This window comes from Phaeoacremonium minimum (genome assembly GCF_000392275.1).
Source record: "Phaeoacremonium minimum UCRPA7 unplaced genomic scaffold PA7_03_scaffold_290, whole genome shotgun sequence".
In the NCBI taxonomy this organism is placed as follows: Eukaryota; Fungi; Ascomycota; class Sordariomycetes; order Togniniales; family Togniniaceae; genus Phaeoacremonium; species Phaeoacremonium minimum.
Window position 1 is genome coordinate 518797 of NW_006921195.1, and position 136341 is coordinate 655137.

Consider the following 136341-nt stretch of genomic DNA (forward strand, 5'->3'; position numbering starts at 1 on the left):
GCGCGCAGTAATCAGTGATAAAGCCATCTATTCATGTCTCGCCTTTCCAACACAGGTCTAATTCACGAACATTTGGTGTTGGCAAAAAATGCCCCGGAGAGTAACTTAGCTCCGTAGTGAGTAGGAGATCCTCATGGTTCCTCCTCCCTGATCTATGCTCAGTCAATCGCATTTTCTTTTCTGATCATCTCAGCTTGGTTGCTTGTACCCGACGCCTGTCCGATTTGCCTGCCGGAAGTCATAAAATAAACCATCCTCTTTGCCTGAAGCCTTTAGTGTTATATTGATTTGAGTGGGGGTCAATCTGATGTCAAAGACTTTTGATCGGAAGAATTATCGGTTGATCGATAGACCAGGCTGGACTTGCACTTCATCCTCCAGCCGCGCCCTCTGCGTACCCACGTTGTGAAAAGCCTCGCGGAAGCGGAACATACACAGGTTCTTGACTGTTTTGCCCGTACTAGACAGATTCTCCCGCACGAGCTGTCTAGTGGGCTTAGAGAACACTATATCAATCTCCTCGAGCGTCATATTCTTCGTCTCAGGCATGAAGGCAATTTGATAGATGAATCCCAATACAGCAATGCCGCCGAAGAAGCCAAGCGTAAGGCCCTGCTTGGTCATTGCTGTCTGCATGTCGGTGAAGGTGTAAGTGATGATGAAGTTGCCCAGATTGACAGCCGCGTCTGAGGACATCATGCCGTAGCTGCGGAGGTAGGTAGGATACACTTCCGCAGGTATTACCCACGTAAGACAGGCATATGGTCCGTAGAAACCCATGTACAGAATCAGGCCTGTGATGTACAGGCCCTCGACAGTCTGCGGATACTTGTCGAGAGAGACCATATAGCTGACGGAAATAATAACAAGTCCAACAAAGAAGCCGGGCAGCATAGTGTTGGCCCAGAAACGTCTGCCAAACTTCTCCATAAACATAATAGCGGGAATTGTTCCGAGGAAGAGAGAGCCGCCGCCAACCATAGACATGTAGGTTGCGTCAGTTGTACCGAAACCTATTTGCTTCATGAGAACGCCCATATAATACATAATGCCGTTAATCCCTACGAATTGGCCTAAGAGCATCATAGTATTAGAGTAGACGAAGGCACGCCGGGCGCGTGGGTTACTGTGTGTTGTTGTGAGCAGAAATATTCTCTTTCTGCCTATTGATGTTGGCTTTCACTTACTAGTAGAAGTCCATCCACGCGGGGCGGCCAGATGCCTTCCGTGCTTCTGCATGCTTGAGCTCTCCCTTGACCGTTTCCGCCATGATGAAGAACTCAGATCGCGCTTCGGGAGTATCGATACCGCGTATACGCTTCCAAATTTCAAAAGCCTCCAATGACTTCCCTTTGTGCATCTTAAATCGAGGACTTTCGGGGAGAAACAGTACACTATATCGTACGATCGATTAGTGGACAAGTCTAAAGGGTTAAGATGGGCAATGGTGGCTACCTACCCAATGAACATAATCGTTGAGAAAAGCAGAGAAGATCCGAGGATATACCTCCAGCTACTGTCAAGCTTGATGAAAATGGCGGCGACGACGAATCCAAGGACTTCTCCAAGGGCGATGTTAAATTGGTAAAGCGAAACAAGATTTCCTCGAACACGTCTGTTGACACTCTCTGCAACATAAACAGGACAGGTTCCGACCTCGATACCAATGCCCAGTCCCAGAACTAGGCGGCCTGCAATCATCATATCAAAGTTGATCGAGCCGGCCTCCAATGCAGCCCCCACAGTATAGAATACGATGGATAGGATAAGAGCCCCCCTACGGCCAAAATATTCATTGGCGGGACCAAGTATGATTGAGCCGAACACAGCGCCAAGTGGCATGAAAGAGTTGACAAGGCTTTGCTGGTTAGAAGACAAGTTCAGGTCCTCGGGCATGGTCAGATTAGCACCGCTAATGAGGGACTGGTCAAGACCAAAAAGCATGCCTCCCATCGATGCGAATATGACCATGACCCATGTGAAGTATCGAGGGTCGATAGACGGTCGAAAGAAGCTTGCGCGTCTTGGATTGGACGCGAGATCGTGTTCCATCTGATCAATGAAGGTGTCGACCTCCTCTGAGATCTGGTTCTCGACAATACGGCTCATGCCGTGATGGGCCGGAGGACTTTCATTGTGGGAGATGTCCTCAGGCGCGAATATTTCCTCAGCCTTCTCAGACATGGTGACAGAGGTTTTTGTGTGAATCAATTCGAAGATTTGCTATCTTTCGCGATGAGGGCGGGTAGAGTCGATATGATATACATATAACAACCGAGTCCGGTTCAAGGACTGATTCCAAAGTTACGTCATTAGAATGGGTTTCCCCATGGGGTCTTATCCTTGACGCCAGATTCTAAATATCGACTTAGTTGGGAAGACGGGGTTGAGTTTAGTATGATATTCGTCACGAGGGCATGGAAGATGTAACGGCAATAAGGGCTCCCCATTCTCTCCAAGTCACCGAGCCGGTTTCCCGGGCGGGGGGCTTGGCAACTCCGCCTCTTACAGCTAGGAATTTACGACCGTTTTAAGACCGCGCTGGTTCAATAATATCATTACAGTACTATGATCACCGATACAAGGGCGCAGACCTTTACGCTATCGTTTCGTACCATCTAAGTGCGAGCGACCGACACCTTGAGACTGCTAGATACAGACCTAAAGGTTGAAGAGTGGAAGAGATGTAGCATGCTAGGGGTATCACGTGGGTCTGCCCCCGAGACGAGGTGTGCTAACTCGCCGATCACTGCGGAGACAAGTTTAGTCGAGAAGTCACGCGCAGAGCTACTTGTCTCCTCGATTTGTTGAATGCAAGTTTTCATTATTAGTCTAATCTAGCCGCATAGATGGCTTCACAAGCTTCGGGCAGGAGAAAAGCAGGACAAGGATTCATCTAAGTCTGATAGTGTAACGCTAGGCATTAATTAACTGGCGATGGCTTGAACACGGAGACGACCCGTTATGACTCTTAATAATTGGAGAGAAGTTCGTGTCTCAAGGTATCGGTGACGGATCTAGAATGGGAAGAATACATCCAATGCATTTTTAGGTACTTTGATTTCTTTTATCTAAGTTGAACATCAAATTCAGAATCAAAAGAAGTTGGCGTGAGTCAAGCAGGTCCTTCCATTTGGGCAAATTTGACTTGTTAAACATTGCCACATCATGGTCTCTGCAAGACCTTTGGAAGGCAAATTGGCTGTAATTACTGGTGCTTCACGAGGTGCGTTGTTCTTCCCAGACACTCACAATACAGACATACATACGCTGCCTATCGTCGATTCTATATGAATTATACTGACCTCGAAATTTAGGTATTGGAGGGGCTACAGCGGAAAACCTGGCATCAAAAGGGTGCAATGTGATAATACACTATAATTCGACCAAGTCGGAGAACGATGCTACAGAGCTGGCCGCTAGACTGAGCCAAAGCTATTCTGTTCGCTGTGAAATAGTCAAAGCAGATCTGAGTGTCGATGGCGCGCCCGAGTCGTTTGTTGAGGACATCAAGGCAAGGTTACAGGATGTTAATGGGAGTTTCATGGTCGATATTCTCATCAACAATGCAGGCATGGTCCATAATGCCGACTTGGGCGAGGTCACAGTCGCCGACTTCTTGAAGGTGTACAGAATCAACGCGCTAGCACCACTGATGCTTACACAGGCAGTCATGCCTTATTTACCAACAGATCGCAGTGGGCGTATCGTTAATGTCTCATCCGTATCTTCGCAGACAGGCTTTACCGACCAGAGCATCTATGGCGGCTCTAAGGCAGCGCTTGAGTCTTGCACTCGATCCTGGGCGCGGCAGTTGGTCGAGCGCTGCACCGTCAATGCTATCAATCCGGGACCGGTCAAGACGGAGATGTGGGGAGGGCTTGAGGATTCGTTCTACAAGATGATGAATCCCTACATCAAGCTTGCTCCAACCATGGCGGTGCGTGATGACGACGACGACGAGACAAAGGAGGTTGGCAAGACGCTTGGGGGTCGGCCGGCCGAGGCCCGCGAGATTGCCGGAATCATTGGCATGCTCTGCTCGGCAGAGAGCGCATGGTGTACGGGCCAAGTTATCTGCGCTAATGGTGGCATGAGAATGAGTGATTAGAGACATGGGGTGAATAAAGGCACGGTGGTCCAATAAACCCTTGTACTTGAAGAATTCTGTCTCTAAGTTTGAGAAACTCGGGATTGTCTATCACCGATTCATTCCGATAAGCGACTGCGCTGGCACAGTGACTGAGTCGATATGACATTATGTTTTAGGGGATCTAAGAATGATCAAAAGCTAAGACGAGAGCCGAGCGGAAATTGCTAAGCACTGTTCTGGGATTGGCACCTAACACAGAGCATTGACTTACACTACTGCCTTCAATCGAAGCGATCCTCTTGACGATATCTACGCATTCTACTTCCTACGATGATACTAAGAGAATAGGAATGTGAACCGTATGTGTAATAGCAGTGCTGGGTTTGTAGAGTGCTCGAGAAGCTTGACATTAAACTTGAATGGAAGTGTACAGGTCACACCCTCTTGCTCCGGGTTGTGGACCCGCTTCCCACCGGCACGAGGGAATCATCAGAGCTCGTCACTAGGGCAAGTCTAGCGGATCGTACATGCATCTCCATTATTCTATGTGCCCGTCTCCGCAGATAATCCTGGAGGGTCAATACCCCTCTCTGTTGAATCCTTGCTACACATGTCGGATTGGTCATACTAGGGTTCATGGCTCATAGTATCAAGGGACCCTCTGCAACCGCTCGACAAGGTGTTGAAGAGATCGCATTGAGTTCACAGAATAATTATATAGACGAAGAGCACGAAAATCACTCTAGTCTTACGACGCTTTACCCTCCCTCAATTAGTCGTCAAGATGAATGCTCTTAGACATAAATTCCGGATGCCTCCAAAGAGCAGAGGCGTGGATTCACAGCTTCTTGGTGTTGGCGCGATTCGGCTTCACGAGCAGATTCGAGGTATCGCAACTCGTCAAAGCCGCTTCCAACTCAACACCGGCGCCAGCATTCCCGCTATTGGATTTGGCACCTTTCAAGACCCAGACGCTCAGGAAGATGCTGTTTCCCGCGCTCTGAAAGCGGGACTGCGTCTGATCGACACGGCAAGAGTATACGACGTCGAGAAACAAGTGGGAAAGGGCATTAAGAGGAGTGGCATTCACCGAGAGGAGATTTTTCTTGGAACAAAATTATGGTGCAATTCCTTTCACCCAGAGGATGTTGAGAAGGCTCTGGATGAATCCCTTACGGATCTCGATACATCATATGTGGATCTCCTCATGATGCATTACCCATGTACCTTTGCCAGGGGCGACGACCGCTTCCCAAGAGATTCTAACGGCAAGATGATTCTGGGGGAAACGACTTTCGTGGATACCTGGAAGGCCATGGAAAAACTACTAGAGACCGGGAAGACGAAGGCGATTGGGGTCTCGAACTTCAGCAAAGGCGAACTGGAAAGACTCATAGAGGAGTGTAGTGTGGTCAGTATAGATGAAGACTAATGGATGTAATAGAGCATCTTAGCTGACGTATTCAGATTCCCGCCATTCATCAAATGGAGGTGCACCCCTATCTGCAGCAGAAGTCATTCAATCAATGGCTGCGGTCTCAAGGAATTCACGTAATCCAGTTCAGTCCTCTTGGGAATATGAACGACTTCTATCGGTCGACAGGGTGGAGCAAGGAAGTGTCGCACATGATGCGGGTGATTGATCAGCCGCTACTTCAAGAAATTGGCCGCAAGTATGGGAAGAGCGCTGTGCAAATTGTTCTTGCATGGGGTATCAATAATGGACGCTCTGTCATACCTAAAAGCACTATCGATTGGCAGATCAAAGAGAATGTCGAAGCCGACTTCGAGTTGGAGGCAGAAGACATCAAGGCCATTGAAACCCTGGATATGAAAGCAAGATTCAACGACCCTAGCCTCGACTATCAGTGGAGGCTTTATAGCGACCTTGAAGGAACCGAAGGAACCGTGGAGGGGAAAACGCATTGAGGACATATTTGCTCCAGTAGCCAAGTGGACTTGACGGTCTTGCTTCCGGAGCAAATGGAAGTATTAATGATGATATGAGGAGCACGCTCTCACAATCTGAAAATATTTAATGTGATAGACTCCTGAGTTAACCCTGAGACCATGTTATCAATGGCTTTATTGCTGTAGTTTCAAGAACCAGACTTGCCACATAGAAAGTTATGAGTATTTTCCAAGAGATGACCTCTACTTTCTTGGCTAGTGTCAATAATAGTAAAGAGTCAATGTTAATATAGTCGGATCCAAAAAACAAGAAAATAAGAACTAAAAAAAAAAACAACGATGAAATGGATTCGTAGTTGTAGCTGCATGTGTGATGTTTCAGAGTCAATAGTCCCTGTTGATAAATCAGACTCCCTACCCCAGGACGACGACTGGCTAGCTCGGCATCTAGTAGTCGTCTTCTCCACATCTTCAAGGTAACCAGGCGTCAGTGTAAATGGCCCCTCGAGACGAGGACTGAACCTTCACAATCCTTAGACCGGAAGCAGCGTTCACAGCTTTCAGAGACTCAAGGGTTTGATGAAGACTACACTTCCAAAACAACCTATGATATTAAAATTGGCGCTTCCGTGAAAGAATGGCCTCTACACAGTGAAGGTCGAATGATTCTAGTCTACATACCTGCCAAAAACGTTCGCTCACGAGAGCCTCGCCATCCAGCAGAAGATGAAATGAACTCCACTTGTCCGAATGCCGTCCTTCTTAAGGTCTCGCTCACGCAATAGGTATATAAAACAATACCCGGACCCAACTATGAGACGAAAAATTAAATACTTCGCTATCGAGTACAGTCCTTCCCATGTTAATATAGCATGCCTCTTTATGTTCCAGAAAACTTAGACGCCCCCGTGCTGTCTCTCTTTTCCCTTGTTGGAAAGATTGCTATCACAGGAGGATCTCGAGGCATCGGTTTGCAAGTTGTCACAGCCCTCGCAGAAGCTGGGGCAGACGTGGCTTTCATTTACCTCAAAAGCGCCACTGTCGATGCTGTGGCGGCAGACATAGCGAAAAAGACTGGTCGAAAATCAAAGCTTTCCAGTCCGATGTAACTGATCGGGTGGCTATCGCGAAAACCATCGACGAAATTGTGACTAGTTTCGGGAATGGCCATTTTGGCATCATGGTAGCCAATGCTGGGGTGTGCCAGAACGTGAAGTCTCTTGAGTATACCGAGGATACGTGGAATTTCATCAACAAAGGTCAACTATGATGGTGTCATGTGGACTGCGATACCGGTTGGAAAAATCTTCAAAAAGCAAGGAAAGGGATCTCTCATCATTACTGCATCTGTTAGCGCAGGTTTGGTGAATGTCCCACAGACGCAAGCAGCTTACAATGCATCCAAGGCTGGAGTTTTGCTGCTTGCGAAATCTTTGGCTGTTGAATGGGCGGACTTCGCTCGAGTGAATTGCGTTTCTCCGGGATATGTTCACACTGAGAGTATGTCTATACGCAATCTTTTATTGGTATGTCACGAATAAATGAGTTGACATGGGCGCAGTGATAACCACGCAACCCAAAGAGTTAATGGCGAAGTGGCTCGCTTCGATACCAGGTGGCCGGACTTGCCAGCCTCAAGAGCTGAAGGGCGTACGTAATCTGTATTGGCATTCATTGTAATACTTCTCTAACCTCTTGATGATAGATCTATATATTCCTAGCCAGTGACGCGTCTACTTATATGACGGGATCGAACGTAATTGTTGATGGGGGGGTTCACGTTGCCATAGAATTGGAATTTCACCCAGTGGATTCAACTCAACTACATGTGCGGTGGCCTGTACTGCTGCTTCTGGCGGACGCGAGATTTCAACATTCAATTACAACAGATCGGGGTACCTTAGCAGCTAGCTAGATACGTGCCTCTGATTACTAATGCTACCTAACCCTGATAATCAGGTCTTTGTCTAAAAACCTGCTATCTCTTCCTGATGAGTTAGTGATATGAGAGGCTAAGACATACGCTTAGGATAGATTTGATGATATTCTATCCAATAATTCAAACCCTCGCATCATAGGATTATAAGAAAAGATCCCGATACTCTTGAAACCCACTGCACGAGCACAATATAGGCAAGATGACTGAAATTCCTTCATGGGCAGTAGTGTCAGCGCACCATGAGTGTTGATAGCTTGATAGGATTTAGTTACTTCGGAGCGGATGTTACTAGGCGCTCACGCCTTGGAGACGTTTATCTAGGCCCTGTATGTGTCGAAGTTTCTGCTGTTCCATTTCTGCCGCTCTGGCAGCTTCGACGTCGATGATGTCCATATTCTGTTTACCCACGAAGACGCTGTCGGGTAAGGCATTGAGCTCTTCCTCCTCCCTGTCGAGATTGCGGAACGTGAACCAAAATCCAATGCCGCCTATTGTCGTAATGATGGCAATAGTGGTGTACAGCCAGACCAGCAGAGGATCTTCGGCGAATGGAACAAAGGCCTGGGCAACAGCAGCACTGAAGGCCTGAGCAAACCAAAACATCCCCGTGACAAGACCTCTCATGTTCTTTGGGGCCTTGGTGAAGGCGTACTCGAGACCAGTGATGGAGGCACCGATCTCGGAGAAGGCGATAAGCACGTACGCCGGGGTCTGGACCCAGACGGAAATATCGGGAGGGGTGTCGCAGCTACTGGCATTTTTGCCACATGGGGATTGGACATATATGTAATGCTGAATCAGGGCGGCGACAATCATGGCTAGAACGGCCATGATGAAACCAACGGCGATCTTGCGGATAGGAGTAACACGTATGCGGGCACGGTCCATCCAGGGGTAGAAAAACTTATCAAACAGGGGAATGAAAACAATCAAGGCAATGGGATCGAGGTTATTGACGAGGTCGTTCGGAAAGCCATCAAGCCTCAACGTGGCAGCTTGAGAAGTCAGGTTATTGTACAGCTGGTTGTATGGCTGCAACATGAGGTTAGACGCTTGGAGTAGCATCCAAAGGGGATGTGGGGGACCTACCAGCCAGAAGATGGGATAGAAAATGAAAACTGTGCATGCCTTGAACCCACGTCGAACCTCATCAACCCAGTTATCGTCGAATGTCATCCATTTCGGCTTGCTGTCACCAAGGCGGCTGGGCTTAACAGCTTCCCAAAAATCACCTGATCGCATGTTCCGGACGGTCCTAACAGGGCTCCAAGACCAGTGCTTCTTCATCGCCAGGGCCCAGAGACCAGTAGCCTTGCTGGCAACTGACCCGGTCGGCGGGTTTCTGATGTACTTATTTCTACATATAACCATAACAATAGGGCACAGGAAGAAGAGAATCGTGGGGAGCAGGAAGGCAAGCCAAAACCCGACGTACTTTTCGGCATAGACCATAGTGACCTGGCCGAACAAGACGCCAACGTTGATGAAGAAGTAATAACGCATATAGATAATGGCATAGGTCTTGTGAGGATCGACAATAACGCGTTCGCCGCTAGGAAGCGTCTCGACGGTGGCGCGAGGAGCTTTTGCCTCATACTGCTCGGCGATTAGGGGGGATATGTTGCTTTTGAAAAATCCGACGCCGACGCCGAAGAACAAGAGGCCAATTATGAAAGTGCCGAGCGAACCTCTCTGGTTGTCTAAGACGGCTGGAATGGCCGAAATGACGATGAGAACGTGGCCAAAGGTGGCGGAGAGGATGCCAACATTGATCGTCTTGTATTTGCCCCAGTAAGTATCGGAAAGGTAACCTCCCAGTAACGGCATGAGATAGGCCCAGAAGGAGTGGAAGAGGGTCAGACCCGTTGAGGCTTGCTGTCCCATTCCCATGGCGCCGGACTGCCCTTCATAGCCTGCTCCGCTAGGAGAGCCCTCAGGTCGAGGAAACTGGATGAAGTTGGTGACTGCCGAGATTGGCTGTTCTTAGTAGGCCTGAGGTACAGAGAAATGTTATCGACGATGATGGGGCAGGGCTCGACCTACAGATAGTCGTAGTTCCGTAGTAGGAAAATCGCTCCACCATTTCCACGATTGCAATAGTATAAATCACCCAACCGATCTTTCCTCTGACGGGACGAAGGGTGAGCAGCTCCTCAGCTGTTGGGTAGATCTCGCCATTTGGGCCGCGAAGAATGTCCGACTGGACGATCCGGCCAACTACCTCAGCGCCATCGACCTGCTCGGGCGTGATCTTCTCTCCGGCCGACCCGGTCTCGTTCACGGCGTCAGCCGCAGTCACGGTCTCGGAATGAGGAGCCGCGGAGACTGGGAGAGACTCGGCCGGAGCGGAAACGCGCAGTTTCTCGGCCGAAGTGCCTGAGACCATTGTCTGGTGTTCGTTGATCACGTCACAAAGTCAATTGCGATGCGCCTGGTGATCTTTCGCTGCGAATTGCCGACAACGATTATGCAGAAAGCCGTAGCAAAATGCGGCGTGCGCGCGGAGACAACCGAGTTCAATCCGTTATTTGTAGCTAGGTCACTCCCGCTGTCACCTCGTAAAATTCGGGGTCCGACGTTTCATCGCTCCTTCGAACCATGTTCTCGCACTGATGCCTAATAAGCTGCCAAGAGCCAGGAGGGTGAGAATGTCATCCGACCTGCTAGATGCGGCGATGTTGGCTGCCGATCCACCATAAGTGTTTATGAATACCTACTGGATGGAGATACCGATCACATCTCGGCAGTCTCGGCCACATTGCGCGCATGATACTTGAATGATCGAGGGCTTTTCAGTAGCAAGAAGGTCAATAGTATTGGCCAATAGTGGAAACTCCAACTTGGAGTTCGGATCTTTTTCGATATCCTGGTGGCATGGTTTATTGTGGATGCATATACATGGTTGGTACTCAGCGAAGGCTGACAAGAGCTTCCAGTGGGCTTGATGTTCTAATGTCCCTTTGAGTCAGGGTCAGTCATGGGCCACAGACATCTGTCTGATTAAGTGGTAAGTCAACTTATATATGCTTGCGACTGCTTTGATTCTAATTTATACTACCACGTTGTCACACGGATGATACTATCCTCCATGGTTAATATATATCAAAGCCCACTTGACATTCAGCACTACTGCGTGCATTCGTTGACAACGCTCAACAAACTAGATGTGATATTAGCTATCATATGGCGGCGAGTAGAATGATGCACAACAACATACTTCCAATAACACCATTGACCGGAATGTCGATCGAGGTGGTGTAGCTGGCGGCGTCACTTAGAAGATAGACATAAGCGCCTCCAAGTTCCTGGATTTGTGCAAGCCGCGGCATGCCGCCATAGTATTTGAGCTGCTGCTCCCAATCGGGCTGCTGTGGCACCCAGTATGTCATAGCAGTCTCAACAAGGCCAGGAGAGACAGAGTTCACTCGAATGCCATACTTGGCCCATTCCATCGCAAGCGTATGAGTCATATTGCGAACACCAGCTTTGCTAGCACCGTATGGAGCCGAGGGTACACGCTATATGCCTGGTCAACATCTCCCTATCTACTCAGCCAAGTGAAATGAAGTACAGACCTTATTTGGGCGGTATGAAGCCATTGACGCGGTAAAGACAACAGCTCCCTTGATGCCGAGTTTGATGAAGGCGCGTGCAGCTGCGCGAGCGCAGTAAAAGGATCCAAAAAGCTATTTTTCCAGCATGAGCATTATTAAGACGCTTGAAATCGTTGCTGAGTATTCACGTACATTGATGTTGAACAGGGCATGGATTTCCTCCTCTGTAAAATCCAGCGCAGCTTTATGGTTTGTTCTGCCGGCGTTGACTACCATGCCATGTATGGCGCCGTTCTCGCCCACAATCTGGTCAACCGCAGCCGTGATGGTAGGCTCCTTGGTCACATCGGCTCGAATAGCCTTGAGCTTACCAGGCCATCTCTTCTGCGCAGCAGCGAAATCTTCAGCTGGCTCGGCGTAATCGATCGAATAAACAATTCGAGCACCATTATCTAGGCAGGCCTCAGCTACCCCGAGACCAATCCCACGGTTGGCTCCGGTAACTGCCATTCGGAGTATTGTTAAGAGACAGCATGATAGTGACAAGAACTCCCATATGTTTACCTGCAATGACCTTTCCGTTCAGTGTGACTTTTGTCTCGTGTTGCTGGGTGGGTGTAGTTGCCGGCACCCCAGCGTTTACGGCTTCTGTGGCTGATGGACTCATTCTCAACGGAGTGTGTACGTGCTAAACCCTACTTGACAAGAGGTGAAAGTTGTAGAAGAGACCTCTTGAGTGCTCGCCTAACATTGTTATAAAGCTTAGGCAATTTCTCGATCATCTTAAAATAGGTGACAACTCTCCTGTCATCCGAACTGCACCGACCAGAATAAGTCTATCATGTTGAGACAAATGATAATATCAGTCTGGTCTAGGGGTATTGCCCTCGCCTCGAGGGCTGATCGACATGCCCTAGGCAATTGGGAGCCCCTTTTAGACCACCTTTAAACCCCTCTTCCCCACAGACTCTCCACTCACATTCCCTCTAGGCGAGGACTCTCCACAGAAGTCCAAGCCATGGTTTGGTTTGGAATCAAGCGTCGAGAGGCAATGATTCAGGCGCTCCCGGTCCCTAGTACGTTCAGAGTTGGGGCAAGCGGTAACTTAAGTTATGTCAATAGATAATCGTAGCAATGTGCTGATCTCCAAGGTACCCAGGCCGTACACGCTATTGCAACAACGAACATGAGTGCAGCAGTCAGGTTGCTTGCAGGCAAGACGGCTGCTATCACCGGTGGCGTGACGGGCATCGGTCGAGCCATCACGCTCGAGTATCTTCGTCAGGGTGCAAATGTGGTCGTCAATCATTTGGGGCTGTCGAAAGATGAACCTTTGCGGCAAAGTTTGCTCGAGGAGGCTAAGCGATTGAAAAAAGAGGCGTCTCGGACAGCACCCACTGGAGAGCTCCTGGAGATTGCAGGAGATGTGACGGATCCGAAGACGGGCACGGCACTCGTTGCTGAGACTGTTAAGAGATGGGGGGCTTTGGACATATTTGTTGCGAATGCAGGTATCTTCAAAGCGTCCAAATTCCTTGAGTAGGTCTTGCTTTCCTTGTTGTTCTGGTAACACAAAACTAACCGTGCTCTCAGCATTGACAAGGACATGTTCGACACATCAATGCATGTCAACGTAAATGGAGCGTTCTATGCTTGCCAGGCTGCCGCCAGGGAAATGGTGAGGCAGGGTAAGGGAGGCTCAATTATTGGCATCTCGTCCATAAGCGCGCTGGTCGGAGGTGGTCTACAAGTTCATTACACTCCCACCAAGGCGGCTCTGCTTTCTATGACACAGTCCATGGCGATTGCACTGGCCAAGGATAAGATTAGGGTGAACGCTCTCTTACCCGGGACAGTCCATACCCAACTGGCAGACGAAGATATGGCCAATGAGGAGAAGCGTAAATATTTAGAACATCGCATTCCCTGGGGTCGAGTAGGCAAGCCTGAGGACCTAGCGGGGCCGGCTGTCTTCCTTGCGGCAGACCAGATGAGTGGCTTTGTCACTGGAGCTCAACTTCTCGTTGATGGAGGAATGTATGTGCATCTTCAATAGACATTTGATAGGCTATTGGCGAAAGAGAAGCAAGCTATGATGCCGTCTATCTCCTTGTATTCCTGGACTATCCCCGCAGATTAGTGCACCTAAGATACTATTTGCGTGTGGATTAGCGGGAAGATCGAGAGTGCTTACCTCACTATCCACGCACGATTACAAGCTATGCCTCCATAACAATCTTGCATGCGCCAACTCAAGCAGGGCCCATTTACTGTCAATTTGAACTGTCTCTGTTGCCATTGGTAGACCTCATCATTGTAGCACAATGTAAAATCCCTAGAGCGTCAACCGTGTCTAGTTTCAAAGTTGCCGACTGGGAAATGACGTCGAAAATGTTCCTGCGTGCTACAGAGGAACCCCGTCGGTTCACTCGAGGGCGACTCTCACGTGGCAAAGGCTTGCGCAAGACAACTGGATGGTAAGCATAGCTCACGGTTGTGATCAGAGCACCTGGCAGCACAGGGGATAGGGATAGAATTGACAGAGTTCTCTCAATAGTCTAACATGTCGCCGACGGCATGTCAAATGCGACGAGGTCAAGCCCCGCTGCGGTGGTTGTATCCGTAACAAAACCCGGTGCGAGTACGCGAAGTCTCAAGACTGCAATAAGAGTTCTCACCAACAATCCGATGCCGGTAATTTCATTCCGGGATCATGCCATGGGGATGTGAATGAACAGGCTGAAGAAGGCATTTTCCAGAGCACCGAGACAGGTTCTCCTCCATATCTCGGGCAGCAAATCCAGACGTCTGAAGCAGAACAGCACGGCACAACAATGGCTTCCCAAGAGGGAGATATGACCTTGCGTGACCAACTGAATGATGGTTTACCTCAATGTCATACTACCAGTTCGAACGAGGAAGATGAGACGGATCAAAATATAAGCCCTGCTATTACAAAATCGCCAAGAACAAACCTGGAATCAGCAGTCAACTATGGGACCAGCGACTTCCATCAATTTCAATCCATGGTGTATGGCCTACCATCACCTAATCAGGTTCCATTTCAATCCATATCTATTCCGTTCGAGACCACATCCGACTCTGGAAACAGTTACAGCATCTCCCTGACTTCAAAATGGTTGGACCTGCTTATTGGAGACGCGACCCTGAATTACGGACCTTTGCCGGAGGCTCAATTTGAACTGGAGGGTACAAATATATTCGGCAATTCTGTGGCCCAGACACCAATAACGTCGCATATTGGTGATAATCCACCTAGACGGCTTCGCGCTCACATGGAAGGGGGAAGAGTACAGACACACAATGCATACTTACTAGAACGCGTTCCTTGTGTGAAAGACCAATCCCAGGAGAAGAATCATGTTTGGCAAGCGTTAGAGCCAATCAACTTACAAATGCAAGAACGAGTACTTTTCCGGCATTTCATTGACCATATTAGTCGATGGGTGAGTGACCCTCTCGACATAGCAGATGACACCTTTTTCAAGTCAATTGTGTGTTGACTGACGTTCTCCCTCAAAGCTGGATCTCTTTGAGCCGCAAACCCCGTTTGGAACCTTGGTTCCGCATCTCGCTGTAAATTTGATGCCCTGAGTGTCGATTCCGAGCTGAATTGAAAGCAGTTACATAACGTTGGGCTTATGAATGCCATTCTAGCCCTGTCGGCTCGCCATCTCGACATCATTAACAAAGACACGGCAACTTATGCAACAGGGTTTCGACCTGGTCCAAAAGAATCAATCGGATACTACTACAAGACACTCCATTACTGTCAAGAAGCCATGCAGTATGATAACTATAAGACGAGTCTCGAACTATTGTCAAGCGCAGTCATTATATCATCATATGAAATGCTCAATGGCCCGAATACAGATTGGGAGAAACATCTCAAGGGCGTCTTTTGGATTCAACGCTCGCAACTTATTCATGGTCATTCGGGTGGCTTAAGACAAGCTGTCTGGTGGGCATGGCTATGCCAAGACGTTTGGGCATCGTTTCGTGAGAAACGAAAACCATTCACCTTCTGGAGACCAGGCCGTCCACTCGCCGACTTAAATCCTAGCGAACTTGCTGCCCGGGCGGTCTACAATTTTGCTCACGTAGTTGGCTTCTGCGCTAAAGACGAAGCGCCGAAGGGCTCTGATTACATTGCTATCAAATCCCACGAGGCTGATCTACTTTCCCAGCAACTGGAACAATGGGTCTCATACCTAACCTTGGAGTTCTACCCTCTTCCTATTGTCGCGACTGATGCTGAAGATAACCCGTTTCCTCATGTCTGGATTCAGCCACAGGCCTTTGGTTAGTGAGCAAGATGCTTCCTCTGATGACAAGTCACAAGGACAGCCGGCTAATTTGAATAGCGGTATCCATGCAGATATACTATTGCTCACTGATACTACTTCAATTGCATCGACCCTGTTCTGGAGGTTACGAGGAATATCTGGAGAAGCAGCGATCACTCAAGCTATGGGCAGGTACCGTATGCGGCATCGCAAAGACCTCATGTGATTATGCATCAAGTATCTTATCTTCACAGTGTGTCTTTATTGGTGTGTCTCTTGTTTTTCCTTCTCTTTCGTCATTCTGCTGCTTTCAATAAATGGCTGACCAAATGACCGAGTAGCTGGTATGGTGATAGAGGACCGGAAACAGCGCTCCGCAATCCTGGAGCTTCTCGACAAATGCTGCCAACGGACAGGGTGGCCAAGATGCTCACTGGCCCATGAGCTGCAAGACGTTTGGGGTGACTAAGGACCTGGGTCATCATGTTCGGTATAGATGACGTACAAAACTACTGCAGCGGTGCCTTCCCAGCAGACCCGATGATGTCCATCCATTCCGCAGTCTGGCGCACCACTAGTTCCACCCCTTCCTCGATTATAGTTGTATGTGACTTCTTCTTGGTTGATTCGGATCGGAAATGGTTATAATAATCGTCAAGGACGATTCTGTTGACGTTGATCTTAGTAGCTCCCGCCTTTATGCATTCGCGCATGAGGTCTGGCGGAAATCCGTTGGTGCCATGCAGGGCAATCCGCGCTCGACTATTCAAATGCTTTCTGATCATATCAAATCTAATTGTTCGTGTAAGATGGTTCTCCAGACAACAATCATCAAAGCCACTAACCTCTCGAAGTCAAGCTGCGGTCCTTGTGGTCCATACTCGCCATGGACATTACCAAAAGCAGGAGCTAACACGTCCACTCCTGTCGCGATGAACTGGTCGACCTCTTCTGTCGTTGTCTTGCTTGCTTCAAGCCCTCCGGTATCCATCACGCCATCCTCGCCGCCTTCAATACGTCCCGGTTCTGCCTCGGTCGCAATCTGTCGATCGTTGCAATACTTCACCCACTTTGCTGTCTTGGCGAGGTTTTCTTCCTTCTCATGATGTGACATATCAACCATGATACTATCAAATGGCAATGTGTCGGCTGCCCGTTTGATAATCTCCTCTTCCTGAGCGTGGTCAAGATGAATAGAAACGGGCACGGTCGCCCGCTGGGCGGCATCAGCAGCGGTGCGAATGATAAGCCCATCGGAGAATTCTATCGCCCAAGGGAAGAACTGAAGGATAAGAGGAGATCGAGCTTTCTCAGCGGCGCGGATCAAGCCCAGGATGTGCTCTATGTTATAAGCAATAGCAGCTAGGACACCATATTTACCTTCCTCGGCGGCTTTGAGGATCTGGAGATGGCGATTTGTCGCCTTCCAATTACCAGAACCCATACTGCGGAAGGCAGAGATTGCTTAAGTGGCAGGTCAAGAATTAATTTCGTGTAGAACGTAATTCTTGTTGATGTTTTTGTCCACCAACTGAAGCAAATGTGAAATCGAAATTTTACGATATCGACTGATGCTCATCTACGTAATAACTTTTTCCGTTAGGTTGCGGGATGTTGAGTGAAGGTCAGTCCATTGCTCGTCTCGAGGGCATATTTCATCGACGCTTCTGAGCGACTGCTTTTCCCCACCCACCACCGCCAGGCGTCTTCAGAACAATTCTGTCGCCTTCGTCAAACCGAGCTGTAGCCTTACCTCCCAGACTGACAACAAGACCATCGCTTTTCCTGACCCAAAGGTTCTGGCCCATCGCTCCATTCTCTCCACCAGCACAACCCTGTGGTGCACGTGTGCGGCGCTCTGATAAGATCGAAACCTGCACGCCGGGAACTCGGAACTCGATGTCGCGCACGATACCGTCGCCTCCACGGCGTTCTCCACGGCCCCCTGAGTCCTTGCGAACGGAGAACTCGTGTAGCAGGACAGGGTAACGCTTCTCAAATACCTCAGGGTCCGTGATGCGCGTGTTGGTCATGTGTGTGTGAACGCCGCTGGTTCCATCCCAGGTTGGTCCAGCCCCTGCTCCTCCACCGATGGTCTCATAATAGCCGAAACCCTCCTCTACAGTTGTGGAGCCATCGGCGTTGACTTTTGTCCCACCCATGCCGAAAGTCAGGTTGTTCATACAGCCTTGACTGTCAGCACAGGCCCGGAAAGCCTTCAAGATTACATCGGTGATCCGTTGGGAGGTCAGCACATTGCCACCCACGACTGAGGCGCCAGCAGCTGGCGAGAGAATGGATGAAGGGGGAATGCGGATGTCGATGGGGTTGAGACAGCCTTGATTGAGAGGTACCTCAGACGCAATAAGGGAACGTAGGCAGTAGATGATCGCGGAGTGTGTGATAGCGATCGGCGCATTGGTGTTGGCATAGACCTGGGGTCCGGTACCCGAGAAGTCGAAGACAGCGGAACCCGTATTGCGATCAATAGTCACCGACAGCTTGATCGGAGTGCCATCGTCCATATAATCAATAGCATTCAGCTGAGTACCACCAACTGTCGTGTGCATCTTTTTGAGTAGGGCTCGTACGGCTTGTTCGGCGTTATCTTGGATGGCAAACATGTATTTGTGAACCTTCGGGAGAGTATGCTCTTTGATGAGGCTTTGTATTAGGGTTATTCCTTGCTTATTTGCAGCCACCTGTGCCTTGAGGTCAGACAGATTGTCACCCAGGGTTCGAGTGCCTGATGAACCAGGGTGCTTAGCAGGCTCATGTAGAAGCAGCTCAATGATACGCTCTTCATTAAAGCGACCGTTGCTGACCAGCTTCTCCCCGAGAATCGCTGCACCTTCTTCATACAACCAGCGAGAATCTGGCGGCATGGAGCCAGGGCGCGTCCCGCCGATATCTGCATGATGGCCACGCGATGCGACGTAGAAAACAATCGCACCCTCATCAAAAACGGGTGTGACTACTGTGATGTCTGGCAGATGTGTGCCACCGCTAGAGGGGTGGTTTGATATTAACACGTCTCCCTCTTCTAACCTTCCTTTCCAGGCATTATGCACTATTTCAGGGAAGAGTCAGCCTGATATGAATGATGGGATAAGTAAGAGGCTGAAAGGCTCGCCTTGACAGAAAATAAAAAGAGGAAGAAAACTGAGAAAGGAAAATAGACACGCCAAAATACAAAACAAAGGTTTCACTTACAGTGCTTTACGCAGAATTGCATACTACCCAAGTGGACAGGAACGTGAGGGGCATTGGCGACCAGACCACCGTCAGGCGAGAAGATAGCACACGAGAAATCCAGTCTCTCCTTAATATTTGTTGATACAGATGTCTTTTGCAAAGTATGCCCCATCTGTTCCGCTATGGACATAAATCGATGACCCATAATAGAAAGTTGGATGGGATTGACTTGCTCTTCGATTGCTTTTATGACTGAAGAGGTAGACGAGTGACTCTTGAGCTCAATCATGACCGTATTATCGAGGATTATGGCTTCTGCTCCTGGAACAACTAGGATACTTTGTGTGTTGTCTAGAATCAGAGCTGGACCTGGGATCCTAACGCCCGAAGGTAGTTTGCCGAGGAGATAGAGTTTGGTTTGAACGTGGCCGGCTACCGAGTCAAAATAGACCTCGATTTTTGATTCTGGAACAGGAGTTGATACTACAGGCTTTTTCATGATCTCCTGTAACTGTTCGTAGGGGCTCTTTTCGGCGTGTTTGGCTGTGGTACCAATAGCGCGGACCCTGAAGTCGTCGATCAGAATTTTCTTGTCCGGGAACACGAAGCCAAATTCTCGTGTGTGCTTCTCGTCGAACAAGCGCTGAAAGTCGGAAATATTCTGATCAGCTTGGTCTTGCATGATCATGGAGGCCGAGTTGGATCCCTCATAGCGCATGTTGAGATATCGCTCCACCCGTATCTGCGACTTGTTGATGCCTTGGTGTAGCAAATGCTCAGTGGCAGATGTAGACAACTGCGCCAAAGCTTGTTCAATATCGGTAAAGTTGGGTTTCTCAAAAGCCATGGCTGCAGGCTTTTGAGCTTCATGCACTAGGTCTGCCAGAGACAAGCCATAGGCGGAAAGGATGGAAGAATACTTGTGAATAGCCACCTGAGAGATAGATAGGGCGTTGGCTACGTCACAGGCATGCTGGCCACCTGCACCGCCGAAACATGACAGTATGTGGTCAGACGTATCGTGACCACGAGTCTCTGTAAGGGATCTAATCGGTCTCGCCATGACCTCTGAAGCAACTCGCAGAAATCCAAGTGCAACCTCCTCGGCTGTAAGCTCATCGCGGCCGGCCGCAATATTGTCGGCATTGATCTGCGCCGTGAGCTTCTCGAACTGCTCTCTAACGACCTCGGTGCCTAGCGGCTGATTCTCGTTAGGCCCAAAGATATTGGGAAAGTATTCAGGGACAATGCGACCTAGAAGTAGGTTTGCATCGGTGATTGTCAATGGGCCTCCTTTACGGTAGCAAGCTGGGCCAGGGTGGGCACCAGCGGACTCTGGACCAACAGCAAATAGTCCGTTTCGCCAGAAAAGCATTGAGCCTCCGCCTGCTGCGACACTAGTAAATAGTGAAATGTTAGCGAAGATTCTTCATCAATTGTTTCCTTGTGCTTGGAACTTACGTGATGATGTCCAACTGAGGCGATTGAATCGAGATACCAGCAGTCTTCGACTCAAAAGTATGTTCATAACTGCCAGCGAAGCGGGAGCAGTCCGTTGATGTGCCACCCATGTCGAAGCCAATGACAGGCTTTCCCTGCTTTGCATCCCATGCAGTCTGAGCATAGCCCACAACACCTCCAGCAGGGCCAGACAAGACACTGGCAAGGCCACCGAAGCTCCTGAAGTCGACGAGACCTCCGTCAGACTGCATAAACTCACAGCGAAGACCTGGTGCTGCTAGCCCGCCCTGGAAGTTGGCCGAGATAGACTCGATATAATTCTTAATGATTGGAGTCAAATAAGCATCCGCTGTAGCAGACATGCCACGTGGAACTGCTTTGATCATTGGCTGTAGTGTTGCAGATTCTACAACCGAGAAGCCTATTTCTCGTGCTAAGGATCCGACGAGCCTTTCATGATCTGGGTAGATGTAGGAATGTAGTAAGACTATAGCAAGAGACCGGTAACCCTCCCGCCACAACCTCTCTAACGAGACACGAACCTCGCTCAGATCAGGTGTTTTTAGGATGCGAACTACCTCTCCAGTCGACCCGAATATCAGATTCGGGTCACGGGAGATGTCGCGGGCAGCTTCAGTGGCTGCATAGTGCGGATTTTCTACAAAGCCCTCTAATGTGATTCGTTCATCAACCTCCACGACACTCTGGTAAAGGAGCTCAGGGGTTGAGACTGTGAGGTCGAAAATATTTGGGCGAGACTGGTTGCCAATCCGCAACAAGTCACGGAAACCCTTGGTAATGAGCAATGCTGAACGTGCGCCTTTACGTTCTAGTAATGCATTTGTGCCCACGGTAGTCCCCATCCGTATCCTATCGATAAGAGAGGTGTCGAGTGGCCGGCCTCGGGGGTGTGGTTTCCCTGTGACCATTTCCAGAATACGCCGGACGCCTTCTGTAGGTGCATCATTGTAGTTAGCAGGATCTACAGACAGCACCTTGAGAATTATATCATCTTGACCAGGGATGGAGGCATGAATGTCTGTGAAGGTGCCACCCCTGTCGATAGAGATCTGGATGCCTGAGTTGTGAGAACTTGGAGCAGCCATTCCGAAGGAAGTATGGAGGAATTAGTCAAATGTGCTAGTATACATTGAGCGCGACGGCCTTTGTAAGACAGGAACAGATGTATGTATTATATGACCTCCCAGTCATCTTCCCGCTGGAGGGTCTAACATTATTATTCAGTGCTTCAATGAAGATTGTCGCGGAACTCTTAGTGCTACGCCTGCACTCGTAGCCCATCCAGATGATATCTAGTTTGGGTAAGTTAGGGCATGGACATGGAAGTCCGAGGTCCGCCATGTTGTCGGCGACTATCTCGAAACCAAGGCGGGTGGGTCTACGGCTACGGATGTCCGTTGCCGCTCGCACCGCACATCACGGGCACCAAGTCCCGTTATCATAGGCGGCCCACTTTCTTGCCAGAAGCCGAAGCTGGGTCACTGGGATTACCAGTCCTGAAAAGTCGCCAGCTTCCGAATGCCGCAAGGTAATGAAAACTACGTAGTGATATAGGCAAATACTGTCCTAGGAAGTGTTGGCATTGCCGGGAGCTTTGTTTTGGTACTTTGTTCTGCATCAGTAATTCCAAAATAGTTATCATGTCCAGCACTCAGACCATAAACCTTGCGCAGGTGACTCTAGAAACTCCTTTGTATATAACGGGAGCCGAAACACGGATTGCATGCCGCAACAATGAATACACGAAGTCGACATCAGGCCTTGCACCGACCTATCTACAAGCCAACCTCGTCGTCCTGCCCTCGAAATATGCCGCCGACTTTCGTAACCTCTGCGCACGCAACCCTGTGCCCTGTCCCTTGATTGCAGAGTCCGCTGAGACGGGCAGTTTCACCCAGCTCAAGTCATACCTTCCACGCGTTTCGGGTACCGAGATTGCCACAGAGCTAGACCTTCGAACAGACTGCCCACGGTTCAATGTGTACAATGGGCCGCGGTTGGTAGGCGAAAGCGTGTCCGATATCAAATCTCAGTGGACGAAGGACCACGTTGCCTTCGTTATCGGTTGCAGCCAGAGCTTCGAGTCGGCCCTCGTGCGCTCAGGGCTCGAGATCCGCCACATCATTCAGGACCGCACGGTCCCGATGTACCGTACCAATGTGCCTCTCAATGCCGCGGGTGTCTTCTCAGGTTCGACTTATGTCGTTTCGATGCGACCATTCCGAAAGGCAGACATTGCGACAGTTCGAGAGATTACCAAACACTACCTGCCTACCCACGGCGAGCCGATAGCTTGGGGATGGGATAGCGTGGCTCGGCTAGGTATTAGTGACATCAACAAAGTGCAGTGGGGACACGCACCTTTGACTCGAGACGGCCGTCCGCTAGGAGATGTATTTGGGGATGAGGATAATGTACCTGTGTTCTGGGGTTGTGGAGTCACGCCCCAAGAAGCAGTGATGAAGGCTCCTCTGGAAGGAACTATCATGGCACATGCTCCAGGGATGATGTTGATGCTAGACTGCCGAGAGGATGATGTCCTATGACTTGAGGCTCTCGATATGTAATTCAACTTTTAGTTTCATCACTAGCATTCAAATACGGTGCCCAAAACGGGTGTAATTGTACTATTTCCTCTAGAAACACCTATAAGGACTATTACCAAATCTCCAACAACTAGGAAACAAAAACATAGCCCGAAGAAGTGGCTAGTTGAGGAGAATTTATTTGAGGTCAAGCTAAACATTCAAATGAATCATATCAATTGCTTGAGCATCTGTCTCACAGTTATGGCAATGGTTAATCCATCTACAACCCGGCTTCCTCCTGACACCCTACTATCAGTACAGCTTAATCAATTAGAGGCCGACAAAAATCCACTCTCCTGCTGCCGGACTCATGGAGAGATGCTTGAGGAGATAGTCCAGAGGAGATAACGTGTCAAGAATCGGGTTCTAGTAGACGTATCTAAACTCGAGGTTGTCTTCTCCAGTTTTATTCTTCCTATCATCCGGGATCTCGCCTCGAATTATTTGATCCTTCTTGTGATTTTTCGAGCGGAAGTAGAAGAATTGCACCGCAATTAAGGTCATGGAGCACAAAGTAGCGCCAAGAGAGCACCAATGACCCAGCATGTAGGGCGACGTGCGGTAAATTTGGCCTGATACCACGCCAGCAATATTACCCACTGCCTGGGAGATTCCTAGGGCTGTAGCACGGCGGTAGTGTGGCGCAGTGTTGTTGACAATCCACATTTCGTTGAGACCGGCGCCGCAGTATAGAGGGATGGCAATAAGGTAGCAAGCAAAGTACTTGACAGCGTTGCTTTCAACCTTAATAATGAGGACATAACCGATAACGGCGCAGATATCCTGGAAAAATAAGATAGAACCACGGAGACCAAAGCGATCGCCCGCCAGGGCCGCCGTAAAGAAGCTAATACCACCCAATAGATAGACTGGCACGCTCAGATACTGAGCTTGTAGGGAATCAAAGTGCAGGCCGTTCTTGAGAATGGACGGAAGGAAAGTGCTGAACCCATACAGAACGATATCCTGAAAGAATTGAATCAGGGCACCAGTGTACACACGCCAATCTGACAAGGCGGAGCGGACTTGTGCCCAGTCGAATGCCTCCCGACCCATGTACTCCTGACGCTTCAGTTCTCGCTTCTCAATGGTCTCAAGTTCATCCGCACTCCACCACTTTGCCTTGACGGGATTTTCCGGAAGGCCAAACCAAACCCATGGTACCACCAGCAGTGAGATGAGACCTTCGATGATGTAGAGCCAGGACCAAGCCTGCAGGTCGCCAACGTGTCCGATGTAGGTAATACCGGTAGCAATGAGACCACCAAACATCCCCGAAAGAGCCATAGCACTGAAGAGGTAGGCAAATCGAAGACCTTGCTCCCGGCGATTGTAGACCATAGTCATGTATAGACTAATGCAAGGGAAAAACCCGGCTTCGCAGACACCCAGCATCAGTCGACATGCCACAAGGCCACCATAAGATCGAGCGAAGGCAGTCCCGATAGTGACAATGGCCCATGCAAAAGACATGACGGTCATGGCACGATGTGTCTTTAGCTTTCGCAGCGCCAGAACCAGCGGAAAGATGAGCCCCACGTAGGTTGCATAGAAAACACTGACTGATGTACTGTACTCGCCAGCCGAGAGATTTAACTGGGTTTTCATACCCGCAATAGCGGCATTGCCGATGTTGCTTCGGTTGAGGTATGAGAGGAAGTAGAGGGACATGAAGATCGGTGCGAGACGTAAATCAAGCCTACGGAGAATCTTCTTCTCCTTGACAGGGTCGACGTATATCTCGGACATCTCTTGTGCTGCCTCTTCGGTCACCGAAGTCTTGTCTGTCTGAGCTGGCTTAGGCTCCATGACGATGGGGCTTTCTTTGCCTTCAATCCTGTCTTCGATAGTCATTGTAAAGCAAGGACAGATCTTAATGGTGTGAAAGAGAAAAAAACAGGTAATCGACTTAGTTGTAGATCCCAAGTCGAGGTTCTAACGAAGTTAAGAGCAGCCCCTGAATCTTATAGACAAGATCGCAAGTAACAAAGCAAGCAGACTAGGCCCGGAGGATCAAGCCAGACAAGTGAATTGAACACCCATCCGCTACATCTAGGTCAATGATTAGATTGATTTAGCTAGTGGACGTTACCTGAGACGAACAGTCTAATCCAGGGTGAAGTTCCCAGACAATCAGTCCAGGTCGCTTTCCCCGTACCTCAGTGGGGTCGATAAACGGACTCTGACCACCGCTCTGTCCATTTCGTATCTTTTGTGTCAATGATAAGGATAAGGGAGGGCAACGGGTGTGGAGAGAATTTTCAGGTACTAGTGCAGCTAGGTGGAACGATTTGATGCCGACTTGCTCTTTTACGCGAGTCATTAGGCATGCGTTGTTCACAAGGTATTGAGTTAATTATTGACGAGCCTATCTCTTAACGATTTTACAAGACTACACTAGTAAATTCTGTTAAGACAATTTCACTTCGTACAAATCAAGCCTTTCGATTTTAAACAGTTCACAAAGAATCCAGAACATTTTCTAGAGTCTAAGTTAATAACATGGTGGAGATATAAGGCCATGCAACTGGCTCGGGAAATAATATAGGACTACGCCGCGTGCCTCACCAGGCTTATCTCCATTACTCGCCCCATTTCTCCGCATTACGCTGTGTATATCTCGGTCCCCTAACTCTCCTGCCAAAAAGCTCTAACCTTCAACACGGCTGACGGACCTGCTTGCCCGTTGTGCGGGCATCGAAGCGCGAAACATGCCTCCGCCCTCTGTCGACAACAACAACAACAACAACAACAACAACCATTCTGGTTCACTGATACCAACTGGGGAAATCAATAGCGTCTCGTAAGATAACGACGACCCAGCTTCTTTCTTATCAACAGCAGCTAGATTGACCGGTACCGGGTTTTGTAGTTGCGAAAGATGCCGTAAGCGTAAGATCAAGTGTGACAAACAGAGCCCATGCTTTAGATGCGTCAAGGCCGGTGAAGAGTGTGTCTTTCCGGGTGGTGGTGAACGACAGAGGTGAACACCATCTTTTTGTCTGTTATAGACACTGAGCCAAGGCTGACGAAGCATGATTTTCAAGGCCGGCTTCTAGGCAGTATGTACAAGCGTTGGAGGGTCAGATCGGCTCGCTTGAGACCTTCATCCACAAGCTGGCAGCGACCGATGATACATCTAGACGCGAACTTCTTGCCCGATTTCTTCCTTTACCCCCGGCCCCCGCACCAGAACGACCTCGCACCTCGGGCGTGGAAGTTAATACTCACGCTGCAGAAGATAACAGTCCAGCTCCTAGTCTACCATTGCCTACAGCAGCTTCGCCTACAATTGTATCCCCTACGTCTGATACGCCTACCTCATGTTCCACCACGGGTGGGTTGGTTGTGGCACGGGCTCGAGAGGGCAGGATGAGGAAATTGGTCTCCCGAAAAGCAACCCAATTCTATGGAGGCACGAGTCTCTTTCAGATCCAGCTATCGGAGAAAGTTCCTTCACCTCATGCTGATGAAGAAGCCGCAACAGCCAGGTCCATCCATGTGCCAAATGTGAGCAGCAACCTGCCGGTTGACCCATATAACGAGACCTGCCGGCAACTGATGGCTATCTTTTTTCAACATCTGTATCAATACAACTTTTGTGTCTATCGCGAATACTTCCTACGAGACTATGCTGCGAAGGGCGGTCCATATTATTCGGACATGCTCATGTACTCTATCTGCGCCGTCGGGGCTTTGGTCTCACCACAAGAATCACATCAAGCCATTGCAATGGACTTCATGAAATACGCCGAGGACTTGCTACTAAGTTCTTTGGATCTCCCTGATCTTACTACATTGCAGTCCATGCTCATTCTGTCACTCCTAGAGATCGGTCAGGGAAGGGGGACCAAGGGTTGGCTTTTCTGTGGGATGGCTTGTCGCCTCACGCACGAGATGGGTCTGCATCTGGACCCCGGCAATTGGAGCAGTAGAAACGAGTCATCAATAGATCGCGAGATCCTACGGCGCGTATACTGGGCGGTATTTATCATCGATAAACAGTTAAGCCTATTCTTTGGAAGACCGCCCGCTTTATACCCACACGAGGCCGACGTGCGCAATACCATTCGTATACCCTACCCTCCTGAATGGGAGAATCTCTTGGATACATATATCTCCAGGGGTACCTCAGCTACCGCTTTTGAAGACGGTATCTCTACCATTGGGTCCTTTATACACCAGGCCGAACTTGCGAAGATCTTCCACGCCATGGTTGTTGACATCTTTGAGAATCGACGAAATCAAACAGATGATCTGTCTGCGGCAGCGACAGCACAAAAGATACATATATCTTTGGTCAAATGGCTGAGCATGTTGCCGCAAAAGCTACAGTGGAGTCAATGGACGGTAGGGCAAGTGCCGCCGTACGTACTGAACCTTCATATGCTATTCCACACTGGGATGATCATCTTGCACAGGCCTCCAAAGAAATACCTAGATAATGAGGTTGTCGCTAATGGTGAAGATATCGAAGTGTGCTATGAGTCTCTTGCGGCGATCTTGCGATTGATACGCAGCTACACTCGATATTATCGACTGGAGTGGCTACCCCTGAGCTTTGTCCACACATTGTCGGCAGCTTCGGGCGTCGTCATGATGAAGCACTACCTAGAAAAGTCGTGCTGGGAAGACAAAGACATTTCCAAGCCCTTGGAAGTTTTGCTGGATGCTATGAAAGCCATACAACGGGTATGGCCCTGCGTCATAGAGATCCGAAAAGGCATCTTGGATGCAATTTCGTCAGAAAGCTCCAGTACTCCTCAAAGAGAGAACCAGGCTTTCAACCTCGGCTTGGTGGATATGTTTGAGAATAGAGTTGGCGGGCTATCAAGTAATTGGAACCTGGAGGAGTATGACGAGGCTGGTGATCTCGGCTTTCTCGTAACGGACGAATTCTTGAACGGCGAAATTGCCTGGGATAAATACTTATGATTTACCTTCACCACAGAGCTTAACGATTGCCTCAACAGTTGTGTTTCCTCCGCTGATGACAATTGCTATATCCCATGGCTCTGGGTCTTTTCCAGCCTGTCGCTCTGCAACCATCTTTCGAAATTCAGGGTCGAACAGAACGACAGCAAGTGGCACACAACCACTAGGCTCAACGACTATCTTCAATTCTTCCAGAAATAGCTTCATTGCTGTTTTGATTTCTTCCTCGCCGACTGAGTAGATGTTGTTGACTCTTGTCTTGTCACTCACAATATCCCAGTTCAGTATGCCGACAGGTGTTCTCAGCCCATCCGCAATGGTGGCAGAAGCTACATGGCTGATTCTCGCACCTTGTTCCAGGCCCCTCCTTGCATCATCAGCTCCTTGAAATGAGGGTTCGGCTCCGAAGATCAGCGTCTCAGGCTTGTTACTAAACCATGTAGCAACGCCTCCTAGCAGGCCCCCTCCACCGATAGGCGCAATGACGGCATCAAGGGGCTTTTTCTCTCCCGTGGCCTGCAATTCAGCGAACTGTTCCTCTAGTTCTTTAGCGCAAGTACCTTGGCCCAGAATCACGTCGGCCTGATCATAAGGTGGAATGAATATGGCACCCGTGTTTGCTACCACCTCTTGGACTGCATTCCTTTTCTCCTCATTGGAGCTGCCGCAAAAGATAATTCGGCCATGGATTCCTTTGTTAATATCGCCATTCGTTGACGCGATGCCCAAGATGCGTGCAACGCCTAAAATCTTGCTCTTGGTGCTTGTCTTGGGCATAACGATAGTCGCGGGTATATCCATGGAAGCTGCGGCCAGTGCCAACCCCTGAGCATGATTGCCTGACGATACAGTGGTCACGCCGGTCTCTCGCAAACTATCCGAGCCATGCTCTTCCACCAAGCGAGTGAGAGCATGGAAGGCTCCACGAGCTTTGAAGGCGCCAGTCCGTTGGAGATTCTCGCATTTGAAGACAAGGCGAAACTTTGGGGCCCTTTCATCTGAGGAGGCTTCATTACACGGGCCAAGGTGTTTTGGGAGCAATCTGTATGGATCACTACTGGATGCTATTTGATCCACTAGATTTGATGAGACTACCGGTGTTCGTTTGATATAACCGACGATTCTCTCGTGTGCATCCGCGATAGATGCCGGCTCTAAAGTTGTGGCGCATATGGCAGTCATTTTAAGTTTTGCCTATTCGAAGAATACTAGTCGTCTCGCTCAGTTGATTGCAGAACCTATAACGGACTTGGAGATATAGAGGCATGAATCAGTCGAAGTGCGTAGTTGTAAGCGGTTTGCAACTATTCGGGTTTCGGCCTCCGTAGTGAGCGGCCATGGACATCCGCTGCCGCCATACCCTAGGTTACTTCGTATCAAGTCTATTATCACAACCTGACCAATGACAAGCCATCTGTTCATTATCGCACCAATAGCTTCGATTGCTCTATGACATCGTGAGTCCTTCAGGACAATCTACACTCAATAGTCATCTCGTCTCTATACTTTGAAGCCGTCCTGGTAAAGAGTAATTAGACAAGGAGTAATGTCGAAGCAAGCCGTTTTCACAGACAAGGCGCCTGCGCCACGGCCTGTCTATAGCCAAGCCATTATCGCCAACGGCTTTGTCTTCTGTTCTGGCCAAACTCCAAAGGATGTTAATGGAAAGATTAATACGGAAGGCACTGTTCAGGACCGCGCAGTAAGTTTATAAAAACATGGATCTAACGTGTATGAGATCTCAGATGAGCATGATCCCTGACAAGATAATTCTTGTAGCGTCAATGCATTGAAAACCTCGGTGCAGTTCTTGAAGCTGCGGGCTCCAGCTTCGACAAGGTCGTTGAGGTCAACGGTGAGTAATCAAAATTTATGAGTTACATAAACACTCTAGAAAACGTGCTTATGACTTCAAAAGTGTTTCTTGCAGATATGGATGACTTTGCGAAAGTCAATGAAGTTTATGGGGAGTACTGGGGCGAACCAATGCCAGCACGAACGTAAGTAGCTTAAGCCAACATGTGCTTTATCTCGTCTATGCTGACCATGATACACAGATGTGTAGCAGTAAAGACTTTACCGGGTAATACAGATGTTGAGATTAAATGTACAGCTGTCCTATAGGTCTGAACAGTCAATGTTCTTGTCGAGCCTCGTCAGTGCATTTAAATTGGAAGGTGGGACTATCATTTGGTCAGGCACCTGGCCCGGCTTCGGTCTTCAATATTGAGCCTGTTTGCCCAGTAATAACACCACCGGTCTCGCCATTTGCCTTCTCCTGGATGTTCCCCCCTTTGGTGGGATCTTCAAGCCGTACTCTGTTTGGAGGTCCGTGCGAAGAACAACTTCCTTCTCGACGAAAACAAGCAATAATGCTGCACCTGAAAATGCTATGCTGACAAGCCATATTGTCTTGAGAGTCTGAGTAAAGACGCCAACAACTTGATTGCGTGACTGGCTATCAAGGCTGCCTAATATGCTTGCAGTGACGAACCTATATGCGCGGCCACTATTCAGCTGCTGTCGAGTCCTTTCATCTGTGATCCGATACGCTTCGGCAGCGAATCGACTGTTGAAACTGGCAGAAGGAATTGCAACACCCCAGATAGAACCGTATGCGCGCATGAAGGCGAATGCAGCTGTCGCAGCAGCGACATCCTGTTCAGGCAGATCAACTTGGACGGCAAGGAGAGCTGTTGACATCAGCGTTGACATCAGCAAACTTACTCCCACAGCGGGGATCGTCTGTACGATGACCCATTCCACTGTCAAGGTATCCCGGTCGAAGTGCGCAAACATGCCAAACCCGAAGAGCAAGAGGGCGAATGCCAGAAAGTTCCAAGGCTTGTAGCGTCCAGTCTTGATGACGATAACGCCCCCTATGACGCTGACGGGCACTTCCACAAGGACAGTAGGGAGCAACCAAATGCCCGACTGGGTGCTGTTGGCCTGGAGAACTGCTTGAAAGTAGACAAGCAGAAAGTAAATTGCCCAAAATAGCAGCAATTTTCTCCACTTACGTTTGATTTATTGAAATTTATGATATGATAGCTCGGCAAATACTGGACAGCCTTCAAGGAGGTCAATCACATTATTTCGTAGCATCTTCATGGAGAGTGCCGGAGCTCATTGATAGGGCACCCGTGCTTTCAAACTCGAGCACTTCGCGGCTACTTCTCATCGCCTTGCTTGAAACAATGTTCACCCAAGCACGCGATTTTATCAAGGAGTAGTCATCTCCTAAAAATAATTCCGGTTATAGGGGCCAATTTGACAGCTTGGTAGTGTGTCGCTTGTTATCGTCCCCGACCTTGCTCTTCAAAGCATTCATGTTCGTGAGAACGTAATCATACAACTACTCGACCAACTGAAAAATGTACGTCTCGAGAACACTTGATATGGTATATAGCTCTTGAGATCATTTATTCCAATATGTTTCCAGGCAGTTTGGAAACGAGGTTTGGCAAATCTTTTGATGGGTCTCAAACAAGGCCATTGTCTTTGTGAGAAACAATCCCCACACTTGTCTGGAGCGTTACACATATCTCAGGTGATTTATTTTTGGTGTATGCTTATTGGAACATGCTCGTTTCTGAGTATCTCATGCTAATGGGAATCTATGCTGGACCGACAGCCTTGCTCACCTTTGCCACTACCTCATCCCTTGACCTGACTGGTTGTGTTCTCTGCAGCTTCTTCTTGCCATGTCGGATAATCTACATAACCTCTTTCTCTAACTCCGTCCCAACTTCCATAGAACCGACTCCGATCATATGCCTGTAAAAGCTTGCCTAGCCGTAGTCTTTCCGGGAGGTCAGGGTTGCTCACAAACCACTTAGCGAAAACTACAGCATCCCATTTGCTGTTAATTGCACTAGTCATGTTATCGGATTCCCATCCGCCGCAGCTCAAACATGGTGTTGCGCTTGCCTGGATAATCGCTCGGAATGATTCGTTAGACACACTTGGCAAATTCCACGTCTTATTGAAGCTTTCGAGTTCCGCATTGATTCTATCGAACCTCGGCTCAATAAAGTGAACGTATGACAGCTTCCTGTAGCCTTGATATTTCGAAGCCAGTTGTTGACAGAGATATGTCCATGTCTCCACACGCTCACCACCTCGAGTGCCATTATATAAACATGCAGGTTCTAGTCGAATGGCAACATTTGAAGGTCCAATAGCGGCTGTAATTGCGGCTACCAGATCTAGTGGGAATTTACACCGAGCTTCCGGCGAGCCGCCATAAGAGTCGTTGCGAGTGTTTATGTTTGAATGTAAAAACTGATCCAAAACTATATCTGGTTAGCTGGATGATGAGGCTTTGGATTTGGAGGACCATGAGCTCACGATTACCGTTGCCTCCATTGATCTCAATACCATCAAACCCTATCCTCATTGCCGCTTCAGCAGCTTTGACAAAATCATTAGTTGTTTTCGAAATATGCGATTCCGTCATAGCAACAGGTGGGAAGTCGCGGTACGCAATCTTCTCTTTTGTGTCCGCTGTTCTGAATGGAAATTTCTCATCCGTCTCCCAGGGAGTAGCGCTTGCACTCACGACTTCGCATCCTGTCATCTGAGGAATTGTTGCCCGGCCTGCATGCCACAATTGTGCATAGATGAACCCCCCTTTTGCGTGCACGCGGTCCACAACTAGCTTCCAAGCCTCGATTTGCGAGCCGTGGAAGAGACCAGGAACACCAGGCATTCCGCTAGCTTCTAGGGAAGGTGGAATGCCCTCCGTGATTATAAGACCTCCAGCAGATGCACGCTGTTCGTAGTACTGAGCAACTACATCATCAGGCAGCCAGATGCGGTTTGGATGTTCTGAATTTGACTCGAGAGGAATGCCACGGTTACGGGTCATAGGAGCCATAACAACGCGGTGGGCGAGAATAATACGACCATTGGCGATTGCCAATGGTGTGAAGAGCTTTGACAGATCCATCTTGAGATATTCTCAAATTCTTTTCCCACTGCCCTTTACTAGAGATGCAATCAATTATCTTTTAAGAATGAGTTTACAGTTTTGTTCGGCAGGTCCTCCGTGAACGTCAAAGCCAAATCGGCGGACAGCATCTTTTAACATCGGCCCGGAAATCCATCGGAATGGACATTGCAGCATCCGAAGACGGATTCTGCGGAGAGAATGTCGCAACCAAGTTTACCGATCATTGGAGAATCCTTTTTCTACCACTAACACCACTAAGCCCATAGCACTCGCCAATCAGTTAGTGCTGCCGTCAGTTCTCGGCTCTAATCTATGGTGCGCTTTGGAGACCGACTAAGCCCGCAATTTCGTTCGTACAGTTTCTAATCTAATGACTGGCTATTCAACCTCAAAGTGGGAATGAACCACGCCTTCTGAGTGATTTAGCATAGGGGCATGAACACATCAAATCTCTTGTGATCGTGTTGAGTATTGATATCCGCGAATGGGTCAGTAATTACATTGCTTACAATGTAGGTAATCACTGTGCAATGCAAAGACTAATAGGTAGTAAACAATTTATAATAGATATTATACTATATTGTTTTGACCTTAACATCCATAGTCATCGAGGGACCTGACGGTGAAATCTTAGTAATTGTGACATTGGTGTCCCGCCCGGCATACGATTTGCTACTCGGATTTGTATGCGAGTTGAACGTGGTCACGTTCTTGGAACCAGGAAATGGATCTCCGGAGTCTCCTTGGTTTGCTCGAGAGCTTCCAGGGCTCCCCTCCAGATTCTTCTTGCCATCTGCCTGCATGAGGCCAACTAAATAGTGGAGCTCATTGGTCTGGTCTTGTACATTGTCAACAATATGCCAAACTGGATAATAAATTAGTTCTCAAGCAACGAAGGGAACAATGGGATGCTTTTCATACCAAATAAGCCATCTCCAGGAAGTGCCGTGTCGTAACCAGTCTTCTGACGGTTCTCAAGAAGGAAGTACTCCTTGTTTCTAAGGTCTCCGTTTTCCCAAAGCCTGTGCACCTGCCAACTCGCTTTGACATCCTCGAGCGTAAGGGACTGATTCTCTGCTACATTGACTGCTTCGACCCAACCCTGCTTGAGTTTGCACCAGCCAGATGGGTGCGCTGGTTTGGTGCCAGCTGGCTTTCCAGGCAGGGCATTCCAAGACCCAGCAGCCATTAGACACCAGTCACCAATACCATTGGATGAGTTGTCAGGATCGTACAGATCAGGCCAGTGGAACAGGAGGTGTCCCAGCTCGTGAACAGTCACGCCGAGCAGTGCATCTTCGGGAATGGTGAGAAACGCAAAGGCGCTAACGCCGTCTTGCACAACAGGCGTTCCAATGTTCCACTGAAGGGACCAGATCAGATTTTTTGCCTTTCGGTCGTCCGGTTCGGCTTCCGCGCCAGATCCAGCGTGCACGATGACAAGGCCATCAACAAACCTGTCCTCGTCTCCGCTGTCATACTGTGAGATATTGATTGGATTGACCGGATCGGTCATGATCGCCTCGAGAGCGTCTCGTGCCATGGTCTGCGCGTTAGGCTCCTCTTCGACTGCTCCAGAGTCACCGTTGCAATACTCTACAAGCGATCGGGGAAGTTTATATGGCCCAACAACATCGCCTGACATTTGGACCTTGCCATTGCTGACGTCTTTGTAGTACTCAGCAGCACTACCGGACTCGATCTTGTTCTCCGAGAAGAATAGATCCTTGAAGTATTCATGCTTGCCAGTCCCGATTTTCTGGTCTTCAAACTCTACAAGAATAATGAGAAGGCTATGAGGAGTATCAGTACAATCCTCGCCGTCACAATAAAACCACAAGATATATGGCGTTATAACTGGGCTCACCGGACATGCTGTATACCGTCACTATCAACAGGGGCAGGACGTTCCAGCGAGACCTTCCTCATCGCAGACAGGGCACGTTGACCTGGTTCAAACTTTGACTCCGGGCGAGTGATACCATCATTAAGGCCAGGAATCTTGCTCGTGACCACCCCAAGCGGTCGGGCTGAGGGCCGAGCTGCGGCCAGACTTGGTGCAGAGCTGTTTGAAGCGGCAGCCGCTGCTCGAGCAGCCATAACTGCTGGGCTAGGTGGGCAAAGGCATGGGCCGGATGAACAATCGTGATGAGACATGATGACAGCTTGAGTTGAGATCTGTATCCGTCAAAGCAAAATGAATTTAGAGGTTCTATCTCAAGTTTAGCTCTTAGAGCAATGTAAGGCTTTATCCTTCAGAAATGGCCACACTTCACACGTTTCGAGCTCCAATGCCTCTTCGGGGGCATTCCCCTTTCTTATACCTCGTGTATGCCTCTTGAGAACCCTATCATTTTCCTTCTCCCAGATACGAATCCCATTCTCGGTGAGGGAGGTAGCACAACAGGACTTCGCCGAGCTGCCAAGATGCCAAGACGACAAGACATCTCGCCCGCACTTTCAGCTCGTCGCGATGCTGCCTGTATTCACCAATGGCAATTAGTGAACGGCACGCTTTCACACCTGATACGTCAAGTTTTGCATTCTCAGCCCTATAAGAGCCAAAGAAACCCACCGGTGAAGCACCCCTCGATACACAGCTAAGGCTAGACCGAAGAGTGGCTGGTGCCAAGGAAAGACTCTTTTGTTCGTTATCAAATAGGTAGGTCAGCTTTCAGTGCTGTGGGAGAGATTGAGCTCGTGATCGCAGCCACTTTCCCGACGCCACGCAGTATAAGTCGCAGTTCAAGAGGTTTCACTCAGTTCACATACCTGCAACATTTCGTTTTCCCTGCCAATCATCATGGGGATGTCTCGTCTCCATGCCGCCTTCGAGCATATGTAGGGCTGATATTTCATTGCTTTTTGTAACCATTCTCAATAGAGAACCCCCCAAGCGTTCAGCGGCATGTCATAACATATTTTCCTTCATGGAACCATATATGTAAGCAAACAATAGATCGACAACGTCATATCATTACTGGCATTTGCTATAAAGCAGCGAATCCTGTGGTTCATGCCCCATCCATCCGATGAGCTCTGTCTTGCCTATTTGGCCCTCACAGAAATGATACGATAGTATCAAGCTGTTATTTCTGACATATACGATCCAGACGCCTGGTTTCATTGGTTAATAACTCTGAGTTTCAGGAAAGCGAGCAATGAGCCGAGCGTCTCTGGACGTGAATAATGAGTCTATAACACTGAGTGTTTTGTCCACTATATGAGGATAGTCTTGCTGTGTTATATTAGCAATAACGGGGGAATGCTCGACACTTATGATCATATCATAGGCTCGTTGTCATGTCCTACAAGGACTAGGGTCATCGATGCCACCATTTCAGGACACATGGTTCTTATGAGTAAATACCCTCTAGAATGATTCACAGCGACATGTTTTTCACGCAAATACCGTTTGAGCAATACCACTTGAGGGCAAGATACCGTGAGATCATGCTGCCGGCGCATCCCTGTCCAATCACAACAAGCCGAAAACTCATTTCGAGTACTATTTAGGTGTCCCAATGTCTCTTGAGACAGCCCTATACGAACCCAGGAGGTCGCTGGTGTACTGCTTCTGCGATGCTGCGACGAGCTTGTAGAAGCCCATAGAGTATGCTTGTAGAGGATGGTGTACTACAATAGAGCCTAGATTGCAGCTCTTGTCTTCGGTCAATTACGGAAGATGCATGCTTCCGCGTGAGCAACATGTCCAGCTACGTAGGGCATGCATTATAGGTCAGTCTATGTATAAGAGCTCATTGTATGAGATGAAAAAGCGGTTGTTCAGCATCATAATATGTGGTTATCTACTGATCAAATACGCTCGTGGTCCACATGCATGCTGCAATTCGCAGATCCGTGTGATGTCTCGTCACACTGCATGCGTATGACACTCAATGAGTCGTCCTGCTCAAGCATCACCTGTGTCATGATAAATCTTATCGTCAACGTGCCATATTATGATCTCCTGCTTCTCTCAGGAAGTATTTAAAGGTGTCAGATCTGTCACTAAGATCAAATCGAGGCTCTGTTTCTTAGTAAGGCCATTCTTTCCCAGCGCCTAAAGGAAGAACTATCGAACTTGGCCTACAGTGACAACATAACCGCAAACTTCAACAAACTTATTACAACAGCTTACCTTGAATCTCAATGGAGCGTGGTCAGTCCGCCGACGAGTACTGCGCTCGTTGCCACAAGCTCAAGACATGCTGCGAATGCTACGCTGGGCCTCTTTAACGCCCACGCCGGTTAAAAGATTCCGGGAAATGGAACCTTGCAATGCGCTGCTGCATTGGCAGGGAACATGGGGTTATCAGGGTGTTAAATTCGATGGGATGCAACTTTTAGTAATTTTGCCTGCAATCGTCAAATTGACATAGTTATCGTCGACGTGATAGCCCAAAAATCTGTACGCGATGGTTTGTTTTCACCTTACCCGATATGGCTGTGATTCCAGCCTCATGCTGGCGCAGGTAGCTGTGCCGGCTCATCGACTTGGCATCGCGATACCCGAACCAAATTGTCTTGGCACTGCAAGGATTCGTTCTTGGATAGGAGCCACTCGTCCTTGGCTGGTCCTCTCCCCCGCTGGAGATCTAGATGCGGATTTGGTGAATCATGCTTAGGGCAATCAAGAAAGTCAAGGGGTTGGATGCACAATACGTCTCGTCTATTTTCGTCCCCCTATGGGGAGAACTTTGACCTTTTCCCAGGTATCATACATGTCGTGCCTCGAGGTCATTCCATATTCTGGATCCATCACCTCGTGTACATGTCCCATATGTCTCTCCTAGTCGCATGCTCATGCAAATCGCCAAAACGCCATGGCATGGATCCATTATCCAATGCCTTTGCTCCCAAAGATCATGTTTAGATCAACTCCAAAAATCCATGACACCGATGACCCAAAACAGATATGAAGTAAACAAATGAGAATGTGGTGGTGGCCATATGTCGGTATTTAGATACACACCGCAATTCCGAGTTGGAGGTAGCGGAAAATGGTGATGAAGAGGATATATAGTGCGAAGGTTGTAAAACGCCGTGTCTATGCAGTGCAAAGAGACAGTCGGTGAGAAATAGGAGTATGAATTAGACACCAAGGGAATTATAAGCCGTCGTTTGGCTGAAATAGTCGGTAGCGAATGTTTCGCGCGAGATGTATATGTGGGTATCGTAGGCTGATCGGCGGGTCTCTATATCCAAGCTTGTAGCGTGAATACCCTAGTATTGGGTGTATGTAGATCATGCGATCTGTATCGATATGCTGGCTTATGGGAAGCCTCGTCGTTGTGAAGGATCCTGGGGCGGGGGATATTGCTGCTGTTGTCTCCGGCCGTTCTCGCCGCGTGCAGCAACCCAATCCGCATTACCACTCTGGCGTCCAGGTTGCTCAGCAGGCAACTTGGTATCTTCGGACGACGATGTCGGTCCGCGGACAGGGCTGCGCGCACCGCGATAAGTGCTCGGTCCGCTTTCGCTGGCGCCAGGGACAAGCTCAGTGACAGCTTGTGCAATGGATGCCACTACGTAGCTTCGGAGTTCACGGTCCTCCCGAGAATCTTCCTTCTCTAGTCGGAAGCGCTCCTCCTTGCCCATATTGGAACGGCGGATGTTCTTGATCTCTTGCATGATGTAAAGCATGACCTCCTCTGGGCATTTGCTTCTCTCCAGAGAGTGCTCACTCTTTCGCACATAGCGTCGAGTAACATCAGTGGCGCCATCGATTGAAAACGCGACACAGTACGACATCTTCTTGCCCCAGCCTTCTGTGTAGAGCCTAGGGTTATCCCAGGCTTCTTCACATACGTCGACGTGGATCCATCGCTTCTGGTGTTCGGAGTAGACTTCGGTCCATACATGATCCTCGGCGTTCCAAACCCAGCGTACACGACCGCCGACAGCCCTGCAAAGCATGCTGAAGCAATTTGCCCATTCACCGCATCGTCCTCTTCGTGTTTGCAACAACCGCCAAACATCGCTGTACCGCGGAAAGCGCTCGAAGGCGCCGCAGCCAGCATTCGAGCATCGGTAAAGCTCGACCAGGAGGGCACCGCATGCGTTCTCTTCTGGGGTAGGCGATGTCTTGCCTTGGGCGATTGTAGGTGACATGCATACGGGACACGGAGGATTGTTGACCCACGTGAAGAAGGAGCGCTTGAACCATCTACGAATCAATCCATCAGCGTATGCTTCTCAATACTATACAGTAAGATTAAATGGATTTGGACATACCTCAATAGAGCTCTGACGACACAATCCTGATAGCCCCACTCAGGTTTGCGGCCGTCGCCCATGCTCTCAGCCTGTGCTTGCAACACCTGACTCTCTTCCTCGGCCTCGCCGTAAATTCTATCCAAGGGAATGACTTGTAGAGCCTCGTCAAGCAAGCCTGGGTTTTCGTACTTTGTCGGGGTCGTTGATAAAGTGATGAGTAGGTTTCGGAATTTTTGTGACTCGCGATCATTCGCTGCGGGTGGTGTAGGGATCTTAGGCAGGTTGCGCAGTGATGAGTATGATGGGGGTGTCGCACCGGAGGGTCCACCGTGTGATGTCGATGGTCGCCCTAGACCTGGCGATGATGGGGCGCGGAGGTCGTTAGAAGAGGCTCGTTCGCGGGGTGATGGCGAGCCCTGCCTCGATCGCGAGATCTCGGTCAATTCATTCAGTCTCTTGGTCCTTAGCAGCTGTTCGAAGCGTATCCGCAGATCCTGAGCCCACTCCTCTCCATATTCAGAGTCGCCAGGCGGCACGCTGCCTCGATCCGAGTCCATTGTGTCGTCGTAACCGAGGAAAAGCTGAATGCGGAGAGCGTCGAAGTTGGTGATGTCTCCGACAGGACTCTCTCTGACACCTTCGCAGTTATGAATGGTGACTACTGGTTACTAATAAATCGTAGAATGGTTTCGGGTGGTGCGTCGTCAGCGTTGAGATGACGAGAGTCGTAATCGCCACCAGCTGGGTTGCGTAAGTTTATCCAGGCGTCTCAATTGTCTGGTGTGTCGTTCTCGTTTTAGTCGAGTCGCTGCCCGTGTCTAATCAAATATGATGACTCCAGATCTGCTGGCAGTCACTGTCGGCGTCGGTGTCGATCGAAGTCTGCTTTCGCGATCGCCGTCTCCTGTTGCTGGCCTTGGTCGAAAGACTCTAGGCGCCTCGCTCACTCAACTCCCAATGGTGAAGCCACGATGGCTACCGTCTTAAAGAGCGGATGCAGTTGAAGAGGTTGCGATGTAGTGGGAAAGAGTTGTCGGGTGGACGACGCAGGCAAGAATGCGGAATGGGAGGAGGGATGGAATAAGCGGCAGTAGATGTGGAGGGCGAGCAGGGGATAAAGACGGGAAAGTGCGATGTAGGGTCGTCGAGTTTCAGTCACCTCAGGCAGGGGCCAGGCGGGTCCCGACGGCGACGAAAGTAGCAGCAATAGCAGCAAGCACGTAGATTCGGATGATGGAAGGAGCAAGCCGCTCTGGGAAAGAAGAGCGAAAGAGCGTATTCGTAAGATAGGTAGGAGAGTAGAGGATGGTAGTGGTGTTGGTGTTTGGTGGTAGATGGTCGTAGACTAGAGTAGGCGTAGGCACCGGATGGCGAGGGCGACGTGGTCGGGGGTGTGTGTAAGTGCAGGTGCCAGGTGCGGGTGTACGTACAACGGGCAGGAGCGATGCGTGGGTTGGGTTGCGTTGCGTCGACAGTCGACCTGGGAAAGAGCGACGCCTGGGATTTGCCTGGAATTGCGTGGACGTCCACCTAATGGGCACCAAATGGGGGAAGGAACAGAGCGAGTCGAGGACAATCAAACCACGAGCGACGGAGCGAGCGAGTAGGCGGAAGTCACTCGCGAGGCCCCAGGAAGGCGAATTTGCGCGGGAGGTGGGCTGGCTCGGTACTCGAGCCGTCGTAAGTGATGGATACTGGGCGCTCCTAGGTAACTGGGGCAGCCTGGAGACACGCCCTCCCGGTCTCCCCTCTTTTCGCAAGCAGCACAGAGAAGAGCGCACGTAATCTGCGGGCACTGCACCGCACTTACGCTGGGCGGGTGAGGAGAGGGAGGCTCGGCCTGGCCTGGGGGTGCACCTAGGGCAGCAGGGGAGTGAGCGCCGAAGCGAAGCACTGTCTGTGGCCGCGCGTCGCTCGAAATAATCGACCAATCAGGGCTCATGCTGGATTGTGAGCGCCTGACATGTCAGGACACAAGTTCTCGGGTGGGGCGCTCCTCCCAAAAATGGACCAACAAGGAGGGACACACTGGGCAGACTGGGGCGGCAGAAAGTACCTCATGTACCTGCCTCGCACCTTCCACTTCTCCATGCTGACAATTGAGAAGGCGATGGTTAGATGGAGAGATTTTATTCTCACTCAACATCAATCCAATGTCTATACAGCACTGCTTGATGGACTATCAATCATCCTCCTCACTGTTCCTTCTCACCTCCTTCTGCCACTGGCCACTTCCATAGAACTTTGATTCAGATTCGAATGACTTATGTGATGAGGGTCAGATCTAGAATGTACATGCTCTACCAAGAGGTGTACGTACGAAGCTCCGCCAAGAATACCGGGACTAACCAGTACAGTATGTGGAGGCAGAGCGAAGGACCCCTGGTCCCGTCCAGGGTGCCGATGGGCTACGGAGGTTAAAAATCTCCATCGAATTCGGCGATGACGAGGCGTGGCTGTTAGCCCGGCGCGCGCAGTGAGACTCACTGCGTGGACTGTGCCTTTTGCTCGCTGTGGCTGATCCCCTCCAAGCAGATCTCGTTGACGTGCAGTTTGGCGATGCAGCCTCATTGCTGCGCCCATATCAAAGAGGCCTTCTACACTAAGACCCGATCTAACTTGCCAGTCAATCCTTCTGCCTCAACCGCCGGTTAGCCGTCGTCGCCTTCTCCCATCCGTGGATACAGGCTTCAATTACTTCACGTCACGAGCGACGGCATGCGGAGGCTACCGTAAGGACCCTTAATCCAGTGCCGCGACTCAAGTCTCTTCCGCTCTCCATCGAGGCTCCTCCAATTGGCTTGTGCTCCGAAACGACTATCAGGCACATCAGGCAAAAAGACAGGGGTCGCAACCATCACCGCGTGCCCTCGACTCAGCCTCGTTCCCCTCTCTCCCTTCTCCAGGGCCAACGTTACAGCTGATCGGTTTCCGGAAATCTCAAACACTGTACGATGACGACCGACTCCATTCGGCTCACCACCGAACCGGAGGCTCATTTGCTTCAGGTCCACGATGCTTAAATACCTTGTGTTTTTCAACCCACTCTCCGAGACAACTACGGCACTTATCAACCGACAGAGCTATTGCTCAGGAAATTGCTTTGATTTAGCATCCCCCACACCCCGAAGTTGTCGTTCAACAATAGGCGACAAGGCCAAATTTGTGGTTTGTCTGCTCTCACTAAGACAGCTAATGCGGGCGTCTTCTCCAGCAGCTAGCTTCACTGTAAGACTATCGTAGACATGAAATGCACCAAGTAGTGGTTATCACTAATAAAGCCTCTCGGCCATCAGCAAACGCAGCAGATGACGAGTGAAATACACGTAAAAAGTCAGCAAATCAAATGAGTCCTAGAGTAGCTCCCCAAGTTTCGCGATACTGACATCCAGTCTTCGTAGCTCGGAATCTTTCACCATCACGCACTGCCATCAACCTGACATGTATAAAACAGAACGACCCACAGCACAAAGCTTGAATCTCAATTCCAAATATCAGTGCACATTGAATTGAAGCTGCTTTGATGGACGAGTCTTGGGTTGAAAAGACAAGAGCGCACTGGGTCTAGATCCGCACAAGGGGGGTGTGGCTCTAGTGTTTGATGTCACAAGAGGATTGCGCGGCCTGCTTGGCCCTTCAATATGGCTTGCGCGTTTCCAGCCAATTGGCCACCCCACAACCAAGCTGCACTTCGCATCTCCTTCCCTACTACGAGGCTTGGCATCTGCACCATACTATCAAAAAAGGACGTGAACCTCCTCCTTATTACTAACACCCGCCGGCTCGGTACTGGGACTTGGCACAAGCAGCAGGGTATTGAGAATGTTAACTACAAGATGTCTTACTTGGACGCATCATCTCGTAGTTATTAGATTTAACCTAGCTCTTGATCTTCTATGAGGTGTATTACCCCTGGATCCCTGAGAGAACAATCAACAACTCGACATGTTCCCGGGAAATAGGGGCAGGTTGAGTACATGTTTCGGTGTAAAGAAACAACCCTGATGTTGTAAACATATGGGACGAACAGGCGCATGATATTGCATGTTCAAGCATCGTGCACTTTAAGGTTGCGCAAATCTCATTCTTCCGACCGGCATAGGCCGAACCACCTACCCATTTACACGTAGACTTCCTCCTATTCTCGGGTACATTTACCACCTTCTTCGAGTGCATGAATTGCCAAACGCAATGGCCAGGCTGCCGACTACCGATCAAGACTGCTGTATGGCTCGCTTTAACTTAGTATATAAGTATGTCAACATGTGGTTCGGATGCTTGAAGCTGATTCCTGGTTCATCGTCTACTGGTATCTGGTGGTTCGTCATAGTCGACAGCCGGCTCGATCGACAAACTTAAGCATACCCAAGGCCGTTCGCACTAACTAAACCTAACCAGAGAATGTTCTTCTCGAACAGCGTGCCGTCACTACTCACTGACACGCCAGCAAGCCGTCCGAGAGCGAGAATGTCTCTAGGGCATGTGACACTCAAGTCGAGACAAACACCACAGCTCCACCTCCAACACCAACCGGCTTGAAGACAGGCGGAGATCCAACGAGCAAAAGACACACACCGCATCGTGACCCAAACAGAGCCAGACGAACCACAGCACAGGCACACGCCCCCCACTGCAGCTTGACCGCCGCCTGGTGCTTGCCGCAATTACCAACCCTCGCGTACAATTGGGACAGCTTCGCTCCTGACGCGCGTCTCCTCCCCATGTCAGCGGGCCAAGCATCTGCCCGGTCGGCCCACTCCTTCGGGCGCATATGTGCAGATCCTAACTATGGAGAGAGACGAAGGGGGGGAAATAGTTCAGTCTCTCCAGTCGCAGGTAGGTGGTCTGTAGTGGTCCAAGTCACGTTGTCTGTCCCCCGGGGATGGTCTAGCTTCGTGCGTAACAGCGTAGGGGTCCATACTCATCTTCCATATTAGACTGGCCTGCTTGCGTAGTCTGCACGCCGGCGTCATTTCGCTGCGGACCTTGCCGCCCCAGCCTCTCCGCCGCTGGTGGACGATCCGGAAGTCGCAAAGCAAGTGCTTACACAAGCGTGGATGAGTGCAAAAGAGTTGCCTTCGCTCATGTGACATGGCCATACGTATGTCAGCCGCGTCTTAAAAGACACGGAACCTCCGATGGCTCTCGGCGCAACACAATAGAACATTGATATTGCCAAGACTCCCTTTCATTGCCGTCGAGTATGTTAGATGTACCTGCCTTGAGCTCATGAAGAACCATCGAAGAGACCAAGGCAAATCGTGGAACGGCCGGCCAGGCTCCTGTCAATAAGGTTCTGCAGCACATGGGGCTCGAGAGACAATCTCAGTGGAGCAGTCCACGATGCACCACAGAATGCTCACGTACCTCATGCAGAGCGCGTTGGGCCGTAGGAAGAGATTTTCACCTGCACATGGGTCTCCGCAAACGTTCATCTGGAAATCTCATACAGTCAGCTGCCAATATAGGAACAGATAACTGAGTAATCGTAAGCATCAGGGGGGTAGGTAGTCAGTCAGTCACTTTCTCGCACAAAGGTAAGAGAGACACGGCCCGTATTGCCACTGGCATCGTCGTAAGCTTCTTCGCCTAGTCTATTACCAAGCCGAATTGCACACACCGCTCGTGGTGCAGCAGAAGATGTGAGAATTCAGTCCTGCCTGTCTATCTCTCGTACTCGTCCACCCCAAAGTATCGTGGCGGCAGGTCCACGTCCCAGATCGGCCGCTCCACAAGGGCAACTTCTAATGCAGGCGGCACATCGCCGTTGGCTGCTTTCTCGTGGGCCCCATCGCTGGTGGTCTCCTCGACATGGCTGCTCTCGAGCGGAACTATGCCAAGTATCGGCCGGAACTTATACGTATGCCACCACTTTCTGCTCTGGCCTGCCTTTGACTTGTCGCCTGTGTCGACCCCCTGCTGCCCGTTACGCAGCAGCTGTAGCTCGCCGCCCTCGGTCTCGTCTTCGTCTTCTTCCTCTTCCTCTTCGTCCTGGTCACCGCTCAGGGCTCCATCTTCCTCCGCGTCTGTCATTTCGATATCCACCCATTGGTCCTTCTTGTCCCCATCCATCACTGCCTTGCGCAGCTGATGGGGATATAATGCCTCAGATTGACGGATTCTACCGCCGGCGCCCGAGTCAGTTCCTCGCTTGCGCTTGGTGCCATTTTTCTGATCACTAGGGACGAGAGCAGTGGACTCCTCCGGCGAGAGGTTTTGCGAAAGGTCAAGCATGAAGACATACGAGACTCCGTAGAGCCACAGTCTCGAGCCTTGCCATAGCACGCCCTTGGGCAGGTCTAGCATCTTTCGGACCTCTTCCGGCAAAGAGGAATGGGGGTTCTTGCGCGCCCAATCTGTCAATGAGCCGCTTAAAGGATGGAAGAGGAGAAGGCGGGTGCCAACTGTAATCGCAAGTAGAGTGTAATCATCCCGAGATGTCAGACCATCGCCTGACTTCCCCGGCACGTCGTCAGAAAACGATAGAACGACTGGGCTGGCAGGTAGTTTCGGTATGAGCCGTGCTTTCGGGTTGCGCACCCATCGCGGACCAGCCTCGACCATGCCCGTCTCGTCGTCTGACCCTTCATCCGAAGACGATGAAGACGACGACGCGTCATCTTCCACCTCCGCAATGCTGCCGTTCTGCAAGTGAGGATCGCGAAGGACCCAGGTATCAATATAGCCGGCCAGATCTGCAGTAGCTAGCATCTTACTGTCCGCCGAAAAGGCAACATGCGTAATCCTCCTGTCGTAACTTCGTAGCCCGCCAAGAAGAATATTTTTGGGTATCTTGCGCTTCAGCCGGTCCAACTTTGAAGACCGAGGGTGTAGGGTGATGTGTGATTCCTCCGAATCCTCATGTCGGATGATCTTTGCAATGAGAACTCTTGTCCCATCTTGAATAATTGCGAGCCAGTGGGAATCAGGAGACAGCAGGACGGAACTCCCTCCCCCTTGGCTGAGCGATGATGGCACATCGATCTTGCGTATTCTTATTTCCTCCTTTAATTTTGAGTTGTCCAAAGTCAAGTGAAATGCTTTCACATCTAAGTTGGTTGAGACAAAAAGCAATGTCCCATCTCTGCTAATCGTAGCTGAGTTGATGTTTGAGTCTCCCTTGATCAAAATCCGTCCTAACAGCTTGCGATTCTTGGCCATATCGTCCTCGACATCAGCAGCATCCAGTAAATCCCCAACCGGTTTTTGTAGGCTCCAGATGTGGACCTCTCGCTCCCACCAGCTGGCGATGAGTCGAGCTCTGGAAGCACTCTGTAATGGAAGGGATTGTGGCAGATGAGATAGTGTTCGGTGGTTTTCCTGACCTGATTTCCGTAAAGGAGTCACAACAGGTGTAGCATCAGGGCCTGTGAAAGAAGATTAGTCATGAGCTTCAACAGAAAAGAAATGGGTATACCGACCTCCGGAGACAACAACACTCATATCTTTACTCTCAAAAGAAGCCATGGCCTTGACATCGTGATTATGATATCGTCTATGCCAGACCTTGCCCCATCTCGAGGAGTTGGAAGCTATGGGTCTGTACAACACCGTCCTACGATCCATACCGCCGCTGACGATAGATGAGCCATCCGTACTCACGGCCAGACTGAGGACGTCTTGCTTGTGACCTTGTATTCTCTGCGCTTGAGTGTATGTCTTGCCATCCCAGATAATAATCTGCCCGATCGAGTCTCCTGAGACAATATCGCCATTTTTCAAGCACTTGACAGACCAGACGATGATCTCCTTCGAGCCGCCCGTGAGGTCTGATCCCAGAGTCATCTTACGAATCAAAGATCCATTCCGTAGGTCGTAGACTCGAATGGAGCTATCGGAGCAGCCAACAATGGCGACTTGGCGCGATTGGAACGCAATGCTGACCATCTTGACTTTCTTTGACGGCGTCTTCACCAAGACTCTTTGTAGTCGAAGGTCGTCCTCCTCGATGGAATACAGAGCAAGGCTGCCATCAACAGTGCCTGCGACCAGCCTTCTAACAGGACGGCCTGAGACAGCACCGTTGGTCTGGTCCTTGGGCGGGAGCGGCTGCACACCCAAGCACCAGATATCTCCATGCTGACCGCTTGCATGTCTCTTGGCCTTGCCCTTCTCCAAGTCCCACTCGGTGACCGTATTAGAGTAGCCGATGCTGAAGAGTCTCGAGGTGCCGCGGATCTTCTTGCCATCTTCCATCAGCTCATCCTCCTCAGTGACCCACACCAGACTGTCAACGCTCCGGTCTCTGGCGCCACGGATGATGGTCTCTTGGAACCAGTCCCCCTTCTGAGGATTCCAGATCTCAATATCGCCATTCGCTCGACCGACCGCCAAGCGCACCGGCTGGCTCCAAGAATTCTTCTTTAGCGACGGGTGGGAGAATGCGAGGGCATTGATGGGCGACGCCGGGTAGGGAACGAATCGACACCGATGGATATCCATTGCGAGCGAGAGACGGGCGCCTTCTCCTTGCGCAGACCGTGATCTCTTGGTAAAAAATGATTGCGTGTCGGTGAATTGACAGACGCGTGGTTCTGAGAGAAAGGAGAAGCACTTCCGGAAGGTTTCCGGGCGTGGTGTCTCTCGAACCTGAGCGCTTTGAAGATGCGCTTGGCTGCTAATAAAAAGAGGCCTATCTGAATGCACACGGCAGAATCCAAAAACTTTTTTTACTGCCAAAGCGGTAACGTTATGCTGCTAGCAGTCTTTGCCTATGCAGGCAGGCTCGGAAAAATAAGGTGGGGTCCGTGCTTCCAGGCCTCTACCGCATCTGAAGAACCCCACGCTGGTCCCCTGTAAATGCTGGAACCGAGCCAATTAGAGCCCCTTCTGGGTGGTTTTACTGCCCCTCCTATTACCTGATACTGCCCCTCATCCTGTGCTCACCCGCTGAGTCTTTGCTTCAGTTGACTCGCCGTGGCTTTGCGCCTCTGGCCGTCTTCGGAAGTCGAGTGAAACATCTTCTCACCTGTCTGATTCATAGGGTAGCTCGGCTCAACCTTCGGCTTTAAGATTTATATCTTTGTTTTTGTAATTCCTCGTGTCTTCCAACCTACTTCAAGTTGTGCTCTGTTCTGTTCTGTTCTTGTTCTCAATTGAGCAATTGTGAGAACAGTTGCATGTGAACAGAGAGCAAGGTGAAGAACGGCCTAAACTGGTAGCTGGTGGTGGTTATCCTACCTACCTAGTACCTACAGTGCCTCTACTACTACGTGACTATCTCATCCCCAGCTCCTGTCCACGTCATCCAATCCTTTGATCGCTTTCTGCGACAGCTCGGGTGCGACATTCACTCTTTCTTTCTTTTATAACCGCTTTGCTTATAGCAATCCGCTTCTTCCTCTTCAGTCCGATCGCTTTCCCCTCACTCCTCCCGTTTGCGAGAAGAAGCGCTGTTTCCCGAGCCGCTGCAATGGACTTCAACAGCTCGTCGCCCTACCCGGAGGGCGTCATCTCCTTCCTCGACACCGACTTGTACAAGCTGACGATGCAATGCGCCGTCTTCAAGTACTTCCGAAACGTCCATGTCACATACGCCTACACAAACCGCACGCCCGAGAAGAAGCTGTCTCGAGCAGCCCACAGGTGGTTGGCGGAGCAGATCACCAGTAAGCAACCCAATCCCCCCACGCGCGCGCGCAAATCCTACTGCGTGCACATGTTCAAAGCACTCACAGCTGACTTGCTCTCTAGAGCTTGGAAATATCTCCCTCCTTACTGAGGAGCTTCAATTCCTCAAAGAGCACTGCCCGTACCTAAACCCCGCCTACCTTGAGTTCCTGTCCGAGTTCCGCCTGAGCCCACGCGACCAAGTCATAGTCAACTTCCTGCCCATCGGAGAGGACACCGGCGCAGACAACGACATTGGCGATGTTGACATCCAGATCAAGGGAACATGGGTGGACACGATCCTCTACGAGATCCCCATCCTGGCCCTGACGTCGGAGGCATACTTCAAGTTCATGGACAAGGACTGGACGTACGAGGGGCAGGAGGAGAAGGCATACGAGAAGGGCATGACGCTACTCGAGGGCGGCTGCATTGTCTCCGAGTTTGGCAGCCGGCGCCGGAGGGACTACCACACGCAGGCGCTTGTGTTCAGGGGTCTGATCAAGGCGAGCAAGGACGCCCAGAAGAAGGGCTTCAAGGGCAAGGTTTCCGGCACGAGCAACGTCCACCTGGCCATGCGGTTCAACATCCCGCCCATCGGCACGGTCGCGCACGAGTGGTTCATGGGCATCGCCGCAATCAAGAACGATTACCCGAACGCGACGGAGGAGGCGCTGCGTCACTGGATCGGTGCGTTCGGCGAGGGCGTCCTCGGAATCGCGCTCACGGACACTTTCGGCACGCCCGAGTTCCTGAAGGCCTTCAGCAAGCCGATACAGCACCTTCCTGACGCAGCTGCGACCCCCATCAGGGACCGCAAGCCGTCCATCGCGGACACATTCACATCTGCGTCGGAAGACGCCCTCGACTCAGGGGCAAAGCAGAACGCCAAGACGTACGCGCAGGTCTTCACGGGTGTTCGCCAGGACTCGGGCGACCCAAAGGAATTCGTCAAGACAATGCGCAAGTTCTACGACAGCCAAGGGATCAAGGAGAAGAAGGTCATTGTCTTCTCCGACTCGCTCAACATCGAGCGCTGTTTGGAGTACAAGCAGGTCTCAGAGGAGGCCGGGTTCCAGCCGACCTTTGGTATCGGGACCTTCCTGACAAACGACTTTGTCAATACGGCAACGGGCAAGAAATCCGTGCCGCTAAATATTGTGATCAAACTCAGCTCAGCTGCCGATAAGCCTGCGGTGAAGATCAGGTGAGTCTAGTTCTCCTCTAAATCCAACATGTTACACCATGATAGTTCGACAGCTAACGAGATATAGTGACAACATTGGCAAGAACACGGGTGACAAGGCCACCGTTGAGAATGTCAAGCGGCAGCTCGGATATGTCGAGAAGGACTGGAAGGATGGCGATGAGACCTCGAGATGGGGTAAAGAGGATGACCCGGTCAAGGCATGATGATGATCGGCATTGACATCGACAACAGCATGTCTCTTCAGATCCTGGCGGCCATGTGATAGAGTGCATTTGCGTCCAGAGCGCAATAGGTTAAGGACGGCGGCGGATTGTGCTTTTTGTAAGGATACCACAGACTTGATAGACCGGGCTCATGCGGCGGCTGTTTCAACAAGCCATGCCATTCATCGGTGGGACCATTTACAGCCCATCGACCGATTTGTATCGCGTATCTGCTGGTTGCTGAGTCACCACAAGGAGCACAGGGGATGTGATCAACACTGCGTACCATGCTCGGTCGTAGCATCGTATCCTAAACCTGATTACTCAACAAAGGCTACACGAGACCTAGCCGAATAGAAGTCGTAGACGGAGAGACATTAATATGAATGGAAGGTCCAAGTAAGGTCTGGAGCCGCAATGGAACGACCCCCTGGCTGTGCATATCCAGATCTCGGTTGTGCGGCCGCCATCTTGCAGTTTTGCAACCGACCCGAACTCTCGGTACGGTCTGCCTGTGTAAACAACATTCACAAAGCGGCTACCAAATACGCTGCTACCAGGGCATTGAAATTAATAGGTGATACTTAACTTACACAGCATGAGGTACCTCATGCTGATAAAGTCGAATATGGCGCACAGAATTTCACACAAGCGACAGGATATTTCAGCCGCTGCCCCCATCGCACCAATGAGATGGCTGATGGTTCCCGTTTGTCTAACGAGATTAAAAGTTCTCATCGGCCATTGATTGCTTCCTGGTGTCCTGGAATATTATTCCTATCTTGGCAGCTCAGCCGGATTGATGATGACTGATGCTTACCGGTCTTTCTCTAGACTCACACAGAAGAACGCTCGCGTTGCACCAGCGCCGGGAATATCATCAATCAGAGCATCATCGATCTATTATCGGTTGCTTTCAGCCGAAACGATCGAGGAGCAACAGGCGTCACATTGCAGGAGGGGTTTCTTGCTGATCAAGGCACGTTTTCCAAGAGCAGCGATAGGGACCTGCCGAAGCTCCACAGCTGAAGAGCGATTGCTTGCATGGCTTGCATGGTAGACAGAAACGTGAGGTGCCTGTGCTTCCCAGGATCGTCTTTCTTTTACAGCAACACATTGCATAACCGTTGGAAGGCCTATCAAACATCGGCTTGGGGTCAGCAGTTCCGATAAAGCTGTGGCGCCTTTTTTCTCTGGAGCTTGAAACCATTCGAGGCAACATTGGCAGCATTGCCAGCTTCGCACAGGACGCCTTACACGGCTTGATGCTGGGAACCAACCAGACCCCCAGCTCTCTCACTCTTAGCCCACCTGCACGACTTTATATTCCTCATAGCCCGAGCCATGCCTTAGCAATGCAGGTGAGCTCCCCCACACCCACGACATCGACGGTTCATCGCAGCATGCGCTCAATGATAAGGAGGCATCCCCTGCCCCATGGCGTGGCGTCTTACCCACAGGCCTGGAGCGCGCTGTCTGATACGCTGCGCGACTATCTACCCCCAGTCGTTCCACGGCAGTTGTGGCGTAGGATGGGCATCGCGGACACGGGAAAGGGCCTGCAAATAGCTGGGTACTGTAGCTGCTGTGAGCTTATCAGCTCCCCTTACGTTTCTGCAGCGAAACCCTTGGATAACACACACGCAAGGGTGAGATAGGCGAATGTAAGTATGGTACGGCGAGATGAGGTAGGGGGAGCTCGTCCCAGCTCTGCTTCTGCAATAAGAGCTCGGACTGTCGCACTTTTTTCGTTATCGAGACTCGTGATCTCACTGCTTTCTTTTCTCTGTCCCACGAGTTGTCTTTCTCGTAGCTCATTCAATCTTGCTCCTTGAGAATTGTGCCAGACCATTGATATAAGCTTTCCCGTCCCTGATTTACAAGCCAACTGCCGGAGCTTGGCAGGCGACGGATCGTGTTAGTGGCTGAGCGGAGCTACGCAAATCTACGCAAAGGAATCGTGGACGGCGCAGAACAAAGCCCAATTCCCTCCACGACGACACCATGAGCGAGGAGCGGAAGGGCCCGGCCCTGGAAAAGGGCAGCCCTGAGGCGGGCGGGCAGTCCGAGGACGAGGTTGTCGCCGCGGTTCAAGAAGGCGTCGTCGTCAATGCCTCTGGGTACAAAGACCAGCTGAGACGACAGTACAGCCTGCTCGGGCTGGCTGGCATTGCATTGACCGTGGACAACGCCTGGGTTGCACTGGGGTCCTCAATCTCGCTTTCTCTCTGTAAGACGAACAAACACTCGAAACGAGATAGACCAGTTTCGATGGCTAATGTCGGTGACATCACGCAGCCAACGGTGGACCCCCTGGTCTTATCTTCGGGCTTATCGTCGCCGTTTTCTATTACACGTTTATTGGCCTTGGGCTTGCTGAGGTGATTGAGAACAATGTTGGCAATGCTTCCGGTGGATGACAGGCTGACCATCCTGCTCACAGTTCTCATCCTCGGTGCCGACCGCCGGCGGTGTGTATCATTGGGCCACCATTGCAGGCGGTCCCAAATGGGGTCGAATACTCGGATTCTTCACAGGTTGGATCAACTTCTACGGATGGATGTTTGACCTGGCAGCGCTGGTTCAGATCGGCGCCAATATCAGCGTAAATCTGTATCTGGTGTACCATCAGGACACCTACGTATTCCACGCATGGCACGTCTACATTGCCTATCTCCTGATCTTATGGGCATCGGTCGCCCTGGTCATCTTCGTCAACAGGGTCATACCACACACGCAGACGGCGGGCATGTTCTTTGTGATTGTGGGCGGCATCGTGACCATCATCGTCGTTGCCGCGATGCCGAAACACCACGCGAGTAATCACTTTGTATGGAACTCCTTCAGCGAGAACAACCTCACGGGATACTCGGGTGGTGTCGCCTTCATGCTGGGTGTTCTCAATGGCTCCTTTACGATAGGAACTCCTGATGCCATTACACACATGGCAGAAGAGCTGCCACACCCGAAAAAAGACCTGCCCAAGGCAATTGGCCTCCAGATCGGGTTGGGCTTCTTATATGCTTTCCTTTTCGCTATCACGATCTGCTACGCTATTACGGACCTTGAGGTGCTGCAGAGCGGGCTCAACACTTATCCTCTGGCGAACATTTACGCCCAGGCGACCGTTAGATCTGATGGTTCTCAGAACCTCGGCGCACAGTTTGGGCTGTTGTTCATCATCTGGTGCTCGACCTTGCTCTGCTGCATCGGCACCGTTGTGACTGTGAGTGAACTTGACAGTTAAAACAAATCGGAACAGAAGGGCGATAATTCTAACGTCACTATAGAACTCTCGTATCTACTGGGCGCTTGCCCGCGACAACGCCGTGCCGTTCTCCAAGTTCTTCGGCATCGTCGACGAGCGCCTCAGCTGCCCCGTCCCCGCGACCCTCTTCGTGGCGATCATTGCGACCGGGCTCGGAGCCATTCCGCTGGGCAGCTCGACCGCGTTCCTGGATCTCACAGGATCTTTCATCATCCTGACGACCGTGTCGTACGCCATCCCGTTCATGGCAAATGTCCTGACCAAGCGGAGGCACTTCCCCAGGGGCCCTTTCTACCTGGGCAAGTTCGGCACACCAGTCAACATTGCTGCTGTTGTGCTCATCTCGCTTTTCAATATCTTCTATTGTTTCCGTAAGTCTCTCTTACTTCGTCGCGAAAGATATAGAAGACTGACAAGCCCGACCAGCATTCGCCATCCCTACTACAAGCGACGCTATGAACTACAACAGCGTCATCCTGGTCGGAGTTGTCGTTCTGACTGGAGCGTGGTGGGTTGCACATGCGATTAGGAATTACCCTGGCCCCAGGGTCATGACACTGTATATCCACGCGGACGGATCGACAGGCGTGGAGCCTCTGGCGGCTGGGGGTCTGAACGCTGAGTCGGTGGAGAACAAGTCTTGAGCTGGGAGAGTGTAGATATGAGAAGTGTGGATTTGCTTATGCTTTTCAGCACTTTGGCTACCAAGTGCATGTAGATTCAGTGATGTAGCGAGAATATACCCAAGGTTGGTTCAGCCGCTGTCCATTTATTTTGAGAAACAAGCCCGTGGTGGGTGGTCTTTGGAATCATCATCTTACGACCTTACCCTCTGGAATGAAGGTCGGCAAAGGTGTGAGATTCTGACTAGCTCATAGTCCCCATTTCTCTTCAAGTTTACAACCAATTCTCGAATCGGTGCTTGAATTGTTAAGTGACGCTGAGCTCAGATTCCATCTCGTTGCTAATTAGTAAGAAATGTGAGAGTAACAGAATATTCATGTAGATTGAGCACATGAAAACTATCTTGCAACGGACTAATGTATGGCCCAGAACAAATGGATGAATTTGTCTCTCTCACCACGATTGTGCTTTTTGAGGCCTTCAGTTGTGTCATTTGGTGATATCATGATTCCGGGGAAGAACCCTGCACCCTTGGCTCTTTACGGATGGCGGAAACCTCTCCTCCGACTCCCTCAGATGAATTGTCTTTGCCTTGCCACCGACCCGGTTCAACAAATTTGTACCTTGATGTGCATCTCAGATCATTCGTCTCTCTATGATGGACTCTTTAAAGATGAATTTGAATTTTCATCAAGGTGATAGCAACTGACTTACAACGACACGAACATTACACCTAGTATCTGAAAAGCCGAAACGTTGTCACAGTTCAATCTAGAGCGCTACTCACAACCTCCCAAAGCCGAACCCAGTACCAAGGTTCAGCGATGTCGTCTCCAACTTCCCCAAATTAAGCATACAGGGGAGATGAGTCTCGGCCCGCCCAACCCAGAACTTTGTGCCTGGCATGGCCTGCGGAGAACGGCTGCTCGCAGCGGTTCACCGGGCGCCTTTCTAGAAAGAGCTGGCTGCTCGTAGGTTTTGAGGTGGAGACATTTGAGCTTGCAGTGCAACATGGCCTGCTATTGATGGACTTTCCATGTTGATGAGGTCAAGTCGCTGGCGTCAAGGAGCAAGCTCGTCCGCTTTCCAGCGTTCCGCCCTCGACCCACGAATACGACGGGTTGTCGCAATGCCATGCCTGATCCAAATCAGATGCTTGATCTAAGTAGATCAGTGTCCGAAATATATATACAATTTCATATGATGCTTGAGCTATAAGGTGAGTCCAGGTAAGGTCTCTTCTCTCATTCTGTCAACAGCCTCACAGGATCTATCTTATGTGAAGATGAAAGCAACCATCGCCGGCATTCTCTACTTGGCCGGTGCCGTCTCGGCCCAGCAATCGTTGTACGGACAATGCGGCGGCATAGGATGGACTGGCCCGACTTCATGTGTCTCTGGAGCCTGCTGCAAGTATCAGAACGACTGGTATTCGCAATGTCTCTCTGGCGATTGCGTTGCCAGCAGTACCAAGGCATCGTCGACGTCGACGTCTCGTTCGACCCTGACTACATCTGTCCGAACATCAACGAGCACGTCCAAGGCTAGTAGCACATCCTCCAAGGCCAGCAGCACGTCGTCCAAGACAAGCAGCACCTCCGGACCCGTATCCACTGGCTTCGCCAAGCCAGACGGCACGCTGTTCAACATTGATGGAGTGACCAAGTACTATGCTGGCACCAACAGCTACTGGATCGGCTTCCTGACAAACGACGCCGATGTTGACCTGGTGATGGACCAGCTGGCGCAGTCAGGACTGAAGATACTGCGTGTCTGGGGTTTCAATGACGTTAATTCTGTCCCCTCCTCCGGAACCGTGTACTACCAGCTCCTGTCCGCCTCCGGCAGCACCATCAACACGGGTGCCGACGGTCTCCAGCGGCTGGACAAGGTGGTCTCGTCAGCCGAGCGCGCGGGCATCAAGCTGATCATCAACTTCGTCAACAACTGGGACGACTACGGCGGTATCAACGCATACGTCAACGCCTTCGGCGGCAACCACACGACGTGGTACACCAACACGGCAGCGCAGACGCAGTACAAGAAATACATCCAGGCCGTGGTCAGCCGCTACAAGAGCAGCAGCGCCGTGTTCGCGTGGGAGCTGGCCAACGAGCCGCGCTGCCAGGGCTGTAGCACCGACGTCATCTACACGTGGGCGACGTCCGTCTCTGCATACATCAAGAGCCTCGACGCCAACCACATGGTGACGCTGGGCGATGAGGGCTTCGGCATGCCGGGCGACGGCAGTTATCCGTATGGTTACTCGGAGGGCGTCGACTGGGTGAAGAATCTGGGCATCTCGACGCTTGACTTTGGCACGTTCCACTTGTATCCCTCCAGCTGTAAGTCATTCTATTCTCTTCCCACGTCTTATGCAGGCCTTCACACAAAAGTAATCTAACATGTTCTCGAAAGGGGGCACGACCAACGACTGGGGAAATGCCTGGATACAAAACCATGGCGCCGAGTGCGTCAAGCAGAACAAGCCGTGTCTCTTCGAAGAATGTAAGTCATCAATGGTGTTCATCGTAACGTGTGTATTATGTCATGTCAGGGAGTTAATCAGATACAGATGGTGTTACCTCCGATCACTGTACAGTCGAGTCTCCATGGCAGGACACTGCATTGGCCACGCCCGGCATCGCAGCGGACCTCTTCTGGCAGCTGGGGACCACGCTCAGCTCGGGGCAGACATCTAACGATGGAAACACGATCTATTACAACAGCAGTGACTGGACTTGCCTGGTAACAAACCACGTTGCAGACATCAATGCGAAGTACTAGAGCTTAGGAGAGTGGGAGTCTGAAAAGCCTGGTCCTTGTCTTTCTTGACTTCGAAATGTACATATTTATACTCGTAGCGTAGCAGCAATGTGAATACTCGAGTGGATGAATTAATGCCCTGCCTAGATGTGTATAGATGGAAGCTCCAAAGCAGGTGTATAAGAGCATCAGTCAGATTTCACGAGTACCTGGAGAAAAAGTTGAAGGTCATCTAATTCAACAGAGGGAAGAACTGGTTGCAATTACCAGTCGATTGCTCTATGTCTACCCCAAACCAACCACTACAGTACACTCGGCCGGCGTCCGCAGCTATTATACACTGAGTTCCCCACAAAGGTGTCCGCTTTTTTAAAAGTTTCGGCTCATATCGTTCCTAATTCTCGCGTAGTCGAACAAGCCCTCGATGCTGCCAACGGCCGACACAGCAACGTCCTGATCCCAGAGCTTCTTGTTGGCAAATTCCATAACATCCTTCTCGGTGATCGCGTCAATGACACGCTCGATCTCGCCGGGGCTCATCCGTCGGCCAGTGGTGACGATTTGGCGGCCGATATCCTCGGCGACAGCGGTAGTGCCATCGAGAGACAGTAGGATGGAAGCCTTGAGCTGGGCCTTGGCTCGCTCAACCTCAGCCTCGCTGACGCTCTGTGATAGACGGGACCATTCTCGGAGAGTGAAGTGAACAAGATCATCGACGCGAGTCAAATTATCGGTAACGAGATAGATGCCCCAGAGACTTTGTCACTGTTAGTATATTAAGACAGGTGTATCGCACATGCGACTTGAACTTACCCGGTATCGCTGTAGCTTGTTGAGAAGCTCATGAAGCTGTTAGCGAGGTGGTTCTTGTGAACGAAACCGCTGAGCTTGCTGCCTTGGTGAGGAGCATTGCCCATCGCCTTATCGTAGTTGCCAACAATGGCCTGTGTAACCAGAGCAGTGAAGTAGTCGGGGTCGTTCCAGCTGACACCCTCAACGGCAATGGCGATGTTGGCAGTGGGGATGGTGTCGTCGCGTACCCGGATATCGGAGCCAATGAAGTCGGGCTTCTTCTTGGACAGGAGGTAGGCACTGGTCTCGGGACTCTTGGAGGGGAGCTTCTCGAAGTACTTGTCGGCAAGCTCAACCAGCTTGTCATGGGGAACACCGCCGGCACCGACCAGAACCATGCGGTCTGCAGTGTAGTTGTTCTTGATGTAGCTGGAAAGCTCGGTCCTTGTGATATCCCGGATATTCTCGCGGGGGCCAAGGATTGTGCGGCCCAGAGGCTGGTGCTGGTATGCGGTGGCATGAAGGTGGTCGAAGACAACCTCCTCAAGCTGCTTCTCAACCTCCTCGGACTCCCGGAGAATGACGTCGCGCTCGCGCTCGATGGCAGACTCCTCGAGCTTGGAGTTCTGGAGAATGTCTTGGATGATGTCGACGCACTGGGGAACATCCTCGTTGAGTGCCTTGGCGAAGTAAACAGTGTTCTCGCGCTATGATATACAGTCAGCTCCCTGATCAAGGTGTGAGAAAAAAAGGATCACGAACCGAGGTGTAGGCGTTCAGGTGAGCACCCATGTTCTCGATCTCGAGCTCCAGCTGCTGCTGAGTTCGCTTGCTTGTTCCCTTCCATATTTGTTAATGCCATATACGATAGGTTTGCCTCGTATGCCAAATACCTTGAATGCCAGATGCTCGAGGAAATGTGCGGTGCCATTGGTTTCATCGGTCTCGGCTCGCGAGCCGGCATCGATCCACATGCCCACCGTCGACGTCTGCGCATAGGGAGAATACTGGGTAGCGACCTAGAGGAGGAAATCTCGGTCAGATCAAAGTGCTCGAGCTCAATTGGTGTTGCGCGGGTTCGGGGACGGGAGCTCACGGTCAGTCCATTCTTGAGTGTTGTGGTCTGAGTCTTGACCTGGCCCGACACGGGCGTCGCGAAGCTCCTCCGCAGGGGTGCGGGAGAGAAGGCCGTCCGGCCTCGCAGGCCTTTTGTGAGGTTCAAAGCGAGTCTCCGGGACGCCATTGGGGGTGAGATGGGGGAGGATGGATGGATTGAGCGGTTTGTCAGGAAATCTTTCGACGTCTCGGCTACAAGCTTCGAAAACTGCTCCAAGGGATCTGCCTGAACTGCAAGGCACCAATTCTGCTTAGTCCTATTTTTCCCGAGAATTAGGAGCGCTGTGATAGGTGGAGGATTGACAACTCAGCGATCACGTGGAAGGTCATGCCCCATCCTCTTACAGGCGGACCAACGGCCCGACAACGAGGGGAACTCATGCTTAAAGAGGTGAGATACCTAAGGTAGGTAGCTCAGCTCATTGTTTCTGCCCTAAGAGGGTAGATTGTGTGTTTTGAAACAAGTTTAGACAAATCAAATTTGTATGCGTCCACTATGAGTTCCGAGAAAGAAGACTTCGAGTTCGTGTATTACGTCCCCAAGCAGAAGCCTGCTCCAGCAGGTGTCAACATGGGGGCATCTGTTTCGACGTACCCACCGCTGGGTCAGGTTACCCAGCTTCGGGATGGAGCAGTCAACTTCGTTGCGGTCCTCGAGACTGATGAGAGTCGTTCCAAAGAACCATGGCAAGTAGCGCTGTGGCACTCATCGAAGAACGATAGCAGTGAATGGACAGAAACTCTTCTTTCCCCAACAGACAAAGTGCCATCTTCTCTTCAAGTGGTCGATAGCTCGCTTATCCGTCTGTACTTTGGTGTTCAAGTTCCAGTTATATCATCTTTGACGTTCACCGTGAAATTCCGGGCTGGCCCTGAAGAGCCGTGGAAATGGATCCGGGACGAACTTGGCATGGGTGATGGCACCATCGTCATCAACAGTCGAACAACCACCGAAGCCATTTCTGAAGACTTTGGGAGCATCTTGACGGATCTGGACGCCAACCTAAGAGTGAAGCCAGCAATGAGTCAATGTCCCAATACAAGACTGTGGGTCATTGAAGGAGCAGTGCCTGCTGCTGACGGAGACAACTCCGCCTATGCCGACATCAAGCTCGGTGTGCCTTGGGGAAGTTACCTCAGATGGTTCTCTCTTGTCCGTATTTGGTCGCCCTGGCTTGCTCCCAGGCATGGTCAGTCCAAATTTGAGCTCGATAAGGATGCCGTTCTCTGCTCTTTTCTCAATGCGGCCGGCCAACACCTTGTTCTCCTCGCCGTCAGTGGCATCAATGATGTAATGTCCCTCTTTCGCAGCAGTGACTCCGGTCATGTCATGTTGCACATCCGAAATGATCAAGACAAGCTCGGTGTTGCTACAGTCATCGCTGCCGTCGGACATGATTTCGAAAGTGCGAATGCCGCAGTGATGTACCACGCAAGGAATCTCGTAGTCGCGGATAAGACGACGACTGGGGAGTATGAAGCGGAGATGAAGGCTCTCCAAGATGGAGTAAAGGCTGAATGGATGGAAAATTGGTATGACGGCCTTGGTTTCTGCACTTGGAATGCTCTTGGGCAACGTCTCACCGACGAGAAGGTGTTCGAGGCTGTCGACACACTAGAGAAAAGCAACATTCGCATTACCAGTCTGATCATCGATGACAACTGGCAGAATATCGATTACCGTGGACCTGGGCAATTCCAACATGGCTGGAATGATTTCGAGGCGGAACCAAAGACGTTTCCAAAGGGTCTCAAGCACACAATATCCCAAATACGAGAGAAGCACCCACAAATTCAGCACATTGCTGTATGGCATGCGCTGCTGGGCTACTGGGCGGGTCTAGCTCCTGATGGCAAGCTTGCTAAGACATACAAGACTGTCGAAGTTGTCCGTGAGGATGCTGTGCGGCGGTACCTTCCCCTCGGAGGCAAGATGACAGTAGTTGCGAAGGAAGACGTCTTCAAATTCTACGACGACTTCTATCGCTTCCTGTCATCTTGCGGCGTAGATGGTGTCAAGACTGATGCTCAGTTCATGCCGGACACTTGGGTATCCGCCAAAACACGGCGTGAGCTCATGACAGAATATTTCGATGCGTGGACGTTGTCAAGTCTACGACACTTCAGCATTAAAGCGATCTCTTGCATGTCACAAACGCCCCAGAACCTCTTCCACGCACAACTCCCTCGCAACAAGCCCGTCATCCTCTCCCGCAATTCAGATGATTTCTTCCCGGAAATTCCAGAGTCACACCCCTGGCATATTTGGGCGAATGCTCACAACGCCCTGTTCACGCAGCATCTCAACGTCCTGCCCGACTGGGACATGTTCCAGACCGTGCACGACTACTCCGGTTTCCACGCAGCTGCTCGTTGCGTCAGCGGCGGGCCAGTCTATATCACGGACGTGCCAGGCCATCACAACGTCGATCTGATTAACCAAATGACGGGTATCACACCGCGTGGCAAGACAGTCATCTTCCGCCCAAGTGTTCTCGGTCGAAGTCTCGACCAGTATGTGGGCTATCACGATGACTCGTTGCTTAAGGTTGCAAGCTATCACGGTAAGTCTTGTCTAGGAGATCCCGATATTCATTGTTCTGCTAATGAAGGACCCAGGCGCTGCGGTCACGGGCACGCCGATTCTCGGTGTCTTCAACATCTCAACCCGCCCACTGCTCGAGATTATCCCCATATCCCGTCTCTCGGGCGTCATCCCCTCAGCACAATACATCGTGCGAGCCCATACCACCGGCGCTGTGACAGAGCCCGTCCGGCCGGATTCGCCAGCAGCATCACTCACCGTGTCCCTGCCTGTCGGAGGATGGGAAGTTTTCACTGCCTACCCCGTCATGCCGTTCCACAGTGAAGAGCTGGGCTTGGTTAGCATCGCCAATCTCGGCCTGGTTGGCAAGATGACAGGTTCTGCAGCAATCACGTCAAACCAGGCAATTCTACTCGAGAATGGAAGGGTATTTTTGGACACGAGGGTGAAGGCACTGGGGGTTCTAGGGGTTTACATCTCATCGCTGCCAAAGATGAGTATCGACAATGAATTCTTGGCTACCATCCAAGGGCAAGCGATTCCGCCCGATACTGTGTCGGTGAGCAAGGCCAGCAAGTACGTTCTAGAGGTAAATGTTGAAAAGGCATGGAAAGATTTGAATTTGAGCAGTGGGTGGAGCAATGAGGTCGAGATCAAGCTGTATATCAGTATTGATCAGTGAGCATATGAGAAACACCAGAGGCACGAACGGCGTTGAAAATAGGCACACGGGTAAGCATGGCATAGAGATTGGTTAGCATACATGCCTTAAAATAGCTATTGGTTTGCATTTAATAACTCCCTATGGAGTATCACTCTGATTTCAGTGCGGTATGGCATGGTTTTTAAACCTTTCTCTGCGGCTCAATCCCCAGGAGCTTGGCCTCCGACTCAACGATCTCAGGGATGGAGTCCTTCAGGCTCTTTCCCTTGGGATTCCATCCAAAATACTTCCTGGCGCGCTGGGCTACGCTCTTCGAATTTGTCCCCCAAGACGAATTTTCAATCTTCTCATACGGGATATACTCGATCTTCGCCTCCGCCATGAAGCCTTGCTTGACAGCCTCGTCGGCAATCCATTGTGCCACATCCTTCCACTTGTGCACACCATTCTCAGCGAAGAAGTAGCCGTGGGTGCCGAAAATCTCCGGATCATCCTTAAACTTGGGATCTTGCGTCGCCTCTACAAGGGTCACCAGGAGGTCGCTCAGGTCGTCAATATGCACGTTGTCCCACTCGACTTCGCCCGGCGGAACGACCGGCGCGTAGCCATTCTGCATCAGGAACTTGGTCATGTGGTACACCTGCTTAGAACGCTGGTTGACTGGACCGCGGCCTGGTCCGTAGATGGTGGGTGGGCCCACGATGGTGGTCCTGATACCACCGGCGTCGTTGGCGGCCAGCACTAGCTTGTCGACGTCTCGGTGATACGCCTGGTCTGGAAGTGTAATGATCCTCTCAATGTCTTTGATATCGTCGTACTTCTGCTCCGGAAGCGGCGCTTGACCATAGCGCTTCTCGGTCTCGTCGTACTGAGGTTTGTTAGACCCGTGACTAAGATATCATAGCTAGAGGGGAGATACTTACCCATTGCAGAATACCTGTTCCACAGATGTGAATCCAGTAGCCAGGTTTGTTAGCATCGTGGCCTTTGGCGAGGCCTCGAGCAATGGCCTTTGCAGCAGGGACATTGTCAGAAGCATCAGCCGTGTCTGTAAGACCAATGAGCTTATGAATTCAATTGGCAGTTCGAATCCATTATTAGACTACGTACGAACAACAATGTCTGCCTCAGAAGCGGCCTTCTCAATGACTTCGGAATCGTCTAGAGTGCCGTAGACAAGTTTGGCTTTGGGATATGCCTCGGCGACGGGCTTCCCTGACTCTTCAGTTCGGACGAGCAAGGTGTACTCATACTCGGGGTGAGCCTTGTTTAGGGCATACAGAGCATCTCCCCCGATGTATCCTGTAGTGCGTGTGAGTAAATGATAAGCTTTCCTAGGCAAGACGAGGGAGCTTACCGGTTGCACCCGTTCTATGCAGATGGTCAGCTCAGCCTGATGCGGGGTGAGATCTAATGCAAGAGTGGGATGACTTACAAGAAGATCTTAATAGCCATCTTGTCAGAGTGTTGCTCTTGTTTACTTCGGATCTGTGGTGGTTGTGATGTTTTGTTTGTGGATATTCCAAGATCTTATATTTGGAAACCTGGATTTTGAATCTCAGCAGACAATTTATTCTGTGAACATGTCGAATGAGTGGTGGTGATATTCTCTGGCTGGCTGCCCGTAAGTGGGATGGGCAATCACGTTCATCGAGGCGGGGCAGGAACGATGCAGCCCCAAGAATCTTGATGACATCAGGATGGCTATCGATTGTTCCTTAACGTTCCCTAACCCATGGCCTCTGATGGCACTGTCCCCACTGAATTCTAGGCTATATAGTGCACGTTATTCTGCAATAACATATGTTGAAACTCACTGTCGAGAACACCATCCTGGTGGCTGTTCCCCAAAGCAATTCCCCACTCTCCACCCCACTTCCGGGAAATCCTTCACCCTCCACATAACGTCAACGCGCCGCGCGCTCTTATGCTTACCAAATCAAGCCTTTTATTGAGGAGATTCGGACGATTTATAAGGTATATCATGACACAGCAATGTTGTTGTTGATATTGGCAGGGAGAAGGATGAAATAATACAGAATAAGCTAGATCATACTAATAAAGATAGATTTCAAAGAAAGTGGCTTGTTACATCGCCACCGTCTTAGAGCCCCCTTTTACCCCTGAACACCATTCCAGCAACACATCACTTGAACTGGCTTTCTCCTGGTACGAACCCTCGCTCTAATCTTTCCTCCCTCAGGTCCGTCTTCAACAAGTCCTTTTCTGCGATCTCTTGCTTCTTCCCAACTAGCTCATCTACATCCCAATTTGCCCACGCAAAACGGCCCGCGAGGAAGTCTGCCTCGCGGCTGGTCAGCCAGACCGCAAAGTCAGCTGGCAACTTGATATCTGACAGGGGCCCGATGGCTACCGGGTCCTGCTTCTCTATCATGCCCGTTGCGATGGAGCCAGGATGGAGCGAGACGAATCGTACGTCACTGGCCGGAAATTCGAGTGGTAGAAGCTCCGTGAGGCGGGCCAGTGCAGCCTTTGATGGTCCATAGCCCGTCTGATTGGGGATCGGCCAGTACAGCGCCGACCCAGAATTGACGGTAATCACCACGGCTTGGGGCAATGGATTGCTGGCTTTGGCGGCTGCATCGCGACGCTGGCGTAGATATGTATGAATGACTTGCGCTGTTCCGAAAACATTGACTTCCAGAGTGCGCCACCAGGCCTTGATGTTCATGTCGATGAAATTCATAGCCGAGTTCATCATGCCTGCATTGTTGACTAGAATATCTACAGGCTCTTTGATTTCCTCGAAAAGCCTATTGACATCGTCAGTGGATACTATATCTACGATATGGTAGCCGACATGAGTGTTCGGGAAAGCCTTTCCGAGCTCCTCAGCGGTGTCTTTGAGAGGCTTCTCTGTTCGGCCTGAAATGTGGATATTGTCGACACCCGCCTCAGCGAAGGACCGAGCGATTGCCGCTCCGATTCCGTAGCCCGAACCGGTGATTAATACGGACTTGCCCTTTAGCTCTTCGCGGAGCTTGGCCGGAGAGATACGGTCATAGGTTTCGAAGTGCGGAGTTTTGATAAGTCTGAAAGCCATTTCTACCGGTCGAAGATGGCTTGATGTAGTCTGTTAACCTGAATGTTAAGGTCACTGAATCTTAATGCCCATGTATTATTATGATCAATTGAAATATTAGCTCATGAATTTTTTCTTTTTCCCCATCATTATATCATTTTCATTCTTCTAAATATGGTGATGTCTTTGTTGTATGGAAGCTGGCGCAATCATGCAGCCGACGGCAGCACGTCAGTGAACGACGAGAAATTTATAGTTCACCATAGGGAAATGTGACGATTGCTAAGCCACTCACACCCAGCTATTTCTGTAAAGCATCTCGTTGGATCTAGACATACGAGATAGTTGTCCCGACGGAGAGGAAATTATTCTTATGTCCTGCATTGCGGCACATGCATTCAGTTCGGCGAGCTCGCCGAGGCCATTCAAGAACCTATGTTTGGAGCCGGAGGACGGCGGAACATTCGAGCAGAAGTGTGCTACACAGTCTCAGCCTACAATCAAGCATCATTCTACAGTCTGCAGAGTCTGCAGTCGAATTACTAAGCCGAATTCACATTTTCATAGTTCTATACAGTATCGACACAATTAGGCTTTCGCCTTTTCAATCCATCCGTGTCCGTCATGTAGATACTTCCAGCTCCGCAAGTCTCCGGACCGGGCATGACCTTCGAAGTTCTCCGCTCTGGAACATCGCCCACAAAGTCTCCCAAGTTCGCCACTGGCCTTCTCCGAGACAACCTCTTGGTATGTCTGCGTTTTGAGGTACTTACCCACCCAAAGGCCTCCGGTGTACCGTCCGGCTTTCCGAGTCGGCAAGACGTGATTTGTTCCAATACACTGCAATGTTCAGCAACAATTTTCTACGGGTCGAAGATTGGGCGTTACCTTGTCACCATATGACACACAGGTCTTCTCTCCCAAAAACAAGGCGCCATAATTCGTCATCTTGTCAAGCGCTTCTCGAGGATTCTTCGTAAGGATCTGGACATGCTCGCTCGCAAAGTCATCCGCAAGACGGTACGCCTCATCCATGTCGTCGGCCACAATCACCTCGCCAAAATCTCGCCATGACGTGCCCGCCACCGGCGCGGTAGACAAACTCTTCAGCTGCTCCTCGATAAACCTCAGCGTCTCCTGCCCTACCTTCTCGGAGTTTGTGATAAGAACCGCAGGTGAGTCTGGCCCATGCTCGGCCTGCGACAGTAGATCGGTCGCCAGCGTGAATGGATCTGCCTGCTCGTCTGCGACAATAAGAATCTCCGTAGGTCCAGCCAGGAGATCGATGCCGATCTCTCCGAATAGCTGGCGTTTCGCTTCTGCTACGAAGGCGTTGCCAGGACCTGCAAGGAATTCGACCTTCTTTATAGTTTCCGTGCCAATAGACATAGCGGCGACCGCTTGCGTGCCCCCAAGAATAAAGATCTCGTCGGCTCCGGCGAAGTGTGCAGCAGCCACGGTTGCATTCGGGATCTCTCCGTTGATAGGAGGCGTACATGCAATAACATGCTTGACGCCAGCGACCTTTGCCGTGAGAATTGTCATATGAGCTGATGCAAGCAGGGGATACCGCCCACCCGGTATATATCTATCAAGGATCTCAGCCAAATGTGCCTCCGGACAGGCCTCATATAATGTTGGACTACTTACGCTCCAGCAGTGTTGATTGGGTTATTCCGGTGACCCAAGAAGACACCCGGTTGAATTTCGATCTCGATATCCTTAATACTCTCACGTTGGGCTTGAGCAAAAGTCCGCACATTCTGTTGAGCCTCCTTAATATCCTTGATAGTCTGAGGTGAGACCTTCGATATGGCATCTTGGATCTGGTCGTCTGACAACTTGAAAGAGTCTGGAGTCCACTTATCAAATCGCTCCGAATATGTCCGCACGGCCTTGTCTCCGTTGGCCCTAATGTCATCGATGACCGATTTGACAATTTCCGAGACCTTCTGAGATGCTGCAAAGCTCGCCGTGGCCGTCACGGCAGGGGATTTGAGATGACGAGATACCATATTGGCAGCTGTACTTCCAAATAGTCTTACTGATGTGCGTTTCGTGCTGAGTCTGCAGGCTCGAAGCGGAAATGTATACTTATACATTGCTATTATATATGTGCCCGGCTTTAAGCCGAATGCAAGTCTTGCACTTAGGAGAAGTGCCGTAGGAGTACCTTATGGACCGGGCAGTGTTCCGATGGATGTTCGGCGGCGGGCGGAATGTGGGGAGCGAAGACGGTCCGCGGCCACTTGCCGGTGGACAATCACATCACTTGTTTTAGAGAATGTTACTGACACCAATAGCCTCAGAATGAACACTCACTTAACTTAATTGAAGGGAATTTGGGATTGAAGCATGCTGTCTGGACCGACAGCGGAGGAGACTGCGGGGAATGCGAGTATGCCGAAGCTCTTGACGTATCGAGATCGACCTACTCTTGATTCGCCTGGGCCTCTTTGGACAACAGACGAGTGTGGGTTTTTTTTCCCCCCGTTGAACATAACGAGGGTCCAGGTGTATTCATAAAGGCTCATCTTGGAACTTCGCATCGCCGTTCTAGCAAAGTATCGCTACCGTAGTTGACGAAACTCAGAGAAAATGACAGTTCACTCTGTGACAACACTGCAACTTCCAGTATTTGAAGGAAACTTCCATCATAACTCGATATGTATAGATGAAACATGATGTTGACTTGAGCTCAAGAAATTTAATACCGTATACCATGTTCTAGCTCCTTCTCATGATTGAGAACAGTATTCGGGGACTGAGATGCAATGTCTTTAAAAAGGTACGCACTGGCCAAGTGATAGTGTTGGTCTGTGTTCTCGTCTAATTGGTGCCTCAGGCCTACAGAGGCGCCAGGCAAGGTCGGTCCACCTCGTTTAGCCGCCCTCCGAAACAAGGCTTTGCCTTTCCGATCATCGAACGTGATCAGTGCCAGTCTGACCAGCAAAGACACACCCTGACTGAGGTAAACCGCCCCATCCTCCGTGCTCTCTTCAATCTCGTCGATACTCTCTGTTTCTGAGCTTCATTTCTAACCTCCAGAGCAGGCATCACCATGTTGCCTTCATCCGTCCGGCGCGTGGCGTCGGCGGCACCTCAGTCACCGATCCTGTCCGGCCTCTCCTCAACGGTTCCGCGAGCCACGACCGCCCTCAGCCTGCCCTACAGACCCAATCGGCACCAGAGACGATGGTCCTCCTCGAATCCGTCAAGCCCAGATAATGGCCCCAAGGATATCCCCGCCGCGCCTGCCCCAGCGCAGTCTCGGTCGAGTGAGGCAAAATCTTCTGGCGAGAAGCGCAAGAGGAGAGCAAAGGACGCCTCCGATAAGAACAAGCTTCCCAGTGTCCCAAGCACACAGCATCTGCCCCAAGAATGTGTGTAATGCCGACCTACCAGCATTAAGAGTGATCACTGACAGTTTTGTAGCACTGGCGTTATCGACTTTCTTCTCGCTCCACCGGCCCATGTCCGTTACCCACAGTCTGCCGAAAGCGATAACAGAAGATGCATTTGCCTCCATATTCGTCCCGCGCACACGTGGACAGAAGGCATCCGATATCATCTCTACCCTGTCCAGAACGGTCGAAGAACTGGAGCAGCCCATGTCCAAGCTCGGACTTGGCGGTCAGCACGAGATGGAGGGCGACAGCATGCACAAGATCGACTTCAAGCACCCGGACGGCACCGAGTCCAGCGTCTACGTGCAGCTGAACGCCATGTCCGGCCAGTTCCTCCCGTTCCGCCCACCACCGCTGCCCGAGGTAGAGGGCACGAACGCAGAGGCCGCGGCTGAAACCGGCGTCGAGGACGTCGTAGACGAGGCCGCTCCCCACCACCGTGTATACAAGGCCGTCTTCACCATCGAGGAGACGACCGACACCGACGGTCAGATCAAGGTCATGGCCCACAGCCCGCAGCTGATCGAGGAGCAGGCCGAGCCCCGCAGCTTCCTGGAGCGGATGGCGCAGCGCCAGCTCCGGTTTGAGGAGGGCAGGGAGAGCAGGCATCAGGACACGATGCTGGCGCTCAGCGTGCTGAGGCGGCGGAAGCTGAGGATGAAGAAGAAGAAGTACAAGAAGCTGCTCAAGAGGACGCGCAACGAGCGTCGGAAGCTCGACAGGAACTAGAACCTACACACTCCCACTCTGTATATACCGCTTTCCATTGCTCGGGCTCGCAGGGCCGTTCGTCATTGCATTAGAGTCTATCATCGAGAGCCATAATGGTGTTCAATCTAGATGAGGTTTCAAGTACTGTCTCTGTTCGTGGTGACTACATGTTTTTATCTTCCAAGAGTCGATCATTAACTTCTCTCTTCTTGAATTCCAAGGCTGATTGTCGATTGAGCTCTTTTGCTTTGACCGAGTTTCAAGATAGGTATGGCCTCCATATGTAAAATAGATGCAGTATATCATAGCAACTGAGTACAGGGTATCGACATATGAATTGCTATGTAATGGGCAAACTGACACAACAAAACCAAAACCATAATATCATCCATAACGCCGTCTGTTTCCTCGCTAGTTGTACTCTGCTAATATGTGATATGATACATCAGACAGTAGATAGATGAAGCTACCTCGATGGAACCGATATGATCATTCTATTTGACTCAGGCCAAGTAGATGTTGGCACTCTCTAAATCTTTCCGATTCACTGTCCCGATAGAGAAGCGGATACACACATATTTAGACACCAACCTAGGGAAAGGCTCCATGAAGGCGAGGATGGTCTGAATAGCCCTGTTGATATTGTCAGCATCCACACAAACATATTATCAATAGGAAGCAAAACAAAGAAACATACCCGAGAGCCGAAGCAAAGCCTATTACGACAGGACTAAAGTTCGAGTCACGACACGACCAGTACGATCCATAGCAACGCCCCATCTCCTTGCCAGCATGGGCCGTGAACCCAATAACCAGCATGCCGACGGTCAGGTGAATGATCGAGGAGCAGAATTTCCGAAGCAGCATGCCGCTAGGGCTCTCGCCGCCAACACCGCCAATGGAACACTCCATGCTGTTGATGGCAACACGGATGTGCGTGTTTCGCAGACTGATTCTGAAGAGCTTGCGCACGTTCCCTGCGAAGTTCCAAACCATGGCAATCCAGTAGACCGCGTACTGGCCAGGCCAGTCGCCGATGTGGTCACCCAGTCTGCCACCGGTGACGGAGAAGGTGAAGAGGGAGCCGAGTGCTAAGATGAAGCAGACGACGTGAGCAAAGCCGACGGCGTCAACGTAAACGGCAAACCCAGGTTCATCCTTATCTCCGTCATCGCTGTCTGAGGGAGGCTGATGGACAGTAGGCTGCGGGATGAGAGGCTCTGCCTCAACATCAGTTGACGGAGAGTTTGGCCGAGTGTCCACCATGATGATGTCTTTCGTCGAGGAGGTCGACGACATGTTGCTAGGCTTCCTGAGGCTAGTGAACTTTGTGAAGCCTTCGATGTTGCCGAACCAGTACTTGGACGTCTCCTGAAGATATTTCTCGTCGGATGGGGGTTCACCTATTGGCGTGTATGGCGGAGGTCCCGTGAGATTGAACCAGGACCGGAAGGAAATCATGAGTGCAGAGATATGTAGGAAGCGGAAGGGGGAGCGAGCATTTTCTTCCCAGCCAATTCCCACTCCTCACCGTCTCATGCACGTTCTGCAGAGGATTGCTAAGGGTATGCTGTAGTTGCTTGGTTAGAATAAGCCGTAGCCTTTAAGGCAACGATATGAGGACAGCTGGGAACAGTAATAGCGTGGGCAAGCGGCTGCGACGGAGGGCGAGACAATAAGAGTAAGCCAATGAGGCAGGGGAGAATACGGGTGCCTGCGAGAGACCGTGCCACACGCGATCGACCTCGCCCCGTGTTTGGATCCTGGCAGTGTACACTTCAGACCCACTCTCCACACAATAGCTAATTCCGCTGCGGCTATGCCTCAAAGGAATATCAGTAAATATCATGTAAAGAGATATGATATTCATGATATGTAAAGACGCCATTAACTAACACGGTATTTTCGTAAATCCATCGTAGCCCAGCCCAATGAGCCGAAACTCCCAGAGACTGAAACAACACCCTTATACACTTATACCTTGATTAGTGATGGCAGGAAGTGCTTGTTCGAGATCCTCATATTGCATGTGAGCAGGCCTTCTTCGTTGTTCATGCGAACGGTTCATTACTCATAACACTTCATCTTCCAGTTAAGCGTAGTTGCGCACGCCCTTGAGAATCCACTGTAGTATATCGTTAGTACATCTTGATCGTAAGTGATCGCTTTCAATGGTGGCATCCAAAGGACCACATACCACTTGACCATTCGCAACCGTGCTAGCAACATTGACAACCTCGATGTTCCCGGGTTGGACCTGCACGCTCGTCAGTAAACCATCATAACCATAAGCAGCCAGTCACCGAGCCAGCCGCCGCAGGATAGGACGGACGCACCACCTTGACACCGTCCTTGTCCTCCCACCACACCTCGCCACCGCCGGCGTCCAGCGCCCTCACCCTCTCGCCGGCGTCCCACGGGCTCTTGGGCACGATGTGCGCCTCCACGAAGCGCCGCAGGTTGCGCTGCGCGCGCTCCTGGCCGTCCTCGCCCTCGTACGCGTCCGCGCCCAGCCGCCCGTAGTCGCGCGGGTCCTCCCACGGCTTGCGGGGCAGCGCCTCGATCGCCGAGTTGAGCGGCGCCAGCACCGTCGAGTTCTGCGCCGAGTCGTCCAGCCGCCGCGCCGCCGTCTCGATGTCGCGGATGAAGCCCGCGAAGATGTTGATGCTCCTGTCCCGGCCCATCACGTCCGAGAGTATCACCGGGCCCTGGCCGCCGCCGCCGCCTCCTCCGCCGGGAGCGGAGGGAGGGTCCGCGGGTGCTGCGTCGGGCGGGAGGGCTGGGCCGACGGGGCCCATGGGCTGCTGCTGGTCTGCGTTTGCTTCTTCCATGCTGAACGGCGGGGGGATGGCCTGGCCTCCTCGGTGCTTGTGGAGGGGGACCATGAGTTGTGAGTGTGCGAGGGAGGTGAGTGCTGCGACTGTGTACAGGTATGACGGCTTCATTTTAAGGTTCTCTGTAGTGGAACCGGAATGTCAAGGCCGTTACGTTCACTGAGGACTGCTCACAGAAGGGTTTCGTCGATGAAACAAGTCAAGTTATTTATCAAGGCGGGTGGTTCGACCGATAACGCTATCAGATGACGTATCCCGCCTCGTCCCGTGAGAAACAAGCTAAACCCCATACATAACCCTAACCCCAAACCACTAACAACTCCCGCTTGCCGTGAACAGTCCTGGGTATATAAATTCCCCCAAATCATCACAGATATACTCTGGTTCGCGCTTATGATTATATTTCTACGTGGCGATCACAGCTTTTCCTTCGCAGTGAAACTAATGGGGAATCGGGAAGATAAACGCCGCTATATCAGATTAATCTCGCTATCATACGTCCAAGTCAGAGGGTCGTCATGGTCAACAGTATAGACATGGAGCTCGCCCTCCGGCGTCACGCCGAAGAATTTGAGCTCGGTTGCCGACATCAGGGATATCGTCGTGAAGTTCGTAAGCTGCTTCCCCAGCATGCTTGGGACCGCACCTTCGTGCCAGCTCGCTCCATTCCTGTGCACTTGAAGTCAGTCTTTGGTTTGATGAAAGTGCTGGCTCGATCCAGAGATATTTAAGAACAGACCAGTGCAGCAGAGCTAGACGCTTGTCTCTAGATGTTCCCTCATGGCAGTCATGGCTCAAGACTATGAGTTGCGCAAGAACAACTTACCAGTAATTTGTAGCTAACGTGCCGTTATCGAAATTCGCTACAACGAGAAGCCGCACCCTTCCGATTCCAGGATCAGCTGGGTCTTCATAATTGACTGCAGCAATCTGCGGTGGATTTGCTGGTAGGTCTTTGAAGATGGTACTTGCTGTTTGTTTGTGAGCGTCCCAACTTCCCTAGAGCGTGAAAACAGGGCAGTCTTCTTACCATAGTACCATGTTGGCTCCGGGTCAAAGGTATACATCAGCTCCTGCAGCACATTCGAGTCATGGTAGTAGACGCGGGGGCTATTCGCCGCGGGGGACGCCGAGCTGTTGAACGGGATGGCAGTTGCCGCGATGCCTGCCGAATTGACTATGTTCCGCACGAGGAACTGCGGCGCAGCCCAGTCGTCGTCGCCCGCGTACATCAGCGAGCCGTCGGGGTCCTCGTAGAACAGCCACGTGATATCCGTGCAGTTGACCTCGCACTCGCTCCACCACGCCGCGAGCGACGAGCCGTCGGCCGCCTGCAGGTTGGCGCTCGACGTCGTCAGCGTGCCGCGCTTCCAGCTCGCGCCGCGGATGTCCGTGCTGTAGACCTCCTCGATGACGCCCGACTCGGCGATGTAGTAGAGCGCGATGCCAAACTCCTTGTTCCACGGCGAGCTCGTCCACGGGTAGCCGCGCACGGCGGCGCTGAGGTGCGTGCCGGCCTTGGCGGAGAAGGACGAGCTCATGATGTCGGAGATGTTGGTCGTCTCCCACGTCTTGCCGCCCGAGTCGGACAGCGACATGATCAGGTTCGTCTGGTTGTCCTGCCAGAAGACGGCCTGGTAGTCCGTGTTGTCCGAGTCTGTCCAGTTCACTGCGCTGAGCTTGGACGTGTCGAGTATTATGGGGGTGGCCGTCGGGGTCGGACTCGAGGTCGGCGTTGAGCTCGCCGTCGTGGTCGGTATGTCCTCATCCTTGCTCTTCTTGTCTTTTCCTAACTGTGTACCAAGCACGCCGCCCAGCACCGCAGCTATCACCACCAAGGCTATGATGAGGCCCAAGACAATGAGCAATGTGCGTTTGCGTAGCCCGAGGGTTTTCTTCTCACCCTCGTATACTTGGGGAGCATCAGCCGCCGGTGATTGCTGATAGTAGTTGTACTGTTGCGAGTCGTACGGCGGCTGTGGTGAATGCTGCTGATACGCGTGTGGTGGTAATGCTTCGGGCAGGGTCTTGTCGTAGGCAACCTGAGGGTAATTGGAGTTGTCGTGTGCGACTTGAGGAAGACTGTCGTATGCTACCTCCTGGTAGGGCTGGACCTGAGGAGCGTACTTTGTTGTCTCCGCATACTGGTGAGGCTGGTGGTGCTCACCACCGTAGTACTCCTGATGCTGATGGTGTTGAGGGGCGACCTCGGGCGAGTTCCAGTCGTAGCTCGTGTATTGTTCTTGCTGTTGCTGTTGTGGCTGTTGTTGGTGATGCGGATCGGTCGCCATCACGAGGCGGGTCGACGACAACGACAACGAATGGACGCCGAAGACTACGACGGGGTCACATATAATACGACAGATGGACAGACAGGCAGGCAGGCAAAACACAGTTCACTCTGAAAGGAACGAAGAGAAGGTCGCACGCACCAACGCAGACTTGATAAGAAATGAAAAGGATCTGCAGCCTGCCCGACGAACCCCGGACTTCGGACGTTCACTGACACAGCGTGCGCGCTTGCGGTTCTTCAACCTCTGTCTCTCTCTCTCTCTCTTAGTGTCTCTCTCAGTGTCACTCTCTCTACGAGTTACCTAAAGGGCATGGCCACTAGGTGGCTGCAACGGAGAGTAGCTTCATCCAATTCGGCTGGCCCCGAATGGGGTTTGTCCAACGATGCCACCCTTGTCCCATGCAGCCGGCCATCATGACCTTGGCGTTTGGCGCGACAGGCTTGTGTGCCCTCATTCGGAGTAAGATGGGCGTGGCAGGGAGAGTGATGATAGGTGGGCAGAGGCTGGACTGCGCAAAAGCTGAAGGAATCCTTCTCGATGCCGCCCCCAAAATTAGGAAAAAAGCAGTGCTTAGGGCGGCCCCGGGGGCCTTGCAAGCAGTTCTAGGCCAAGCCACAGCAAGGGCTGAGCCTGGGACCAGAGCCTTACGGTGATCGACTTGATCACTGTCAGTGGAACGTGAAGAAATTATACAACACCTAGGTACTATAGCTCTTTGCTGGGCCTTGGAGACCTTCGCGATAGTGTCGCATCCCCAAGCGTTTGGAGAGAGGTAATACATAGAAGCCCCGTGGGGCTCTTCAGGTTGGGTGGGAGGACAACCGGGTTTTAGGCGTCTTATGTCAGCAGAATAAACGGGTAGGTGGCGTCGAAGCCAGGGGCGCGACGAACGGCCGGGAGCACCACCCACTCACTGTCCGCTGCCTACCAAGCTACGATAATCCACAGTGAAACCCAGGCATCTTCGTCACACTATTCCTCCCCATTTCCTCCCCTCGATCTCCTCCTTAAGCGCGCCATGGCGCTCTGGGCAAAGAGGCTGTGACAGGAGGCGACAGCGCACAAGGACGCCAGTCCAGGAAAGCCGGATAAGCACTGGTGGGAAAGGTGGTTAAAGACGGGGCAGAATGCCTGGGAGGGCGACGCAAAGACGTAGGAGAGCGCGGGAAAACGTCTAGACCAAGGGGTGGCACCCCTTCTATGATCCTTCCTAGCCGCCGCTAGAGGAGGATTGGTAGCCAACACAGCCGCACAATGATGCATAGACTTGCCTCGCAGCATCTTGTCCAGCCCACTACAGTCTACAGTAGGGACATTCGATGTTGCCGCCCTTCCCTTCCCCGAGAGCATGCCTCAGGAAGAGGGATGGCAACCTTCTTAATGAACCTCACGATCATCTACCCTTCGACGACGGAAGTTGAGGAGGGAGGAGATAGAACCATGAACAGAACTCGTCTCCAAGTAGCCATCATCAAGTCGGATGGGTTTTGAAAGTCAGCCCCTCTGCACTTACTGGTACCTGGTCCTTAAGGTTGGGGTAGGTTTGGGGCGAAAAGTTCATACTGCGCATAGTAAGTGCCGTTCGCGCTGCCCAAACTCGCAGGTAGAGCGAGACGACAGTTCAACCCGAGGCAATTGATATGTAATCTCCTCAATAGACTGAATTGCGGCGAGGCTGCAGAGAGCTACCCCTAGAGAGGAGGAAGATAGTATCCAACTCCCGAATTGTTGGTCCGGCACTCGCTCGCCCGGGCTCAGTGCTGAGCTCAGCTGCATCGTGCTGTATGTGTACTGTATGTGTGCTGTGCGCCATCGCTTGAGGCAAGGCAAGGGCATTGCGTTGCCTCTTCCGTGCACGTGGCCTTGACTTACATCATCAATTATCATTATTCTCAGTAGTGTGTGAGATTCTCACTTGAGTGTGCGCGTGATCTTCTCTGGCACTGAAGGGGTACAGAGTACTACAGACCGACCGTGGCGGCTTTCACATGCCAACGACAAGCTGAAAGCGTAGCATAGAGCATATCCGCGACCCCGGATTCCCGCACCCACGACATCACATCATATGACTTGCTAAATACATGACTGAAACTGTGGGGGGGATTTCCGGCAGCCAATTTGGTTCTGTATGGAGAAGAGACGGACGGGGTTTGATTAGAGTACATCCATTAGGCGGAGATTCCAGACTGTAGCCGTCCCCTCCCCTGGAATTGTAACCTGCCCAAACGTCAGCGTCGCACGCTTCACATGTGAAAGTGAATGACCATTGCTTGCCTTATTTATTACACGTGGAGGCGGATTGGACGACGGAGATGGGCGGCTGACCTCCACTGGCCTGACCTTGACTTGACTTGACTTGACTGCTGCGGGGGACGGCTTGTGACTGTGGAGAAAACTTGCTCTCCCTCCCAAATGTTCTCATCTGAAGAGAAGCATCACAATTGAATTGTTCTGTTTTGACGAAGCCGCAATCGGCGACATTGACTAAAAGTTGACACCTAATAAATCCTTCAGTTAGTAAGTAGGTAAGCTACTGCATAGTAAGGATGCTTCTTCTGCTGCGAATAAGCGGACCCCCAACAACAACAAAATGCAGTGTTCTCTCCCCCAACTGACCCCCACACACTCCCCCCAAGCAGCGCCTCGGCCCAAATGGCCGAAGGACTGCGAGGTGCTTTTTGCTGGTGCTTTGCTGGTGCTGTGCAGGTGCTCGGTCAAACAGGGTGCGAATGCCAGGGAGGGTCCCCTTATTGCTGCCCCAACAATACAAGACAGAATACAGAATAACGTTAGATGCGAGTGCAGAAACTAGCTAACTCCAATGAAGCGCATCGCGAGATTTCTTATTTCTTATATGCCTCAATCTTGTTGAGTTTATTCTGGACTTGGATGAAGCCGTTTTCGCATCCATGACACGAGAACCGGGCCGAGCATCAGAGTGCATACCGACGACTGCGCTGGATCCCCATTGGCCTGAATGCGCCGCGGAGTGACCCAGCAGGTGCCCCCCAGTGCCCCAGAACCGGCCTTCTTCCCGTCCGGTCGCAGTGAGCAGCCCTGAGGCCCATCCAAGCCCGGTCCAAGGTCCAAAAGTCGACCTCGGCTCACGAATCAGCGTGCCAGCAAATCGGCTTATTAGGGAACCAGGGAAGGAGAGTTCGGGGTAGCGCACCTGTAAGTGCCTGCGTAAGTACATGTAAGTCGCCTGTAGCCCACTAGCAACCCGCCCGCTTTCGTCTCTTCACCGGCACACACACTGCCCTGGGGAGGAGGTACCTACTGGCTACTGGCTACTGGCCCTACATATCAACCGATCACATTCCTGTCGTCTGCCTCTTCTTCACAAGCTTTTTCCTTTCCTCTTCTTCTTCTCCTAGATTCCCTCTCACTCCCCATACTCCTCCTTCTCCTCTTCCTCTTCTGTTCTCTCTCCAGACTCATCTCATCGGCGCTCTCTCTCCTACTACCACCAGATACCCCAGGGGACTCAGCTCGGTCTTCCAAAATGGCGCCCAGAGTAATTGTCGTTGGCGGCGGCTGTAAGTCTCCCTCTGCCTCTACCATTTTACCCCACAGAATGCAAGCCGAACAGCCATGATCACATGCCGTCATCGGTTGCCCGTGGCCCGTGGAACGAAACGAAAGACAACAACCCGCTGACAATTGCATCTCGACAGTGTCCGGACTGAGCGCTGCGCACACCATCTATCTCGCTGGAGGAAACGTCGTTGTTCTTGACAAGCAAGGTAAGCAGAAATCAAAATCAAGCATTCAGCAATTAGCAAGTCGCAATTAGCTTGCGACTGTGGTGCTCCACATCACCACCCGGCTGCACTCGGCAGGGTGCACTCTCTCTCTCTCTTAATGACTCGGTCTAATTCGCCCCGGCACCACTGCAGGCTTCTTCGGCGGAAACTCCACAAAGGCCACCTCCGGCATCAACGGCGCCCTCACCAGGACGCAGGTCGACCACAAGATCCAGGACAGCGTCAAGCAGTTCTACGATGACACCCTCAAGTCCGCCCGTGACAAGGCCCGGCCCGACCTCATCAAGGTCCTCACCTACAAGTCCGCCGCCGCCGTTGAGTGGCTGCAGGACGTCTTCAACCTAGACCTGACTCTGGTCTCTCGGCTAGGGTACGTGCAATTCTACAATTTGATAATTTTTCGCCATTTTAGGGGCATTTTTGCTAACATGTTCGCAGTGGCCACTCACAGCCGAGAACTCACCGTGGCCATGATGCCAAGTTCCCCGGCATGGCCATCACATACGCCCTCATGCAGAGGCTAGAGGAGCTGGCCGAGACCGAGCCCGAGAGAGTGCAGATCATCAAGAAGGCTCGCGTCACGAAGCTGAACAAGGAGGGCAACACAATCACCGGTGTCACATACGAGTTTGGCGGCGAGGAGGCCACAGTCGACGGCCCCGTCGTCCTGGCCACTGGTGGCTACGCCGCCGACTTCAGCGACAGCTCCCTGCTGAAGAAGTGGCGCCCAGACACCTTCGGCCTGGCCACAACCAACGGCGCACACGCTACGGGTGATGGCCAGAAGATGGTCATGGCCATTGGTGGAAACGGCATCGACATGGACAAGGTCCAAGTCCACCCCACAGGTCTGGTCGACCCCAAGGACCCCGGGTCCAAGTGGAAGTTCCTGGCCGCCGAGGCCCTCCGTGGTGAGGGCGGTCTGCTGCTGAACGCCGACGGCGACCGGTTCTGCGACGAGCTCGGCCATCGCGACTACGTGTCGGGCATGATGTGGAAGGAGAAGGACAAGGGCAAGTTCCCGATCCGCCTGATCCTCAACTCCAAGGCGTCCAACACGCTCGACTTCCACACGCGCCACTACTCGGGCCGCGGCCTCATGAAGAAGATGACCGGCGCCCAGCTGGCCAAGGAGATCGGCTGCTCGCCCGACCACCTGCAGAAGACGTTCACCACGTACAACGCCATCGCCGACGGCAAGCAGAAGGACCCCTGGGGCAAGAAGTTCTTCCACAACATGCCCCTCGACATTGACGACGACTTCCACGTCGCCCTCATGGAGCCCGTCCTGCACTTCACCATGGGCGGCATCGAGATCAACGACAAGGCCCAGGTCCTCAACTCCGAGCAGAAGCCCTTCGACGGCCTCTTCGCCTGCGGCGAGCTGGCTGGTGGCGTCCACGGCGCCAACCGTCTCGGCGGTTCCTCCCTGCTGGGGTGCGTCGTCTACGGCCGTGTGGCGGGTGATACCGCCTCCAACTACCTCTTCCAGCAGGCGCTGAAGGGTGCTGCCGGCGGCGGCGCCGCCCAGCGTCTCGGCCAGATCTCGCTGCACCTGGACCCCTCTACCCCGGGCAAGATCTCCGTAGAGTGGGGCTCCGGCGCCGGATCGTCCTCGTCCTCGTCAGGCGGCGGCGGCGGCGGCTCCACCCAGCAGCAGCAGGACTCCACCTCGGCGGGGCCGACGCCCTCGTCGGAGGAGGGCAAGGCGACGGCGGGCAAGCCGAAGCCCAAGGCGTTCAAGATCCCGGAGACGGAGTACAGCATGGAGGAGGTGGCCAAGCACAACAAGAAGGACGACCTGTGGGTGGTGGTCAAGGGCGTGGTGCTGGACCTGGGCGGGTGGCTGGACGAGCACCCGGGCGGGCCGCAGGCCATCATGAACTTCATGGGCCGCGACGCCACCGAGGAGTTTGAGATGCTGCACGACGACGAGGTCATCCCCAAGTACGCCCCCGAGCAGGTCATTGGCCGCGTCAAGGGCGTCGAGCCCACGCTGGAGCTATAAAGAAGGCACATCTGTGCGGCTGCCGCGGTTTGAGCAGAGCGACTTCTGGTGTGTGTGTGTGTGTGTGTGTGTGTGTGTGTGGTGCCAGTGTCTGATGCAGCCTCTGTGAATAGGCAGTTGAGACAGACAGACAGACCGACAGATACGATAGCGTGGGGGAGGGGTGTGTTTGGACATGACAGATGTGATTGCAGCGGCCCACGAACAATGATGACGATGACTCCACGGAGTCACGGATTCTGTTTGAGTGGGCAATGGCATGGTCTGGGGTAACACCGTCTGACGGCGAAAGGGAGGTCGAAACCGACCGGCAAGATGATCGATTAGGGAGACGATGGCGGGTGATGACACAAACACATCTTTGTACTGTAGCCATATATGTTACCTACCTCTTTGGATTAAATGCACTTCTGGATGCATCGAATGGGATGATAAAAAGACTGATAATTTCCTCAAAACATTGCTCCTAATTGCTCCATCACGTGAGATGGACTGTGACATGTCCCTTCTTCACATGCGTTCTACAGTAAGCCAGGAAACAAACGTCGCATCTTCTTGCCTTGCGAGGATCGATTGCTACGTAGGACAGAGCTGACGCGGGATAGGAGTAGCACCATCCAACACTGGATAGGGCTGTCATCACACGACTTTGCCCTTTCTTTACCTTGCCCGCTTGCGACCCTCCGGAAGCCGTCTCGCTGTTCCCCGGTGTCCTTGAAGGGCAATCTCGCAGGAGTGGTGTCACGTCAACATCACAGAGCCGTCATCTGTCATCTGTCGTGCCTGTCAGCCATAGACAGTCACAATACCAGGTGCACGTAGTCGGACGGCGGGCATCCGGTAAGGCAAGGCTCGCTCGCGCAGGAAGTCGTAGGAGAGTAGCAGATGGCAAGGTCAGCGTTGCATTCAGCTGCACATGTCTTCTGGGCTGGGCCATCGCCCGGCGAGGCGGGTGGGCAAAGGCAAGGCAATGGAGTTGATAAATTAACAAACCAAACAACCAACCAGTAATTTCTGACCACTCTGAGCCCTGCGTAAGTTGACTGACTGGGTCCTCTGGCATGGGCAACCAACGGTGCCCTGGCTGGAGCAGCGAGCAGCGAAATGGCTCGCCAGAAGGTGGTGGCATTGGCTATCAAGCCGAAGCATTGACATGTATAAGACAAGAGGACAAAGCATAATTGCCACTGGACCCCAGATCCCACGCCACGCCACGAACTGGTTGTCTCGAGGGTTAACGCATTTGCTATAAGACGCGCCGGGCGGCATCTTCAGGTCACGTTCACTCGCTGTGCCGGCGCGGGACCGACGACCTGCAGGCTCGGTCACTGAGTTGCTGCCACCTGTATGGTCGGCGGGTGCGCATGGCAAGCTGCTTGGGAGTGTTGTTAATTTAGGTGCCATACACTGAGCGAGCGCAAGTCCGGTCCTGTAAGGGATATGCCTGACAGCCTGCAGGCGGGATTGGCCCGCTCAGCCTGGCCTGCAGGTTGTTCGTTACCAAACTATGTCTCTCGCTGAGGTAGCGAAGGCGGCTGACAGTCATGATACAACTCGAAGCCGAAGTCCTTCCCGCCAGATTTCTTGGTCAGAAGCGCGGAGCCGGAGAAATCGAGCGAAAGGTAGGCAAGGTCGAACTCAATCCGGCAGTCGTAAAAGCCGTGTGTACCGAACCTCTTGTCTGGGTCCGGTCTCGGGTTGCCGTTGGCTGGAGAAGCCATCGTACAATAAAGCCTAAAAGACACAATGCAGCGACGAGGATATGCGCCGTTACTTACCCCTGTCGTGAGAGACTCGTCTTTGGCTAAAGTGTCATTGCCGCACGAATTGAACAATTACCAGGTAAACCCCACGACAACAGCCCGGATCCTCGTCATGATATCACTTATACGCAGCATAGGCGCCTCGTCTCGTTCTCGTTCGAAGAGCGAGTGAAATTGAGTAACCCCATAGACGTCTCATGACAGGCGGGAACGCTCTCTCCACGTCGTGCGCTCTGCTTTAGCGGAACAAGACAAGCGGTAGAACTTATGTGCGTGCATTTGCTGTGTTAAAAATAAAAGTGTGTCAAGCGAGTCTGTATCGGACGAGCTGGAGGGAAGACTAGTAAGGGCATCGAGGCTATGGATGGTCGGCTGCAGGGTGCTTTTGGTCCATTACTTCCAATTACGTGGGTCGGAGGAGTAAGGAGTTTCTCTCCTTTCTCTTACCACAGTCGGGTACCGAGACATTTGGCGGGGGATACTATAGGCTTCCCTGCATGTGTTAGGTGAAGTTCCCAACCTGTCTGACTTGCCTCTGTCTTGTGTTGATGCAGGCTATTGTCGGGTTGCGCAGCCTGAGTGACAGACAGATGTGAATGCTTGAGCAGTTGCGGGTTGCTTAGCTCATCCACTCTTCAGCAAGGTCGTGCCCAGTGCCCACAGCGCGCACTCGGGACTCAGGGGCCAAGGCCGGCTTAGTGGCTTGGAGTCAGTAAGGGAATGAGCCCAGAAATGGGTGATGCAGGCAAGCCATGGCGGGTGCAATAGGGAGCGAATGGACCATTAGGACGAGGGCAGGCTGGGGGCCTGCAGCACCAGACGAAGCCATCATTTGGGGGCGTCTGCCGGCGCCGGGGAGGTCGTCGGCACAAGACTGGCGCAGCACGACGGACGAAGGAGACGATACCACCATATGCCCATCATATGATGGGAGGATTGAAGCCAGGGGTTACGACTGTGCGATGCCGCCACAGTTTCCAGGACAAGGTCGAGGGCGCTAGGGGGGCCGGGTGCATCGTGGTGATTCCTCCGAGGAGAGATGGCTCTCAAGAACCAGGCGAACCAGGCTGGCCTTCTATCAATTCGGTTGTCTTTTTGTCCAGTATCGTATCATACCATTCCTCTTCAGTGCTGATGGCTTGCAAAGTTATCCAAGCAGCGTCGGGAGCGAGAGAGTCGGCCAATGACGAAGAGTTCTGTTCAATCTGGAGTAAGTAACCTGACCTCACTAGACTCGCTGCGTCGCCGGAGTGGACTGTGGTAACGAGTTGAGGAGGTCACCACAAAATAGGTTCTTGGTATTGTAAATAATTACCGTCATAGCCGTGGCGGACTCGGCTTGGGCTTCGGTTTTGGGCTTGGGCTTGGGCTTGCAATGAAAGTGATTGATCAAGTGTCTTTGCTTGGTATTGACTTGGCTTGAACCTTGAGGCCTTGAGCCGTGTCATCGGCCGCGTTTACATGGCGCAAAAGTAAAAAGGAAACTGCGACACAGCATGACTTCTATGTACCTACCTGGGCAAGGTACTGTGTAGTAGGTACTGTACATGCCTTCTATACAAGGCCAGTCTACCTTCCCACCGATATTATACCTGGTAAAATCCTCTCTTTGTTCTGTTATCTGCTTTGAAGGAAGGAGCATTGGCACTCTGGGCTGTTGGTCATGTCATAGTAACACAATGTAGGAGGCAAGAACCGATCCTTCAGACTCGGCGGTCATGTTAAAATCTGCCGCTACGAGACATCATTTTGAGACAATGGAACCTGGAAGGCTAGACAGTCAGTCAGCCAGTTATTAGCTTGAGATGGTCTTGTTCTTGCTTTTCGCGGGGGAGACAGTGAACAGGCTGTAGCACGTCCCTCCAGCTTATTGCTGACTGTGACTGTGACCACTTGGCTGGCGGGCAGGCACGATGGAAGGAAAGAGGGCACAGTTTCCGGTACTGTATGCTGACGGACTCTTCCAAGTCGCGGCTACCTGTTCTGGACTGATTCTTATCCCCCGCAAGTTCAGTGCCTCTGTTGTTGCTCGCTGGCCCCGCTCTCGACGCTGGAAAAGCCCACTTGGCCCTCTCTTGCGTTACCTTCCTAATTTTACACACGCACGACACCAAGGCCCCCAGCATCCTCCAGGTCTGCCTGTCATCCGTCCGTCCACTTGTCAGAATGTGCGTGAACAGCTCGATGAGAGAGCAGCAACAATCACCTGAACATCCAAGATAAGAGCATACAGCTGGGAGACCATCACGTCCGACAGAAGAATCCCTCTGCTTAGAAACTAGCTCGGACAGGATGGCTTCCGGAATTAGTGCTATGGGGGAAGGACTGTGGCTGTTCTTGACACTCATCTCATTCACATTACATTACCGAATGCCGACAGTCATAATCATTGCGAAAGCGCAGTCCAATGCGTGCAGCATGTTCGCTTGTCGGTTTAGTCATCGGCAAACCTGCTTGTCAGTTTTCACGGGCATTTTGCTGTCATGTCATAGCCGACCACCGCCTTCCCCGAGGATCCCCAGATGAGGAAGCGCACCCCCTTTCAACGGCCACGGACTCCCCAACATCCTGACTGCGAGTGGGTAGACGATACGACGACGGTACTTTTGCGGACAGTGTGGCGCATGGAGAAGCACGCATTTCCGCCGGCTTGTCCGCACGGAGCGACGCCTCCCTCAGGTCCTGGTCCTTGGCCCAGCGTGGCAGCGTGCCTGCAATAACCTCCCTGGCGTTGGCACGTACCCAGTACCCGGCGTCCTGTCACTGCTGTCAGTGTCGATTCAAGGTCAAGTGTCCACCCCAGACCTCTGGCCCTGTTTCCCTTCAAGGATTGACGCGCATTGGGTGTCCACTTAAGACACATCGCAAAGAACTGCCAGCCATGATTTACTGTGGTAAGCTATCAAATCAGCATCGGTGGAACGCAACGATCAATCGACAACCCTGGGCAATGCCTGGGCGTGCACACCGTGCCGTGAGCATCCTCACTTTATTGCTGATGCTGATCGAGTGATCGGCCGGACAAGAGCGGGAGGGGCTGTTGGTCTGCGATCCAGCGTGCCAGAAAACGACACCACGCCGCCTTACACGTGCATACTGGCGATCCCTCACTGTAGTGTATTAGTTGCCTGCTTAGCGGGCCAGCATGTGCCAGAAATCCTAGCGGGAGGGAGCAATAATGCTACTGGTGTTGGCTCTGCATGGCTGCACTGGGGCCTTGACTCCCTGAGAAGGGACGGCACTGTTTCTCCGTCTTCTAGGTACTTACGGCACTCTCCTGCAGCCGTGAGCAGTATGAATGCCCTGGCTCCCTGGCTTTGCTGGAGCGGGAAACGGGCAGCGACAGCAGCTCGAATGTCGCTTGTACAGATACCTTCGCGCCAACATACGCCAAGCTGGGTGTAGTTAGACACGGGGCCCGCTTGGCTGCTTGAGACGCTTGGAGGCAGCGGCCTTGTATGGATTGGGAAAAGGGCGGAAAGGGGGTTGTGAGTGGTGGTGATTCTCAAGCGAGAGGGTGTGCAGCCCAGGTCGAGCACGGTCTCCTCCCCGGACTGGCCAATGAGCCCTCGCCTCCCCCATACCAGCGAGAAAACTGCTGATCCTCGATGTCTCCCGCCTTTTTCCTTCCTCCCTGTTCTCCACTCTTTTCCCTAATATTACCCACACCCATCGCCAGAATCCGCACCCCGACTCGTCTGGCCTCACCTGCGACGACGTCCGACGACCTGTCCATCAATGGTCGACGACAGTATTCGACCTCAACCCTCGCAGAGGCCCGATTCACGACTCGAAGACACCGCCTCGAAACTGGCTTGACGGCCAAACCGCTCTCACCGTGGCGATCGCCATGGGTTGGCACAAGCCCGACAATGTCGCCGGCTCTTCGGCACCCGCCATCATGGTCGGGTTGTTCGTTGCGTCGGGTGGTCTGCTCTTCGGTTACGATACAGGGTGAGGAGGCATCTTGATTCTGGCTTTGGAGAGCGTTGGACAGCGCTTGTGGAAGGAAGGGTGAATGCTGACACGGTCTGCAAATAGGACGATCAACGGCATCCTAGCCATGGACTCTTTCCGACGTGACTTCACGACCGGACATTACGATGACGACGGCAAACCTAATCTTATACCGAGCCAAGTGTCTATTATCGTGGCAATTCTCAGTGCCGGTACCTTTGTCGGCTCACTGCTTGCTGCTCCTTCTGGCGACAGATGGGGTCGTCGCAAATCACTCATCGGCTCCGTCGGCGTCTTCAGCTTTGGCGTCATCTTCCAGGTCTGCGCGACGAATATACCGTTGCTCTTGGTTGGGAGGTATGTTGGATGAGTTTTTTTTTTTCCCCGGCGTGCTATTGGGTGATATGGTCTTGCTGATACGACGTGCTCTAGATTCTTTGCTGGCGTTGGAGTAGGCGCTGTATCCGTTCTGGTCCCTATGTACCAGTCCGAGATGGCTCCAAAATGGATTCGAGGTACACTTGTGTGTGCATATCAACTATCTATCACGTTAGGACTCCTTTCAGCGTCTGTCGTCAACATCGTCTGCGAACACATGAAAGGAGCCGCCGCTTACCGCATACCTATGGGTCTGCAACTCACATGGGCCGCGGTGTTATCACTCGGCCTACTTATCCTCCCTGAAACGCCGCGATACCTCATCAAACGTGGCTTCAGGGAAGCAGCAGCCATCTCTTTAAGCCGTCTACGCCGTCTCGATCGACTACATCCTGCACTTGTCGAGGAGCTCGCTGAGATCCAGGCCAACCACGAATATGAACTTGCGCTTGGCGCAGATACTTATAAGGATATCTTCTACGGCTCCCCTCATCTCGGACGACGAACATTAACGGGATGTGTGGTATGTAATTCCTTGAGCTCCTCTTACTGGGTACTTACTGACTTGCGGTAAAAGCTACAAATGCTACAACAGCTCACTGGTATCAACTTTATCATGTACTACAGCACGACCTTCTTCAATGGTGCTAACATCCAAAACCCTTTCCTTATCTCTCTTATCGTCAACATCGTCAATGTTGTATCAACCTTACCTGCCTTGCTCGTCATTGAGCCTTGGGGTAGACGGAAGCTCCTCATTGTTGGAGCCATCGGCATGGCCATATGCCAATTTCTTATTGCCTCCTTCGCCGCAGCAGTCGGAGATAAAATGCCACAGACGGCTAACCAGATTCTGGTCATCTTCGTTTCCATTTACATTTTCTTCTTTGCCGCTTCATGGGGTCCTGTCGCTTGGGTTGTCACCTCTGAGATATATCCCCTGAAAGTTCGAGCTAAGTCCATGTCCATCTCGACAGCATCCAACTGGCTTCTCAACTTTGGTATTTCGTACGGATCACCGTATCTAGTGGAGGAGGGCACCGGGTACGCAGATCTTGGCACCAGCGTCTTCTTTGTCTGGGGAGCCTTCTGCGTGCTTGCCGTCATCTTTGTCTGGTGTATGGTGTACGAGACCAGCAAGATTAGTTTGGAGCAGATCGATGAGATGTACGAGAGGGTGCAGTACGCGTGGAACAGCTCTCGTTTTGAGCCTAGTTGGAGCTTCCAGCAAATGCGAGACTTGGGTTATTCGGATAGTGGCGTCCCGCCAACTGGGCACGAGTTGGAACCGACTTCAACAAACGAAACGGATGCGAGTACCGCCGTTCCAGGAACTTCTGCGTCTTCGACATCTTCTGCGTCTACTACGGATAATAAAATGATATCTACAATGGGTAATGTCGACTTTAGTTACTGATCCGCACAATCATGGCCACGCCTTTGGTTAATCCAAAACCATCTCGCTGGCCAGATGTACTCGATCACTCTCGGTTCCAGGTCTTGTCATTTTGCGGGTTATCAGCGTCGGAGTTTTTACGTGACGGAGTTTAAGGGGAAACAATCCTGGATAGGCAGGGGGCTTATGGGGTCATCAACAATTCCTTTTTTTGTGGATAGGCAAGGGCCTCTGGGGAAATCATACCATAACTATTTTCTTTATCACAAGGGCACGTACGAATCGCAGGTCTATGGGATCTCAGGGATTTTGGGTTTAAGAGACTAACGAATCTATTCACGCGTGGTGTGTTTTGTCTCGCGAAGACATATATATCTCTATATGTATTCAGACGGTCAGCGGGCGGAGGACATTGCACCTCCAGCGGAACCAGACGCTGCTGCGATCGTTTAGACGAGGTAGAGAGAGCGCGAGAGATGACGTGCCGGACGTCCAGGTGTAAACGCCTGTTTGTTCAAAATCAAATATGTCCAATCAATGTTAAATGTCAAGTACAAAGTACAATTCGCTCTACGATGGCTAGTGTGCATGCAACGTTCAGAGAAGTGACCAGTGTTGGAAAGATCGGACGGCCACTTGAAGAATTGGTCACTACGTTCCTCAAGCATATCATAGTATGAATGGCCAATGTGGAAGAACTGAGACCATTTGCTCATCTCTTGATACGCAATACATCAATCACGACAGCATGAAAAATTATTTCCTATGCCATGATCCATGTCCAAAAAAGCCAAGCTTTTAAATCACTCACTGCCATTCATACCGATCGTGCCTGCATGATCCACACGGTGACATCTACACACATACAGACGCATGAAGGGTGTGGACGCACTGACGCCGGCCCGTAGAGTCGGAAGAGGTGTTCTCCACGAGGATCTATCCTTGCGGGTTGCCGTCACAACCTTAAAAGAGCTCAAAAGCCCGATCTGACACAACACACCGACCCAAGGATGGTCCATGCCTCTGCCTTCCGTTCCCCAACGTCGCATTGAGACATCTTGGAGATGCCCTGTTTGTGGTCTGCACGGTCGGAGTTGTCTGGCAGGTTGTCGGAAGGGCTTCTCCACTGGAGAAGGCTCGCCCCGGCCGTTCTCTCGGAACGACTTTGCAGGATGGCGTCCATTTTCAGGTCCCCCCAACCTCCAACCTCCAAAGTAATGCCGAGGAGAGCTCGCTGCAGGAACTTTGGCTCCTCTCCACATGGCGCCAAAGTCTGGGGTAGCGAGGACTTTCTGGAGAGTAGTGCGGCACCCTCCGTCTAGTCAGTCCAGCAGCTCGCGCTTGTCGTCGAGCCACGGTCTCTGGAGGTTGCTTTTTCTGGAGAGCGTCGCGATGACATTCAGATCAACCCATGGATAGCGCATTGGTCTGGGCTGGCAACCGGCCCTTCCGCGCCGCCAAGCTTTCTGTCCCTCTGGTCGTTGTTGTACGCTGGATCTTGGGGTAAAGCTGTGGCTAGACGACGCCCGCGGTGCGACTGATTGGTGCCCGCAAAACCGCCGATCCAGTGGAGTTCGGCGGCCCACCCCCGGGCATGATGCTTATGACGAACAGCTCGAGTATCACCGAGAGCTTTGGCGAGTGTTTCTTGCTGCCGTGCACTGCTGTGCGCAGGATGTCGTCAACATCGACTGGTACTTTCTCGAGCAGGCGGGATTAAGCCGCAGGCGGTACTCACGATGGCCTTGTCCGGGAGCCCGGGCGGTAAGTCCTCGCACTCCTCTGCTTTGTAGCTCGGAAAGCCTCCCCTTCGTATCATGACCTCAACGACATCCACGCTGTAATTCTCGTCTTGTTGATCCTGCGGTCCCGCCTCGCAAGCGGAGTCTCCGACATCATCTTACGGGAAACTTCACAAGTGTTGAGTGATTTGCGTTTGCATACGGGCCGGATGCTGTGGATACGATGGGTCGATTGAGTTGAGCCTCTCTCTAGAGTTTATATAACGTGCATGAACCCAATATATCCCGCGGCGCTTTAGGCAGTGACAGAGCTTAAGTTGACTCGGTGTAAATAGGACAGCCCGTCTGGCAGGAATATTCCTTTGATATTATTAAAACAACATCAATTGCCCAGTTCTTATTCTGTTGCTCCTTCATCGCTGCTGGGCTCTTCACATATCGTCACTTCAGAAAGGGGGAGCAGGGGTCTCGAATCATCCTTGCGCTCTTCATAATGGCGCTGTTAGCTTCAGTCTCTGCACTGTTGATCGGCGCTACATATTGCCCTTCAGCATTTGCTCAGACCTCGACTCTTTCAAGCCCAAGTCAAACGACCAGCTGGCGGGAAATATTCACCGTGCCCTCTGATGCTGACACGGGAGCTACACTCCTCCCAAACATCCGGGATCCCGAGGCTGTTGACTCCCAAACGGCTTGCCCCGGATATCTAGCATCAAGCGTCCAAACAAATGCCTCTGGTCTGACAGCAGACCTAAACATTGCCGGCCCAGCATGCAATGTGTACGGCAACGACATCGCGAACCTGACCCTGAGCGTGGAGTATCAGGCCTCTGGCAGACTCCATGTCGAGATCAAGCCGCGGTACATCGGCGCCGGGAACGAGACGTGGTTCATCCTGCCAGAGGCGCTCGTCCCAAAGCCTGTTGTTGAGGAGGAGAATGCCACCGAGGCAGCCAGTGACTTTGCCTTCAGCTGGACGAACGAACCCACCTTTGGCTTCACGGTGACGAGGAAGTCGAATGCCGATGTGCTGTTCACTACAAATGGCACAAGGCTCGTGTATGCAGATCAATTCATTGAATTTGTGTCGGCGTTGCCGGATGAGTATAATCTTTACGGGCTCGGCGAAGTGATTCATGGGTTTCGGCTGGGAAATAACCTCACGAGTGAGTAACGCTAGGGTAATAAACGCAATTTACTAACCTCTATACAGGAACTTTGTTCGCAGCTGACGTAGGTGACCCGATTGATCAGAATATATACGGGCAGCATCCAATATACTTGGACACGCGTTACTACAGCACCGGTGAAGATGGTGAGGAAACATATGCAGCAAACGCCACGAACACATCAGCCTCGTACACATCATACACCCACGGCGTGTTCCTTCGCAATGCCCATGCGCAAGAGATCCTCTTGAGGCCGTCCAATATCACCTGGCGGACTTTGGGAGGCACTGTTGACCTCTATTTCTACTCTGGTCCCCTGGCCGAGGATGTCACCACGTCGTACCAGCTCAGCACCGTTGGCCTGCCTGCTATGCAGCAGTATTGGACCTTTGGGTTTCACCAGTGCAGATGGGGCTATGAAAGTAGGTAAATTCTGCACTTTGCTGATGTCTGAGTGTGTACCACGAAGGCTCGTGCCCACGTGGTCGGGATTACGCTTCTCAGCCACCTCTCATGAAGCCTGATTCTACTCTTTCGCTTTCTCAATATAGCACTCGCTAACGACAAAACTCAAAGATTGGACACGACTACAAGAGGTTGTGGATAATTTCGCCAATGCTAATATTCCCCTAGAGACTATCTGGAGTAAGTTCGCCATCCACACGCTGTTCTCATGCAATATGCTGACATGTGACAGCCGACATCGACTATATGAACCAGTACCGTGACTTTGAAAATGATCAACTCCGATTTGGCTACAGTGAAGGTGCCGAGTTCTTGGCTAAGCTACATGCCAACGGTCAGCATTATGTCCCAATTGTGGACTCTGCGGTTTATGCTCCCAACCCAGAGAACGCCAGTGATGCGTATCCTATTTTTGATCGTGGCATTGATGCCGATGCTTTCATGCTGAATCCTGATGGATCACTGTATATTGGAGCAGTGTGGCCAGGGTATACAGGTCAATCTGCATCTTGCTTGTCTTTTTATAAAAAAAAACACTAACAGATATCCAGTCTTCCCGGATTTCATTGGAGCCGTACTAAACGGTACCGGCGCGATTGAGTGGCGGGTAAAGGAGATGGGTATCTGGTATCAAAACGTCTCCTTTGACGGCATCTGGATAGACATGTCTGAAGTGTCGTCCTTCTGTGTGGGGAGCTGCGGTAGCAAGAACCGCACCCTGAACCCGGTTCACCCCCCTTTCAGCCTGCCAGGAGAGCCGGGCAATCTGGTGCTCGATTACCCAGAAGGATTCAATTTGACCAACGCCACGGAGGCCTCGTCCGCATCGTCAGCTAAGTCTGCTCAAGCCACTCCTGCTCCGAGCTCATCCTCGACTTCCACGACGTATCTCCGCACAACACCAACGCCGGGAGTTCGTGAGATCAACCACCCTCCCTATGTCATTGACAATGTTCAAGGCGACCTCGCAGTACATGCCGTATCACCAAATGCCACGCACCACGGCGGGACGCAAGAATACGGTGCGCAGCCTTTCCTCCGCCCTCTGCTTCTTTCAAAGCAATTACTAATTCAGACATTGCAGATTTTCATGGGCTTTTCGGATATGAGATCTTGAACGCTACATACCAAGCATTGATCGGCCTAGCGCCAACAAAACGGCCATTTATCATCGGGCGCTCAACCTTCGCCGGCAGCGGCAAATGGGCAGGACATTGGGGCGGCGACAACCAGTCGCTCTGGGCGTATATGGTTTTCTCGATCTCCCAAGCACTCAGCTTCTCCGTCTTCGGCATCCCAATGTTCGGCGTGGATACGTGCGGCTTCAACGGCAACAGCGACATGGAGCTCTGCAGCCGCTGGATGCAGCTGAGCGCTTTCTTTCCCTTCTACCGTAATCATAATGTCTTGGCAGCAATCAGCCAGGAGCCGTACGTATGGAGTGCCGTTGCGGAGGCGAGCCGCTCTGCGATGGCGATTCGGTACGCATTGCTGCCGTACATGTACACGCTATTTGCACTGGCGCATGACTCCGGGTCAACGGTGATGCGGGCTCTGGCATGGGAATTCCCCTCTGAGCCTTGGCTGGCTAATGCCGATCGGCAATTCCTACTGGGAGACGCGCTCATGGTGACGCCGGTGCTGGTCCAGGGGGCCGAGACGGTCGATGGTGTCTTCCCCGGCGTTGGCGATGGCCGAACGGTCTGGTACGACTGGTACAATCACAGCGCTATTGTGGATGTTACTCCAGGCCAAAATATTACTCTGGATGCGCCCCTGGGACATATTCCGCTGTTCGTCCGCGGCGGCTACGTCCTGCCATTGCAAGAGCCGGCCATGACAACCACGAAGTCCCGCGAAAGTCCGTGGGGAGTGCTTGCTGCGCTTGACCAGCAAGGAGCGGCCTCAGGACGTCTATATCTGGATGATGGTGAGAGTGTGGAGCCCAATGCTACAACATGGGTTGAGGTAAGCCTTCCCGCTTTTAGTTGTGTGGTTCATGGTGAGGTTGACCCTGATGTCGCACAGTTTCTCGCAACAAATACCTCCCTGTCCGCCCAACCAACAGGCAATTTTACAGAGCTCAACCCGCTGGCAAATATAACAGTGCTTGGCGTATCCAACCGAGTATCCCAAATCACTTTCAATGGAGAGCCGCTCAAGTGCGGTTCGGCGAAGTGGAACAGCACAACGAAGGCGTTGACTCTGACGGGCCTAACGGACTTGACGCCTCACGGGGCGTTCAACGAGACCTGGGAGCTTAAATGGAAGTTGTCGTCGTAATAATAAGCCTCCATGTGCTAGGCTCTCGGTTCAGAAGTTTTTGAAACACGCGGTCAACTTCAGTACATGTCGTTTTGTATATTGGCCCCCTATTACATGACTATTCACGAGCAACACGCACGTTGATCACCTATCCAGGATTTGATCGTCTGTCTATGTTGCCAAGCGCGGCTTACATTTGAGACATCTCTCTGCTAGGACCATTTACTACGAACGCTGTGTCTTATCTTTGCCCTTGGCTACGCCAGCACATCGAGTGCAGCAAACTTATGAAAATCAATATAGGAACCCTTTTTGGACGGAAAGGATCAACACCCCAAGACAGGTCACGTTGTAACAACTGTACAAGTTCATGGTACTTCTTGTATTCGTCATTAATGTTTAGTGCGTGACCTGCGTCAACTACGACAAGTTCAATATTACTTGAATATTGCCATCGAAGTGCTTGTGTAGTCACAGATGTATATGGGCGGTGATCGATAGTAGTCGACCCCCGTTAATTCAGCACTATGTGAGCTGAGCCGGATTTGTCAACCATCCCATCTCCACAACATGCTCAACTCCATAGCTGTTTATCCTCCCGTTGTTTGCCGGTCGAAGGCTTTAAGATCTCTCACGTTCCTGTCGGCTCAACTCGTCCCGGAAAGCATTGCCCCTTCCGGGACGCTGGAACTCCATATGCCTGTCCTCGGTCGGGGTTCCCGCCAAACTGCCCAGCGCATCGCTGTCCCGCCTCGGCAGGCCCTCGAACTCGTTCCTGCTATGAGCGTCCCAGTCGTGCTCTGAGCCTCGCGTCGCCTGGAAGTCGTCGTGGTACTGCTGTTCAGCCGGAACCTCTCGGCTCATTAGCTGGATGGCCTCCTTCTTCTCGCGGCGGCTTCGTCCTCCGCCGGCCATGCGGCGCGCACGGCTCTTGCCCACCCCGTACCCATCGCGCCCCTTGCCCATAATGTTCCCTAGGGCGATCTTGCGTGTCTTGCGGTTCCAGATGCATGTGCCAATCAGGCAGACCACCACGAAGCCGAGAACGGTGGGAAGGCCGATGTACAGCGCGGGGCCGGTCGGGGCCTTCGTCTTCTCCTGCTGGTACGCCTGAGGCTCTGCTATACGGATGGTCGGGCCGGTGTATGCAGTCATCGTGGAGGCGCCGGGAGCAAGAGCGGCAATGGTCAGGCTGATGTTGACGGACTTCTTGCCTTGCATGAGTCGCGTGTCGACGGCAAGGGCGTAGAATGCCCATGCCGCAGATAGCTTAGAGGAGGCGAATGCTTGGGTTTCGATTTCGCCGGTGGTCGAGTTGATGTAGTCGCCTTGAACGAGAATCGATGTATTTGCAGCGGAGAAGAATGTAGGATCCCAGGTGACTAGGAAGCCGTTAGTAACAGACCTCGTAGGACATATATCTGGCAACAATGCTTACTATAGTAGGTTTTGCCTGGATTCAACGTGCTGTTCGCCGATGGCTGGCAGAAGGGGGCGTTCACGCCATCCTTGTTGTGACAAACAGAGAACGAGCCCGCGCCGGCCTTGTCTGTGGCAGTTGGAATTGGGGCGTCTCCTGTGCTCGTCCTGACATCACCTTGTGATGTCCTCGTGAAGACGGTCGCCGTGAGATCGTTCGGTGCCCCCGAGATGACCGTCGGTGTGCCGCTGATGGTCGTAAGCACTGGCGTCACTGTCTTCGGCGTTCCATCCGGACCAACGGTCACCCAGAGGTCGGTGGGCGATGCAGCCTCTCGTCGAACGCGGCCTGCACCTCCGGGAAACGCGGCAGCGAGTCCGGAGAGCAGCGCCATAGCTGTCAAGAAGCTTGTGGACGCGTGCATTTTGGTGTATGTGAAAGATGGTCTGGAGATGTAGAATCTCGGGTGGCTCTTTTCAGCACCGCCTTAGACGGAGGCAAATCAATTGGCTCAATGTGAAATGAGTGAAGGCCAGGTAAACGAATGACTTGGGTTGTGAGGTTCAAAAGAATGGCGTCCTGGGACGGGAGCGTCGCTAAAGATTAGAGTTGAAGAATAAAGTTGACATTCCAACGGCCAAGATACTCGCGCTATCGCGTAGTGCCAGGGGCCGCTGCACGCTGCCGAGATTACGGGTCAGGGGTATGGATATGCAGGTGCCCCACTATGGAATCATTGTAAAAGCCTCACCTGTGATTGGCATTGAACTTCATAGATTGGCAGATTGGGTATCTACTCCTCCACCAGGGTAGTAAACGTTCATTCATGAATTGTGAAGATACTCAGTGTTGAGAGTCATAATACTCATGAAGATCTCGAAGGTTCTGTTTATCACTCCCTAGGGATGGATGGGTCTGTCAACTGCTATAAAGGTAGTAATCGCTTTACAGTTGAGGAGATAATGATACCCTCACCGTACCAACGTTTATTACGTTGGTGGAGGAGTAAAATAACCTTTACTATATGCAAGAAACACAGACTTTGTTGAGCTTTCATAGGTTCATGATTATCTACATAATAAGCTGATCCTACATGCTACTGTGCAAAGCGCCGACCATGATATTTTGTGTCTCCTAACGCCGGATCCTTTAAAACCAAGAATCTGCCAGCCTCTATTTCTTTGACTTCTTATGCTTCTTGTGGCTCTTCTCCCCAAAAGCCTCTTCATACACCTCTGCAGCAGTCTGCCCTGCTTTCCGCTTCGTCTTGCTGCTCTTCACACTAACTACAGGGTTCGCCTTGCCCTGCTTCGTGGCATTGAGCACCTGCTTCTCGGCGTCCTGCCATCCTGGAGCGTCGCCCTCGATCTCGTATTGGTCCAGCGGCAGCGAGTCGATCAACTCCCTCTGTTTCTTTCGGACCTCTTTCAGAGCTTCATCACCACCTTCCTCAAGCTCATCCTCGAGCGATGTCTCCAGCGGTGCGAATCTGGTGTCAACGGTTTCGTCCTCATGGACGCCAGTGGCGTTCTCCTGGCTCACACCAAGCTTCTCCGCCTTGGGCAACTCGGACTCGACTGCTGCCGAGACGAGAGTCCCGAAGTGAGCTGTCATCTTGCGGAGGATCTTGATGAACATTGCAAGAAGTTGGGAGGGGGGAAGTGTTAGATCCTCAGAGACTTCGTCCATATCCTTGTGCTGGAGGCCAATCGACAGCAGAATGCACTGTTGTACACCAGTGAGCTTGATATCTGACCTGAGGCGGCCGGTGAAGTACAGATTGGCCAAGGTAGGGACGAGGTCGAGAACCACATGGTAATCCAACATGTTATTTGCGTAGCTCTCAAGACGCTTGAGATCAAATCTAAACGATGCTGATTAGCTACCAGCTTGGAGGCTATTGATAAAGCTGACTTACGGTGTCATAAGCTGATCGAGATCTTCCTTTTTCACGGGACGCGGCTGAATATCATCCAGCGCCGCTCCAGCATTGGCGGATTCATCAATACTTAGAGCCATGATCGCGGGGAATTTCCTAAACTGGTAGGACAGCAAGGAGAGAAACCGGCGATGATAATCCCTAGAAAAGGCACCGAGCCAGCTACGATCGCCACTGACCTCAAGCGGCCTCAACATAACGCACGTGTGCTCCTTCGATGCGTTAGTATCTTATTTTGAAAGGGTCTTTGGAATATGATGGAGATCACTTACTCCTGTGAGGTCGTTCGCTGTCTGTCGTAGATAGACAGGACTGAAACCACTCTTCTTCCAAAATTTATGTAGCTCTGCAGTCAAGCCATAGCTGACACCAACATAGTCGATATTTTGAGGTCGACGCTCGGAAAGCTTGGAAAATAAGGGTGGCATCTTGCTAATGTCGCGAACCTTGATATCATCGTCCAGCAAGCTTGCATTGGCTAGTTCAGCAGGATCGGTGACACGAGGCATTGTTTGATCACCAATCATTTCTGCATCTTCTGAGAGACTGGCGAACTTGCCCTCGTAAAAGTCGATGAGCAGTTCCAGCGCCTTTGATCCATAGCCTGACCGGACGTAATCGGGGTTGGTAGCTATCCTTACAACCCTTGATCCGGAGAGACTTGCAAACTCGTCGTCCTGGAACTGCTGGGAGACAAGCCACGGGATGAGATCACCCGCGGGTCGCTGACCTCGACTTAGGCTGTTGATCACGCTTTGCCTGCTGATCTTGCCTTCTAACGAGACCTGGATGACGCAAAGCGGTTCGGGCAGTCGATTGCTATTCTCATCGACTGGAGGAACGAGGACAAAGAGTTCGTGTGCTGGGGCATCCGACAACAGTTGTAGATCGTCGGGGGTATTTTTGTAATGCGCGGCAACGAAAAGGCCGACTATTTGCTGCAGGAATTTCTCAGATACTGGGTGGAACGAGAAGAGGGTATCGCGATTGATGTTGAGAAGCTGGCATTGGGAGGGGTCTGGGTAGCCTTGAGTTTGAAGCTTTGACTTTGGTAGAGTTGCATCTAGGCAGAGGAGCGTATTCAACCACTTCTCGACCGCATCGCCCTGAGCATAACGAATTGGCTCGGACAAGGTAATCTCTCTTAAAGATCTTCCTCCTGTATAGGGAGAGTCTTGGTTCTTCGCCGCTCTACCAGTGGTCCGGTCGGCTACTTCCCCGTCAGTTACAATGGTACCGGCCCTTGATTGATCTCGCAATTGTTTGATGAGCTTTAGCGAAAGTGATCGACCCGTTCCTTCATATCCGTTGATAGTAGAAGCCATAAAGACCAGATATGGTCCCATGAGCTTTTTCACAAGTGGTAGAGGGATAGCAGCCGCCTCATCAATAACGACGAGCTCGGCTTGTCCAAGAACATGAGCATCCTGCGGCCTTATGTATTGGATCGTTTGACGGTGTTGACGATGAATGTTAACACGGACAATGGCCTTGTTGAAGTCAGGGTTCGTTGACTGTATGATAGAGTAATCGATGTGATCCATATAGCCGAGAGCATCAAATCCTTTGAAAATGAACTCGAACAGAGTCTTCAAGTTCTCGGGGGACGGTGATGTGATGAAGATATTGCTGTATCCATGAGCGACTGCAGCAGCAACTGCGACACCCATAGCAGCACTCTTTCCACGACCACGGGCAGCGGTCAATGCCACAGTGCTCCTTAACGTTTTCTCGGCAATTGCGTCAACAAAAGTCAAGAGTGCCTTGGCTTGGTCGACTGTTCTTGCTAGAGTGACAAGAGAGCCGACCGGTTGTGTGTCCTGGAGCGACTCCTTCAAACCATCAAGCTCCTGCTGAGCAGGGGTTTTGGGCTGATCCAAGTCAGGAGGCGGTAGTTGCTTGACTCCCTTGGCTCCTGATATCGGCAGAACGTTAAGCTCATCGTCAATGACGAGACATGAATCGCAGCTGCCGAGTGAGAGTATGAATCGCTCGTTGAAGCGCGCAACAACATCGTCGTGTGCCTCCGTACGATACCTGGAGTGAACGTCCATCGTCAAGGTATAGAGCTGACGCAGGCTATTCAATCCCTTCAGCAACAAAATGACCATTCCACCTCCCTCGACTGTTTCGATCGTCCGCGCCAGGATGTTCGGAGTGATCGCCTCGAAGTCTTGCAGAATGCACATTCCATATGTGTTTCCCAGAATTTTCTCTGTCTCCTTATAATAAACATATCGAATATTGTGTAGCGAGACGAAAAGTTCGAAGGGGTCTTCGGAATTCGCTTCTCGGATGCCGCGCTTGATCTCCTTCTTGATTTTCTCTTCGCGCTTCTTGCGATGACTGTAGGCGCAAGGCCAGTCAGTAAATCAGTTAAGCATGGTGAAGTCAATTCAAGACATACCTGGTGAACCCAAGCAGCTTATTTTTGTATGCCCAGAGGACGGATTTGTTCCTTTTAACACGTTAGTATATGTAACATGGTAGGCAATTGCCGCGTTGGCCAGCAACAAAAGTTTGGCGACAGTTGTCTATCCATAGACGTACTGCTTCACCTCCATGTGGGACATTATATAGTGCAGCCTCACGATAACATCTTTGGTTCTGTCACCGACCACCACGACTATTTAATCGGTTAGCTCGAAGCAGACTGATTGGCCATCTCGACCATGTGAGAGTTAAGGGGATACTGACAGAAGCTGCGCTTCTTCTCTTGGAGGCCATTGCGGATGAGCGCCGGTATTCTCGAGTCCCTAGAGACAATTTAGTTGCTGTCAACGGGAGAGACAGAGTGACTAGAACTTACACTTGCTTGCGCGACATTATGAGGCCTTGTCGTGCAGTGGTTTCTTTACTTCAACAAGTTCTTCGTGGGATGCTGGCGAAACCTACCTCTCGAATCTAGACTAAGTCTTCCACATTGGCGCTTGCGACCGGAGGCGGCAGAAAAAGTTTTGGCGGTGAGAGGACAGTGGGGCACTACCAAGTGGGCTGGTGGGGGAGCGCTCAGCTACGAGTCTGTTGTTTGGCTATTTATCGATTCCTAATAAGCTTTAAGTGAAGTGTAGAAGAGACGGAGGCACTTGCTTGCGCGTGTAAACGAAAATCAGGACCTCCGCCAATTCACATGATGTATCAGAGGACTTAGGAGAGCGATATTACTTTCGGAGAGGCCCTAGACACGAGGACTGCTGCTTGCAATCCGCCATCCTGCCTGAGTAGGTTTTGGTTGTGGCTCTACTTGAAGATTCAATAGCAATGGTTAGTAGCCGGTCTCAGAAAGTCCTTGGTCATTGTTTATATGTCTTTTATTGAATAAGGATGATTTATGCTCCTAGCGAGCAGCTCTAGGGGAGGCGTTCTTGTGCAAACCTCTTTGCTCTATAAGTATTAAGCTTAGAGGGATGAGCTCGGGGATGGCAGTACCGTACCTAAGGTTCTGTGAATTTAGTAAGAAACGTAACAATCACGGCCATCCACGCTGTTACTCTGGTAAGAAATGTCACGAATACGGCCATGTATACGCATAGTCCACGCAAAAAAGGAACGTCACAAATACGGCCATGTATGCTCTTAGTCTACCAAATAAAAAATTGTAACGAACACTGCCGTGTATGCAGCCTTATACCGTTTTATCGAAAATGATTGTTTAAAGTTTCTCAAGCGTCTCTCTTCAGCTCTTTCCATTCAGATATACACGTGTGTCTGTGTGTTTGCCTCTCTGCAAGAGTATCATCCGAGTACGTCCCGATCCGTATTAGGACCATTGGCTTCCGGCAGGCAACTCTGTCATCAGAGCCAGCGAGCCCCGACGTAATTGCTAGTCCCAGCCCCTTGTTAGTCTCTCATCCTACACTAACACAGCCCAGGATATATTCCCAGCGTAACCCACATCAATATAGAGCAGATCTGTTAGACAACTATTGGCTGGCCCTTATCATATCTCCACGTGAGCTCAGCTGGCTGGCGCTGTCGCTGGCGCTGGCGCTGGACTGGCTGGGTTGGCCCAGCTTCGGCAGAAGAATCCTGGCCGCATCATGCTCCGTAACTGGCACTGCTTTCCTTTCCCTCCTCTTCAACCAAAGGCTTGTTCTTTGTGACCAGCCGCTCTTCACCTTGAATGCCCACTGCATGCATGCATGCACCAGATCATGTTTCTTTTGATCCAAGGCTCGACTCCTGCATGCTAGTGAATGCCCGTTTGATGCCCTTGACATTGGTGAGCTCTCCTGTTGCTTTCTTTCGCGCGCCCCTGCTCGACCTCTCCTGAGCCCACAACGTCACCCTCTGGGCAGCCATCGTGAAGCTTCAGCCGCAGTCAAGCCCGCCCCGTCCCTCCTGACCCGCTTCTTCTGCGCTTTGTCTAAATTCCTCGACCTCGAGAAAAACTTTTTCTGATGACTTTTTAGACCTCTTGAGCTCCCTCGAAGTTAAAATCCACGCCTCGCTCCAAAGGAGTTGCGGGCCGTCGAGCGCGACCACAAAATGGACGAACAACGCCTTCGAGCTCTTCGAGAGCAAGACGAGATGGATCGTCGCGAGCGAGAGCGCGAACGAAACGACAGGCAGCATCGCGATGCCTACCAGCCTGGCGCGCCGCACCACAGCAGCGCCGGGTCACTCCCCATACATCAGCCCGTCGCAAGTCGAGTTCCTGGTGCTATCAGCCCTGGCGGGCTCCTCGCAAACCACGGCGGATCGGCGGCTCCTGTTCCTCTGGGCGCCCCTGCTGGTCCGGGAGGGGCTTTCGGCACATCAATCCATAGTGAGACGGGCAGACAGATGACACACGGTGGTCAGAACGGCGCATCCGCGGCAAATCAGATGTTCGCGTCGATGCCACACAGCTCCATGGCACCCACATCGGCTCCCCAAGCTGTCTTTGGCGGGCCTCTGATGCAAGATGGTCCTCGTGGCACGGGTCCTTTCAACAGTGGCATGGCTGGAGCTCATGTCATACCTGCACAGGGTGGACTTGCTCAAGGGCAACAACCCATCCTGAATGTGAGTCTACCCTCTGACCGCTAGACACATCCAGCGAGACAGGCTGTGGAAGAAAATAATTGTGAACCAAGCTGATTGCGATCTTAAACAGGACGCGCTGAGCTATCTTGACCAAGTCAAAGTGCAATTCTCGGAGCAACCAGATGTCTATAACCGATTCCTCGACATTATGAAAGATTTCAAGAGCCAGACGTAAGCCGCTACTGCCGTAATTTGGACGATCAGGTTCGCTTGGGAACTGACTGTGTCATAGTATCGATACTCCTGGTGTGATTAGTCGCGTCTCTGAGCTGTTCGCGGGACACCCAAACCTTATCCAGGGGTTCAATACGTTTCTACCACCTGGATATAGAATTGAATGTGGTCTAGAAGACAACCCGAACAGCATTCGAGTCACCACTCCTTCTGGCTCGACGATTCACTCTATCGGCCAAGCCGGTCGAGGGATTCAACTGGATGGTCCGTCGTCCACCTCAGGGTCGGGTCCGAGATTTGGAGATCAACCTCGATCTGGGAATTGGCAGGCAGCTGTGCAACATAGTGTCGAGAGCCCGGAGGCGCAATTTAGTGCACCAGCACAGAACGGCCCTGGTGTGTTCGGTCAGGCAGGAGGCCAAGGTGCGCCGTTTGAGAATCACAGTCCCGTCCATCAACAACGTGGGGCGCCTCACGCTTCGAACAACTCAGTTGGACCTCACCCTCCAGCTCCGCGTAACGCACACACACCAACTCCGGCGGCTGCCTCAGCAGTTCTCAACGGTGCTGCACAACAGCAAGCAAATTTAGAAAAACGCGGCCCAGTTGAGTTTAACCACGCTATAAGCTATGTCAACAAAATCAAGGTAAGCCAGCTATTGTTCGCGCCCATTGTCCTATTGTCCCATTGTCTTCTTTTCTATCCTCCACCCTTTTCCCTCCCCCCTTCCTATCATTTCTTTTTACTTGATTATTTATTTTACAACCAGCTAACTTTTCTCAGAACCGATTCCAGGACAAGCCAGAGATCTACAAAAACTTCCTGGAGATCCTCCAGACCTATCAGCGAGAGCAGAAACCTATTCAAGAGGTTTATGCTCAAGTGACTACTCTCTTTAACAGCGCGCCCGACCTTCTGGAGGATTTCAAGCAATTTCTCCCCGAGTCTGCAGCATCAGCTCGAGGCGGAGCTCGACCTTCTGAAGATCTCACCATGAACAACTCCAACCAAACCAATCAAGCTGCTAGGGACGGCCCGAAGATGCCTCCCGTGGGTAACTTCGCGCCTCCTGCCACTGCCGGCAAGGAGACCAAGAAGCGACCGCGCAACGACAAGCAGGCCCCTGCTCCTGCTACCGCTACTGCTGAGGCATCGATCTCAGCTGTCCGCGGTGCCCCGCCCCCGAATAGCAACAAGAGAATCAAGACCACTCATGCGAAGGCCGGCGCGGTAGATATAGCCGGCGTCGAGCCCAGTCTCACTCCGGTCTTGCCTGAGCCGTTGGCTCCGAACGCCGAATCAGTCGCGCTCCCGGAAGATTTCAACTTCTTCGATAAAGTCAAGAAGTTCCTTAACAACAAGACCGCGACCACCGAGTTCATGAAGCTCTGCAATCTGTTTTCTCAGGATTTGGTCGATAAGAACGTGTTCATCCACAAAGCTTCTCAGTTCATCGGCGGGCATCATGAGTTGTTCAACTACTTGAAGCACTTGATCAAGTGGAACGGAATGGATGAGACTATCGAGAACCGCCCTGAGCCACCAACGGGCCGAGTCTCCCTCAGCAACTGCCGTGGCTACGGTCCCAGCTACCGTCTTCTGCCCAAGCGTGTAAGTTTTAAAAACTCGGTTGACATATTCCTCTCCTTCGTTGCTGATGAAACTTTTTTTTCAGGAGCGCCTCAAGCCTTGCAGTGGTCGTGACGAGCTTTGCAATTCAGTGTTGAATGATGAGTGGGCATCCCACCCCACCTGGGCCTCTGAAGATTCGGGCTTTGTCGCTCATCGTAAGAACGGATTCGAGGAAGGCTTGCATCGAATCGAGGAAGAGCGCCATGATTATGATTTCTACATTGAGGCCAACCAGAAGTGCATCCAGTTGCTGGAACCTATTGCCCAGCAGATGCTCACGCTCAGCCCGGCTGAGCGTGAGCATTTCCGTATGCCCCCTGGTCTTGGTGGACAGAGCTCGTCCATCTATAAGCGTGTTCTCAAGAAAGTCTACGGAGCTGAGAATGGCATCCAAGTTGTCAACGACATGTTCGTTCATCCCTTTTCAGTGGTTCCCATTGTTTTGGCTCGCTTGAAGCAAAAAGATGAAGAGTGGCGCTTCACACAGCGGGAGTGGGAGAAGGTCTGGCAGTCCCAGACGGAGGCTATGTACCTCAAGAGTCTTGATCACATGGGCATCCAAGTCAAGCAGAACGATAAGCGAAATCTTTCTGCCAAGCACCTGGTCGACGTTATCAAGACGAAGCACGAGGAGCAGCGTCGTGCTCGATATGTCAAGGGCAACGCTCGAGTCCCCCGTTTCCAGTTCCAGTACAAATTCGATGATCAAGACATCATCTTGGATCTCTTGCGCTTCATGATCTTGTACGCAATGAACAGCGGCCAGCACGGCGCGTCCGAAAAGGAGCGCATCATCGAGTTCTTCGAGACGTTCATTCCCCAATTCTTTGACCTACCTGATGACAAGGTCCATCACAAGCTTGGCGACATCGACCGAGAGTCTGGTGATGATGAAGCCGACGATGCTCCACCAGCTGAGTTGACGAACGGACGTACTTCGCGCCGCAATGCCAAAAAGTCCGACCTGCTTCGAGGTGTTCTCGATCCGGGCCGCAATGGAAGCCGACCTCGCCACCAGAAGGAGGATAGCGCCGCCTCTGGCAGCAAGGAGACCACTCCTGATGTGACCTCAGCTAATGAAGAGGACATGCCCGATGCTCCAGAGGACAACTCTGTTCCCGAGGTCTCCAACGATCGCTGGCTCTCTACCGTCCCTATGCCAACTGTTGTTACTGGACAAAATCCATTGATTGATGAGGACGGAGAGCTCAAGGCTGATGGATTCTTCCGTCGTCCTTGGTACAATTTCTTTTGCAACCAGACAATCTATGTCTTCTTCAGTGTCTTCCAGACCCTCTACAAGCGATTGAAGGAAGTCAAGGAGAACACGGATAGCGTCGCAGCCGAGATCAGCCGAGAGAGCGCTGACAAGCCCGCGAAACTGCTGGGACTCGTCCATGATGACATCAAGTTCTTCGAGGGTTGCGACGCATCGACCTACTGGTCTCGTACTGCTGAACTGATTGAGGACTACATTGTTGGCGAGATCGACGAGAACCGCTACCAAGATGTTCTTCGACATTACTATCTGAAGAACGGCTGGACTCTGTACACCATTCAGGACCTTCTGAAGACTCTTTGCCGCCTCTCGCTCATCTGCAACAACAACGATTCTAAGGAGAAGACCCCTGACCTGATTCAGCAATATCTGACCAGCCGTCAATCCGAGGAGACCAGCTATCAGACCGAGATTAGTGCGCGCAAGTATGCGGAGAAGTGCATCAAGGATGGAGAGATGTTTGTCATCTGCTGGGTAAGCTCCAACTACCATTTGCATTGTTTGATATGTGGCTTTGCTGACATGACTTTAGTTCCCCGCAAAGGCCGAGGCTACTGTGCGTTGGCTTCAGAGAGATGATACGACGTTCCACATGGACGAGATGGAGCTGCGCGAGCGTTGGCAATACTACATCTCCTCCTGGACGCGCGCTGAGCCCACCGAGGGCATCAACCGTTCTCGACTGCAGAAGGTTGTGCTCGCGCGCAATCTTCCTGCAAATGATGCTGAGTCCGACAGTGGTTTCGCGCCCAAACCGCTCTCCTTCAATGAGGGTCTCATTCTGAAGATCTGTCTTAACACATCCAAGATCATCTATGAGAAGGGCACCTCTAATTACTTCATCTACAACATCGCGGCCAGCACCGAGGAGGAGCGCGCCAAGCATGAGGAGCGCCAGAAGACGCTCACGGATGCGCGCAACCAGCGCTTCTACGAGAAGATGATCATGAACAACGCCTGGATGAAGGATCTCAGCCAGGAAGAGGTGCAGAAGGCCAACGAGGGCTATCAGAAGTGGAAGGAGGATGCAGTCACTCCCGCCCACGGTGATTTGGCAGTTGGCAACGAGTAGCCCTTAGTGGTGATCTCGGCTGGACCTCGATGTCCACGTTTTATTGATGTCCTGCTACCTCCGATATGCGGCATCTAAAGGATTTCCCCGGCGTTTTGTTGCTTTATTTCCCCCCAATTCCACGGTCTGCTGCGTTGTCCCCCGCTTCTGTATGCGAGGAGGCGACCTGGCTAGGCTCGGATGTTCCACGTTTTATCGATGTCCTACGACCTTCGATATGCGGCATCCCAGGATCTTTACCGGCGTTTTCAACTTTCTTTCCCCCAACTACACTGTCTTCAGCGTCGTCCATCTCGACGGTATCGAGGAGAAGTAGCTGGCTATCTCTGGAACTTAGCCAGTGAAACCCCTCGAGGCTGTTGTTTCAGGACACACACACATACACACACATGATCTCGGTTTTCCCCAATTCACCCTGCTTTGCTTTTTATGCTCACACATGAAGAAATGGTCTCTGGCTTTCGAGGTGGCGTTGAGGGATGATCACCATATCACACAAAAATTCCTTGAGTGTACATTATGATCGTTAATAGATACCTGGTTTCACCAATGGCCCTGCTCCCTATCCTGGATGATTATGTGACGTGATATGTGATTATGCCTTCAGATACGCAATGTGAATCAGTATGTTAGGCCCATACCTTGAAAGTGTTCGCCATCATGTACTTGATAATCCACGAGAACTCACTCTCCTTGTTATTCAGGCCTAGCAAAGCTGGTGCTCTCTCGGATTGAACCTTAATTTGAATTCGTAGTGGTTTATATTAAAGATACGACTTGCTAGCAGCTCGCCCGAGCGCCGGAGGTCTAGACGAAGTGACAAGACTTTTGTATTAGAACACGCATCATCTGAATTATTATTGCCAATTTTGGCCTACCCCCCTTTTCCAACCACCATCACACGCACATGACACGTGGGATGGCGAGAAACGCCCTATATATGCGAACGCGATTTCTTCGATGCGGCAAGCAACAGACTCCCCATCTATATAGAGACAAGGGAGCAAAAGGGGGTTGTTCAAAGACAAAAGGCTAGATCTAACGAGGACGCGCGACTACTCACTGCAGGTTCTCGATGACGAGGGCGGAGGCGCCGCCGCCGCCGTTGCAGATGCCCGCGCAGCCGATCTTGGCCTTCTTCTCGCGCAGGACGGTGGTGAGGGTGGTGACGATGCGGGCGCCGGAGCAGCCGAGGGGGTGGCCGATGGCGACGGAGCCGCCAAAGACGTTGACGCGCTCCGGGTCGAGGCTCAGCAGCTTGATGTTGGCGAGGGCGACGACGGAGAAGGCCTCGTTGATCTCGTAGTAGTCGACGTCCTTGTCGGTCAGGCCGGCGTGCTTGATGGCCTTGGGGATGGCCAGCGCGGGCGCGGTGGTGAAGCGCTCGGGCTCGCGCGCCGCGTCGCCCCAGCCGAGGATCTTGGCGATGGGCGTGATGCCCAGCTCCTTGAGCTTGGCCTCGGAGACGAGCACGACGGCCGCGGCGCCGTCGTTGAGGGGCGCGGCGTTGGCGGCGGTGACGGTGCCGCCGTTGGGGATGAAGGCGGGGCGGACGGTCTTGAGCTTGTCAATGTTGAGCTTGCTGGCCTCCTCGTCCTTGGTGATCTTGACGGCGGGCTTGCCACGGCCGCCGCTGACCTCGATGGGGGCAATCTCGGCGAAGACGCCAGCCTCGGTGGCGGCCTGGGCCCGCTGGTAGGTCTTGATGGCGTACTCGTCCTGCAGCTCGCGGGTGAGCTCGTGGTCCTGGGAGCACAGCTCGCCCTGCATGCCCATGAGCTCCTGCTTGCCGTAGGCATCACGCAGGCCGTCCTTCTGCACGCCGTCGACGAGAGTCTGGTCGCCGTACTTGGCGCCGTTGCGCAGGCTGGGCAGGTAGTGGGGGGTGTTGGACATGGACTCGGTGCCGCCGGCGACGACGATGGAGGCGTTACCGGTGATGATGGTCTGGGCGCCGAGGATGATGGCCTTCATGCCCGAGGCGCACACCTTGTTGACCGTCGTGCAGACCGTCGAGTTGGAGAGGCCGGCGTTTATCGCGCATTGGCGGGCAGGGGCCTGACCGAGGCTGGAGAGAGGAGAGGTGTTGTTAGAGACAAGAGACAAAATCGCTCGCAGAGGTCGATCAGGGGACCAATTGGGCCGCTTACTTGGCTGAGAGGACGTTACCGAAGAAGACTTCCTCGACATCTTCGGGCTTGATCTGGGGCACGCGCTCAACGGCAGCTGGAGAAGGACTCGTCAGCTCGTGTGAGAGAGAAGAGGGGCAGACTCTTGAGGGCTACCTACACTTGATGGCATGGGCACCCAGCTGAGTAGCACTGAGACTGGACAGTTGCCTGTAGAGAACTTCAAGTCAGCATATATGTTGCTGCTGTTGTGTGAGGCTTTATGCAGGAGTTTCTTCAACCCCCTTTTCAGTAGAACGCACCCCAAGAAGGAGCCCACAGGGGTTCTGGCCACGGCGGCGATGTAGACGGGAGGAAGGTTAGACATCTTGTGTGTGTGAGAGAGGGGGATTCGTAGGTGTTGTTCAAGGACAGAATAACAAGGCACCTGTTAAGAAGACTCAGAGAAGATCCCTTTTATGAAGTTGTGTTTAATAATCGACCCGACACGACACACAGCACACACGGACAGAAATCTTTGTTGAGGAGTTTCTGGCGGGCAGTCAAAAGAGCTCTAGGGATCTGCCTGCCCCACGATTCCGATTCGGAGCGGTGAGCCAGCTTGGCGGTTGGGCGTGCTGTGCTGTGCTGTGCTGTGCTGGCCCTGGAAAGGAGGGGCATTTTGGAGGGGAGACACGGCTGCTGTACTGCATAGTATGCTGTAGTGCAGCTGCTGCAGGGGCCTTGCGCTAATAGCTTCCAAGTTGCTAGCCCCCCCGTTGCCATTGGCTTGCGCTGATGCCGACCCCACTACGGAACTCCAGCCAGAACTCGAATCGAATTGTGGCGTCCAAAGTGTGGCACATGAAATTTATTTTCCACGAGGCTGGACATCAAGCTCCAGTCCAGTCGCGAATTGACGTCTTTTGCTGCCATCTCAACTGCCTGCTTGCTTGCCTCCGCCGCAAGAAAACAAGCAGCTATCCCCGAGTCGCACAAGCATCTACAGCCATGGATGACCTCTATGATGAGTAAGAAATCTCTCCCCCAAGCATTTGCTCGCTGTTTACTGACATCCATCTCTTCAGGTTCGGTAATTTTATTGGCGAGGAGCCCGAAGCATCAGAGGAAGAGTCCGAACATGGCATTGATGCGGGAAACTACGTCTACGATGACGAGTATCCCGAGGAGGCTCCCGAGGGCCGAGGCCAGGAGCTCATGGAGATAGATGGTTTGTTTGCCATGGGTTTCAAGACTGCCATATGAGCTAACTTCTGCCAGATGATGGACCGTCAAATGCGATCGTGCTCCACGAGGACAAGCAATACTACCCCACGGCTGAGCAGGTGTACGGAGAGGGCGTCGAGACGATGGTGCAGGAGGAAGATGCGCAGCCCCTCTCCGAACCCATCATCGCTCCCGTCGAGCAGAAGAAGTTCACCGTCGAGGAAGCAGACCTACCCCCGGTGTTCTTCGATCGCAACTTCATGACAGACCTCATGAACTTCCCCGAGCAAATACGAAATGTCGCGCTAGCTGGACATCTCCACCATGGAAAGACAGCGTTTATGGACATGCTTGTCCTGGAGACACACGACATCACGGACAGACTCGAGAAGCGCACAGGCAAGAATCGCGACGAGCAGCTCAGGTACACCGATGTACACGTCCTGGAGAGGGAACGAGGGCTTTCAGTAAAGGCGGCGCCAATGAGTCTGGTTCTGCAGGGCACCAAGGGCAAATCTCACCTGGTGAACATCATCGATACCCCTGGCCACGTCAATTTTGTTGATGAGGTCGCATCTGCCCTTAGGCTTGTTGACGGCGTCTGTCTCGTGGTCGATGTGGTCGAGGGCGTCCAGGTGAACACTGAGCAGATCATCAAACATGCCGTTCTAGAAAATATCCCATTGACCCTCATTGTCAACAAGATGGATCGGCTGATCTTGGAGCTGAAACTACCCCCAAGCGATGCTTATTTCAAGCTGAAACATGTCATTGAGGAAGTCAACACAATCATCGAAAATACCATTCCCGGCAAGGGTGAAGAGAGGCGGTTGAGCCCAGAAAAGGGCAATGTTCTTTTCGCATGCACAGACATGGGATGGTGCTTCACACTACAATCCTTTGCAAAGATGTACTCGGACAGTTTTGGAGGCGTCAACATCGAAGAGTTTTCCCGTCGCTTGTGGGGTGACATCTACTACAACCCCAAAAAACGCTCATTCACAAGGAAACCGATTGAGGAGCGCGCAAAGCGCTCGTTCGTCAACTTCGTGATGGAGCCTATCTACAAGCTCTACTCCCATACTATCAGCGAGAGCCCAGAAGATCTCAAAGACACACTCGAATCACTAGGCATTTCGTTAAAGCCTTCACAGTATAAGATGGACGCCAAGGTCATCTTGAAGCTTGTATGCGAGCAGTTCTTCGGACCTTCGACCGCATTTGTCGATATGGTGGTTCAGCATGTCCCTTCTCCGGTTGAAGCTGCTGAGAAGATGCTACAACAGCATTTTACTGGCCCTTTAGACACAAAGGTTGCCGAGTCCATTAAGGCCTGCGATCAGAACGGACCGTTGGTAATTCATGCGACAAAGCTGTTCAATGCCCCCGATGCAAAGAGCTTTTATACCTTTGGCCGCGTGCTAAGCGGTATTGCCCGCCCAGGCACCGAGGTGCGAGTTCTCGGCGAAGGATACTCAATAGACGACGAGGAAGATATGGCCATGGCCAGGATATCAGACGTCTGGATCGCGGAAACAAGATACAACATCCCTACAGACGGCGTTCCTGCAGGTAACTGGGTGTTACTTGGAGGTATTGACAACTCGATTGTTAAGACAGCTACTATCGTGGACAAACGGTTCGAAGATGATGAAGATGCGTACATCTTCAAGCCAATCATGCATTTCACAGAATCTGTTCTAAAAGTTGCAGTCGAGCCCATCAACCCCTCAGAACTCCCCAAGATGCTGGATGGTATCCGGAAAATCAACAAGAGCTATCCTCTGATCACCACCAAGGTTGAAGAGTCTGGGGAGCATATCATCCTGGGCACTGGCGAGCTCTATATGGATTGTGTTCTCCATGATCTGCGAAGATTATACGCAGATATGGAGATCAAGGTCTCCGACCCTGTCACGCGATTCTGTGAGACTGTTGTTGAGCAGTCCGCGACCAAATGCTACGCTATCACGCCGAACAAGAAGAACAGAATTACCATGGTTGCAGAGCCGTTGGAAGACGGCATTGCACAGGATATTGAGTCTGGCGCTGTGAGGATAAGAGATCCGATACGGAAAACCGCCAAGTTTTTTGAAGAAAAGCACGGCTGGGATTTGCTTGCGGCTCGAAGCATATGGGCCTTCGGTCCGGACGAGATGGGACCGAATATTCTACAGGACGATACGCTTCCTGGCGAGGTAAGTCAGATCATTCATATTGTCACGATGCCTTAGGGCGGTGAGCGATTCATCCAGGCCCATTGCGTGTGCTTTCGGTCCTTTTCCTGCCAGCTGACCATTTGCAGGTCGACAAGAAACTCCTGAACACCGTCAAAGAGTCTATCCGCCAAGGATTTAGTTGGGCAACCAGAGAAGGCCCCCTGTGTGAAGAACGTAAGTGCATCACTTTGCGAAAGCTTTCTATTCCTTTCAAGTTTCCTCGGAGATCGCGACCGTCAGTAGCGCTCCTGCTCCTCTGCCGATGCATTAGTTCCTCTCGCGCGGTGTGGCCTCGTTGCGACCTCAGTGCCGCACAGAAGCAAGCCGCCTTGGCTGCTGGGGTTCAGCTTACCTGCTTAAAGCAGCAAGAGGATAACAAGCGAGAAGCAGAGCCAGGGGCTTTTCTTTATCTCTGGTCTTGCGTCGTCCCGCTCCACCGCGATCACTGCATGCAGCCATCAAGATTCTGGAGCCTGTCAATGGAAGTCCCGTATCCATGATCCAAACAGAATTGGTTCTTACGGATTCCGCGGACGCTCAAATGACGGGATCTCGCCTGGGGCCCCTGCTCCCAATTCCCCCAACCCCTTGCAGCGTTCTACAACCCTTGTCATCACGTTCCCCAAATCCTTGCAAGCGGTGTTAGTGTCACCCATCATGAGGCTAACATTTTCTCACCAGCAATACGCAATACCAAGTTCAAGATCACCGACATATCATTGGCCCCGGAAGCGATATTCCGGGGCGGCGGTCAAGTCATCCCCACATCCCGGCGCGCCTGCTACAGCTCCTTCCTCATGGCATCCCCGCGCCTGATGGAGCCCATGTACTCAGTATCGATGACCGGGCCCCAGGACGCCGTGTCGTCCGTGTACACTTTCCTGGCCCGCCGCCGAGGGCACGTCCTCTCGGACGGCCCCATCGTCGGCACGCCGCTCTACCGCGTCAACGGGCTGATCCCCGTGATCGACTCGTTCGGCTTCGAGACGGACCTCCGCATCAACACGCAGGGCGCCGCCATGCTGTCCCTCGTCTTTGACCGCTGGAACATCGTGCCCGGCGACCCGCTCGACAGGGAGATTGTCATCCGGCCCCTCCAGCCCGCCAGCGCCCAGGCCACGGCGCGCGACTTTGTGCTCAAGACGCGCCGCAGGAAGGGCCTGAGCGAGGACGTCAGCGTCGCCAAGTTCCTGGAGCCCGAGTTTTACAACAGCCTCATGGAGAGCGGGACCCTGGGCGAGCCTTGAAACAAACAAGACCTGCCCTGACGGATGGACGTTTAATGGAGTTTATGGGTTAGGTAGGCAAGGGTTGGCCAGGGGCATCTTCAATGCATGTATGTTTTGATTGTATGTATCGATATCCTTTGACGATGGACCTAAAAATAGAGGTTTCTTTCGGATGGCATTTCTTTTCACCTCAACTCTACTCTGTGACTTGTCCCTGTGATTTCCTACCTTGGTGAGGATCAGACATCTAGACACCTTGCTCCATCCTCCTGTCAATCCTCCATGGTGTTTCGTCACTTTCGTAGTCCCTACTGAGAGGAGCGAGTCATGTCATTGGAGAAACCCGAAATGTTTCGGGTTTCGATTCAGACATTTACGCTGACACCCATGATTCTCCGACCCCTTACTTGATGCGTGCTAAGCATAGCGGCAGTTGACGGTTGACGGTTGGCAGTCTCGTTCTACACATCGGATGGCCCCGTTGCGAGTAACCTATGTGAGTTCTAAATCGAAGACCATCTGATCTAGACTTAGAACTTAGAAGAATCGGGCTGTTAAATAACGGCCTTTTCAGTTCGAGAACCAAGTCAAAGAGGTAGAAGCAACGTAGAAGGAGGCTAAAGTGCAGAGCCGGCATCCGCACGTTGAGCATCATCTCATCTGACTTGACCCATACTTGACTGGATGTTGTCTGCGCCCTCCACACCGGGCTCTATCCATGCAGAGACATTGCTCGAATCCCGCGAGAACAACAGCGTCATGAACGAAACGCATAGGCGCTGCCGCCCCTGAGTCGTGCTGCAGCGGCTCACACGCAAGGGACCCTCGTTCATCTAGCTAGCTGTCATTGCTTCCCCATCGTCACAAATTATGACAAGAGACTATTTGTATGTGACCAAGAGGCGCAGAAACGTCAGGGACGCCCAACTCCCAACAGTCCCTCCATTCCATTGACCTGTCACTTTTTCCGACACCTCGAGTCAGGGTCCGTCGTAAACAAATAACAAAACAGAAAATCAGGGTCCAGTACCACTCCAGGGGCACTTGTCACCTCGTCTGCCAAAACAAGATACCTCACAGCCCGTTTCGTGCCTGGGCTGGCTGGATTCGGCCACAAGCCTTGCCGTTTTGTCGCGCAAGTGTAACAGCAAACCTGTTTTTTTCCCCCCGTTCTTCTTCTCATTCAACCCTTTGACACTAATGCCATCAGTTAGTTGCCCGTGGGATCCATCATCTCCAGTTAGTTATGTTTCCCCCTATGCGCCCCAGTTCCAATGGCAGGGCATGGCAATAAAATACCCGACCGGGGTGACGTGGAAGAGAAAAAGTCAAGACTTCAGAGTGCTGTCAACCAACATAGGTACCTATATCTCTCCTCTTTTTTTTCCCTTTTTTTTCTTTCTTTTTTTAGGGGTCCTGGGTCTCGCTAGGGTCTCGCTGGGACCTCCATTTACTGACCCGACCCTCCTTTTCCCCACCGAACTATTGCCGAATCCTTCTCGAAAAGGAGACCGAGCGAGGGGGACCAAAAAGTCGGTAGAGAGAGGTTGGTGGACCTGTCAGCTATAGCAGAGGACTACTAACTCACTAAACTTTCATTACCTTGGAACTGGAGACCCCCCCCTCCCTGCCGTTAGCTTGACTTATACGTCCACGCCTGGGCACGGCAAGTCCCGGTGGCAGGAGGAGGACTGGGTACGAAAACCAGGAAACGTTGTAGGTTGGCAACGTGGCCAGCGGAGTTTCTTTTAGTGAGGGCAGCTCGTATTGTTTCCAAGGTGAAAGGTGTGGGAAAGTTGGCAAGTCAGGGAGGATACTATCCACTTTCACTTTGTGTTGAGCGAATTGTGGGTTGGTTGAGTGGCTTGTAGGCTTTGTGCAATTCCGATATATCAGGAACAAGTTCTGGAAAGGCACGAGGTTGGCGTCATTCCTGACTGGAGACATGGTAGAACATTGATTCATCTAAGGTTGCGTTTCCACACTCACTTCAATCCCTCACGCATGCTTGCTTGCATGCATGCGTGTATGCATGCCTAAGACATTGTCTAACTGGGATTCGAAGGTTGGATACAGAGTCGACTTATACCTTTTCCTAATGGGGCAAGTCAAGTTGGAGCAAGAGACTAAGCAGAGACAGTCTGTCCTCCATGATAGATGCCAACACTCGTCGATATCATTTCTCGTAGAACCTCAACTAAACCCCACCACAAAAGCTGTAGTTAAGTGGCTCCAGCAAGTAGATACAATAGTGTTTGTAAAACCATCTCGAAACAGCCTCGCAATGCCACCCGCCGAATTGGAGCCGACCCGGGGCACACACCCCCCGGTAGAGGGCTTATCCAGTTCTCGGTGTCCAGTCCAGCCTGGTGGCATGTGCCTGCCTGCTTTTCTCTGACACTCAATCAATCACTCACTCTTCGGTCCTTGGTTATTGTAAGCGAGAGCTTCTGTGGCTGGCTTGGCGGTTCTACCCCGCTGCAAGAGTTGACTCGTAGCAGAGCCCATTTTCTTTAGTGGCTTCCCCGGCACATGTAGGGAGCTCACACAGATGCTTTTGCTAGCCTTTGCGTGCTGGCACCTCGGCGCTACTGGCATTGCTTCTTGCACTGGCGCACACGCCACATGCAGGTTGCAGGATCGGCGGACGGCGCGGCGGCGGAAGTCCCACGGCACTTGTTCCGGTACATATCTGGCGGGACGAGCGGTTTGCGCACATGGATAGGCATCCCGGCGAATTCGCGCAGGACGTGGACAGAACAATCAGGAGATGTACTATGCAGTAGTAATAGTGACGAACACTCTACCACGCCTGCTGGCAGGTCTCGAGCATCTTGTCGAGCACACCTCTTAGCGTGTCGTTCTCCAGCGCGGCTGCCACCCTCTCCTTGTCCGCGAGCTGCTTGTTGACCTGGTCGTCCTGGGCGTGGGAGCCGTCCTTCATGCGGACATCCACCCTGTAGTTTGGCGGCAACGTCTGCTCCAGGCGGACCCTCACAGCCAGGCCGATGACGGTTGCCAGCGAACAGTGATTGATAGTCGGCGTGCACTCCACCAGGACCTGTGTGAGGGCGTCGGGGTCGTGGAATCCGGCCGATGGCGAGGGGGAGATGTGGATGTCGGGCAGGTTGACGACAGCTAGCTGTCCAAGGGTGTGAGGATGCTCGGGGTCTGAGATGGTGGAGATGAGATCTGTGAGACGTCAGGAGTGTGATCACCTTGAGGGATGACATAAATAGAATGAATCATTGACATCGGCCCTTTCAGAGCCTGGGGGCGGCGGTACGAAACAAATGCCATTCCATTTCAGCGTGGGGATCAATGCATTGAGATGCATGGCTGGGGCTGATGTGCCATGTGAGGCTGAGTGGAAATAAGGTGCCCGAGTCTGAAACACATGCACTTTCCCACCTCAATATCGGCGGAAACAAGAAGCCACGCTCGAGAGATTGAGGGGTTGACATCGTGAAATGAGGACGTGAGGCATGATTGAAGTGCTATGCTGTAGCAAGGGTGCAGAAGGGGATTGCTCACCATAGATTTCCTGCTCGTCGATCGGAGCCTCCACGTCCTCGTTCTCGTCATCAGACGGCCAAGATGAGACGTCCCGGGAGGAGGGGCCCCACAGATCAGAGTGTTTCGGGAGCAGAATGTCATCGTAGCGAGACTCGGGGCCGGGCTTCGTAGCAGACTTGTTGTGCCGCCTGCTGGGGAGCTGGTTGGCGTTGAGAATGGTCGGGTTTGCGTTGTCCAGGGGCTTGTCCATCTTGTCTGTATTCTGTTTCCTGTCGATGGTTGACGATGTCGCGGTAATGCGGGGTGGACGGAGGATAGACGAAACACGCAGGATGCTTGTCCTTAGCGAGCCGGACGCTTAATGCGAATGTTATGGGAGGCCGCGCGGATTAGCGGAAGGCGTATTCGATGGAGATTGCGTCGTCTACGGAAGCTGCAGGTGAATGAGGGATCAATGCGATGCCTCCCCCAAAAAACGCCTGGTCTAAAGATCGTGAAGGCAGGTAGTTCGTGTTGCGGAGTTCTGGCTTGGATAGGTAAGCCGAAATTCTTCTTCGACCGCCTGAACGCCGCCACCTATGGTCCCGCGGCTGACCGTCATCGGCGACAGTCTTAGTGCTGGTGGGGAATTAACATTAACGTTAGCGGAGCACGCCGTTTGCTTATGTAATTTGCCCTTATTAAGCATGTCTTTCATTACTGGTCATGATTGTAGCTTCTCACTTTACAGGGTCGGTATTCGCTCATCGCCGACCAGTTTAGAGATCCGCAACAATCAGCCCTGGTCCTCGTCGAGAGAAGAAAATTGGGATTAACAAAGCAGTGATATTTTTGGATGTAACGCATGAAGAAGGGCCCTAGTAGCAGATCTTAGGACGCCCAAGATCTGCGCCAGCTGCGATTGCGTTGCGTGGGTGTTCAGGGGTCGGGCTTGTTTGTACTTGTAGGGCTTGACACTCGTGCGGCGGTCTGGGGGAAGCTTAATTGATTGATTGGGATGCGCAGCACAGCCCGGCTGCTTGCTTGGTACTCCTGCGTACACACGGCATACTAAGCTCAGTCCAAGATGAGACGACGCCTGGACGCATGGGTCAACGCAAGAACACACGCAACGTCTCTCCTGGGGGGATTGCCGACCTGACATCGTCTGACCGGCGAAGAGGGGCCCACGAGATTGGAGACCTGCTCATCTCATATCGAAAGCTTGGGTACGTATAACTGTAATAAACATTAGACTGTATGCTTTCGGTCATGTTGCATCCACTCCCTCCCCGCTTTCAGAATGGCTGACGGGGCCGTGGCTGAGAGTCAATCCGTTTTGGGACCATATCGAAGCCACATCTAATCTCGTGAGATCATCAGCGTCATGCGACAAGACGTATATCCTAGTCCATCATCGTAATTGCTCTTTGTTAATTTCTAGAAGCTTTTCGTGTCGGGGTTGGCTTGTCAGTCGGCAACCAAGTTTCCCTAGAGGTCCCATTACCGTGGTTTAGTTTTCGATAGTTAAGGTCACAGCGAAATTGGCCATTATAGAAAATGGGCAAGTTTAATATGTAATGCGCACGCCCAGAGGGGGACTGGAAATTCTGCCGAAATCACCCACACCTCTGGGCGAGCCTCGAGGCAACCACCCCTGCATAGAAGCCGCCGTGGAAGCCATGCGTGGCAGTTTGCTCGGTCGGTTCCTTGCTATCAGCTTCCCGCGCGCTTCTTTTGCACCCTGCACTTCGCGGCCAACACGTGCGTGTTCGGCGAAGGCTTCTGGAAGGGGCCTAGGATACCGGGCACGCCTCTGGCACCCAGGGTCCGTGGTTTACCCGGCAAAATGCCTCGAATGAGCTGATAGATATCCAGGTACATCACAGTTCGGCCGTCCATACCGACGCGGAAATAAGTGCCGGCCTGCAGCAAATTGTTCAAGCATTTCACTCTGCTTCCGTAGCATCCAATTGTCTGCTGGGATCTGGTGGCCAGTCCGGCTGCCGCCCAACATCACGGTTCCGATTGTGCCGTAGTTTTGCAGTCACTGACCCCAGAGAACTGCGTTGGTGGCGCCTCATCGTACCCTATCTCTACCCGGCCGCAATCCCGCAACCTACTGTACCCTCCATTGAGATAAGCACATCCTAAATGTCGTCTTATTCCCTGCTCACCATCAAGTCAGTTCGTATCAGTGGAATTGGCTTTTAATGAGCGACAAGAAACCCTACCAGAAGCCTGGTCGACGCCAAACCACGGCTTCCTTGCTGGCCCTATAGACATTGGTCCAAGGGTTCGCGCCTGGCGCCTATAAGAGGGCCAGGAACCCCTGAAAGCCGAGCGATGGATTTCTGTAGTCCACAAGGATGAGCGCATTTGTGGTCAACGTGAGGGACAGGAAATGAATCCTTCGAGCGCCGTTCTCTTCGATTGTGCCGTGGAGAAAAGGCGGATTGATGAAAGCGAACTCGTGATCTAGTTTTTGGCAATTTCTTCTTCTCATAGAGTGCGTGGCCTATAGCCGTATCCCTGTGGTATATCGTGGGATTTTTGCTTTGTAAGGATATTAGGGGCTTAAGCCGGGTCTGGTCGGATTTACGTACTCGAATATTAGATTTACATGTGATCTGACGGTCAAGCAGCCTGATAATGAAGTTGTATCGATCCCAACAAAGGATGGTGACACTGTTTGGAATAATGTCTTACTCGCTGAATAAGTTGGCAATGAGCATAGTCGACTTCTCACCTCCCCGAGTTGGCTTAAGTGAAAGCGCAACAGCGCACTAGAACTTGGGCTACCTAGCCGGCTGATGTTTGGATCTTGGTCAGGACCAATTGCATCCAGGTGCTGCAGGGGCCCTTGTACCGGCTCCAAAATGCCTGTGCAACCCTGTAGATATTGCAGGCGCCAACAAGTGTGACGTCCGTGCTGGTTGGCTGCGGGCAGCCTGCCGAGAAAAAGCCACCAGTCTGGATGTCTGTTGTTATTGAAGGCGCCTGGACCAACAGAGCCAAGTCTAATGCTTTTCACTGCTCGATGTTGCGTGCCGGGAGGGAAGGCGACGCTGCCACGACCGAGGCTCAAGTCTCTTAATACTCATTTTGAAATTGCGTAAGATCCATCTCGTACGGAGAAGCTCCGGGGCCGAAAACAGATACGCTCCGGCAATTTTCCATCGCCGTCGGACTTCCTGAGAAAGGCAAGCGGTCCCATCGCAAACAGCATCATAGGAATGAGATGCTTTGCGTCAGGTAAAGCAGCAGAATTTTGTTTCTCTGTCGAACACAATTATAGGTACGGACATTATGTCATGGTGCTGCCCATTTGCAAAATCAGTTCATGGTCAGTGGATTGCTCGCGCTGGCGCTTGGTTGGGAGACCATATCGGTAGTCTATGTGACGGCCGAGAGCTATATGCAGCCAGAGTGCGTGTCATGGCAAGAATGCTGTCCAAGTTGACACCTGGCAAGCTTGAGAGGCGTATGTCCGGTGCCTCTTACACAGTGATGCTCGTCCACAACACCCAGGAGAGTTTTGTCAGGCTACATGCGTTTACATGTATTCGTGTAAGACCAGGATAAGAAGGTGATATAGACCTCCCCTGCGATAATATTGAAAGGTCTCTTCTCGGAGACTGACGCAAGCCCTCTGCACCCACAGATGCTCAACCGTCACTAGTTTCTAATTAGCGCTGTCTTGTAGTTCCTCATTCGTTTTTCCACGCATTGTGGGCGTGCGGTTTGTGCAGATACCCCGCCAGGAGGCCAATGAAACACTGATCCGGCACTGTGAAGGGGTCTCAATTTCCAGGGAAGCCATAAAAGACATGTAGGAGTTGCGGAAGCCTGCCATATGAAAGTGAAATGGCAGGAGCTTGCCTCAAATATGAGTAATCTGACGGGTGCATGGCTTGGCTGGGGAAGGCTCGAAAGGAAATTGGACGAGAATGATAAAGGCGAACCCTCGAGAGAAGTTTCCATGGAGGCTTGTTACTGAGCTTTTGGTCTCGCCCCGCTACCCCCGAGACGACCTTCCAACTGGCAAGTTCGCGAATGTAGGTGCCATGTACCGGGTGTGCAAGCGTTGCACCAGCGGCACGACCACCAGCATGGCCGGCCACCATAGCGCCAGGAGCGGATCCCGCTGAATGGAATGGAGGTGCCGGCATCCAAACGGTCAAGGTTTGTGGTAGAGTTGGGCGGGCGGGTGGCATCTGGCAGGCCAGTTGGCCTTGCATTGCCCTGGTCCCAAAGCTGCACATTAAAGGGAAGGGCTTGGGTGCAGACGGCAGCTCTTTTGCGGTGGAATTGCCCCTGTACTTCCTCCCCACGCTGCTGGGGAGCGTATGTCATTCATCCAAGGCAACTCCCGCGCAAGTGGTACCACTTCGCAGCTCGGCTGCTGAAATCCTGGATAGAAGGGCCACGGGGGTGTGGCCACTGTTGCAGGGCCCGCAAAGCGCGAGGTCGTACCGGGCGTGTGCAATATCAAGAGTCCCGCTTCCAAGTGCGTGCCGCTGGCGTGCTGCTGGGATGACAGGCAGTGGAGGCGAGGCCGTTGCAAGGTCTGGGCAGCGGAATGGTGATAAGGTAAGCTTGAAGACGGCGCCGTGCATCTCGGTCTCGCAGTCACACCCTTGTTGGCCAGGACCCATGGTGAGCAATGGTGATCATCCAGGCTCGAGCCAAGCCTGCTCGCGAACCAGGCGGCGGTGCGCCGCGCTGGACACATCCCATCGCTTCCTTTCTTCCATCCAGTCGCCCCTAGGAGCGAGCCTCCTGGTCTGTTCTGTGCCATTCATCCGCACGTTCCATGCAGGAGGTAAGGCGTGATACGTACCTGTGGTGTGCCAGTGCAGTCCAGGGGACTGGGGTGCCCTGGTGTCCTGGTGCCCTAAACGTAAGGTCGGTCGGGTGGCCTGGCAGCAATTTTGCAACGAGCCACAGACATGTGAGAGAGAGGTCGCGGGAGATCTTGACATGGAGAAATTCAAGCAGGCCATCACTTGAGCGAACCGTGGAGTTTGATAGAAACGAAATGAAAGATAGTATTCGCGAGCAATACCATGCATAACTCAGGCTGGTATTATCCACACTCTAACTGATTGTCCTATGCAGTACCTGGTATGTCCAGGGCTTGTTCCTTCCTCGGTGACTGCACGAGTCCCGCCTTCCCGGCATGTAAATGAGAGTAAGTGACCACAAGTTGGGGGCCATCAAGCGTGGCTTCTCTCGACTCAATATCGAATCTGCGGAAGGAAGGCACGCACTCAATTCGTACAACAGAGGAATGAACGGCCAGCAAATTCCCGCCGATGACGACTACCTCGGTTTGGGATATTTTGTTCGGCGGTCCCTTTCCTTCCTTGTCCTCATCCATGACAGATAAAGCAGTCCAAATATAGGGCAGTCATGTAGGCGGTGACTTAGTTCAGTCGGGCTGGCCCACGAAGCTATCGTGGCTACATAATTCTACCGCTGATGGATGTCATGAGGTGTCGGGTCCAGCCAGGGTGCATGGAGGTTCATACGGCGGATGATGGACGATGATGATGACAACGAGGAGGGAGGAACGAGTTGCCATGACCCTGTTCCTATTTACCTACCTCCTTTCCCCAACCTACTGAGGTACCTACACCTACATGTAGTACCTACCTACCCAGACCCAGACCCATGCACTGCCATGGCCAACATCTAATATGTCCACATCCACATCTAGAGTACTACTTGCTACTGTGCTAAGGTACCTGGGTAGGTAAGGTAAGCTGGAGCTAGCTACCTAGGCAAATGTAAGATAGGCCCAGGCATTAGGCCAAGCCAACTGTCATGTATCGTGCTGAGAGAAAGGGTGTCGTTACTTTCCGGGTCATCTCTCAAACCCTAACCGGGCCTTTTTGGACGGCCTGGGGGGCTTTCTGGCGCCATGCCATGCGTGTACCTCCACCCGCCCGCCTACCTAAACTTACGGCGCACTGCGTACCTAAGGTATCGGTAGGTAGGTACTGCGTAGGAGTGGGGTGCAGGTGGTCCTGTGTGCCGTCCTCGACGGTGGCGCTCTGTAGCAGATACAGTACCACCTTGCTGCATAGTAGGGTTCCTAGCTGGGTCTGTATACTTTGGTTGACAGCGGGGGCTCCGCATCATCGCCATCGAGTGCAGCCACTCTCTTTGTCCTTGTCCTCGTCCTCGTCCTTGTCCTTATCCTCTGGCTCACGTTACCTACAGTATCTATCCTCAGATCCCGCGACAAAGGCAAGAACGACTGTGGAGACTAAAGTATCAGGCAGGCGCGGTGTCCAACTTTGCTACGTCAAGGTCGTTCCTTCTGTAAATCAGTAAATCATCGCAACGCATGTACTTCGATTAGGTGATAAGCTGCGTCAAGGTATCTAGGGTAGTGAGGAAATAACTTGAAGAAGAGCTACCTAGAGCTGGATGATGCCGATTTCCATTCCCTTTTCCATGTGCTCCACCTGCACTCCAATTCGCCTTCTTTCCGGCCACCCCTCCTCCCTTGCCCCCTCCCGCCCCTCTCACCCTCACCCTCACCCTCACCCTCACACCCACACTCACGGGCTCACGCTCTCTCGATTCTGAAGAGACGCCAACAGGCAAATCGATCATATTGGCAGGCATTGAGCATAGCCGCATCCCCTGTTCGGCCACTCAATCAAATACGTACTTCGCATGCAAATCTCTTCGAGAAAAGCAGCCGAAAAGATACGGGAGTATTTCAAGCGATCTTCGCACCCACCCTCAACCACCTACCCGGTTCGTTTTGTCCTATATCGCGGTTGTTAACCCTTCTTCGTCCAAGCAAGCAAGCAAGCAAGCAGTTCAACTCAATCTTCGGTACGTGAGGTACATCATACGAACAGAAACATGTAATGCAGGCCGAGGGTGGAATATAACTTAGCACTGACCAGCCTCAGCACTACTCTACAAGCTCTCTCGACTCTTTGCGTGGCCCCTTGTTCCGCCCGCATCGCTCACTCAACCGCCTCATCCTTACACTGCATCGCATGGCATACACTACACTACGAACCTTACATGCAGACCCGCCTACCGCCTACTGAAGGGACCTATGCAGGACCTAGTCTGACTGCGCGGCCTCATCAGTGCTTCGCCCGCCCGTCGTCATAACATCAGACTCCCCTGCACCTGTCTGTCTGTCTGTCTGTCTGTCTGTCTGTCTGTCTGTCTGTCTCTGCGTCCCCCCGGGTCCCAGGCGACCAAGGCGAAACATCATTCAATTCACTTCACTCACGCCCCAAGCTGTTAGTGTCAATGCCCAGGGCCCCCCCATCCTGACTGAGAGACATAGAGTGGATCGACGAGGGGTAGCTCGTCCCACCGAATACACTACACGCAGCATAGTAGTGAAGAGTAGGCAAAGCTACTCGGCCCTGATTGAGTTAGCCACCTGAAGAAGAGCCCACTGGACTAAGATAGCTCTGGCAAGGTTAATGGGAAACCCCGTCTTCTGCACTCCGTACTAATCCTATTCCCCTAGGCGCGGCCTCTCTGCTTGTCTCGCACAAACTCAACCTGAAGTCAGGCGGCCCCCCCCCATCTCAATCAATAATAAGCCTCCCTCCCCTTCCACCACCACTGTATTCGATTCGGCCGCTTCGACCCAGGACTAGCGAGTCCATTACCGCGTCGACTAAAAAGTCACCTTGTCGCCGGACCGCCATCCCCTCCACATTCCCTCCCAATCTCAGCATCTCATCCCACCGCACGCCCCCGACATCTACTCACCAAACTCACCATTTTACACACACAAACGCTCAATTCTTTGCGCTCTTCACCAGTCACCGGGAGCGCAGTTTACCAGAGCTTGCCGTCACCCTAGCTCGCATATTGGACCGTTCGCTTTTGACTGTGCCGGCAGAAGGAATAGAGGGGGATTCTGTACACACTAATTGCGAGTACGCCGTACATTTGGGATTGGATGTTGGCTGCCCCCGAACAAGCGTCTTTATTGAGCCGAGGCGTGAGCCTCTGATGCACCGCCGCCCGCCGCTTTCACCATGTCGAACGATCCCAACATTCGGCGGTTGCTCCCCCAGAACTCCCAAATGCAGAACTTCGCATTTGCGCCACAGCAATATCAGCAACAACCTAGGGAGACACAGAAGAGTGCGCTTGTCTTTGAAAGTTATACATGCTTAAGGCTCCTATCTAACCTTCTTCTATAGATTATGTCTTCGTAGATGAGCACAATCGACATAAGCGCTTGAAGGGTATGACTCGCAGTAATCATACCAGAATGTTGAGCTAACCCAACCTAACCACAGTTATGCGAGCATGTGAAGGCTGTCGAAGAAGGAAAATCAAGTGTGATGCTGCGACGACAAATACGTGGCCATGTTCAGCATGTATCCGCCTCAAGCTTCACTGCGTTCGACCGAACGGCTATGATGGTGCAGCGGATACACAGGTCTATGAGGCTGCCGACTATGAGTCCGCACCTGTGCCCGACACCTTCCGTCAGCAAATGTCCATGCAGCAACAACAGCAGCAATCACAACAGCAACAGCCCGAGCAGATGATTGCTGGCCCGTCCAAACAGAACCCCTCTATGTACAATCCTCAGGGAAACTATGGCGACAGCTCCGCGCTCTACCAATCCGTGCAATTTTCGAATCCGCAGGGTTCCAGTCAGGCACTTCATTATACTACCGTACCACCACCGGTCGGAGTGGTAGATCACTCATATGCGCCACATAATGTCTTTCCTACACCCCCTCTCCAGCAAGGGTCTCGCCACGAGTCTCCCCCGGATATTTACAACCAGGATCAGTATGGACAGCAAGATTTAGCAGACCTTCTCGGTTCTCTAAAGATGAATGAAGCTGGAACAGGTATGCCACTCACTACTCTGGCATCTCTATTCCAGTGAGCTACTGACAGTTTTCACAGCACCGTATCTAAACCATAAAATGCGCGGCAAACAGGAGGAGGAGCCCGCTGTAGAGGAGGTTGATGACTACAAGAGCGTTCTGCCGCCTCTTGCATCGGGCCCTGGGCTCAAAATTAGGATACCTCCCGAGCTGATGCCTGATGAAGACACAATTCTCCATTATTTCGATCTTTTCTTCGCCCATGTTCATCCCTACGTCCCCGTTTTAGACAAGGCTTTGTTCTACCAACAATGGCATAGCAACAGGGAAGCAATGTCGCCTTTGGTGCTCGAGGCGGTGTTCTCTTTGGCCGGACGGATTGCCGATGAGCCCGGAGAAGGGCAGCAATGGTTGGCCTTGGCTTCCAGTATGAGTTGAATAACATTTGTCCTGTCGCAATTGGCTAACAATATTCAGGGCATGCCGACTCCTTCATGGATGTGCCGAGACTAAGCACACTTCAGGCGCTTATGTTGATCCTGAAAGCCAGGGAAGCTGTACCAAAACGCGGTTATTACTACCGTTCATGGATGAGTATCGTCCAATGCGTTCAAATGGCGAAAGATCTGGGATTGGATGAGCACTACTTCGATCATAAAGCAGGCCGGCCCTGTGGGTCAAATCCATCCGAGTGCCACCTCAAAAACAGAATTTGGCAGACTATCTTTGTCTGTGAGGTGATGATAGGATCCCCCCAAGGCAGGTGTAAATCGCCCCTTCAATGTTGGTATTCGCTAATAAGACAGGCCGCACTGACCTTGCCGTGGAAATCGAATCGGTTGACGTCAGCGTCCCGAGACCGCTGGCAAATGGCGATGAGTCCGAGTATCACGTATCTCGGAATTTCACATACTTCGCTCGAGTGGTCAGGAACATCGGGCGACTGAACAAGGTCTATGCCCGAGTCAAAAGGAACAAGGATTGGGGTGTCGACCCAGAGTTTGTCCAGTTGAACCCTTCGTTCCACGCCTGGTTGAACGACCTCCCCGCGGATCTGTCTGTGAACTTCCCACCGGATGGATCTCCGCCGTGGCTACCTTCACCATTTATTGGAAATCTACATTCTTATTATCATTTGAGTATAATCCTCCTTCATCGGCCTCAGCTGACCTTCCTCGAACCGACCGGCGTTGATGGTCAATGGAAGCAGCATATGTTGCTGTGTTACAATTCGGCAAAGTTACTTTGCAGGTTACAGGAATCCGTGCTCCAGAATTTCGGCTTAGGTGCGCTCCAGTGCATGCAGCGTGGCATCAACTTCACCATCTACTGTGTGCTTTCTTGCATTGTTCTGCATCTGGTATGTCATGCCTCGATTTACGTCTTCGTACTGTCCTTTGACTAATGAAACAGGTTGCTTTGACTTCTCCTGATCCCGATCTAAGCTCAGATGCCCGCGAGTACTTCACTCGTCACATGCGGATCTTGGAGAAGTGCATGAGCGCGTGGCCTATGCCTGACATGCAGAGACAGATCGATGCCGTTCGCGAGGCTTTCTCCGCTGATACACGGAAGCCCTTTGTCTTGAAGCCTAGCTTTCCGTATGGCAGTCCCCACTCGGGCACTCATCCAAGTCCATCAGGTCCCAGTCCAGGTTTCCGACCCGCCCTAGGCCGTACCGGCTCCTCGATGGAGCACCAAAGGATAGATACCCAAGCTGCCGTACAGCATTCGCAAGTTAGTTACACCGGCCATCCCATCTCCCCGCCGATTTCGGCAGGCCCAGTGGACAGCAAAAGTGACTCGCCTGCTGTCCAGTCTCTTGTCATGATGGCTTCCGGCCAGGCAACCCAGGCACCTGCTATGCAGCAGGCAATGTCTCTTGCGGATGCCCCAGGGTGGAATCCTTCGCGAATATTTGAGTAAGAATGCACCTCCTTTTGTTTGTTCTACAAGCAGCTAACGATGATAATCAGCCAGTGGAACACGTCATTTGGTACGCCTCAACTTCAATCTCAGCCGAGCACAGAAGCTCCTACGAGCAGTCCTCTAAGCAATATTCCCTCTTCAGGTGCCTCCGAAGTTCCCACCCTCTCGGACATACAAGCCGTACAAGCCACCTTGCCTCAAGCGCAGCAGATTCCGTCTCACCAATATTCGGCTGCCCCTGTCCAGACTTTTGTGACCCCAGCCATGTGGCAGGAATCCGTTGCTAGCGTATACGAAGGCGGCTTGAAGAGGGCATGGGACTACGACTCCAATGCTATGTCCATGACGAAACGCAGATGATGATACGATTTTGACGCAAGTGACATGATTTTTGAGTTTCTTCAATCACATTAGGCACGGAAGAAACAATGGTTTTTTCGTCGGTTCCGTTCGAGAGACAATATCCATCCCGTACACGAATCATTCGATGGACCAATTGTGTTCTTACCTGCTGGCCTTCAAACCTTTAGCTGCGAGCATTTGAGTTTTTCTGGATTTCGTGGCCATATGCTAACGTGTACATATTGGAGACATAAGATGGGTTTTGAGGCTTAGTGAGATTGGTGCGAAGCCGTCTTATACGAAGGCTATGACTCTTTGTGCTTAACGATGCGGAAGGGCACATGACGAACATGTCTGGGAAACATACGGAATCTATTACAGCGCGGCAGGGTAACAGGGTAGTGCTTCGTGCTGGCGTTCAGTGGAGAAACAAACGTTTTCTTGGGATGCACAAAAGTATCGGGGCAAGAAACTGCTCTTTCTTGCTTCTTTCATTGGATAAGGGCTTCTTTGTCATCTGTACGATTATTTACTCGAGGGATTTTGCCCCGACCCGTCATGGTACGGTCTTTGCCTGGGCTTTGTATAACATCAAATGAAGCGTTTGCTATGGTCTGGAAAACTGCTGCTTTGCCATCCGTATTGTGATCAGCGTGGTGAAGAAGATGCCCATTCGTTGCCCTTTGCTTTCTCTTCCTGTACATTATGCCGGTAGATCATAGCAACTCATTGTGGTTTCTTAATCGGCCAGACCAGGGGTTCGATGGTGGAGCCACTTCAGGGATAATCAACCCCATCTTTTCACGGCATTCGACCGCGTGCTTCCGCACTTGAAGTGCGGTAAGCGACCGTTACAAAGAACAGCGATCATTGCTGAAGATGTTCAGATCGACGAACATCCCGCAAGTTTCTAGCTCCGGACTTCCAGGGGCTCTATTGATAGCTATGGGCATCTCGTACTATGCCATGGCGTTCTCACTCGTTTACGGCATCATGTTGTACAGGATGTATCAGGATACAGCTTCCCCTCATCTTTGTCAGGGGTCGGCGATGCCGCTCGCTTCGGCTATCGTACATGGAGGCCACAGAAATCTGACATCATCAGAGCACCTTCTTGCCTTCTTATCATCCCCGTCCGCGCACGCGCAAAACCCATGCTTGCATGCCAGGATTCTGCGCATGGGCTTTCGGTGTCTCCGGCGAAGAGTGAGGGCATGTGCCCTGCCTCCGCCGCCGACTCGGACATAGCTAGTTAAATATGTTGGTGTTGTGGGTATCTTAAACCTGAACATCGGCGCAATGTTCGAGCGAACATTCTCCGGTATAGAGATGCTTTGTTTCTCAGATTGTCAGGATACCAGTAGCTCTTCTCTAGTCCGGTGACCGATAGTTTTGGGTAAGTCTGTGCCGTAACCTAATTCTTATTGCTGGTCCGCAATGAGTCTCAGGAGTTGTATCGTGCTTGACGGCAGTTACGTGAGACCCGAGCACAATGTTCTAAGCAACTGGGCTGAGGAGTTCGTCATGACACGGGCAAACTATTTCCTAGCCTGCTGCTGCTCCTGCCGTCTCGCAATGCCATCGGCGACCTCCCTCCAGACCCAGCCCTCCTTGGCATCCGCGGTCCCCGACGACGCTCGCTGGATGCTGAAGCGGCCGACGGCGCGGAACATCCACCAGGGCCGGGCGGCGTTCTCGAGCGCCGTGTCGCGCACGTAGTTGACGACGCCGAGGCGCTGGTGCGCGGGGCGCAGGTCCGACACGGTCATGTCGCTGACGCGCGGCTTGCCGATCATGTTCATCGTCGTCACCTGCAGCCGCGTGTTGGGCGGCATGGTGCGCGCGAAGCGCTGCAGCACCTCGCGCGAGTGGCGCGCGTACGGCGGCAGGCGCAGGTGCACCCAGGCCACGAAGGGCGAGGTGGTGTAGGCGATGATGAGGAGCGGGATGGTGCCGCAGAGGAACACTGGGGGGGGGAAGGAAGCATTAGTCTGGATGCTTTTGGTAGAATGAGGGAATGGTGTCGCAGAGGGGAGTGACACTTACCTCCCGCGGCTTTGAGAAGCTCATCTGCTGATATGTACGCCGGAGTGACGACGATTGTGAAGAAGCAGAACACAAATATGGTTGTGAGCTTGAGGCACGCGAGAAACGTTGTCCGTCCCGTGCCGGCATGGTAGATGATGAGTCGTTCAGGGAAGACTGTAACAACGCGTCAGAATATAGGCATCAACAAGGCTTATGAGACGAACATACTTGGTTTCTTCCCTGGACTCGCTGCCGTTGAAGCTCTCCGAAATGCTATACGTGATGTATTTGTTACTGAGAAGAGCTTTGCCGATGTTGATGAAATTGTCGAGCATCTTATATTTCGAGGAATGACTGTCGCTCGACTCCTGATCAAAGCAATTGGGAGCCGCCGACAAGCACTGAAGCAGAGCATCTTGCGCAAGAATGCTTTGGATATGCGATTCCCGTGTGGCTGATTGCTTTAGTTTGAAGAGGCTCAACGTGAGGACCGATTGTAAGAGGTCGAATGGTGTTGAAAAATCCAATGGTTCTAAGAACAGGTGGCCCAAGCTCCCGGGAATCTAGACTAACAACGACAGAGGCGCTCTACCACAACTTTCACCCCCAGTTGACATCAAGTATGTATTAGTCTGATGTTGACAAATGATGTGCATATTTGGAGTCATAAGAATAGTAACAGTATCTGTTGATTATTGTATGAAGGGTTATTACCTTTATTACCTTATGATACCTAAAACGCTGGCCGAATACTTTAGCGTGAAGTTGTTTACCATCGTGCGTTCGCCTAAGGTAGCCGGTAGAATAAGTAAAATGTTGATTTGAAACTAAAGGAACCACAAACACGGGTAAAGATAACTCCAAATACGACTCGTGTAGATAACTTCATAGGTATTATCATTGAGCTTTCATGATGAATTGTATTTACAGAATCCCGGTCAATTTGTATACATGCCATCCAACAAGCACTTTGTCATATTCTGCATGTCATCAACCATCGTTGTGAATATTTTGTTTGGACAATGACCCAACGTAATGTTTCCGAAGATACTGAACTGGATATGTGATTGGTGGTGGTTTATTTGGCGATGCAATGGCATTATTACCATTGCCGATGTCCTGAGCAATGCGAATACTGTATGACCTATATCTCTGGGCGACAACTTGCATGTATTCTGGCGGAGTAGTAGTAATTACATTAGCAACGTTTCTAATGGCGTTGATGAGGGAAAAGAAGACTGCTTGTGCCAACGATTTCGGTGTCACAAGCAATATGCTGGGAATGTTGGTGTAAACTCTATGGAGGACATGCAAGAGTTCCCAGCACTCTGCTGTAGGTGCAGCGTCTATTGTATCGCGGATACTTGCGATGCACAAATTCAGTAAGTGTTCACGCCACTCAATTTTAGGCATGTCCGGCGAAGTGCACACTGCGGCCTCGAGAAGATTGGGAATTCCCAAAGTCAAGGCGGTAGACATTGCTTCAACTTGTTCTTTCGAGCTCGGTGTGGCGGCAATGGCGTTGGCAATGGCATCGATCGCTGAACCCACACGTCTAGTAGCGGCCGGTACCTCACAGTGGTAAGAGTGGTACAGCAACTGACACAGCGCAAATGGCATCAAGGATGGCGATGACACTGCTAGCTGGTCCGCAAGTACTACCGACTCCTGCACGTAGAATGTTGTAGACTAGTGGATCACCTAAGGGAGTTTTGATTACAATATAGCGGAGGAGTAGCAGGCTTTTCGTGTACTTGGGACGTAGTATGGCTCGTAGAGTCGTATATTCTGCTCTGAGACGCTTCATAACTGTGCAAGGAGAAGATAGGTCTCAGCCCGCCCCGGAATCGAGGTTTGTCCTTGTCTCGAGTTTCGCCATTGGCGACTCTTGATCGGTCGTTGTTGCTAAATCCTCCCTGTAGCTGTTAGATGGCCAGGAAAGATGCTCGAACATCATGAGAGACGTGTCTTTGTTGTAAAATGGATCTCCAGCTTGGTTGTTCAGCTCATTTTGCGCCTTCATTTCGAAATTCAGGATTAAGTATGTGCAATAGAAGAGAGGAATTTGGCTTGTCACAAATCATAACACCTTGGGAAGACGATGATGTCGGTGACTTCGAGGGGTTTTCGGGTTATAATATGTAGCAGCGGCTCTCTTATAGGCTGTAAAAAGTTATGCCAAACCTTGGGAGAAAGACTCATGGTTGAAAAGAAGACATATCCAAATTTTGGATAACCTGGAGCATCTACTGTTCCAGAACTTCTAGAATAAACTTTCGAACCATGTTCCTCCACTTGTTATCCAGACGGCAGCAATACATGACCCCTAAACACCTTTTAAGTCTTCAACAAATATTGTGTTTTAGTATGACACCCTCCTCATAGAGGGTCGAGATCGATTTACCCTGCTGTTGGTTGCGGCTGGTAATAAACTTATCACTTCGTCTTTGGGCTTGACAGGTGTTTATTACCAGAAACCGTAGGTCATAGTATACAACATCAGGTAAGTATGGATTGCGCTACGAGTACCAACCTTTAACAATAACACAAATATCACAACTGGGATTTAATACTTGGGATAGAAGATGGATTGTAGCTATGGAATCCTGATCAGTCTAACTTCAGTGCAAGAAATTAATATATCATCCATCGCCTACGCAACATTCTTCTTAAGCCAATCCAGCCACTGATCGGCTGTCCAGCCCGAGCTGATATCATTGTTCACAATGCCATCAAAAATGACAGTCGGACTAACATGCACACCCACCAGCCTCGCCGCCTTGATCAGCAGCTTCAGATCATTCGTGACGCCGTTCCCAACGTTCAAGCTGCCGTCGTCCGCCGCCGTCTCGGGGATCTGCAGCAGCTTGACGTACTCGGCCTCGCTGACGCCCGTGCTGCCGGCCGCCAGCTTGGCCAGCCGCGCATACGTCTGGTTGCGGCCCTCGTTGACGACGTTGACGTCAAAGTAGTCCTTCTGCGCCGCGAAGAGAGCCGCGCTGAAGTCCCAGAACTTGCCCGGCGCCAGCTTCAGCACCGCCACGCCCGCCTCGTGCACCAGCGTCGACGACGGGTGCCACGGCTGGATCTGCTGCCGGAAGATGACCTGCATCTTCTGCGCGAGGGCCGGGTCCGCGCGGATCTTGGGCGCCACGTCCGTCACGAACGTCTTGAAGAGCTCTGTTCTCGGCGTGTTAGTCTCTGTATGAGTGAAGAGGTCTTATGCATGGGTAACTGAGAGCTCACTTGCTGAGAAGGGGCACACATAGTCCAGGTACAGCTCGATTGTGTGCAGAGGCTCAAAGGACTCAGTCGGAGCCGGCGCAGCCGGGTCATCTTGGAAGAAGAGAAGCCGGTGGCCTTTGAACTTTGGTGCGAGGGCCATTATGTGATGATGATATGGTATAGATAGTCCTTAGGGTGTGAAAGTCTCCAGTCGAGTTTACAAGTGAATAGCAATCTGAAGAGAGATGGAAGCTTCTGCTTAGATGAATGTCAATGGCGTAAGTACGACGTCTTATCCGAGCCGTGCACGACGTGATTTCCAATGTGGATTACACCTTCAAAGGAAGCTCTGGCTATTGAGCTCATCATGGAGGGGTTATGCGCGGTGGGGTTTGTCAGCTGTGGTGGGGCACATGCTGATGACTTCACTATGCAGGTGACTGCAGAAGCTCTTGCGGCAGGCCGGGATCAACCTCCAAGTCGTGATAGTGATACAGTTGAATTATTGCTACATGACCCAAGACCTCAGCAAGTATTTGGTGTTTTAACACCCCCTTACATTGAGACGCCCGTCTAAAGAATTCTATTAATTAGTCCTCAGCTACTACCTGCTGGGAATGCTCCTTTTATGCCTTGTCCAGCCGTTAACCCCCCAAGTCTAAATGATGCTGTACCAGTCTAATTCATGCTTCGTGCTTCATACGCTCTAAACTCCTAGTGCATAACTCCATATCGTGTACGTTTGTTAGAAGCTGAAAAGCCCACTTCTCCTCTTCCCGAGAGGATAAACTATCAAAGCCGCAATCGAAAGCCCCACAGAAATGCTGATGGCGACTTGAATCACGCTGTAGAGAACCGTAAAAGCAGTGTCGTTGAGATCACCGGTCGAGCTTGTACTCGACGCGGTCTCATTACGGGTGATTTGATCTGCGCTTGTCACGCCGCTGAGCAGTGATCCTCCAGCGGCCAGGCCGGATGGCACTTGAACGAAGATCGCGGGTAACATGGCGGCAGCTGCCAGACCGTATCCGACTTGACGAGGGATGTGGGTCGTCGTGTGCGCCTTGAGATCTTCAGTGCTCTGTTCTACATCGTAAGCAGAAGAGTATGGGCCCAGAGGGTATGCAGGTTCATGAATCTTGCTGCCTCTCCTGAATCGTCTGACGCGAGGCTCAATCTGATACTCCCACAGGTCCAGGGCAAAATTCTCCACGTGGCGACCCAGCCTTGAATATAGATTTGCAAGCACGCCAATGGTCATCGCTCCCAGTGTGTTAGAAATCTGCGAACTGCCTTGGAAATAAGTGCTGGAGTAGCTGTTGACGCAGTAGCCAGCAAACGAGATAAACAGCATTACGGGCGTCTGCTTCCACTTTGCTTGATTCACAACACACAGACAGAGCGTGAAGAGCGGAACAAATAGCAGATACCAGTTCCTGTTCAGAGGATTTGTACAATGGACAGAGCTGGTCGCATTATCGTCCATATATCCGTACAGGACGGAGCCAATCGTGATTCCGTAGCCTAGAAACAGAGTGTATATTAGGGCATACACCATCCGCACGCTTCCAGATACAATATTGTGACTTTGAAGTTCGAGACTGCTGCAAAGAACGATGTAACCTGGGAGGATCAGGGCGATGGACGACTGCGCGAGTGCTGAGAAGCAGAACAACTCGCCATTTCGAATGGAACCGAAAGCCCGTGAGAGGAATGATGTGATGATAGCGGCAGTGATCTCGAAGACGTTTGAATACAATTCGTTTGATGGAGCCAGGACAAGCTGCAAGATGCCCAATATGCAACCCAAGAGGAAAGCAATTGGTAGGTCGATCCATCGCCCTTCGAAGGCGAATGGTGCTACACATACGGCTGCAAATCCGTAAAAGATCACCCGCATCCATTTTGGAAATTTGTCCTTTCGTGTCATTAACTCATCGACACGACGAGTCGCTTCGTCAACGCCAATGAGATCGTGGACCACCTCTTTGTATATCTCATGGCAATCACGCAGGCGACCAAGATCAACACCTTGTCCTGCACGGACAATCTTGACTTCGGTCGTGTGAGTACTGCTGTCGTCAAAAGAGATGATCATGCATCCTGGCAAGTACAAAAACTGCCCTTCGATTCCCAAGACCCGTGCTGACATTGCCATATAGGCTTCAAGCCGATGGGTCGGCGCGCCATACATCATGAGAGCTCTACAGAGCTTGACCAGGTAGCGATGACGGCTCAAAATTTCCGCGATGTGTTTAGTGATCTTGTACTCGTCCTCAGCACGGGCTTTGGCGGAGCCACCGTACCAGGAACCTCTCTTGTCCTTCTTAGCTTTTCTTTGCTTTTCTCTCTCCCGTTCCTGCTTCAACTTCTCCGAGACAGCTGTTGGCATGTCACGGGAGGATGCTGGTGCGGCAAGTGTAGTAGACGAGCCAATCAGCTCAGCAAGCGTCGAAGCCGAGTGGTGATTCCGGAGGGCGAACAGTCCAGTGCGTGGACGTTCAGTGCGAGGTGTGGAAGGACGATCGAACCGTGGGGTGGTAGGTGAAGAGCCGGGCGGCGAGCTTCGAGGAGTCCTGTTAGGAGTCCTGTTAGGAGTCCGTAGAAGGGGCGTCCCTGGAGCACTGCTCTCGCCGCTGCTGGTGTGCTTCTCATCTTGGTTATAGAGCTTCAGAAGTGATCCAAGGATGCCTCCACGATATTTCTGTGGCCGTGGCACATACTCAAGGTCGTGCGCAACTGGAGTCGCAGTACCCGACCGTGCACCAGATTCGTAGCCTGGGGAAGGGGCTACGCTGATAGCGTTTCTCCTCCTTGTATGGGTTCTCACGAGGTCGTTTGCAACTTCGCGAGCCCCCCTCCGTTGCCGAAGCTCGGCTCCCCCAGTGAGAGCTGAAGTTTCCGCATGCCCATCCAGCTCATCATCAAGAATGGGATCTGCAGTAAAGGCAGGCGTCAAAGCCCCTGGAGAGTACTCATCCAGATCAATGGAGGTTCTCGACTGATTGGCTGATTCGACGGAAATGGCAAGTCGATTTGCTCGGTTTCTGGCCTCAACTTCGGACCGAAGGGGCTGATCATAGAGAGCCTCCGTAGGGTGCTCCGGAACGGTCTGCTTGCGGAGGGCCGGACGGGGGAATGGCAATGGTCCAAGATGATGCTCTGGTTGAAGGATCTTTTCGAGAGCAGACGTCAGCTCGGCCCTATTGAAAGAGTCTCTGTTTCCAGGAGAGTCCAGGGGGCCATCGCCGGGTGTTCCTCCTCTGCTTCCTTGGGGCGGGGACATTGAGAAGTAATCATCTTGATTCTGTGAGGCGGCCACTGGTCCAGCCTGTGACTGTTGGTCGTTCAGAAATCCAACTCTCTTCTTCTCTTTGGTCTTTCCGGCGGCTCCGGCAACATTGATCTGCGACGCATTGTGGCTCGTGTCGCGGCTTGATTCTCCGTTATCCTCGCGAGACGACATGTCCTTTGATCTAAGCGAGTGTGTGTCCGACAGCGGCGTGAAGCTGTGACTGAGCACCAAATTGTGCCTTTGAAGGCGACCGTTGTTGTCGCCAATTCACCTTCACGCCGTGTTGGGGTTGGTGGGGGGTTAAATGGGGGGGAAAGCACTTCGGTGTAAGTCGAAGGAAATACGGCGTACACTCAACCGAAAGTTGGAGATGGCACCGGGTTGAGCGGCAGCAGCAGGTTGGGGTAGGTAGATATCAGATCAGCGTGAAGTGACTGACTGACTGACTGACGTCCGCTCAGGGTGACTCCACCCGCGTCCGCGTAACACTCTTGTTACTATGTAAAGCAAACAAGCAAGCACCTAGGCAAGAGAAGGGAGAAGGCAAGGAAGGCACGACTTGATGCTGGTGGAGACGTTCGAGCTTTCCCCATCGCACCCAGCCCAGCCCAGCCCAAGTATCCATAACTATTCATAAACATACCCAAGGTAGGTATCCATAGCTATCTTGGAAGCTT

General features: G+C 51.9%; 36 protein-coding genes across 36 annotated transcripts; 14 read left to right on the plus strand and 22 right to left on the minus strand.

Annotated features, from left to right (window-relative positions):
- Nucleotides 1-333: 333 nt before the first annotated feature.
- On the minus strand, nucleotides 334-2184 carry UCRPA7_3727 (putative mfs sugar protein; the record flags this gene model as incomplete). The annotated part of the gene is made up of 3 exons (XM_007916313.1): nucleotides 334-1126; nucleotides 1188-1350; nucleotides 1518-2184. The coding sequence occupies 3 exons, from the start codon at nucleotides 2182-2184 to the stop codon at nucleotides 334-336; spliced, it is 1623 nt and encodes a 540-aa protein (XP_007914504.1).
- Nucleotides 2185-3168: 984 nt separating this feature from the next.
- On the plus strand, nucleotides 3169-4111 carry UCRPA7_3728 (putative 3-oxoacyl-(acyl-carrier-protein) reductase protein; the record flags this gene model as incomplete). The annotated part of the gene is made up of 2 exons (XM_007916343.1): nucleotides 3169-3226; nucleotides 3459-4111. 2 exons carry the CDS (start codon nucleotides 3169-3171, stop codon nucleotides 4109-4111), a joined length of 711 nt encoding a protein of 236 aa, XP_007914534.1.
- A 766-nt stretch (nucleotides 4112-4877) lies between these two features.
- UCRPA7_3729 (putative aldehyde reductase protein) lies at nucleotides 4878-5525 on the plus strand (the record flags this gene model as incomplete). Its single annotated transcript, XM_007916314.1, has 1 exon — nucleotides 4878-5525. The coding sequence occupies one exon, from the start codon at nucleotides 4878-4880 to the stop codon at nucleotides 5523-5525; it is 648 nt and encodes a 215-aa protein (XP_007914505.1).
- A 2706-nt stretch (nucleotides 5526-8231) lies between these two features.
- On the minus strand, nucleotides 8232-10329 carry UCRPA7_3730 (putative peptide transporter ptr2-a protein; the record flags this gene model as incomplete). The annotated part of the gene is made up of 3 exons (XM_007916344.1): nucleotides 8232-8975; nucleotides 9033-9907; nucleotides 9987-10329. The coding sequence occupies 3 exons, from the start codon at nucleotides 10327-10329 to the stop codon at nucleotides 8232-8234; spliced, it is 1962 nt and encodes a 653-aa protein (XP_007914535.1).
- A 766-nt stretch (nucleotides 10330-11095) lies between these two features.
- UCRPA7_3731 (putative 3-oxoacyl-(acyl-carrier-protein) reductase 2 protein) lies at nucleotides 11096-12007 on the minus strand (the record flags this gene model as incomplete). Its single annotated transcript, XM_007916241.1, has 4 exons — nucleotides 11096-11103; nucleotides 11161-11461; nucleotides 11519-11629; nucleotides 11690-12007. 4 exons carry the CDS (start codon nucleotides 12005-12007, stop codon nucleotides 11096-11098), a joined length of 738 nt encoding a protein of 245 aa, XP_007914432.1.
- A 676-nt stretch (nucleotides 12008-12683) lies between these two features.
- On the plus strand, nucleotides 12684-13730 carry UCRPA7_3732 (putative alcohol dehydrogenase protein; the record flags this gene model as incomplete). Its single annotated transcript, XM_007916243.1, has 3 exons — nucleotides 12684-13036; nucleotides 13091-13534; nucleotides 13670-13730. 3 exons carry the CDS (start codon nucleotides 12684-12686, stop codon nucleotides 13728-13730), a joined length of 858 nt encoding a protein of 285 aa, XP_007914434.1.
- Nucleotides 13731-16313: 2583 nt separating this feature from the next.
- On the minus strand, nucleotides 16314-20846 carry UCRPA7_3733 (putative 5-oxoprolinase protein; the record flags this gene model as incomplete). The annotated part of the gene is made up of 5 exons (XM_007916377.1): nucleotides 16314-16581; nucleotides 16650-17268; nucleotides 17558-18874; nucleotides 19018-20396; nucleotides 20461-20846. 5 exons carry the CDS (start codon nucleotides 20844-20846, stop codon nucleotides 16314-16316), a joined length of 3969 nt encoding a protein of 1322 aa, XP_007914568.1.
- A 2589-nt stretch (nucleotides 20847-23435) lies between these two features.
- On the minus strand, nucleotides 23436-25271 carry UCRPA7_3734 (putative high-affinity nicotinic acid transporter protein; the record flags this gene model as incomplete). The annotated part of the gene is made up of 2 exons (XM_007916280.1): nucleotides 23436-24906; nucleotides 25228-25271. 2 exons carry the CDS (start codon nucleotides 25269-25271, stop codon nucleotides 23436-23438), a joined length of 1515 nt encoding a protein of 504 aa, XP_007914471.1.
- A 4279-nt stretch (nucleotides 25272-29550) lies between these two features.
- Nucleotides 29551-29867, plus strand: UCRPA7_3735 (putative endoribonuclease l-psp protein; the record flags this gene model as incomplete). Its single annotated transcript, XM_007916233.1, has 2 exons — nucleotides 29551-29706; nucleotides 29784-29867. 2 exons carry the CDS (start codon nucleotides 29551-29553, stop codon nucleotides 29865-29867), a joined length of 240 nt encoding a protein of 79 aa, XP_007914424.1.
- Nucleotides 29868-33835: 3968 nt separating this feature from the next.
- UCRPA7_3736 (putative m6 family metalloprotease domain-containing protein) lies at nucleotides 33836-35058 on the minus strand (the record flags this gene model as incomplete). The annotated part of the gene is made up of 2 exons (XM_007916291.1): nucleotides 33836-34751; nucleotides 34826-35058. 2 exons carry the CDS (start codon nucleotides 35056-35058, stop codon nucleotides 33836-33838), a joined length of 1149 nt encoding a protein of 382 aa, XP_007914482.1.
- Nucleotides 35059-38232: 3174 nt separating this feature from the next.
- UCRPA7_3737 (putative transglutaminase-like superfamily protein) lies at nucleotides 38233-39734 on the minus strand (the record flags this gene model as incomplete). Its single annotated transcript, XM_007916187.1, has 3 exons — nucleotides 38233-38866; nucleotides 38948-39127; nucleotides 39196-39734. 3 exons carry the CDS (start codon nucleotides 39732-39734, stop codon nucleotides 38233-38235), a joined length of 1353 nt encoding a protein of 450 aa, XP_007914378.1.
- Nucleotides 39735-44841: 5107 nt separating this feature from the next.
- On the minus strand, nucleotides 44842-47619 carry UCRPA7_3738 (putative u3 small nucleolar rna-associated protein; the record flags this gene model as incomplete). The annotated part of the gene is made up of 2 exons (XM_007916220.1): nucleotides 44842-46544; nucleotides 46776-47619. 2 exons carry the CDS (start codon nucleotides 47617-47619, stop codon nucleotides 44842-44844), a joined length of 2547 nt encoding a protein of 848 aa, XP_007914411.1.
- A 970-nt stretch (nucleotides 47620-48589) lies between these two features.
- On the plus strand, nucleotides 48590-50199 carry UCRPA7_3739 (putative nicotinate phosphoribosyltransferase protein; the record flags this gene model as incomplete). The annotated part of the gene is made up of 3 exons (XM_007916213.1): nucleotides 48590-48785; nucleotides 48871-49993; nucleotides 50061-50199. The coding sequence occupies 3 exons, from the start codon at nucleotides 48590-48592 to the stop codon at nucleotides 50197-50199; spliced, it is 1458 nt and encodes a 485-aa protein (XP_007914404.1).
- Nucleotides 50200-52203: 2004 nt separating this feature from the next.
- Nucleotides 52204-54111, plus strand: UCRPA7_3740 (putative choline transporter protein; the record flags this gene model as incomplete). The annotated part of the gene is made up of 5 exons (XM_007916185.1): nucleotides 52204-52429; nucleotides 52498-52580; nucleotides 52643-53425; nucleotides 53490-53838; nucleotides 53894-54111. The coding sequence occupies 5 exons, from the start codon at nucleotides 52204-52206 to the stop codon at nucleotides 54109-54111; spliced, it is 1659 nt and encodes a 552-aa protein (XP_007914376.1).
- A 1265-nt stretch (nucleotides 54112-55376) lies between these two features.
- Nucleotides 55377-56878, plus strand: UCRPA7_3741 (putative endo- -beta-mannosidase protein; the record flags this gene model as incomplete). Its single annotated transcript, XM_007916300.1, has 3 exons — nucleotides 55377-56436; nucleotides 56510-56599; nucleotides 56667-56878. The coding sequence occupies 3 exons, from the start codon at nucleotides 55377-55379 to the stop codon at nucleotides 56876-56878; spliced, it is 1362 nt and encodes a 453-aa protein (XP_007914491.1).
- Nucleotides 56879-57226: 348 nt separating this feature from the next.
- Nucleotides 57227-58892, minus strand: UCRPA7_3742 (putative mitochondrial-processing peptidase subunit beta protein; the record flags this gene model as incomplete). Its single annotated transcript, XM_007916361.1, has 5 exons — nucleotides 57227-57614; nucleotides 57671-58356; nucleotides 58412-58489; nucleotides 58543-58668; nucleotides 58746-58892. The coding sequence occupies 5 exons, from the start codon at nucleotides 58890-58892 to the stop codon at nucleotides 57227-57229; spliced, it is 1425 nt and encodes a 474-aa protein (XP_007914552.1).
- A 902-nt stretch (nucleotides 58893-59794) lies between these two features.
- Nucleotides 59795-61992, plus strand: UCRPA7_3743 (putative glycoside hydrolase family 36 protein; the record flags this gene model as incomplete). The annotated part of the gene is made up of 3 exons (XM_007916230.1): nucleotides 59795-59812; nucleotides 59961-61329; nucleotides 61385-61992. 3 exons carry the CDS (start codon nucleotides 59795-59797, stop codon nucleotides 61990-61992), a joined length of 1995 nt encoding a protein of 664 aa, XP_007914421.1.
- A 163-nt stretch (nucleotides 61993-62155) lies between these two features.
- On the minus strand, nucleotides 62156-63429 carry UCRPA7_3744 (putative nucleoside-diphosphate-sugar epimerase protein; the record flags this gene model as incomplete). The annotated part of the gene is made up of 5 exons (XM_007916379.1): nucleotides 62156-62842; nucleotides 62898-63022; nucleotides 63085-63276; nucleotides 63332-63345; nucleotides 63410-63429. The coding sequence occupies 5 exons, from the start codon at nucleotides 63427-63429 to the stop codon at nucleotides 62156-62158; spliced, it is 1038 nt and encodes a 345-aa protein (XP_007914570.1).
- A 691-nt stretch (nucleotides 63430-64120) lies between these two features.
- Nucleotides 64121-65038, minus strand: UCRPA7_3745 (putative short chain dehydrogenase reductase protein; the record flags this gene model as incomplete). The annotated part of the gene is made up of 1 exon (XM_007916195.1): nucleotides 64121-65038. The coding sequence occupies one exon, from the start codon at nucleotides 65036-65038 to the stop codon at nucleotides 64121-64123; it is 918 nt and encodes a 305-aa protein (XP_007914386.1).
- Nucleotides 65039-65866: 828 nt separating this feature from the next.
- On the minus strand, nucleotides 65867-67032 carry UCRPA7_3746 (putative histidinol dehydrogenase protein; the record flags this gene model as incomplete). The annotated part of the gene is made up of 2 exons (XM_007916355.1): nucleotides 65867-66605; nucleotides 66668-67032. 2 exons carry the CDS (start codon nucleotides 67030-67032, stop codon nucleotides 65867-65869), a joined length of 1104 nt encoding a protein of 367 aa, XP_007914546.1.
- A 1458-nt stretch (nucleotides 67033-68490) lies between these two features.
- UCRPA7_3747 (putative duf1713 domain-containing protein) lies at nucleotides 68491-69153 on the plus strand (the record flags this gene model as incomplete). Its single annotated transcript, XM_007916292.1, has 1 exon — nucleotides 68491-69153. One exon carries the CDS (start codon nucleotides 68491-68493, stop codon nucleotides 69151-69153), a length of 663 nt encoding a protein of 220 aa, XP_007914483.1.
- Nucleotides 69154-69638: 485 nt separating this feature from the next.
- On the minus strand, nucleotides 69639-70596 carry UCRPA7_3748 (hypothetical protein; the record flags this gene model as incomplete). The annotated part of the gene is made up of 2 exons (XM_007916207.1): nucleotides 69639-69768; nucleotides 69833-70596. The coding sequence occupies 2 exons, from the start codon at nucleotides 70594-70596 to the stop codon at nucleotides 69639-69641; spliced, it is 894 nt and encodes a 297-aa protein (XP_007914398.1).
- A 631-nt stretch (nucleotides 70597-71227) lies between these two features.
- Nucleotides 71228-72020, minus strand: UCRPA7_3749 (putative fas1 domain-containing protein; the record flags this gene model as incomplete). The annotated part of the gene is made up of 3 exons (XM_007916202.1): nucleotides 71228-71260; nucleotides 71333-71392; nucleotides 71472-72020. 3 exons carry the CDS (start codon nucleotides 72018-72020, stop codon nucleotides 71228-71230), a joined length of 642 nt encoding a protein of 213 aa, XP_007914393.1.
- Nucleotides 72021-72832: 812 nt separating this feature from the next.
- UCRPA7_3750 (hypothetical protein) lies at nucleotides 72833-74260 on the minus strand (the record flags this gene model as incomplete). Its single annotated transcript, XM_007916229.1, has 1 exon — nucleotides 72833-74260. One exon carries the CDS (start codon nucleotides 74258-74260, stop codon nucleotides 72833-72835), a length of 1428 nt encoding a protein of 475 aa, XP_007914420.1.
- A 3508-nt stretch (nucleotides 74261-77768) lies between these two features.
- On the plus strand, nucleotides 77769-80038 carry UCRPA7_3751 (putative fumarate reductase protein; the record flags this gene model as incomplete). Its single annotated transcript, XM_007916191.1, has 4 exons — nucleotides 77769-77802; nucleotides 77941-78009; nucleotides 78163-78400; nucleotides 78469-80038. 4 exons carry the CDS (start codon nucleotides 77769-77771, stop codon nucleotides 80036-80038), a joined length of 1911 nt encoding a protein of 636 aa, XP_007914382.1.
- Nucleotides 80039-85702: 5664 nt separating this feature from the next.
- UCRPA7_3752 (putative glucose transporter rco-3 protein) lies at nucleotides 85703-87510 on the plus strand (the record flags this gene model as incomplete). Its single annotated transcript, XM_007916247.1, has 6 exons — nucleotides 85703-85755; nucleotides 85843-86115; nucleotides 86191-86273; nucleotides 86325-86659; nucleotides 86714-87318; nucleotides 87468-87510. The coding sequence occupies 6 exons, from the start codon at nucleotides 85703-85705 to the stop codon at nucleotides 87508-87510; spliced, it is 1392 nt and encodes a 463-aa protein (XP_007914438.1).
- A 1761-nt stretch (nucleotides 87511-89271) lies between these two features.
- UCRPA7_3753 (putative glycoside hydrolase family 31 protein) lies at nucleotides 89272-93191 on the plus strand (the record flags this gene model as incomplete). The annotated part of the gene is made up of 8 exons (XM_007916236.1): nucleotides 89272-89296; nucleotides 89826-90440; nucleotides 90488-90865; nucleotides 91020-91088; nucleotides 91141-91404; nucleotides 91460-91930; nucleotides 91993-92876; nucleotides 92937-93191. The coding sequence occupies 8 exons, from the start codon at nucleotides 89272-89274 to the stop codon at nucleotides 93189-93191; spliced, it is 2961 nt and encodes a 986-aa protein (XP_007914427.1).
- Nucleotides 93192-93794: 603 nt separating this feature from the next.
- UCRPA7_3754 (hypothetical protein) lies at nucleotides 93795-95017 on the minus strand (the record flags this gene model as incomplete). Its single annotated transcript, XM_007916244.1, has 2 exons — nucleotides 93795-94555; nucleotides 94612-95017. 2 exons carry the CDS (start codon nucleotides 95015-95017, stop codon nucleotides 93795-93797), a joined length of 1167 nt encoding a protein of 388 aa, XP_007914435.1.
- A 749-nt stretch (nucleotides 95018-95766) lies between these two features.
- Nucleotides 95767-99358, minus strand: UCRPA7_3755 (putative nucleolar atpase protein; the record flags this gene model as incomplete). The annotated part of the gene is made up of 7 exons (XM_007916347.1): nucleotides 95767-96457; nucleotides 96512-96744; nucleotides 96805-98878; nucleotides 98940-98990; nucleotides 99083-99158; nucleotides 99230-99288; nucleotides 99342-99358. The coding sequence occupies 7 exons, from the start codon at nucleotides 99356-99358 to the stop codon at nucleotides 95767-95769; spliced, it is 3201 nt and encodes a 1066-aa protein (XP_007914538.1).
- A 2001-nt stretch (nucleotides 99359-101359) lies between these two features.
- Nucleotides 101360-105718, plus strand: UCRPA7_3756 (putative histone deacetylase complex protein; the record flags this gene model as incomplete). The annotated part of the gene is made up of 7 exons (XM_007916252.1): nucleotides 101360-101539; nucleotides 101631-101731; nucleotides 101793-101998; nucleotides 102245-102381; nucleotides 102519-103346; nucleotides 103411-105120; nucleotides 105179-105718. 7 exons carry the CDS (start codon nucleotides 101360-101362, stop codon nucleotides 105716-105718), a joined length of 3702 nt encoding a protein of 1233 aa, XP_007914443.1.
- A 1059-nt stretch (nucleotides 105719-106777) lies between these two features.
- On the minus strand, nucleotides 106778-108214 carry UCRPA7_3757 (putative acetyl- acetyltransferase protein; the record flags this gene model as incomplete). The annotated part of the gene is made up of 4 exons (XM_007916345.1): nucleotides 106778-107786; nucleotides 107869-107944; nucleotides 108008-108057; nucleotides 108150-108214. The coding sequence occupies 4 exons, from the start codon at nucleotides 108212-108214 to the stop codon at nucleotides 106778-106780; spliced, it is 1200 nt and encodes a 399-aa protein (XP_007914536.1).
- A 623-nt stretch (nucleotides 108215-108837) lies between these two features.
- On the plus strand, nucleotides 108838-112519 carry UCRPA7_3758 (putative 116 kda u5 small nuclear ribonucleoprotein component protein; the record flags this gene model as incomplete). Its single annotated transcript, XM_007916198.1, has 5 exons — nucleotides 108838-108857; nucleotides 108915-109057; nucleotides 109108-111251; nucleotides 111359-111446; nucleotides 111954-112519. 5 exons carry the CDS (start codon nucleotides 108838-108840, stop codon nucleotides 112517-112519), a joined length of 2961 nt encoding a protein of 986 aa, XP_007914389.1.
- A 2785-nt stretch (nucleotides 112520-115304) lies between these two features.
- UCRPA7_3759 (putative fam96b-like protein) lies at nucleotides 115305-116267 on the minus strand (the record flags this gene model as incomplete). Its single annotated transcript, XM_007916265.1, has 2 exons — nucleotides 115305-115693; nucleotides 116036-116267. 2 exons carry the CDS (start codon nucleotides 116265-116267, stop codon nucleotides 115305-115307), a joined length of 621 nt encoding a protein of 206 aa, XP_007914456.1.
- A 12387-nt stretch (nucleotides 116268-128654) lies between these two features.
- UCRPA7_3760 (putative paired amphipathic helix protein) lies at nucleotides 128655-129186 on the minus strand (the record flags this gene model as incomplete). The annotated part of the gene is made up of 2 exons (XM_007916189.1): nucleotides 128655-129107; nucleotides 129163-129186. The coding sequence occupies 2 exons, from the start codon at nucleotides 129184-129186 to the stop codon at nucleotides 128655-128657; spliced, it is 477 nt and encodes a 158-aa protein (XP_007914380.1).
- Nucleotides 129187-131797: 2611 nt separating this feature from the next.
- On the minus strand, nucleotides 131798-132529 carry UCRPA7_3761 (putative thioredoxin-like protein; the record flags this gene model as incomplete). The annotated part of the gene is made up of 2 exons (XM_007916183.1): nucleotides 131798-132324; nucleotides 132391-132529. The coding sequence occupies 2 exons, from the start codon at nucleotides 132527-132529 to the stop codon at nucleotides 131798-131800; spliced, it is 666 nt and encodes a 221-aa protein (XP_007914374.1).
- Nucleotides 132530-133114: 585 nt separating this feature from the next.
- UCRPA7_3762 (putative pheromone-regulated membrane protein) lies at nucleotides 133115-134761 on the minus strand (the record flags this gene model as incomplete). The annotated part of the gene is made up of 1 exon (XM_007916352.1): nucleotides 133115-134761. The coding sequence occupies one exon, from the start codon at nucleotides 134759-134761 to the stop codon at nucleotides 133115-133117; it is 1647 nt and encodes a 548-aa protein (XP_007914543.1).
- Nucleotides 134762-136341: the final 1580 nt, after the last annotated feature.